General features: G+C 42.6%; 7 protein-coding genes and 2 non-coding genes across 13 annotated transcripts; 2 read left to right on the forward strand and 7 right to left on the reverse strand.

Annotated features, from left to right (window-relative positions):
- Positions 1–359: 359 nt before the first annotated feature.
- On the reverse strand, positions 360–26,818 carry LOC112218332 (switch-associated protein 70). 2 transcript variants are annotated; one of them, XM_024379038.2, is made up of 12 exons: positions 26,600–26,818; positions 25,286–25,426; positions 17,485–17,658; positions 15,410–15,637; positions 14,869–15,015; positions 14,145–14,253; positions 13,658–13,839; positions 6,068–6,175; positions 2,897–3,063; positions 2,001–2,199; positions 1,577–1,673; positions 360–1,384 (listed from the first exon to the last, which is right to left on the reverse strand). In XM_024379038.2, exons 1-12 carry the CDS (start codon positions 26,816–26,818, stop codon positions 1,266–1,268), a joined length of 1,890 nt encoding a protein of 629 aa, XP_024234806.1. In that variant the 3' UTR covers positions 360–1,265. The 2 variants fall into 2 exon arrangements, with proteins under 2 accessions (XP_024234806.1, XP_024234807.1); XM_024379039.2 differs by lacking the exon at positions 26,600–26,818 and adding an exon at positions 25,523–25,630.
- On the reverse strand, positions 21,605–32,974 carry wee1 (WEE1 G2 checkpoint kinase). The gene is made up of 11 exons (XM_024379042.2): positions 31,778–32,974; positions 31,013–31,224; positions 30,587–30,650; positions 30,234–30,406; positions 29,602–29,870; positions 29,152–29,339; positions 28,875–29,045; positions 28,332–28,477; positions 26,600–28,027; positions 25,286–25,426; positions 21,605–24,821 (listed from the first exon to the last, which is right to left on the reverse strand). Exons 1-9 carry the CDS (start codon positions 32,270–32,272, stop codon positions 27,871–27,873), a joined length of 1,875 nt encoding a protein of 624 aa, XP_024234810.1. The 5' UTR covers positions 32,273–32,974; the 3' UTR covers positions 21,605–24,821; positions 25,286–25,426; positions 26,600–27,870.
- A 712-nt stretch (positions 32,975–33,686) lies between these two features.
- znf143b (zinc finger protein 143b) lies at positions 33,687–46,998 on the reverse strand. 2 transcript variants are annotated; one of them, XM_024379041.2, is made up of 16 exons: positions 45,278–45,423; positions 42,007–42,120; positions 41,567–41,650; positions 41,237–41,332; positions 40,916–40,996; positions 40,471–40,664; positions 39,946–40,008; positions 39,559–39,675; positions 39,311–39,386; positions 39,063–39,188; positions 38,410–38,589; positions 37,990–38,217; positions 37,538–37,683; positions 37,106–37,255; positions 36,447–36,593; positions 33,687–34,020 (listed from the first exon to the last, which is right to left on the reverse strand). In XM_024379041.2, the coding sequence occupies exons 2-16, from the start codon at positions 42,110–42,112 to the stop codon at positions 33,937–33,939; spliced, it is 1,878 nt and encodes a 625-aa protein (XP_024234809.1). In that variant the 5' UTR covers positions 42,113–42,120; positions 45,278–45,423; the 3' UTR covers positions 33,687–33,936. The 2 variants fall into 2 exon arrangements, with proteins under 2 accessions (XP_024234809.1, XP_024234808.1); XM_024379040.2 differs by lacking the exon at positions 45,278–45,423 and adding an exon at positions 46,872–46,998 and having other exon boundaries at positions 33,688–34,020.
- A 7,954-nt stretch (positions 46,999–54,952) lies between these two features.
- Positions 54,953–59,689, reverse strand: LOC112218330 (A-kinase-interacting protein 1). 2 transcript variants are annotated; one of them, XM_024379034.2, is made up of 5 exons: positions 59,665–59,689; positions 58,810–58,947; positions 55,713–55,799; positions 55,524–55,634; positions 54,953–55,400 (listed from the first exon to the last, which is right to left on the reverse strand). In XM_024379034.2, the coding sequence occupies exons 2-5, from the start codon at positions 58,945–58,947 to the stop codon at positions 55,257–55,259; spliced, it is 480 nt and encodes a 159-aa protein (XP_024234802.1). In that variant the 5' UTR covers positions 59,665–59,689; the 3' UTR covers positions 54,953–55,256. The 2 variants fall into 2 exon arrangements, with proteins under 2 accessions (XP_024234802.1, XP_024234801.1); XM_024379033.2 differs by lacking the exon at positions 59,665–59,689 and adding an exon at positions 59,234–59,381.
- A 346-nt stretch (positions 59,690–60,035) lies between these two features.
- On the reverse strand, positions 60,036–66,174 carry LOC112218331 (60S ribosomal protein L27a). The gene is made up of 5 exons (XM_024379037.1): positions 66,152–66,174; positions 65,532–65,595; positions 65,367–65,442; positions 63,812–63,986; positions 60,036–60,203 (listed from the first exon to the last, which is right to left on the reverse strand). The coding sequence occupies exons 1-5, from the start codon at positions 66,152–66,154 to the stop codon at positions 60,075–60,077; spliced, it is 447 nt and encodes a 148-aa protein (XP_024234805.1). The 5' UTR covers positions 66,155–66,174; the 3' UTR covers positions 60,036–60,074.
- Positions 63,470–63,601, reverse strand: LOC112219286. The gene has a single exon (XR_002948739.1). It is a non-coding gene; the product is annotated as a small nucleolar RNA SNORA3/SNORA45 family (small nucleolar RNA).
- On the reverse strand, positions 65,097–65,227 carry LOC112219287. The gene has a single exon (XR_002948740.1). It is a non-coding gene; the product is annotated as a small nucleolar RNA SNORA3/SNORA45 family (small nucleolar RNA).
- A 5,566-nt stretch (positions 66,175–71,740) lies between the features above and the next one.
- On the forward strand, positions 71,741–83,598 carry LOC112218329 (E3 ubiquitin-protein ligase TRIM33-like). 2 transcript variants are annotated; one of them, XM_024379032.2, is made up of 10 exons: positions 71,741–71,879; positions 72,365–72,577; positions 72,838–73,003; positions 73,090–73,165; positions 73,615–73,840; positions 74,673–75,253; positions 78,444–78,576; positions 78,814–78,888; positions 82,934–83,086; positions 83,318–83,598. In XM_024379032.2, exons 2-10 carry the CDS (start codon positions 72,383–72,385, stop codon positions 83,510–83,512), a joined length of 1,800 nt encoding a protein of 599 aa, XP_024234800.1. In that variant the 5' UTR covers positions 71,741–71,879; positions 72,365–72,382; the 3' UTR covers positions 83,513–83,598. The 2 variants fall into 2 exon arrangements, with proteins under 2 accessions (XP_024234800.1, XP_024234799.1); XM_024379031.2 differs by having other exon boundaries at positions 71,767–71,958.
- Positions 83,599–124,902: 41,304 nt separating this feature from the next.
- On the forward strand, positions 124,903–133,769 carry LOC112258803 (ras-related and estrogen-regulated growth inhibitor-like protein). Its single transcript, XM_042328506.1, has 5 exons — positions 124,903–125,150; positions 129,227–129,283; positions 131,277–131,350; positions 132,378–132,526; positions 133,173–133,769. Exons 1-5 carry the CDS (start codon positions 125,099–125,101, stop codon positions 133,456–133,458), a joined length of 618 nt encoding a protein of 205 aa, XP_042184440.1. The 5' UTR covers positions 124,903–125,098; the 3' UTR covers positions 133,459–133,769.
- Positions 133,770–143,397: the final 9,628 nt, after the last annotated feature.

Consider the following 143,397-nt stretch of genomic DNA (forward strand, 5'->3'; position numbering starts at 1 on the left):
GGAGGCTGCTGAGGGGAGGAAGGCTCATAATAATGGCTGGAACGGAGCGAATGGGATGGAATGGCATCAAACACATGGAAACCATGTAGGTGTGGCCCCTAGCTCTGGCCCAGTGGCGGCTGCTGAGGGGAGGAAGGCTCATAATAATGGCTGGAACGGAGCGAATGGAAATGGAAACCATGAGTTTGATACCATTCCACTCTAACCATTATCACGAGCCCGTCCTCCCCAATTAAGGTGCCACCAACCTCTTGTGATGTCTATTGTGTTCTGTTATGAACATTGTTAAATTATACACCAATAATCAGTTGATAGAGAACAAATGTGTAACTACTTGCAACAATTGCACAAAACTACTGTTTAAGATTGATGTAATGTTTTATTACAGGTTTCTTTCTTAAGCGATTTACACACATTAAAGAATAGAAAAAAAACAAAAAGTTCAACAACTCCATATCCCCCATGATCATGGATCTGGTACCGGGGTACAAAGCCCTGTAATTTGCTAGCAACAATGCTTCAAGTGTAATGTTGCAAAATGCCCTGTTTCTTACAGTATGTGTACACAAAAATGACATGAAATACTGGGAGCAGTACAGTATGATGGCTAGTTATTGTGATAAGCTCCGGTCATTTGATTTTCATGAATTGTCATTTCATGATGTTATCATGGAGTTTTGTTCATACTTACATGGGCTATTTAAGTGCTATACATTCTATCACTTTGACAATGGAACCAAAAACAGTCACTAAGCAAGCTGTAGTTTTAACATGTAAAAAAGACAAACTGTTAAAATCTTAGGAAAAATTGAAATACGCCAAAACACACTCAAAAACATTTTGATAAAAACGACTCCACCTTCCCCACAGACATTTAATTATTAGTGTGACGTGTGAAGCTCCTTTATTCCTTCATATGAAAGCTATTTTAATCTTGCTGTTCATTTCCCTCTAAGGCTATCCAGGTAGTATCAAGATCTGTGCAGCACCTGCTCTGAACTAGGTTGTGTTCATTAGGCGACGCAATAGAAAACCTTTCAAAACGCTTTGCAACAGAAAACAAAAAAATTAGACTTTCGTATTGGACAGGTCCAGGTAGGCCCTCGCCGTTTTATAACCCTGGTGTCTGTGTAAAAACAAGCCTGCCTTCCCTGTTTTCTTTTGAGTTGGTCAATGAATGCTGAAGACGCAACTTGGCACACTGAGGGCAACATTGCATTAATGTTCCAGCAACCATGAGTTTGTTGAATGTGGGAATGGGGGCTCTACTGGTTCTCGGCGGCTTGGTTCTTCCTCTCCTGCCAGTCTTTCTCCCGCAAGCTCAGTTCTGCCTCAGTGAAGGATGCTGGGCCCCAGTTAGTGATTTTCTGAGGCCCCTTCGAACCTGAGAAAACAAATCAGAAAGTTCACTCACATCAGTGCAGACAAAGGAAAGGAAATTAGGAAAGGAAGCCACTTTAGATTATTGAGATGCACCCAGAGAGGGTGAACAAAAAAAACAACACAACAAAGGGAAGAATGAAGAGAGAGCATTGATAAAAGGAGGAAAGTGTACAGTAATATAGTGTTGTGTTACCTGGTTGAACGAGGCGGACTAATCCCTCATGGTGGGCCACTTTATGTTTCCAGGTCCTGGTGTTATTCGCTGCATCCTCCAGTTTCTGCACTACCTCCTGTGACAAACAAAGAAAATACGATATCAGTTGTTTTTTTGATAGTGAAACAGGACAATCCATGGCTCATCTGTAGAACTCTACTACCACCTACAATTGTCATCTGGTACTATTTGCTTCACAAGGAACCCACCGTTCTAGCACCCCCTACATGTATAATTAGGTATTGTTCTAGCACCAGAACTCAAGCATCCCTGTTCCAGCTGAACAAAATGAGTCCTACTCCTGAACTAAAAATAATTGAGAATCTTTGTTCAAAGTACATTTTAGTCCAAAAATAGGCAGTTGAATCTTTGTCCTGGAAACCAGCCCTAAAACATGCCTCACCTGGTATTGCTCTAGTGCCACCTGCCTCTCTTTCTCTAGCTGTTCCAGCTGCAGCATGGCGGCCTGCAGGGCATTCTCCTTGGCCGTTCCCTCCTTCCGCAGCTCCTGCTTCTCCACCTCTGTCTCAGAGATGGCCCTCTGCTGGTGGAGGTGGATCTGTTCCAGCTCAGCCCGCTTGATAGCCTCCTCCTCTAGTAACCTGGAGAGAGGTACATTAAGTACAGGGAACAGCCTCCTCCTCTAGTAACCTGGAGAGAGGTACATTAAGTACAGGGAACAGCCTCCTCCTCTAGTAACCTGGAGAGAGGTACATTAAGTACAGGGAACAGCCTCCTCCTCTAGTAACCTGGAGAGAGGTACATTAAGTACAGGGAACAGCCTCCTCCTCTAGTAACCTGGAGAGAGGTACATTAAGTACAGGGAACAGCCTCCTCCTATAGTACCCTGGAGAGACATTCTTTAAGTACAGGGAACAGCCTCCTCCTATAATAACCTGGAGAGACGTACCCATCCTGGGGGTATACACACATCGCACACCCACACACACATACAAATTCCCATTGAGAACACAATGTGAAAAGTGCTGATCCCAGAGAAGCACAAATGTCAGCACAGAGGAAGAAAGGGTTTCTGGACGGGAGGGACTGTTGCCTATGTCTATGTAGGAAACATGTAGATGCCTTGGTGTGTGTGTGGCCCCCTTGTGTCTCATTGTATTCACAGAAATGGAATTGTGTGTGTGTCACCCCCTTCCACATTGACTCACTCCACTTGTTAGACAATTACAGTGACTCTAGTCAGAGAGACAATCAAGTCCATCAATTCATCTCAAGAGTGTGCATGTGCACATATGTACAGTCTATGCCTGCCTATGTGTCTGTGTGTTGAGCACCGACCGGGCCTGGAGTCTGCGGACCGTCTCCTCGTCCTGCCTGGCACGTTTCTCGTCCTCCAGGGCGTCCTTCAGGCGGTGGTACATGTCCTCCAGCTCATGGACGCGCTGCAGGTACTGCTCCAGCTCACTGGACTTCTGAGCCACCTGCTCCTCCATCTCCTGTCGCACCTGAAGACCGGCAACAAGACAATGTAGAAAGAGCGCCACAGTTGACCTGAAGACCGGCAACAAGACAATGTAGAAAGAGCACCACAGTTCACCTGAAGACCGGCAACAAGACAATGTAGAAAGAGCACCACAGTCCACTTGAAGACCGGCAACAAGACAATGTAGAAAGAGCACCACAGTCCAACTGAAGACCGGCAACAAGACAATGTAGAAAGAGCACCACAATTCACTAAAACTAAATCTATTGGTGCTCTTGGACCTGAGGAGTCAGTGCTTAGTAGGTTGTAGCACTGATAGAAGGGGTTGGTTGGTTATCAACAAAACCAAAGCGTGCACAACTATGGAGAAAAACAGACGGAGTTGGCTTAAGACTGTTGACAACAGGAAAAGTATATTTAGTCTCCAAATGTTTCTTGAAAACATACATTTGCACAATGAGCACTTGTTGTCTCTCCAATATGTTGGTACAGTTGGTTAGCTAGCTAGCGAATCCGTCAAAACAAGACATGGTATCAATAACGAGATACTTTTGGTCACATAATGTATGTGGACACCTGCTGGTCAAACATTTAATTTCAAAATAATTTGCTGCTATAACAGCCTCCACTCTTCTGGAAAGGCTTTCCACTAGATGTTGGAACATGGCTGTGGAGACTTGCTTCCATTCAGCCACTGGTGCATTAGTGAGGTCGGACACTGATGTTGGGCAATTAGGCCTGGCTTGCAGTCGGCTTTCCAATTCATCCCAAAGGTGTTCAATAGAGTTGAGGTCAGGGCTCTGTGCAGGCCAGTCAAGTTCTTCCACACCGTCCTCAACAAACCATTTCTGAATGGACCTCACTTTGTACACGGGGACATTGTCATGCTGAAACAGGAAAGGGCCTTCCCCAAATAGTTGCCACAAAGTTGGAAGCAAAGAATCATCTAGAATGTCATTATATGCTGTAGCGTTAAGATTTCCCTTCACTGGAACTAAGGGGCCTAGCCCGAACCATGAAAAACAGCCCCAGAACATTATTCCTCCTCCACCAAACTTTACAGTTGGCACTATGCATTGGGGCAGGTAGCGTTCTCCTGGCATCCACCAAATCCAGATTTGTCTGTCAGACTGCCAGATGGTGAAGAGTGATTGATAAGAGAACGCGTTTCCACTGCTCCAGAGTCCAATGGCAGCGAGCTTTACACCACTCTAGCCGACGCTTAGCATTGCGAATGGTGATTTTAGGTTTGTGTGCGGCTGCTCGGCCATGGAAACCCATTTCATGAAGCTCCCGACGAACAGTTCTTGTGTTGACGTTGCTTCCAGAGGCAGTTTGGAACTCGGTAATGAGTGTTGCAACTGAGGACAGATGATTTTTACACACTTTAACACGCGGTGATGTTCTGTGAGCTAGAGTGGCCTACCACTTCGAAGCTGAGCCGTTGTCGATCCTAGACGTTTCCACTTCACAATAAGAGCACTTACAGTTGTCCGGAGCAGTTCTAGCAGGGCAGACATTTGATGAACTAAATTGTTGTAAAGGTGGCATCCTATGACGGTGCCACGTTGAAAGTCACTGAGCTCTTCAGTATGGGCCATTCTACTGCCAATGTTTGTCTATGGAGATTGCAAGGATATGTGCTCAATTTTATACTCCTGTCAGCAACAGGTGTGGCTGAAATAGCCCGAATCCACTAATTTGAAGGGGTGTCCACATACTTTTGTTTATATAGTGTAAAACGGGCTGAAACAAGCCACATGGCAGCTTATTGTCCTTGTTGCCAGCTATTTGACCTTTCGTTGATGCACGTTGTCAGCCAAGCAGTCTATTTAACTCACTTATTGAATCTAATATGGCTGAACTATCCCTTTAATATAACTAACTTAACCCATTGCGTCTTCTCTTTCACATATTTATTGGAGACCCATTGTATCTTATAATCACTCATTTGAATTTAGTATCCTATGCCCACTAACTTCCTACTATTCAGTCCTACCCTTCAGGCTATGAAAATGAATTATGTGATGATTGGAAACACTTGCTAATGCTAATCTGTAAACGTTCTCTTCTTTTTTTTTATACATATAACAAAGAAAAGAGGAAGCAACCCTTCTGGATACTTCCTGAAACAGAGCAGACATTGGCCTGAGATCATGAAATAATGTAACACCTTATTAAGCTGAGAGAAACAAAATGTGAAACCTTATTGATGGCAGTCCTATGAACGGAGGATGACATTTATAAAGTGTGTCAGTAGGATGTGTGGAATAAATGTCAAAAGTTATGAGCTTAGGGGTATAGATGGGAGGATGAAAGAACTAGAAAGTTGCAATCATTTTCATGGACCCAGGGACAACTTCTACCTACTCAATGAAGTCTCACATGGTGCAGGACAACTTCTACCTACTCAATGAAGTCTCACATGGTGCAGGACAACTTCTACCTACTCAATGAAGTCTCACATGGTGCAGGACAACTTCTACCTACTCAATGAAGTCTCACATGGTGCAGGACAACTTCTACCTACTCAATGAAGTCTCACATGGTGCAGGACAACTTCTACCTACTCAATGAAGTCTCACATGGTGCAGGACAACTTCTACCTACTCAATGAAGTCTCACATGGTGCAGGACAACTTCTACCTACTCAATGAAGTCTCACATGGTGCAGGACAACTTCTACCTACTCAATGAAGTCTCACATGGTGCAGGACAACTTCTACCTACTCAATGAAGTCTCACATGGTGCAGGACAATTTCTATCTATTCAGTAAAGTCTCAACGGTGCAGGACAACTTCTACCTACTTATTGAAGTCTCACAGGGTGCAGTGTGTATCTGTAATTCTGAAGTAGCCAGTGTAAGGAAAAATTTGCCAACTAAAAGTGTGAGGGGGCAATTTTGTTAAAGTCAATTAAATAGCCAGCCACATAAGGGGCAGTAGTCAGCGGTGGGTGTAGTTTACAGTAGAAACAGTAGAATATTCTCCTTTGACCGCTAAATTGTGAGTAGCTAGGTAGGTACCATTTTCTCCCTCTCCAGGTCCATCCTGTAGCGATCCTGTTGTTCAGTCTGGGTCTGCAGGAGTCTCCTCTCCTCCTCCGCCGCATTGGCCGCCGCCTCCTCTAGTTTCTGACCAATAGCAGAGGGGACAGTCGTTACATAATTGAAGACAGATACACAATCTTCTCTCCGTCAAAGTTGACTGCGTTTCTGAATTTAAAATCACTTCCTGAATTGAAAATTAAATCTACCCAGTGCAATGCATTAACTCAATTCTTAACCTAAGCTAATGGATATGCGGCTTTGTAAACAAAACTATCTGAAAAGCTCCTAAAGAGGAAGCAAGCAAAGCACTGACGTCTGACTTGGCGTCGTCACAGCACAAACAAATGTATTGTAAAGATTTCCCAATGTCATCTTGCGCTGACAATGCATAGAAAGTAATATATCTTAGTGAGTTGTATCATTTTTTTCTTTCTAAATTAGCGATTTTTACTCAACTTTTGTTTAGAAGGGGCATTATTTAGTTGGTACATCCAATTTTGGACTTGTAAATTAATTATATGTACACAGTGACTATTGAAAAGAAACATACTTAGATGCGTAATGAGCTTAGTTCAACTGTAATACCCCCCCATCAGACCCCAAATCTAAGTTTGTTTTACTCCATTGTTTGTAAACAATGTAAATGTAAATCGACATTGTGTGCAGACTCAAAACATTGTTAAAACCATCATTTTGATCTCACAGATGGTCAGTCCCTGCATCCATAGCTCTGTCTATGAATTTGAGAGTGGTTACATTTCTACAGCCCCATAGCTCAGGTGTTTGTCAACACAGTGGCAGGGTCATTTTTGTTATTGTTTGAACTGCAGATTTCCCCTTGGTTGTTAATCGGTGATTCCTCTAACATTTGACTTTCCATGCAGCTGTGACTTGTCATTTGACCTTTCTCATTCGTTACTCACTCACCATGGCAGGTTAGTGTGAAGTGACCAGCCAATTACAGTGGCTATTGTGTACACGTGAATCCAAGGTTAAAAGGTTTAAAGGTCTCCAGTCCTGTGTGTATCAGAGAGTACGAGAGACGGGGACTTCTTGCACCTCAATGGGAGAATGTCTAAACATTCATTGTGCCTCTACTCCTCGATTGAAATGTTGAAATGTACAGCACAATTTCTCTACCAATCTCCACAGCGTGAATAAAACATTTTTTTTGTTAGAACTATAAGAGTGAAATGCAATGACCACATAAGACAACATTTATTAATGTTATTTCACTCGTAACTGGAACTGCCTTGATAGTATAATCAGCTCAATAGGAGAATATTGTCACTATGTATTCCATGTTTTTTTGCTGATGAGTGAAATGAGGAAACATCTAATTTAAGTGACATTTCATCCGTAATTAGAGACTCAACTGAGCAGCGATAATTGGATTTAAACTGTCAAACAGCATCAGAAGGCCAGACTAAAGAACTTAATCAGGATTAAGAGGTACTGTAGCTGGAAAAAATGAGTTAAATAGAAGTAAGAGCGCAAGACAGGATAAGTTGAGCTGCGGGACAGGGTTGGGTGAGCTGCGGGACAGGATAAGTTGAGCTGCGGGACAGGATAAGTTGAGCTGCGGGACAGGATAAGGTGAGCTGCGGGACAGGATAAGGTGAGCTGCAGGGTTGGACAGGATAAGGTGAGCTGCGGGACAGGATACGGTGAGCTGCGGGACAGGATAAGCTTGGGTTGGGTGAGCTGAGCTGCGGGACAGGATCAAGTTGAGCTGCGGGACAGGGAAGTTGAGCTGCGGGACAGGATAGGTTGAGCTGCAGGACAGGATAAGGATTGAGCTGCGGGACAGGATAAGTTGAGCTGCGGGACAGGGGTGAGCTGAGCTGTGGGACAGGGGGACAGGATAAGAGCTGAGCTGCGGGACAGGGGTGAGCTGCAGCTGAGTTGAGGCGGACAGGGGAGCTGCGGGACAGGGGTGAGCTGAGCTGACAGGGACAGGGGGACAGGGGTGAGCTGAGCTGAGGGACAGGGAGCTGAGCTGGGGACAGGGGTGAGCTGAGCTGCGGGACAGGGGTGAGCTGAGGGGGACAGGGGTGAGCTGAGCTGAAATCAGGGGTGAGCTGAGCTGAGGGACAGGGGTGAGCTGAGCTGAGGGACAGGGGTGAGCTGAGCTGAGGGACAGGGGTGAGCTGAGCTGAAATCAGGGGTGAGCTGAGCTGAGGGACAGGGTTGAGCTGAGCTGAGGGATAGGGTAAGTTAAGTCGCCTACACAGAATTAAATTTGACCACTACCTTTTAAAACCATGTCTAGCTTTATTTCCCAAACAAGTCTACCTAATCACAACTGCTTTCTTGTCTTTTAATCATTGTAATCATCTTTCAGGCTTAACACCTAACAAACACTTTGTACTTTTTAGTCGCTGGGATATGAGGTAACAGGGCCTTGCATTACGCCTGGGAAGCAAACACTTCAATTTACTCAACTTACCCCATGGCCAAATTACCCCAAGGGAAACATTTGTACTATTTTAGCACACAGCTAAATGGATGCACTTTCATGCTAGGTTTATGACCTCATGTTTAAGCTAGAGACACCAACTGATGTAAACCACCTTCAGAAAGTATTCACACTCCTTGACCTCTTCCACATTTTGTTTTGTTACAGCCTGAATTTTAAATGGATTAAATTGTGTGTTTTTTTGTCACTGGCCAACACACAATAGCCCATTATGTCAAAGTGGAATCAGGTTTTTTGAAAATTTTACAAATTCATTCAAAACGAAACGCTGAAATGTCTTTGACTCAATAAGTATTCAACCACTTTGTTGTGGCAAGCCTAAATAAGTTCAGGAGTAGAAATGTACTCTATTTAACTCAAGTGACATAATAAGTTACATGGACTCACTCTGTGTACAATAAGAGTGTTCAACATGGTTTATGAATGACTACCTCATCTCTGTACCACACACATAAAGTTACCTGACATTGAATATCCCTTTGAGCATGGTGAAGTTATTAGTTACACTTTGGATGGTGTGTCAACACACCCAGTCACTTGAAAGACACAGGAATCCTTCCCAACTCAGTTGTAGGTGAGGAAGGAAACCGCTCAGGGATTTCACCATGAGGCCAATGTTGACTTTAAAACAGTTACAGAACTGAATGGCTGTGATAGGAGAAAATTGTGGCTGGATCAAAACCATTGTAGTTACTTTACAATACTAAACTAATTGACAGAGTAAAAAGAAGGAAGCCCGTACATCATAAAATATATTCCAAAACATGCATCCTGTTTGCAACAAGGCACTAAATTAATACTGCAGAAAATGTGACAAAGCAATTCACATTTTGTGCTGAATACAAAGTGTTATTTCAGGGGCAAATCCAATATAACACATTACTGAGTACCACTCTCCATATTTTGAAGCATAGCGGTGGCTGCATCATGTTCTGAGTATGCTTGTTATTGTTGAGAACTGGGGAGTTTTTCAGGATGAAAAGAATTAACGGAATGGCGCTAAGCACAGGCAAAATCCTAGAGGTAAACTTTGTTAAGTTTGCTTTGCACCAGACACTGAGCGATGAATTCACTTTTCAGCAGGACAATAACCTAAAACACAAGGCCAAATCTACACTGGAGTTGCTTACCAAGAAGACAGTGAATGTTCCTGAGTGGCCAAGTTATAGTTTTCACTTTCACATCTATGGCAAGACCTGAAAATGGTTGTCCAGCAATGATACACAACCAACTAGACAGAGCTTGAATATTTTTTTTTAAATAATGGGCAAATGTTACACAATCCAGGTGTGGAAAGCTCTTAAGAGATTTATCCAGAAAGAATCACAGCTATAATCACTGCTTCTACAAAGTATTGACTCAGGTGTGTGAATACTTAAATTAGATATTTCTGTATTTCAGTTGTAACAAATGAGCAAAAACAGGTTTTCACAATGTCATTATGTGTAGATGGATGAGAAAAATATATATTTAATACATTTTAAATGCAGGTTGTAACACAACAAAATGTGGCATAAGTCAAGGGGTATGAATATGTTCCGGGATTCATCCAATGGCATTGAGGAATACACCACCTCAGTCATAGTCTTCATCACTAAGTGCATTGATGACATCGTCCCCACAGTGACTGTACGTACATATCCCAACCAGAAGCCATGGATTACAGGCAACATCCGCATCGCGCTAAAGTATAGAGCTGCCACTTTCAAGGAGCGGGAGACTAATCCGGACGCTTATAAGAACTCCCGCTATGCCCTCAGACGAACCATCAAACAAGCAAAGCGTCAATACAGGATTAAGATTGAATCCTACTATACCGGCTCTGACGCTCGTCGGATGTGGCAGGGCTTGAAAACAATTACGGACCACAAAGGGAAACCCAGATGCGAGCTGCCCAGTTACGCAAGCCTACCAGACAAGCTAAATGCCTTTTATGCTCACTTTGAGGCAAGCAACACTGAAGCAAGCACGAGATCACCAGCTGTTCTGGATGACTGTGTGATAATGCTCTCGGTAGCCGATGTGAGCAAGACCTTTAAACAGGTCAACATTCACAAAGCTGCTGGGCCAGACGGATTACCAGGATGAGGCGGCCTATAGGGAGACAGCCTATAGGGAGAAGGTCAGAGAACTGGCAGTGTGGTGCCAGGACAACAACCTCTCACTCAATGTGAGCAAGACAAAGGAGCTGATCATGGACTACAGGAAAAGGCGGGCCGAACAGGCCCCCATTAACATCGACAGGGCTGTAGTGGAGCGGGTCGAGAGTTTCAAGATCCTTGGTGTCCACATCACCAATGAACTATCATGGTCCAAACACACAAAGACAGTCGTGAAGAGGGCACAACAAAACATTTTCCCCCTCAGGAGACTGAAAAGATTTGGCATGGGCCCCCAGATCCTCAAAAGGTTCTACAGCTGCACCATCGAGAGCATTCTGACCGGTTGCAATACCACCTGGTAGGGCAACTGCTCGGCATCTGACCGTAAGGCACTACAGAGGGTGGTGCGAATGGCCCAGTACATGGCCAAGCTTCTTGCCATCCTGGACCTACAGTTGGAAGTTTACATACACTTAGGTTGGAGTCATTAAAACTCATTTTTCAACCACTCCACAAATTTCTTGCCAACAAACTATAGTTTTGGCAAGTCAGTTAGGTCATCTACTTTGTGCATGACACAAGTCATTTTTACAACAATTGTTTACAGACAGATTATTTCACTTATAATTCACTGTATCACAATTCCAGTGGGTCAGAAGTTTACATACACTAAGTTGACTGTGCCTTTATACAGCTTGGAAATTCCAGAAAATTATGTCATAGCTTTAGAAGCTTCTGATAGGCTAATTGACATAATTTGAGTCAATTGGAGGTATACCTGTGGATGTATTTCAAGGCCTACCTTCAAACTCAGTGCCTGTGCTTCACATCATGGGAAAATCAAAAGAAATCAGCCAAGACCAACAGAAAGAAATTGTAGACCTCCACATGTCTTGTTCATCCTTGGGAGCAATTTCCAAATGCCTGAAGGTACCACGTTCATTAGTACAAACAATAGTACGCATGTATAAACACCATGGGACCACACAGCCGTCATACCGCTCAGGAAGGAGACGCGTTCTTTAGTGCAAAAATTGCAAATTAATCCCAGAACAACAGCAAAGGACCGTGTGAAGATGCTGGAGGAAACAGGTACAAAAGTATCTATATCCACAGTAAAACGAGTCCTATATCGACGTAACCTGAAAGGCTGCTCAGTAAGGAAGAAGCCACTGCTCCAAAACTGCCATAAAAAAGCCTGACTACGGTTTGCAACTGCACAAGGGGACAATGGTCATACTGTTTGGAGAAAGTCCTCTGGTCTGAAGAAACAAAAATAGAACTCTTTGGCTATAATGACCATCGTTATGTTTGGAGGAAAAAGGGGGAGGCTTGCAAGCCGAAGAACACAATCCCAACTGTGAAGCACGGGGGTGGCAGCATCATGTTGTGGGGGTGCTTTGCTGCAGGAGGGACTGGTGCGCTTCACAAAATACATGGCATCATGGGGCAGGGCAATTACGTCGATATATTGAAGCAACATCTCAAGACATCGGTCAGGAAGTTAAAGCTTGGTCGCAAATGGGTCTTCCAAATGGATAATGTCCCCAAGCATACTTCCAAAGTTGTGGCAAAATGGCTTAAGGACAACAAAGTCAAGGTATTAGAGTGGCCATCACAAAGCCCTGACCACAATCCTATAGAAGATTTGTGGGCAGAACTGAAAAAGCGTGTGCAAGCAAGGAGGCCTACAACTTGACTCAGTTACACCAGCTCTGTCAGGAGGAATGGGCCAAATTTCACCCAACTTATTGTGGGAAGCTTGTGGAAGGCTACCCGAAACGTTTGACCCGAGTTAAACAATTTAAAGGCAATGCTACCAAATACTAATTGAGTGTATGTAAACTTCTGACCCACTGGGAATGTGATGAAAGAAATAAAAGTTGAAATAAATCATTCTCTCTACTATTGTTCTGACATTTCACATTCTTAAAATAAAGTGGTGATCCTAACTGACCTAAGACAGGGAATTTTTACTCGGATTAAAATGTCAGGAATTGTTTAAAACAGTTTAAATGTATTTGGCTAAGGTGTAGGTAAACTTCCGACTTCAACTGTATATAATAGGCGGTGTCAGAGGAAAGCCCATAAAATTGTCAGAGACTCCAGTCACCAAAGTTATAGACTGTTTTCTCTGCTACCGCAAGGCAAGCGGTACCGGAGCGCCATGTCGAGGACCAAAAGGCTCCTCAACAGCTTCTACCCCCAAGCCATTAGACTGCTGAACAATTCATAAAAATCGCCACCGGACAATTTACATTGACACACACCACCCCCCCTGCAATGTCGGTTAAGGGATTGTAAGTAAGCATTTCAATGTAAAGTCTACACTTGTTGTATTTGCATGTGGCAAATGAAGTTTGATTTGATCAATACTTTCTGAAGGCACTGTATCGAACAATTTTTAAATCATCTACTTTGGTTTATTTACAAGCATCACGAAACCTCTAACAATAAATACATTTGACTTGGTGAAAATATTTTTAGGGGACCTAACTTGCTTACCACTTTTTCACGTGTTTTTTTCCTTCACAGACCTCTTTCTAAATATTTGGTAAAATTATACAAGTGGTGTATGGTTTCCTAGCAACAAGGGTTGCTCAATTTCCCCCACTCTCCCCTGCTGTTAGTATAACTGTGTGTTAGTGCGGGTTTTCAGTGAATTTATGTAAATCATGAAGCTCCTCTGCATGTCCTGCAGTGCAGGACAATTTCAAGCAACAAAAGAGTAATCAAAGTAAGATCTTATATCTGTAGAGAGAAACACTTTCCCTCTGCCTTCCCACTTTTTCCCACTGTTATGGGTGTTCCAGCAAACAATCTAAGAACCATTCACACCACCTTACTGTGCTGGCTTGGATGTTCTCTCTTCACATTGTTGATGCATAACTAGGCCAGAACAGTCTAGCTCAGCTCAGTAGTGTGAAAAAGGCATAGTAGCAAAGGGAGGACTTTGACCGTTGTGAGTGGGCTGGCTGGGCTCACCTTCCTCAAGGCCTCCAGTTGGTGCTGCTTGTTCTCGTTGGCCGTCTGCAGCTCTCTCATCCTAAGCTCCAGCTCCTCCTGCTCCCCTTGCTGTTTCTGCCTCAAATCCCGCCGCTTCTGAAGGGACTCGCGGTGCGGCACTGTCCGTCCCAACTGCATCAGACTGAGACACATCTGGATGGCTGAGATGGAGAGGAGACATACCAGACAGGGGTCAGTTCCAAGGCTGGTAAATATTCAGTATAGGCAAACGTTGTGGCACGTTGCAGATAGAAATGTGATGAGTAAAGCTGATGCGATTCCTTATTCTACATTTCAGAGAGGCATGTCTATTCTACATAACATATTCATATCTGAACATTCTACAATGTTGTGCTCTGCTGAACATACCCCTGTACATATACCTATCAACCAAGTCTAAATGTCCAATCCATGCTTTCCATAATACTAAAAGGAGATAAATTACACTGTGAGAGAATTGTCCTACCCTGAATCCATTCCTGTTTCCTCTTCTTATCCGAAGCGTTGATCTCATAGCTTTTGTCAGAGCATTTGACATAGAACAGGCACTTCTTTCCTTCCTTATCTGGTAACGACTGCAAAGACAAATTCTGAAATAAATGTCACTCTTTCACCAACGTACACTGAGTATACAAAACATTAGGAACACCAGTTCCTTCCATGACATAGACTATCCAGGTGAACGCTATGATCCCTTATTGATGTCACATTTTAAATCCACTTCAATCAGTGAAGGTGAAGGGGAGGAGATTTTTAAGCATTGAGACAATTGCAACATGGATTGTGCTATTCAGTAGGTTGAATGGGCAAGACAAAATATTGAAGTGTCTTTGAACAGGGTATGGTAGTAGGTGCCAGGCACACCGGTTTGTGTCAAGAACTGCAATGCTGCAGGGTTTTTCACGCTCAACAGTTTCCCGTGTCAAGAATGGTCCACCGCCTAAAGGACATCCAGCCAACTTGAGACAACTGTGGGAAGCATTGGAGTCAACATGGGCCAGCATCCCGGTGGAAAGCTTTCGACATCTTGTAGAATCCATGCCCTGACAAATTGAGGCTGTTCTGAGGGGCTGCAACTCAATATTCGGGAGGTGTTTCTAATGTTTTATACACTCAGTGTATATTACTAGTTAGGTTAAGGTGTAAAATTAATGTATGAGCCTTGTTTGTTGTTGTTTAGTGTTCCTTGCCTCGACACAGCAGTTTGCATTCAGCACGATGTCGCCCTTCTTCTCAGCCAGGTCCTCGCTCACGTAGTAGGACATGGAGTTGGGCCTCAGGAGGAACCAGCGCTCTGTCCAGTTTTTCCTCTTGTGGCCCTTTTTCATCATGTAGCCCTGCATCAAGAGAATACAGTATGTTTGTCTTCTTCTTTTTTTTTTTAAATGTATCTGTCGGTTTGTGTTAATATCTGTGTTGAGATAATGGGATGGCTCCTGTCAGTTTAACTGCTTAGTTGACCACTGCACAGCCAACACGATGAGTTTGTGGTGTTGCATATGAGATTCTAATTGTCAATATTCATGTAGTCCCTATAACATGGCTCCCTACTACACTCGACTGACCATCGCTTTGGTATGCTGTGTTTAAAAGCTCACTCCATGCTACAGTATTGCTAGTACATAACACAGGTCAACACTATCCATCAATCACGGTCACATGGAGGACGATAATGTGGTTGATGTCAACATCGTGCCAAGATATGGAGACATAAATAGGTCTGGTGCCAACCTGTTTGAATACATCAAGGATGAGCTCGTGGAAGACCTCGGTGATGCCCATGGAGAGGGTCTGGCGGTCCACGCCCTTGCTGAAGGTGCCCGTGCCCACCAGGGTGATGAGCTCCCAGGCACTCAGACTCTGCTGCTTGATGCTCAGCTCTAGCTTGTAGTCCTCAAAGCGCTCCTCCACCCAACTGCCACCCATGGCCTCTGTCAACTTGCGCAGGAAGTACTCGATCTGACCGAGGTGGGGAAGAAACACAGGTGAGTACACAGACAGGTCAGCATACCCACACACCAACAAAGAAAATACCCAAACTTCCTTTGAAGTGACACAATCTGTATGTTACAGTAGGGAAAGGGGATACCTAGTCAGTTGTCCAACTGAATGTATTCAACTGAAATGTGTCTTCTGCATTTAACCCAATCCCTCTGAATCAGAGAGGTGCAGGGGGCTGCCACGTCTCCGGCGCCCGGGGAACAGTGGGTCAACTGCCTTGTTCAGGGGCAGAACTACAGATTTTTACCTTGTCAGCTCGGGGATTCGATCCAGCAACCTTCCAGTTAATGGCCCAAGTCTCTAACCACTAGGCTACCTGCCACCTCTACACTCTAACCACTAGGCTACCTGCCACCTCTACACTCTAACCACTAGGCTACCTGCCACCTCTACACTCTAACCACTAGGCTACCTGCCACCTCTACACTCTAACCACTAGGCTACCTGCCACCTCTACACTCTAACCACTAGGCTACCTGCCACCTCTACACTCTAACCACTAGGCTACCTGCCACCTCTACACTCTAACCACTAGGCTACCTGCCACCTCTACACTCTAACCACTAGGCTATCTGCCACCTCTGCACTCTAACCACTAGGCTACCTGCCACCTCTACACTCCAACCACTAGGCTACCTGCCACCTCTGCACTCTAACCACTAGGCTACCTGCCACCTCTGCACTCTAACCACTAGGCTACCTGCCACCTCTGCACTCTAACCACTAGGCTACCTGCCACCTCTACACTCTAACCACTAGGCTACCTGCCACCTCTACACTCTAACCACTAGGCTATCTGCCACCTCTACACTCTAACCACTAGGCTACCTGCCACCTCTACACTCTATCCACTAGGCTACCTGCCACCTCTACACTCTAACCACTAGGCTACCTGCCACCTCTACACTCTATCCACTAGGCTACCTGCCACCTCTACACTCTATCCACTAGGCTACCTGCCACCTCTACACTCTATCCACTAGGCTACCTGCCACCTCTACACTCTAACCACTAGGCTATCTGCCACCTCTACACTCTATCCACTAGGCTACCTGCCACCTCTACACTCTATCCACTAGGCTACCTGCCGCCTCTACACTCTAACCACTAGGCTACCTGCCGCCTCTGCACTCTAACCACTAGGCTACCTGCCACCTCTGCACTCTAACCACTAGGCTACCTGCCACCTCTACACTCTATCCACTAGGCTACCTGCCACCTCTACACTCTATCCACTAGGCTACCTGCCACATGTGTTTATATGGAATAATAAAAAGGAGTAATAATCCTCACAGCAATAATGATATGAAACTACACACAGTTTCCATTAATGACCTTATAATAAATCATGCCGTGTTGTAATTTAACAGCAAGCCGCTAACTTCCTGTTCTGTGACAGCTGTTGGGCAATGGTGATGGTCTTTCCCCAAAGGAGTACATAAAATATAACAGTGCATCTGAACAATACTTCTTTACCTATAACTTACTCCTTTATTGTGAGAGGTAGAGGTATCGTTGATACGGAAGAGGAAAACAATGTTATATCATGAGTTTCAGACTGATTATGTGTACAACTGATCTGTTAATAATCAAACTAAACTTCGCACAAAGTCAGGTTTGTGTTGGGGCTAAATGTGCCAGCATTAGAGCCCAGGTCATGTTCATTGGGACACTTGACACAAACGTTTTAAAACCTTTTACAACAGAAAATGGAAATGAGCGTTTGTTATTGGACAGTCCCTGCCTGTTTCAGTCAGTTTTCCTCTGTTTGGTGCCCAATGAACACAACCCTTGTCCAATCTCACCTCCTCAGTGACGATGGCCAGTGGGTATTTCTCTTCAGACAGGAAGTTGAAGATGCACCAGATCTTGAAAGCGTCTTCGTCAGAGATGAGGAGGTGGGTTCTGTTGAGGTTCTTACGGGCGCACAGGGTCCAGCACATTCGGTTAAAGTCCTGCCGGTCAAAGTTGTCCTGGACCTGCAATTAGGAACAGTCTCAGGTCAGGTCACTTGGCTGAAGACCAGCATTTTTCATATGAGAAAAAGACAGCAAAAGGCACAATAAGCTGACTCTGTACTAAGGACATCTTCACTCTTCTCTTTATACTACAGTTAAGGTTAAACATGGCATGGAAGACCATACATTCAGTGTAGGTTTGATTAACACATGAATCAAACCAAATTCATAGGACAGAATGAGGAGAAACTTTGTTTTTTGTCAACAGTTGACCTGGCCACTATTATTAGCATTTTCACGTTAAAGTATCCAAAAACTCAATGATGTTATTTGGATATGAAGAGCGAAAAAGCTAATATAGTACCATTGACTTGTATTGGATTTGTGCCACAAATACTAAAATGTTAGCATTTGAAACAGTGGCCAGGTAAACAAAAACAAAGCATGGGTAGCTGTCGTATCTTGTCCATAGACCGCTTACAGGGTAAGGAAACCAATATGTCATTTTGTAATTTGGGTGAATGATCCCTTTAACATTTAGAGGGGGGGATTCAACGGCACCATCTATTAGCAGGAACAGCATCATGTAGTGGTCAGAACCAGGTAATATCAGGATGCAGGACAGAACATAAACCTAACAACTTCATTTACTATTTTCTCTGAACAGGGGAAAAAAAAACATTAAATTCACTGAGAATTTATTAGATAGGGAAGATGGAAACAATAGTCCAAGCTGCAGCTCCATGCCACTTGTTAAACAGAGAACTCCTACTGTATACTTGTTAGGGTGGATTTGGCATGGGGAGTCCATGGGTGTTGGATTTGGCATGGGGAGTCCATGGGTGTTGGATTTGGCATGGGGAGTCCATGGGTGTTGGATTTGGCATGGGGAGTCTATGAGTGTTGGATTTGGCATGGGGAGTCCATGGGTGTTGGATTTGGCATGGGGAGTCCATGGGTGTTGGATTTGGCATGGGGAGTCTATGGGTGTTGGATTTGGCATGGGGTGTGGCTTGACTATTTCTTTGGCATGTCTTACTCATTGAATATTTGAATATTAGAATATTAGAATTAGAATTTATAAAAATGTGCTTAATTTCTCAAGAGATTAAATTATATTTCCACAAAATGTTGAAGACATGCTAATTTGATCTTTTACAGAACACCATCTGAGATGGTGGGTTTCATGGCTTGCTGAACGGACGTTGAATGACACATAGCTGTTTATACAGATGCCTGACTCAACTCAGCTAAATCACAACAGAGAGATCGGCCAGATAATGATTATCAGCAATCTACAAATTGCAAGTGATGCATCAACAGAGAAACAGACTTTTGAAACGCAAGCGGAGTATGTAATAAGGAGACGTCTTTAGGATTGTTTAAAACATACATCTAACCCTAATCTGGATGAAAGACAAAAATGACCACAAACAAAAAGCTGAAAATGCTCCTCCCATATGAAAAATAATAATGAAAAGCAAATAAGAATCTTGTAGGGCAGAATAAGATTAAAAGCTAAAAAGTATCTGGTAAGATTTTGTACGTTATATGTCAGTAGTGTATGTGTGTTAACTTATGCCATGTGACATACACAAGTCACTACATGATTATGGTGAATTGCTTACAAAGATATAGTTTGTCTCAAATATGTCATACCCTATGAGTCATCTAGGAATTTTATGGGAAAAGTGTATGTTCTGACATTGTAACCTCTACAAAATAAATGTTTCCCTTATAGGTTTCACATTGTTTATACACAGAGCATTCGGAAAGTATTCAGACATTTTCCACATTTTGTTAAGTGACAGCCTTATTCTAAAATGGATTAAATCGTTTTTTTGCCCCTCATCAATCTACACACAATACCCCATAATGACAAAGCAAAAACAGGTTTATAGACATTTTTGCAAATGTATTAAAAATAGAAAACTGAAATATCACATTTACATAAGTACTCAGACCCTTTACTCAGTACTTTGTTGAAACACCTTTGGCATTGATTACATCTTTGAGTCTTTAAACATTTTTATTTCACCTTTATTTAACCAGGTAGGCTAGTTGAGAACAAGTTCTCATTTACAACTGCGACCTGGCCAAGATAAAGCAAAGCAGTTCGACACAAACAACAACAACAGAGTTACACATGGAATAAACAAACATACATAACACAGTAGAAAAAGTCTATATACAGAATGGTGTTGTCTGCGTAGAGGTGGATCAGAGAATCACCAGCAGCAAGAGCGACATCATTGCTGTATACGGAGAAGAGAGTCGGCCCGAGAATTGAACCCTGTGGCACCCCCATAGAGACTGCCAGAGGCCAGACAACAGGCCCTCCGATTTGACACACTGAACTCTATCTGAGAAGTAGTTGGTGAACCAGGCGAGGCAATCATTTGCGAAACCAAGGCTGTTGAGTCTGCCGATAAGAATGTGGTGATTGACAGAGTTGAAAGCCTTGGCCAGGTCTTCTTGGGTATGACCCTACAAGCTTGGCGTACCTGTAATTGGGGATTTTCTCCTATTATTCTCTGCATATCCTCTCAAGCTCTGTCGGGTTGGATGGGGAGCATCACTGCACAGCTATTTTCAGGTCTCTCCAGAGATGTTCGAACGGGTTCAATTCTGGGCTCTGGCTGGGTCACTCAATGACATTCAGAGACTTGTCCCGAAGCCACTCTTGCGTTGTCTTGGCTGTGTGCTTAGGGTCATTGTGCTGTTGGAAGGTGAACCTTCGCCCCAGTCTGAGGTCCTGAGCGCTCTGGGGCAGATTTTCATCAAGGATCTCTCTGCACTCCATTCATCTATCCCTCGATCCTGACTACTCTCCCAGTCCCTGCCAATGAAAAACATGCCCACAGCATGATGCTGCCACCACCATGCTTCACCACAGGGATGGTGCCAGGCTTCCTCCAGATGTGACACTTGGCATTCAGGCCAAAGAGTTTAATCTTGGTTTCATCAGACCAGAGAATATTGTTTCTCATGGTCTGAGAGTCTTTAGGTGCCTTTTGGCAAACTCCAAGCGGGCTATCGTGTGCCTTTTACTGAGGAGTGGCTTCTGTCTGGCCACTCTACCAAAGGCCTGATTGGTGGGGTGCTGCAGAGATGGTTGTCCTTCTGGAAGGTTCTCCCATCTCCACAGAGAAACTCTGGAGCACTTAGAATGACCATCGGGTTCTTGGTCACCTCCCTGACCAAGGCCCTTCTACCCCGATTGCTCAGTTTGGCCGGGCGGCCAGCTCTAGGAAGAGTTTTGGTGGTTCCAAACTTCTTCCATTTAAGAATAGGGTGTCATCCGGGTTAGGGGAGGGTTTGACCGGGGTAGGCCGTCATTGTAAAATAAGAATTTATTCTTAACTGACTTGCCTAGTTAAATAAAACAGAATGATAAGAGACCACCGTGTTCTTGGGGACCGTCAATGTTGCAGACATTTTTGCTACCCTTCCCCAGATCTGTGCCTCGACACAATCCTGTCATCTCGGCGCTCTACGGACAATTCCTTCAACCTCCTGGCTTGGTTTTTGCTCTGACATGCACTGTCAACTGTGGGACCTTATATAGACAGGTGTGTGCCTTTCCAAATCATGTCCAATCAATTGAATTTACCACAGGTGGACGCCAATCAAGTTGAAGAAACATCTCAAGGATGATCAATGGAAACAGGATGCACCTGAGCTCAATTCCGAGTCTCCTAACAAAGGATCTGAATACATATATAAATAAAGGTATGTTTTTTTTATTAACAATAAATGTGCTAACATTGCTAAAAAAAAAACAGTTTTGACTTTGTCATTATGGGGTATGTAGATTATTGTGTGTAGGAACATTTTTGAATAAGGCTGTAATGTAACAAAATGTGGAAAAGGGGATGGGGTCTGAATACTTTCTGAATGCATATACAAAAACATGAAAAAGTACAATATTTGTATTTACACTGAACAAAAATAAATGAAACATGCACCAATTTCAAAGATTTTACTGAGTTACAGTTCATATAAGGAAAGCAGTCAATTGAAATCAATGATTTAGGCTCTAATTGATGGATTTCACATCACTGGGAATACAGATATGCATCTGTTGGTCACAGATACCTAAAAAAAAAAAAGTAGGGGTGTGGATCAGAAAACCAGTCAGTAGGCTGGAGGCTGGTGTGGCTACACGTGGTCTGCGGTTGTGAGGCCAGTTGGATGTACTGCCAAGTTGTCTAAAACGAACGTTGGAGGTAGCTTATAGTTGAGAAATGAACATTCAATTCTCTGTCAACAGCTCTGGTGGACATTCAAGCAGTCAGCATGCCAATTGAACACTCCCTCAAAACTTGAGACATCTGTGGCATTGTGTTGTGTGACCAAACTGCACATTTTAGACCGGCCTTTCATTGGCCCCAGCACACGGTGCACCTGTGTAATGATCATGCTGTTTAATCAGCTTCTTGATAATCCATCCACCTGACAAATGAGAAATGCTCACTAACAGGGATGTAAACAAATTTGTGCACAAAATTTGAGAGAAATAAGCACTTTGTGAGTATGGAAATTTTCTGGGATCTTTTATTTCAACTCATGAAACATGGGACCAACACTTTACATGTCGCGTTTACATTTTTGTTCAGTATACGTTTACATTTTCAGGTATGAGTTTCCATGGTTAAGGCTGGGCAGCACATTTTACTGGACAGTGGATTTATTTGCAGGTCACCCTTCCAGCCTTTGGTCTCCCATACAGAGTTTTAACCAAGCCCAGCCCTGCTTAGCTTTGACATGTCAATGATTACTACCAATGTACTACCGTGAGAATGATTGTTGAGGGATGTCAAAATAGATTCACTGCTGCTATCAAACTCATTCCTCCTCCTCCTCCTCCTCTCTGCCGCTGTTTCTCCTCCTCCCGCTCCTTCCGATTTCCCCCTTCATCCTCCCCTTCATACTCTTGTATGTTTTTTATATAATACATGCAACATTTCTGTCTAATGTTACGACCTCTTTAATTCAGACATTACAAGAATCTTCTCAGTGTATTTGCTGCCGTATGTACTAGTTCCAGGTAGAACGTACAGGAATCTTGTTCAATTCTTCTGTGTCTTTTCAGTGGATGGCGCAGTCAGAGTAAACAGAGTAAATCGCATTTTAACGTAATAGATTTAGCCAGTGGGGAACTTATGGAATAGACAACGCCTGGAATGCGGTTTTAACCAATCAGCATACTGCTATTATTATTATTGAGTAATTTGTTCGATGTGTCTCTAATTTCCCTCCCCCTCACGAGGTGGTGGGGGAATATTTTACAACAGGGCTGAGTTCTGCAGGGTAGAACATTGTGGAACGTTCAGTTAAAATTATGTACAATAAACATTACTCTTTGACATGTAGAATGGGCTTAATCTCAGGTCAAGTCATAACATTTCTCACCGCAACCTTCCACAGAGTTTGCCTATTGAACGTGGCCCAGGTAAGAATCAGGTCAATGAACTAAGGGGAAACACAGGTGTGGCATGTCTGCCTTCAACATCAGCAGACACTATTTATAGAGCTGTGGTTTGTTTTGGGTGAGTCAAAGATTTCACAGTAAAGATAACTCAAGAGAAATTTAGTTTCACAGTAACACCAGCGAGGTAAGCAGAAAGACGATGCGGAGGGAGGAGCAATAGAAGTTGTGAAAGTGGCATTATTATGAAATAGCAGCTCTCTCTTTGTCCTCAGAATGTTGTGTCATGGTCATCTCGTTCTCGCTCTGTACTAGCTGGTCCAGACTGAGGTCTCTCTCTCTCTCTGCCGTTCTCCCACTCTCTGCACCTCAATAATGAGGGCCTTGTCAAGGCCCCTCCAGCACCCAGTCCTGCCTCTCCACTGCAGATACACATGCTCGTTAGTATTCTCTGCAGTGGAATGTCCAAGCAGGTTTACAAACAGTCTTATCACTGTCCTTGGCCCTCCAGGAGACGGAAACTTCCTACCGTCAAACGGTCACACCACAGACATGCCTGTTGTTACTGTAGCGCGAGGGCAGAGGACAGGTGAATCAAAAGTAAGTGTGAAATTACAAACAAGGTACAATATGATATAGAGCCTATGTGTTACTCTATTATGAAACATGGATCGAAATATGTTGAGGTCTAGACGAGACTAGGACGGACAGTGGTTGAACTAGCAAGACATGAAATGAGGAAATAATTCAGCCACAGCAGCCTTAAAAATGTTAACTAAAGGAAGGTCACATGTTCACAGCCTTGAACTATTTTGGTGCTCTGTTGTTTGTGTAACCTTGCTTTCTTTTGTTCCCCTTCTAACAAAAGAGGAACAAATTAAGCTCCCAATTAACAATGCATTCCAGGTTTCTACAGGGTCAGTTGGCTAGGAAGAATGATGTGCTCCACATAGTGAGCGACTGCGGAGTCCCAAATGGCAGAATGGGGAATTATGTGGAACAGTCAGCGATGGACTTGATTGCCTCTCCGGCTGAGTCACTGTAATTGTCTGACAAGTGGAGTGAGTCAGGGAGGAAGAAGGTGACACACACACACACACACACACAACTGTTAGGATGGAGTTTCCCTGGGGAGTGGGTGTGGTGCTCCAGACCTGTTTGGTAGGGTCATATCCACATGGGTGGGGAGACTCTTGATGTTTGTCCATGATGTCATATCTAGGTTCCTGAAACCTTTTTGTTGTATTAGAGGAACGAGAGCTCGAGGAAGTGACAGGAGAAGATATATTAACACGTCAGAGAATGGAATGGGCTAATGTACCGTAAGGTGTATTGTAAAATCCCTTGCCATCTATTTCCTCGTGTGTGTCATAGGAAGCACTTGAACAGTAGATATCTGCCTTCAAATGGAAATCCCAGACTATGAAATGCACACCAAGTCCAAAATGGGTTCTTACCAGGAACATTTTCAAAGGTTAACCATAAACATTCTAATTTTAAACTGTCATTGATGACAATAAATTCTGTAGTAATTTTTTAGAACACACAATAATTCTATGTCATGAAAAACAACAAGTATGAAAACAAGTATGCCAAAACATTTACGATAACTCTGTGACATTTCACAAGAATTAGCCTACAAATTGTCATCATGGTAACCTTTAATATAATCAACAACTACAAAACTGTCCCATAAGCTCCCCTCTGTGAAATGAACAAAGGTGTCTTGCTGTAGTAATTCTTTCCGACACCACTGAAAAAAATCCAGACACCATAGTAAGCCTTTATGACAGCAGAAACCATTTCCAAATGTGACATGGTAAGTTTACACACCTTTATGACACCAGTAGAAAGCGCCAAACTTGATTTGCTAACCCTTTTTTTTTTTTTAATTACACAAGAATTCTCATATTTATGACAGTGGCAAAGGAATGCCTCTCTGTCACCATGGTATCCATGTTGTGACATTGGAAAAGGAATCCTTTACTCTCAATCTAATTACCCATTTTGACCAACAATAGAATCACTAGCATTTACTGAAGTCAAGGTTGAAGATCTCAAACTAAGGCAATGGAATTCTAACCTTGTCATCTTTATCCTAGACTTCAGTGACCCTTCATCAAACAGTAAACAGTAAAACATATAAACAGCAGTGAGTGAGAGAATGATTGACTGAGGGGCATATATACTCTAAGTATTACTGTATGTGCGGCTCACCTTGTCCAAAATGAACTTGTTCAAGTAGGGCATGTAGCCCTGAGTAGAGACAGGGCCTACGTCGTCATGTTTGAAGTGCTCTTCAAGGGCCACCGGGTCATGGGGGATCCTCATCACAGTGCACAAGTTATGCGAGAGCACCTGCAAAGACAAAAATACCACTTCTTATCAGGACTTCACAGTTTACACAGAGCCAATAGTTATATTAAATGCAGCAACAACGCCCAAACAGCATACATTTCTACTTAATGAAGGAGTTGAACACATCAGTCACTGGAAAGGTTCCTAGTCAACTACACCAGCGGTTAGGAAACTTTTTCACTTGGAGGCCCCCTTCCAGCTTTCGGGAAACAATAACTCGTCGTCATCGCCCCCCCCCCCTCCTGCAATTCTACACCTTTTGTCACGGGGTGCAAAGTACATTTTGCAGTAATAAAGCATATTTTCTTGCAGTACTATACATTCTGCCATGTCTCGTTTGTATTCTTGTGATATTTGAGTGACTTGAACATCTACTACAAAATCTACGGGCTAAAAAAAACCTAGCTAAAAACGTTAGCTAGCTGACATGGGCTAGTTGCTCTGGACATTTCTAACTGGATCTAAAATACGCAGTGACTGACATGACAATAGAAAAACTGATGACGCATTACCCAATTTCGAAATTGCACCTTGTGCAGTCTACTATTACAACTGAATTAATCACATCAAATTATGTGACTTTACCCTGAATGATTTCAGCACTATGGTACTGATAAGTGCCCTTCTCACGAAACTACACCATAAACAAGCTAAACACACAACTCTGCATATATGCTGTTTAAATGTAAGGCTGCTTAGTCAAACACTTAACATTGATGAAGTGGCTGTTATAGTAGGCATACATGAAGTGGATTGTGAAGTAAGCACGGTAGGCTATAGATCTAGTCAGCAAAAGCGACTATTTATTATTCTGTTTTAAAATAAACAAAATACTCCGACAATCAGTTAACGTCCACAGGTGTGCCATAACAAGAAGTTCCCTTTAACCATACATAAGCAGTTAAAAAAAAATCCCATTGACTTATGACATGCACCGTGTCTGTGCTGTAGTAATATGAAGGCAGACAATGATTTGGGCTAAAATGACATCATTCCAAATGCATCCTCGACTATTAAGTATCATCCATCCAAAATCAGACGGCCTTCACTTTGATTGCAACCTTTTTTGGACGCTCAAAAAGTTTATTGCGTGTAATTTTTTAATAATGAAGGGAACGACGTGCCTCGGGGTTGTTTGACAAACACACTATCTAGGTAAATATAATTCCATACCTTTAACTGGGATTTGGACACTTTCCCACTTTTGTCCAGGTCCAACGCTGTAAACGCGTGCCATATTGGCTTTAAAAGTTCGTCTCGTAGTGCCATTGAGATGGCTGCTTGCTTGACTAAAAGTAGCTCGTGTTGCGGAACGTTTTTCTCATAATAGGATACAATGAGACAGTCACGTGACAAGCTGCCAGACGCTTGTCCACGAATGTCAACGCACATTTTAGTTCTTCATTTCCTCATGGCAGCTAGTCAAAATACACCTAGTAGATTAGTCACATTGAACTGAATTGGTTACAACGTGCCAGGTGTGCGATAAGGGGGGTAATACAGTCATGTAGGGCCTTATGTAATATGTTACATGAATTTGATAAGAATTTATTAAAAGATAATGTACAGGCTATAACAGAGTTAAACGGAGAACCTACAGAACAATGATTTATTTAATGCTACAAAGGCAGGGTTGAAGTTGCAGGCTGTACTCATGTTTAATTTTGGCAAAGAAAGCACTTTTTTTAAACCAGGTTTGATAGACACCATTTTCTTACATGTATTGCATGATCCATTTAAAAATATATTTATAGTTTAAACAAAATAATAATGTTATGGTCCACAATTATAGTCCACCAAATATGATAATGGGTGCAATGATTTAAAACTACCCTAATGGGAAAATGAAAAATCCATTAACCCCATAGAACAAAGACATGAATAGCAGCAGGTTGTGTGGCAAGTTCCCCGTTGCTTCCAAAGTGCTCTTAAAAGCATTGTCTGACAGACCCTCGGATGCCTGGAATCAGGCAGTAAGGTGCACACATCTGTGGCCTGGTACATTCACACACTGAGGGCTTCTCTGTGTCCCTCTCCATCAAAGAGCAAGGCTTTTAAGGAAGTGCATGGAGTACAGTGGAGAGCCTCTGCAATCTACTTAGACTTGTGGCTGACAAAAACAAAACAGAAAAAAAAGGTACATTAACTACCTTAAGGAATGCTTGGTCTCTGTCAAGATGTCCACTACCAGAATTACTGGTCAAATATTTGACATGTCAGTACTAATTGAGTATGGCAATGTCTAGTCTCAGTCTTGACCGAGTCAGACAAGAAAGGTCCACCCACAGCACCGAGTTTGACAGTGAAGTCTCTCCTGTGACCAGTGGAAATTGGGTCCATTTTCAGCACTTGTACCCAAGAGAATACGTAGCTAGTCAGATTCCCTAGATATCAGTTTTCCAGTCCATGTTCCAACCTCATTGGGGGAGGGACGTGTCTGCATTTCAGTAAATGGTCAGGCTCATTGAGCGGTTCATCTTCTTGCCGATGAGTCTGGAGGTTTTGGAGTTGGGCTGGACAGTGGAACGGGTCAGGACTCTGTCTGTGGACAGAACCTTATCCTCAGCAGCAGCTTTGGCAATCTGGGCCAACTTAAGCTCCCTGGGGAAAGCAATGAAGAACAGTTAGACCAACCCTGAAAGAAACATTGCACCATGAGAGAAACAGATTATGAAACCGAAAGTCCATACCGTGAATCTCTAATTTACAAGCCCCACCTTTTCTACATCTCCATTGTCACTTAGCCATCAAATAATGTCACACTATGGGTAGGTTGGCTCACTATGTAAAAGCATGAGCAACAACTAGCTAACCACTGCCTTTAGTGTTTACAAAAACAGCCTGGGGGGGGGGGGCCTACATCAGATCCTTGTTTCACTTGGTGTCAGTGCCATTCTGTACTTACTTCTGAAGCAGTGCATTCTTGAACTTCTCTGCGTTGAGTTCCACACGGAGCTGATCAGCAGTCATTCTAGCTGCGGTCAACAGCACCGGGTGCTTGATGAGGTCAGAGGTGGACGGCCGCCTAGTGGGGTCAGGGTGGATCATCAGCTGCAGGGGAGAAAAAAATAAAAAATAAAGTTACCTCCTGAAAACTAGCAAATGTAAATAGCCCAACATCAGCCACTTGATTTTTGAGCGCATAATTCAAATGAACAGTATATCTTTCAATATCACACAGCTTTATCAGTTTGTCCAATAACAGGACAGTGAACATCACTGAATAGCAGTGGCATAGAATCATATTTTCCCACTGTACCATTATCTGGTTATAATGACAATTCTCAAATGCCCTTCTAGCCAAATAGAAACTGGTATTCAACGATGCTGTGTTATAAGCAAAGGTATAGGGTCAAGAGGAAAATGACTGCTTTTAGAAAACCATAACCTTCTTAAATTAACCAGTCACATTTCAAAGGAAACGCTTATAGTAACATCAAGTTCTTACCTTGAGTAGACTCATGAATTCCTGAGAGAGCACTTGTGGGATGGGTGGCAGTTTTCCCTGACGGATCTCGTGCCACTTATCCCCATTGGTGGGCAGAGGCTCTGCCCCCGAGGCACTGATAACAGTCAGGGCCAGGGCAAAGATGTCCGCCTTCGTCAAGTTACTGTAGTCCTGAAGGAAAAGTTTGACGTGATTAGGAACGTTGTAAAGAATCATTTGAATTACCCTGGATTTCCAAATAATAATACTTTTGCTGTTTCTAATGGAGAAAACTCACCTCTTGGAGGACTTCATTTGCCAGGAACCTGCTATCGCCTTCTTCAACTTGAGGATTGTTCACCCTCGTCACATGGCCAAGGTCACCTATTTTGTATACCACACTGGTTGCCAGTCCATCCTTTTCGTCCTCCTCTTCATCACATGCGTCTACACTGCACACCGTCTTGCGTGAGATAAAAATATTGCCTGAAAGAGAGACAATACACAAATTCATTTTTGTTGTCAATGACTAAGTAAAAACAAACACTTCAAACAAATTGCATTGAATTAGGGATGTGAATCAAGATGTCCTCCTGTTAAAAACTAAGCTGAATTTTTTTTTAAGTTAAAAAAAACCAAACTGTGCTGGTTTCTCTCGTCTCCACTGTTAACTTAAACATCCACTTCATTATTACAAATCCCATCTGACATTAAAGTTCAAGCTTTTCAACCTCTCAGTGGTACTTACTAGGCTTGATGTCCATGTGGACCAGCGAGGATGAGTGGATGTACTTGAGGCCGCGAGTCACCTGCAGCAGCAGGTCCTTCAGCTCCAGCTCCGATAGGAAGCCGAGCCGCCGATAGTTCTCGGCCGTGACATCTGAGAGGGTGCCGCCGTTGCAGTACTCGTTCTGGATGAGCATATGGTCATCCTCTGCCCAGGCTGAGTAGTAGCGAACCACGTGGGGGTGCTGGCCCAGCACAGCATGGGCATACACCTCCCGAAGGGCATTCTGCCTATGGGTGGAACGCAGATGCAGTTAGATTAGGCATTTCTTCAAGTTGGTTAACTGTGGTTAGGATAACTAACATTATTTATTATTTCAAGGACCGTTAGAGAATAGACACAAAATACTATTCCCAAGTCTGGTTGGAATACATAGTGACAGCAACAAAGGGAGGATGTCAGACTGGCTTCAGCAAGAGTACCCATACACAATATATACTGAACAAAAATATAAACTCAACAACTGTTGGTCCCATGTTTCATTAGCTGAAATAAAAGATTCCAGAAATGTTCCATATGCACAAAAAACTTATGTCTGGCTGGATCAGTATATTTAGAGCGTGCTCCTGTTTCAGATAGAAACTCCAACTTACTCATCCACAGAGCCTGCCAGGGGCTTCTTTGAACGCTTGATAGCATAGATGCAGCCGTCCAGTCTTTTGACACACTTGAAGACGGCCCCATACTCCCCGCAGCCGATCTTCTCCAGCTGGTGGAACTCAGAGGCGTATCTGGATTTCATATTACTCTCCATCAAGGTGATTCTCTGAGGATGGAAAGGAGGTTTAATAGAAAATCACAATAGTCTAACTAAATGTTATTTGGATTATGTTATCCATCTAACTGGATATTTGTAGGTTGAGAGCTTTGCTGAATAACATGCCTGCGAGTGAACCAAGTTCATCACAATGCTATAAAGTAATCAGGATGGTTAGAAAATAACTACCTTTGGCGGAGGAATGATTTCTTCGGTTTCAGCGTCACTCGCCTCCATGTTCTCACCACAGGAGCTGAATAAAAAAAAACGAGACAAAGAGTTTGTTAGCATACATTCCAACCACCAGAGGGCAGCACTGGGGCCTTCACACACACATGGCAGAGTTCATTAGTGACCATGACGTGTCTTGGTTTCCTGCCAGACTTTTGCCTTACTCTGATGCTTAGTCAACGGATTTAACGATTCCAGCTAGCAATAACAATGGGTTACAATCTGTGTGTACCGACATATGGACACATCCAGGTATCAAATGAAAGGACAAAAACATAAGTGATCAATTGTTGTCTGTTGAAATTGGACTAAGTTCAACTGTTTTAGATAGTATTAGACTAACTTATTTGGCTAAAATAAAGACAGGATAAATGAGTGACATACTCATTCCAGTGTGCCCTCTTCCTGTTATTCTTCTGTTGAGTGGTAGACTGGATGAGAAGGGCTTCCGGGGTGAAGGGGTTGATGTTGACCAAAGGGGTCTGGCTTCTCCTACTGTCTGGACCAGATTTTCCTGTGGAATCCACATTCCTGAAGAGAGCCACTCTCCTACTTGAGGACACTGAGCTGGCAGTTCTGGCTTTGTTCAGCAAACTCTGCGAATGAAAATATTCAAGACATGTTGAGACACTTAGAGAGCAAACTATTATGATAAAGTGAAATCCCCTTAATGAACTGAAATACCACATATATAAATAACTAATTTGGGTAAAGTTGAGGTGAAATTTGTGTGAAAGTGTATACAAATATGCCTATCAATGCAAAATATTGATGTTGACAAGGATTCCAGAGTGGATAACTGGGGGCATGTCCAGCCATGAAAAAGTCTAGACTTCGAATCAATGACTCAATTTGCAAGGCTGACTGCTGGGTTATATAATTGTATAGCACTACTGAAAATAGGTCATTGGGCGGTTACTATTATTCAACAAAAGCTACCTTTGAAAACATTTTAAAAAGTACAGATTCAATGAGTCACTATGTCATGCTGCCAGCCTTTTGTACAGTACTACAAAAATGCCATGCATCATTACTACGTCACAAATGTTAGCTAAGTACGCTACAATGCATTAACTATGTTGTCAAAACAATATTAGCCAATTGTTGGTATGGTACAGCTTGGAGGGTTTCTGGATCAAAAGGTCAAACCTTTGGTGTGTGTGGAGTATCAAAAAGGCGAAGTTTTCTGAAGGTTTTGTGTGGAGGTGTGTCGGGGCAGTCTGGAATAGGTGAGCTCGAGCCTTCCCCATCGTCCTGAATGTATGACCGCTCCGGTGAATTGCCGTACACCCGAGAGCTTTTCCGTGGTGACCGGGACCCCTTCGTGAAAATAACGCTACTGGGGGACTGAAGGTGAGACGGAGAACCGAATCCCTCTTCGTCCCATAGTTCCACATCACCGCGTTCCCCAGTCCGATTCAGAGGGCTGCTGTGTTCGAGTCGTTTATCGACACTGTCCCGTAGCTCATGCATTGGAGAGTCCAGTTCTGTAAAGCCCGATTCTGCTCCTGTGCTGTTGTTGCCGTCCTCAATCGGGTCATCCTCTTCATCGCTCGGTGCAAACTGTAACTTCTGACGTATTGGTCGGGCGTTTGGAGATGAACTTCCATGCCGACGACGGCAACTGTAACTCTGCATTTTCATTTAAAACCAGGCTATCGCTTTAAAACAAAAACAAAAAAAGTGTCCGTTTATAGCTAAAGGTGTAACGTTAACTGTTAGCTAGCTAATCCGCGTAATTACTATGCAACTACTGTAGTATGTATATAATCACCGTAAAATACATTAATGTAGCTTGTAATATCAAGTCATTCGGCTAGCCACGCAGCAAAGTTGACGCTGCTACCTGGCAAACGAGAAGTATGGCAACAAAAAAAAGAGCCAAACTTCCACCGAAATCTGCCTGACGTTCAGCGAACACTTTCTCTTGATGACGGGTCGCAAATTGTAACCTACATCTCAAGCAAGTTTATGTTCATCTGATAAATTTGCTCCGAAGATGTGTCGCTAGCTGTACAGTTAGCTAACCAGCTACACGCCCCTGCCGTGGTCACTCCTACTAGCTACAGCCAAGTTAGCTTATAGGTACCGGAAAATGGCTGTGGCGCACTGCAACCCCTTGCGCGAATAGAAAAACATCAAATCCGTCGGGGTACCTAAAAAAAAAAAATTATCCCAAAAACTCGCAATGAAATGACTTTAAAACGTTACAAACTCTAAAAGTGTATTTTCACAACAAATCATTGGCTAGCTATGTTTACATACATTGATCTAGCGAAACTCAAGAGCATCGTTATGAAGCGCATGGTGAAGGGCTTCCCGCGACCGTTGGTCAGATGATCTACTCCTCAGCCAATTGGAGCGAACCATGCGCGTTTAAAAGATAGGCGTTGCAGTAAGTGCTACGTCATTTACATTCTCTTTGATGAAACGTCAATTTGGCGCGAATGATCATCTTTCATCAAGTTCCAAGCGAAGCAATCAAATTAAAAACCCGTTTAAATGGGGCTACTTTCAAGGCCGAAGTTAAATTTTTTGTTTAAAAAATCGGAAATTATTTACATAAAAGTTTAATACCAGGCCATTATGAACTAACTGATCGTAGACATACAATTGTCCATATACATATGTATATATGTATTTGGATGGATCTGCATGCAATAGGCTATTTGCATGAATCCGCGTAATTACAATGAAACTACTGTAGTATATACATTATCGGAACTGATCTACATTTCAAGTTTTATATGACTCATGTTTGGCATTAAATATGACATTTTTCAGTTGAATGTTTAGATATAGCTCTTAATTTAATATTCTCATACACACCTTGTTGCCATAGGCTTTCAAGCCTTAATTTCAATAAATCGGCAAGATAAAATGTTATAAATCATAAAAATAGATCATAAAAATATCTATATATCTCAAGATTGTGTCCACAACATTTAACTAATAGTGGTAGTTGTTCTATGTTGTTCTGTCTCAATAAAACTGTAAGGTAATGGGACCAAGGGGTTCATGATGTTCTGTCTTTCTCTGTTCCCCAAACAAACTTTATGTACACAGTATATTGTGTGATCAATCTTTTTATTACAAAAAAAAAAATGAGTTAGCTGTACATTGCAGTTGCACAATAGAAATAATCCTGTCCTCACCAATGGCTGAAGGAGCACATTAAATCCACATAGGACTTCAGTTATCAAAACATATATATATATATATATATACACACACACACATACAATTATTGTAGAATCTAGAAAATAGTTTAGACACAATTTATTCTTTGCTATTAGTTAATTGTGGAGTTAATCGTCCAATCCGGTGGTCTCGCCTTGCTGTATTCGCGACGCTATTCTGATGGCTTCTTCCAATGATGGTTGATCACCGAGCTAAAAAAAACCACACAAAAAACACCATATGTTATTAGAAATTAAAGTCTAACATATTTAGCACAAGTTTAATCCATTAATCTCCCCACCATCTCCAAACCCACTACCATTTCCTCATCAGTATTATTGCTCTTTTGTGTGATTAACGAGCTTGACAGGTTGTTATACCACAGAGGGATTAGAGAGTGTTTGCATTTTCATTAGCATGACAAGAGGGCAGATCGAAGCAATCAATGGGTTAACAAGCCAGTACATGTATCTGCCCACTTTGGCTGTTACAGAACCCCCTCAGGCAGAACAATGGCTTGCTTTGTTTAACACCTTGTAGCACTGAAGTGATATTAGTCCTAGGGAGCTTTGAACTTCTGAATGATTAACTGTTATTGGCTTACTGGCTACGTGATTTCAGTCTAATTTCTCACAACAAATGTTTTCCTTATTATGAACATAACAGGTGTTTATATAAAAACAAACATTTCTGTGACAAAGTTTACTGTTGCAATTAATTTTGTTTACCACATATCAACATTGACATTTTATTTAATTACCAAATGACCCAAAACAGATACAGGGTGGAGCCTGGAGGGTACAAGTGGAAAGAAACACTTCGCCAAGGGGACTGGCTTCCTTCTGCACCTTGTGATAAGATTCAGAATGTAGTAAATCATGTCAATTCTAGGTGTTTCCTGGAGTAGCAGGAAATACATGTCCCAAATGGCACACTTTACGCCTCATATGTTGCACTACTTTTGACCAGAGCCCTGCTAAAAGAAGTGCACTATATAGGGAACAGGGTGCCATTTGGGACACATCCTGGTAAGCAACAAGCCACTCTGTGGGATCAGCCTACGCAGTAGTGGGCCACAGGGCTAGAGGCAGGTGTCCACTGGACCTCGATTGCATATAAACCACAGTCCACACATTATGTGACTATAGGCCTTCTTTCATTAAGACAGTTAGGTCAACACCAGAACTGGAGAGTGGTCACCACAACCCTTGGCACACAGCTCCTGCTAAACCCCAATCCAACCCCACCTACCCATCAAGTTCACCTGAGCGTTTAAACAGCAAAACACAGAGGTTGGGTGGGGAGGGATTAGCCAATGGCAAATAGCTCAGGTTTAATCTTTGCTGATGACTCTTTGTTTGGTCTGAAACTCATGTGAATATCATCAATGGCAGAAATATCAGTTCAATGTGTTCTCATCCGGCAAAACTACGGGGAACAGTCAAACAGAACATATCATTTAAGACGGATACTGAATGAAGAGCAGGAGCTGTCCCCTTTTCCACATGGAATTCTCTCTCATTCATTCATATATATATATATATATATATATATATATTATATATCTGCAACATCAGGTAATGTTAGAACCAAATGTTTCTATAACTAACCCAAGATAGCCTGTAGTTATGGTCTTCCAATGGTAGCAAATTAATCATTTGGGGCAGAGCCAAGCTAGAGAGATTCTATTGGTGAGTTCTAGCATGTACATGTATATATCCATTACGTAACACCTATTCTGAAGTCCACGCAGTGCAATTACTCAACTCACCCTTGCACTCAAACTAAACAACATCATTTTTTTTTTTTTTTTTACTTTGTCAAAGAGTAAAGGCTAATTTAAAAAAAAAAAAATGTCCACTAACAGATTGTAGTTTTGGGAACAGAACACATTGAGATCAAATGCTTAATGGATGAGAAGATTTGCAGAATGTCAGACAAAATCCATCTCGCTCAATCTTCTTCGGCCACTGGGCTTCCCATCGTCACCATATTTGGTAGTGAGTGGAAATGCCAACCGTATGCTTCAGGTTTATACATAATGTGAAACATCTGTGGTGTTACCTTCCATCTCCCAAACCAAGTAGCTAGGTAACATGTTCACCAAGGCTGTGTTTACAAAGCCATCTGAAGAACCCAATTCAGGTTATATTCTGATTGACACTCAGTTTTACATGTGACCTCTATCCGATCTGCGTATTCACACGTAGCCTCTCAAACTGAGCAAAGATGCAACGCTAATTTCCTGTCACTGCTCCTTTAAATGTTGTGGTGGTTGTCATGGTAACAGCAGGTAATGTGAAAGATATATATATATATGCATCCAGACTGAGGTCACATTTGAAGCATCAGAATTGTATCAGGATTGAGATTCGCATACGAATGCACGTACACAGGCAGCCCAATTCTGATCTTTTTCCACTAATTGGTCTTTTGACCAAACAGGTAAGCTCTTTTGCCAATAATTGGCCTTCCTGTGTAAACACAGCCTAAAGATCAGATTCTGTTGTTTTTTCCATTTACACATTGGGGAAAAGATCAGATAGACCTAGGTATCAGATTTGCCAATACACTAGAATTGGGGTAACTGTGTAAACGCAGCCTAACTAACATCCATAGGCTGCTCATTGTGGCATACCTGTACAGCGATGTGAGTGCCATTGGAAGTAGCCAATAGGGTGACCGGGTGAGGGCTTGAAGACACCACCTGGTGCTCCTGTTCCTGGATAAAATCCACCTCCTCCACTGTCTGGAACGTGGTCATATCTGGGGTCATAATTTGCACCTGCAGAGGACAGAAATAACATTTGAAAAAGAGATACATAGAGTATAAAATATAGAACGCAAAAATCAAGGACACAAAGACTTTGCTCCGAAGTGAGATTGATTAGGCCTCGAAACATTTTGTCCCTTAAGTCAAAATAAATCCTGTATTTTGTGCGTTTATTATTATAAATATTGTAGATTACATGTAATTATGCTGTAGTATGTTTTGTTTTTGGTCACTCATGTTTTGAAAATATTATTATTATTATTTATTTTTTTAAATAAATCCCACATGTATTGGGAGTGTGTGGAATCTTTATTTTATTTTTTGCTGAAGGTATACTTGGTTTACCAACATCTACCCAGAAAAAAATTGTAGATACATATATTTCTGTCTTTTCCTAGTACATAGAATGGACATTGGCAGTAGTGCAGATGGGCAGCAACCCGGAATATAATTTTTTTTAAATAACACACCAACTTTACATAAAAATAATTATAACTAAACATTCTTTAATAATTGATAGATACCTGTCCCTCTGTGCCATCCTCTGTCACCATGGTGACAGAATGCCCTTGTGACATCAGCTCATGGGCTGGGATGGTGATGGTGGTACCTTCTTGTGTTACCATGGTAATTGTACCGCCCATCGCTTGCAAATCCGCCTCGGAGATACTGACCTGAAATATAACAACATCAGCTCGTTTCCTACTACTCCAACCGTCACAACATGCACTCATCAACACACATGTACGAATGGTGTTTCTTCATTTCCTCTATAAAAGAGTTCTTGAAGAACAGTTCCTGTTACGCACCCAGCAATGCATTATTTAAGTTTAAAGATAATTCGTTCCAGCGAAAAGACATGAAAAGCAAAGAATAATATAAAATCCATCCATATGCAAGGGAGAGCAAGTGAGCCAATAGTAGGGGAAACACTGATGTGTGACATGGATGCTTACCTGCTGTGTTGTTCCATCCTGAGTGACTAGAGACACTTGGTGCTGTTGACCTAGAACCTCTGGGGTCCCCACAGACACCTGTTCCAACAAGGAGTCGTCCACCTCCACGACAGATGTGTAGGTGACCTCGGGATCATCAATGGCATCTGAATCAGACAGGAAAAACAGGGTCAAGCTGAGAAAACCACAGAATAAATTAATAGGGTCAGGTTTAACGTGTTGATGACAGGTCGTCTGAGATTGAATGAGGGCCAATGAAAGTCATCTCCGTATCCAAGCAATCATTGCAATTTGTCAGTATTCAACATAATTTAAGAAATCAATGATTTCATCATTCGCCATTTCTTTAGAAAGAGGTAAACTGCTATTCTGTCTACTATATGTCACAGCTGAGTACAGAGTGCAGTTACTTTTCCCTCTCATTATGTGCACAGGTGTACACAAACACTGACCTGTGGGTTGCTCAAAGTAGGCCTGGTGCTCCTCTTCGATGGGCTCCGTGTCGTTGTGCGCTGTGCGCTTGTGCATAGCCAGGGTGGAGATCTGTTTGTAAGTCTTCCCACAGTAGTTGCAGTTGTAGGGCTTGCAGGGCGTGTGGACCACATGGTGCTTGTACAGGCTGGAGTACTCAGTGAATCGCTTATCACACCCTGGCACGGTGCACACGTACGGTTTCTCTCCTGGACACACGGACAGGTACAACACATTGTTATCATTGGGCAAAAAAAAACAACTCAGTCAAGGTATATTGTGATTGCTTAAAAAAAAAAAGAACATGACATTTTGGTCCCAAAAGTCTCCATCAGACAGCTCCTTCCTATATGGCCATGTAAATAACATATAACGAAGAAGCCTAGTATTTTGGTACATGCCTGTATGAATCCTCATGTGGTTCTTGTAGTTGGTGGCGCTGGCGAAGGATCGCCCGCAGCTGGGCTCAGCGCAGTAGTACGGCCGCTCTCCGGTGTGCGTGCGGATGTGAACCTTGCGGATGTTGGAGGTGGTGAACGACCGTCCGCAGCCCTCAACAGGACATTTGAATGGCTTCTCTCCTGAAAACAACACAAGGCAGGACAAATGAGAGTAAGACTACGTCTCAGAATGTACATTAGACATAATGGGGGTTCGAGAGTGAGAAACCTGAGATCTATCAATGGCCTATATTGAAAATAGCAACCTGACCCCAAAACAAGGCAGAGGAGACAGTGACAAAGAAAACTCAATAGGTGGAAGAATAAGTGGAACCCATCCTCTTCCTTGTACCAGTGCATTTCTACCGGGAGTGTATTGTACCAGTGCATTTCTACCGGGAGTGTATTGTACCAGTGCATTTCTACCGGGAGTGTATTGTACCAGTGTATTGTACCAGTGCATTTCTACCGGGAGTGTATTGTACCAGTGTATTGTACCAGTGCATTTCTACCGGGAGTGTATTGTACCAGTGTATTGTACCAGTGCATTTCTACCGGGAGTGTATTGTACCAGTGCATTTCTACCGGGAGTGTATTGTACCAGTGTATTGTACCTGTGTGTGTCCGTGTGTGCTTCTGTAGGTCTCCTGATGTTTTGAAAGACTTTTGGCAGTTGATCTCCTGACAGCGGTAAGGCTTTTCCCCAGTGTGTGTACGCGAGTGACTCTTCAGCCCATACCCTGAAGAGGACAAAACAAGGTGCCAAACAACTTTAGTCTAGAGACAATTTAAACACAAAGAAGAAATCAGCAAGGTTGTATAACCCATGAGAAGAGTTAAAGCCCTCACAGTAGCTTGCTACCTGTAGCAAACTTCTTCCCACAGCCAATGTGGTCACAGATATATGGCTTATCTCCAGTGTGGCATCTCTCGTGTACCTGTGGGAAACACAAACAAAGCTATATTACAGCAACAGTAAAAACAAACTACACACACACACACACACACAAAATACTCTAGCTTTTATTAGAAGTAAGAAGAACAAAACTCATTAGAGAAAATATTTGACATAGAGAGGAGAATGGTATTGAGTCAAACACAAGGCCTTGCCTTTAGATGGTGAGCAGTGGTAAAGAGTTTCCCACAGTCCTCGTGGTCACAGTGGAAGGACTTCTCTCCTACGTGTGAAACCCTTCCTGTCCTACCCTCTTGACCCTGGACAACAATCTGAAGAGAAGAGGAGACATTAGGTCCTCATGACAAACCAGGGTCTTTTGTTCATTAGCCACCAAACAGGAAGAGACCGTACTAAAACACAGAGGACCTACCTGGACTTGTGGAGTAAGATACATACCTTTTTGTTTTCCATCGCAAAATGTTTTCAAAAGTTCTTTGTTGCGTGTCAGTTTAGGGGTTAAAACAAAACATGTGAAACATCTGGGTGCGAGGGTTGAAAAACCCTGCCCTAATGAACATTATCCAGCTGAGTGACAGTACCTGCATGTGGATGCCATTATCAGTCTCCTCTCGGCCAAACAGCCCACTCTCTAAATTCTCCACCTGGCGAACAAGCAAATTAAATGCATCATTATATAGTGCTTCTGAATGAGACTCTCTTCACAGAAATACTGCAGCCCATAACCTTGAGTCCTCAAACTCTACTCTGGACCTCAAAGCCAGTTCCACTGCATACTTTCATTGTTCCCCTCTAATAAAGGGACTGACTTAGACCTGGGACAACAGGTGCGTGCAATTAATTGCAAGGTAGAAACAGAAAACCATTGGACTCTGGACCTCGTAGGTAAGAGTTGGGTACCCCTGCCCTATAGTAACCTGGAACATTCTCTACTCCCACCCAGCTTTAATGTGTGCAGTAATAAGGGAAGGAACCAAATACTTTGTCAACCCAGTCTTTTCATGACCATGTTGCAGAGCAAAGCAGAGGTGACATGTTTAGTATCCATGTCTATATGAATAAATCTATACTTCCCTCTATGGCTCTGGGTTTAGATATCACACTACCTTGGTGGTGTACTGCTCCAGCACACTGATGGTCTCCGGGTCTATGCCCCCGTCTGTCTGCAGGTCGGAGATGGTGCCGTCGGCCTGAATGGCCAGGATGGTGTTGGACTGGGGCATGTGCACCGTGTGCTGGATGTACGCCGTGCTGCCGTCCTCCAACTGCACCGCCTGCAAGCTACTCTGTTCATATGTCTCTGAGGAGGTATCAGGAGAAAGGTTAAACGTGACCAATGTGACCCCTAGTCACTACTCCCCTAGGTATTCTTGTACACCCGAGATTGAATTTGAGGCAAAAAATATCACATGGCCTAACAAAGAGAAAGGTGTCACTTCTATCCTATTGCTAATGATAAATAATTATACCTAAACCTAATGCCAATCCAAGAGAAGAAATAAAGAGAGACCAGACAGAATCTGGCCTACATCCTTGATGAACAACATTTACCTTTGGGTGCATGAATGTAGGCTGTTGTTCCATCTTCTAGCTGGACAGCCTGTCCATCTTCAAGTTGCAAACTGTCTCCTCCTACAATATAAACATGCAATACACATGGTAGTCTCTAGAAATGCATTATACACAAACGTCTGTCAACGAAACACAGATGTTATCCAGGTTATGCCAGAGAAGCACAGGTCAAAAATCAAATGTTTATTTTCACATGCATCGTAAACAACAGGTGTAGACTAACAGTGAAATGGTTACTCACGGGCCCTTCCCAACAATGCAGGTAAAAGTACATGTAAGAGTCTGGTTCATTTCCTTCACCTGATTTTGGCATGGACATATGCTCGACGTATGCAGTAGACCCATCCTCCAGTTGGATGACCTGTCCGTCCATTAGCTGTCCATCTGAAAAGGAAACTACTCCTCTCAATTAGACTGAACTCTAATCAGAGCTGTCACTGAGCCACAACATACTTGTCTCAGAAGCCCCTGCTAAGCACAGATCTAGGATTAGCTTACTCCCTTCCCTTATCTTTACCATAGAAGATAAGACCTTGCATTTGTACATAGAGAAGACCTGAGGCAAATGTGGACATTTTTGCTTTTCTCTCACCTCACTGATAATGATATGAGAGAGTGATGCACGCTTACCTTTGTGGTCATGCTGTATGTATGCTGTGGAGCCGTCGGCAAGGGTTACCGCCTGTAGACTCACTGTGTCCATATGATCGCCGTCTATATAGGATCATAACAGTCAGTATTAGCACACTCAACTAAGTTGTGGTGGTGCACTTTTTCTATTAGGCAGTATGTTACTTTAATTAGGTCCCACGTTGAGTTCCAAAACCCATCTACATATGTTGATATAGTGGAATGACAGTGTTGATACAGATAGTAGTTATACTGTGGGAATATGAAAGCTATTTTCCTAACCCAGTCTTGGGATATAAGCAAAGTACCAAGCTTGCTGTAGTATTTTACTCTGAACTGCGATACATACATCTAATTATATTCTCTGACCACATCCCATTAGTAGTTGGTTTGACCCTTTGACCTCCCCTGTGTTGGGTTAGGACCCCGACAGAGCTCACCTGCCACGGTCACTGCCTCAGCCAGACAGAGGGTCACCTGCTGGCCGTCTGCATCCTGGAACTCTGCCATCCCCTGGGAGTCACGGTTTATCTGGGCCAAGAGCATGTCTCAACCTACTCAAACAAACAGGACAAAAAAACAAACATGATTCAAGATGTCTCTAGCTCTGAATTTAGAGAACTGAACTTGAAAACCTAAAATCTGAGAAGTTGAATATATGAAACTTTGGTCAATTTGAAATTATAGGTTTTGTAAACTTGATACACAGATGAAAAAAATGTAAATATATACCATGTTGAAACTGAATATATAAATATTGAATTAGCATTTTCAATTAAATTGAATTTGAAAACAATCCAATGCTCAATTCAGTTTCAAATTATGAAATACAAGTTTTATTTAATTATTTAATTTGTGCATTAAAAAAAGGGTCCTCACAATCACATCACTGTATTTTTTTTGCATTCAAAATGCCGTATTTAAAAATGGAGTTGTATTCATTGTCCGTAGCTAATGCCTGCCCATATCATAACCCCAACATGGAGCACTACGTTCAGCAAACCGCTCGCCCACACGACGCCATACACGTGGTCTGCGGTTGTGAGGCCAGTTAGACGTACTTCCAAATTCTCTAAAACAACATTGGAGGCGGCTTATGGTAGAGAAATGAAAAATGTTTTATTTGATACATTAGGATCCCCATTAGCCGACTCCAATGGCAACAGTCTTACTTGGGTCCAACAACAACAAAAAACATTACAGACAAAAAGACTTTACAATTTACATACATTGAAAAACATTAACGTGTAGTGAGTGTGCATCTATCAGTTACACATACATGTCAGTACATAGACAAGTAGATTACATGGGGGAAAGGCATTGTGCCGTGAGGAGTTGCTTTATTTGTTTTTTGACACAAGGTTTGCTGTTCCCTTGCACTATATAAGATGGGAGTTTCATGCACTAATGGCTCTGTATAATACTTACTGTATGTTTCCTTGAATTTGTTCTGGACCAGGGGACTGTGAAAAGTCCCCTGGTGGCACGTCTGGTGGGGTGTGTATGTCAGTGCTGTGTGTAAGTTGACTATGCAAACTATTTGGAATTTCCAGCACATTAATGTTTCTTATAAAACGAGAAGTAACGCAGTCTCTCCTCAACTCTTAGTGAAGAGAGACTGGCATGAATAGTATTAATATCAGCTCTCTGATTACAATGAAGAGCAAGATGTGCTGCTCTGTTCTGGGCCAGCTGCAGCTTAACTAGGTCTTTCTTCGCACCACTTGACTGGACAATAATTAAGATACAAATAAAGCCTGCAGGACTTGCTTTGTGGAGTGTGGTGTCAAAAAAGCAGAGCCTCTCCCCGTCTTTAAAACCATTGAATCTATATGTTTTGACAATGATAGTTTACAATCTAAGGTAACGCCAAGTAATTTAGTCTCCTCAACACCATTCATTACCAGATTCAGCTAAGTTCTAGAACTTATGGAATAACTTGTACCAAAAACAATGCTCTTAGTAGAGATGTTCAAGACCAGTTTATTATTAACACTAACATTCAATTCTCTGGCAACAACTCTGGTGGACATTCCTGCAGACATCTGTGGCATTGTGTTGTGACAAAACTACACATTTTAGAGAGTGGCCTTTTGTTCCAGCACAAGATGCACATGTGTGTAATTATCATGCTGTTTAATCAGCTTCTTGATATGCCACACCTGTCTGGTGGATGGATTATTTTGGCAAAGGAGAAATCCTCACTAACAGGGATATAAACAAATTTGTGCACAGAATGAGAGATAAGCTTTTTGTGCGTATGTAACATTTCTGGGATCTTTTATTTCAGCTACTGAAACATGGGACCAACACTTTACATGTGGCGTTTATATTTTTGTTCAGTATACTATGTGCTAGATGCCTTGCTTAAGATTGATGATTAAAAACCACCCCGATTGCTGAATCATTAACCCATATTTTCAACCTGACGATTATATCTGGTACTATCCCCAAGGTTTGGAAGGCGGCCCATGTTCTCCCCCTTCACAAAAGGTGGTGACCTAAATAATTATTTAATCACTCTGTTCCTAAAATGTTCTTGCTGAGCGAAAATATTTGAATCCTTGATTAATTCTCAGCTAAGATCTTTCCTATCTTGAAATGTAAATCAGTCTGCATCCCTAGTTATAAATGTGGTTAACTGTATGGATAAAAAGCAACATTGACAAGTCAATGAAGAGGGCAGCACAAAGGCTTTTGATACTGTTGATCACGCACTGCAAATTCAAAAGGCAGTCCTAAAATTGGCCTAGACCAGGCTGCATGTAAATGGTTTAAAAATGACTTGACAGATAGACCTCATTGTGTATCGATCGATGGTGTTAAATCAGGTTTCCTGGATATTACCAAAGGTGTCCCGCTGGTGTCGATTCTGGGTCCTGTACTTTTTACAGCTTAAATGAACAATATCGACTTGTCTGTAAAAAATTAAAAATAACCTGCACTTATATGCCGATGATACTGTTGTGTATGCCATTGCCCCCACAGGTGACCAGGCTCTATAGTCCGCCCTCATTGTATTACAGAAACACTTTATAGACCTGAAAATGGTACTGAATGCAGGTAAAACTAAGTATGTGTTGTTCTCTGGAGCACATAAAAATAACTATGATGATTTAAGCTTATGTACGGTGTCCATATCAATCCGATCGTGTTCCTGCTTAGAAATATCTGGACATATGGATAGATGAAACGCTGTCTTTTAAAAAGAATATTGAGGAGTTAGTTAAGCAGCTAAGAATAAAAATGGGCTTCTTCTATAGAAATAGGTCCTGCCTCTAGCTAAGTATTAGAAAGCAGATTATTCAGTCAACGGTCCTAGACTGTGAATGTGTTTGTTTTTAAGAGCCTGTAAGTAAGCATTTCACTATAAGGTTTACACCCGTTGTATTCGGCTCACGTGACAAATAAACTTCGATTTGAATTTTTGTGCCCGTGTTTTTCTTTCTTGCACTTTGTATTTACATCGACGTGTATTTTCTGCTATTCAGGGCTCATCTGTAAAAGAGACCTTGGTCACAGTATGACTCCCTGATAAAATAAAAAGGTTAAATTAAGGGCAAATAGGGCAAAAAGATGTAGCAACAGCCATTGACACTACATACACAAAATATGACGATGCCTTTAAATTATGTAGGCAATGCCACGCACATTTAAGTTACATTCCCCTTTACAAGTCAGAATGTTGCATACACTTTCAGTTGAACTTACTCTAACAATTATCCATGTTGTTGGTCCTTCACTTGGTTGACATTTTAGACAAAATATCCCCAGGAAAGTGTTATATAGCCAACTTCAAAACGATGGTCTCGGTATGTGGCAATAAAGATTTGTTTGCTTGTGACCAAAGGCACAAGATGGAAGAACATGCACCGACGCATGCATGTAAGCAAAGTCTGCAGGTGTTTACATGGTTCTGCACATGTACCAGGTGATATCAAGTTCAACGACAGTATCGGTGTTATGATACTGATGATTTCTCACCACAGATGGAACTTTAGTTTCTACCGTTGTAGTTAGATGGAGTTGGCCTACCGCTCTATCCAGTGGTCTTATCAGGGACAACTGTTGTTGACAACTGTAGCATGGTAGCTAAGCCTAAACCGCTATGTTAATTTAATTCACCTAACCTACTGCATTAGTTCTCCTAACCTGCCAAGTTTATTATTTCAACCTGTTACGTAAACAACCCCTCTCTGGCAATAAATGATCAGTATCCTGAGTGGCGCAGCGGTATCTCAATGCAAGAGGTGTCACTACAGTCCCTGGGTCGAACCTAGGCTGTATCACATCCAGCCGTGACTGGGAGTTCCATAGGACGGTGCACAATTGGCCCAGTGTCATCTGGGTTTGGCTGTCATTGCAAATCAGAATTGGCTCTTAACTGACTTACCTAGTTAAATAAAAGTTCAATGTAAAAAATAATAATAATCAATACGCATCTAAAAAGTCAGGTAAGCAATACTTCACTGTGGAAGTGTCTCAAAGACCAACCACACATACAACCTGCAACAGAGTAAGTGCAAATGTTATTTTATTCAGCATTCTGTCTTTAGAGAAAACGTAGACAACTTTAAATTGCTATGTATATTAAGTATTGGTATACAAGTTTGATTTATTAGGCAACATACACTAACTTTATTTGGTGAAATGACTTGCAAGCTTGAGACAGACGCGTTGTTACAAACGTTGCCACTTCTAAACTGGCATGTGCCAGAGCAGGATAGCTAGGAAAGTTTTTCCCTACGAGTACTAGACCCACTGAGGGTGTTTGCCCTAGCCACAGCGGGTACTTCGACATGAGTCCATAGGCCTGCTGGTAAAATGGACATGAAGGAATACTCCGGGCAGAGAAATTAAATTGGTGGTACAAGTAACCTTAAAACGTTGGGAACAACTGAGTTAGAAGACTGCACACGAGTTAACGATACATAAAGATAATCTGTGTTAAGACAAAACCGCAATTCATCAAGTGATAGCCTAGCCTAAATTTGTTGAATTGGAGTTTCCCAATAGGCTACATTGACTGTTACACAGCCAGCTGTGTAGCCTAACAATAATTCGTCGCTTCATAGGAACACTATAGTGGGTTGCACACGTAGCTGATAATGCACTTAGGCAACAAGAACATCTATTGGCTAGCTAATTCAGGTTAAGAATGATTGTTCTTTGACATTCAATTTTATTGTAAAGCAGGTTTCTCCCGTTCCTCATCTTACAGTCCCTGTTGTAGTTCTTCTCAGAGATGGCTGTGGGAATAATGCACACTGGGTAAAAAAAAAAAATACCCAATTTATATACTAACCTCCGCAATTTTCCAACAATCCCTCCGTTCGACCACCATGCATCAGTGCAGGAAACGTTATGAGAGCATTTGCACCCGGGAACATGTATGAAGAAAAGCCGTTGCAACAAAGACCAACCCCAACTGAATTTACCACCATTCTATTGGTTGTCTACACCTCAATGGTGGTCTTCCCATTGGCCACATACCAGCTAAACCTTCGCAATTTCAGGTAATATTTTCATTATACACGTTCATGGGCCCCTAGCAGGCGCCATTATGTGTATTGTTTGTGGCGTTTGACTAAATGTTATTTTTTAACGTTACAAAACGGTTGACGCTTTGCATTTTACGTAACATGTAACTAGATCGTTATGAGCCTTTCTAATTTCTGTGTTATGTCATACAGCTGAGATCAAATTAGTCTGTAAATGTTCCATGTAAACAACATTTACTGGGAAATGTCGAGCATCCATGTTGAAAACAAGGTGGTGTGGGAAAAAAATGGGGGTATGTGGGCAATGCAGTGAACTGAGCTCATGACGGCTGAGTATTGATGCAGACATGATAACGTGACCTTTATGCAAGCTTATTGTATATCTGACTTAATGAAACAGAATTACCCTACAAAAGATAACGTATAAGTTGGATATATAAGGGCTCACACTCATTTGTAATTTATATAGTCTATTTTTAGGCCATGGCAACATATACTGAGTTTTCACCCACACCCACCTAAGGAAAATAAAATATTTGTGTGTGTGTGAAATATCACAGATAAAGTTTCTTTATTTTTGGTCTTATTACACTATAGACAAGTTACATTCTAACAAATTTTGTAGAAAATTCTTTGATGCGGCAGGTAGCCTAGTGGTTAGAGCGTTGTGCCAGTAACCGCAAAGGTTGCTAGATCGAATCCCTGACCTGACAAGGTCAAAATCTGTCACTCTGCCCCTGAACAAGTCACTGTTCCTAGGCCATCATTGTAAATAAGAATTTGTTCTTAACTGACTTGCCTAGTTAAATAAAATGTTCTATAATATTGTAAATCAATTCAAAAAATACATTTTTTTAATTGTATTTTTTCTTAAAGCTAATGATCCGGATCATTTTCTGTGCATGCGTTTTATCTAACATAGCTGCTGCTAAGTGTCAGTATATTATAATCTTTGCTAACCAATGTTTTTTGGGGGGGTTATTAAACGACTAATTGACCAACGTTGGTCCAATTACTTGAATTCCATTTAGGTAGGTTTTTTTGAGCCCAACCTTTGGTTTGTTTAGAGAGAAATCAGATCATTCACGAGAGAAATTAAGTCTAGTTTTAATCCCGCAGGTGAAGATGTGGACCTGACAGGACAATGGAATATTTTCCATGTTTTGTCAATTTAACATTGAACATTTTTGGCTAAGGGAATTAACATTATTAAAAAGCTTGAATCATTCTGAACCATGATGATGCAGCCTATGTCTCTGAACAGCTGAAATAAAAACCCTGCATCTATTCGAACAAACAGTGCATTTGAAAAGTATTCAGACCCCTTGACTTTTTTCATATTTTGTTATGTTACAGCCTTATTCTAAAATGTATTAAATTGTTTTCCCCCCTCATCAATCTACACACAATACCCCATAATGACAAAGAAAAAAATGAAATATCACATTTACATAAGTATTCAGACCCTTTACTCAGTACTTTGTTGAAGCACCTTTGGCAGCGATTACAGCCTTGAGTCTTCTTGGGTATGACGTCGCTGCCCAGCTATTTTCAGGTCTCTCCAGAGATGTTAGATTGGGTTCAAGTCCCGGCTCTGACTGGGCCACTCAAGGACATTCAGAAACCTGTCCCGAAGCCACTCCTGCGTTGTCTTGGTTGTGTGCTTAGGGTCATTGTCCTGTTAGAAGGTGAACCTTCGCCCCCACTCTGAGGTCCTTAGCGCTCTGGTGCAGGTTTTCATCAATGATCTCTCTCTACTTTGATCGGTTTATCTTTCCCTCGAGCCTGACTAGTCTCCCAGTCCCTGCCACTGAAAAACATCCCCATACAGGGGTGGGCAACTCCAGTCCTCGAGGGCCTGATTGGCATCACACTTTTTCTCCATCCTTAGCAAACACAGCTGATTAATCAAATTACATACTAAACTGAAGATCATGATTAGGTCATTATTAGAGTCTGGTGTGTTAGCTGGGGCAAAACCGACACCAATTTGGCCCTCGAGGACTGGAATTGCAAACCCCTGCATAGCATGATGCTGCCACCATGCTTCACCGTACAGATGGTGCCAGGTTTCCTCCAGAAATTACGCTCGGCATTCAGGCCAAAGAGTTCAATCTTGGTTTCATCAGACCAGAGAATCTTGTTTCTCATGGTCTGAGAGTCCTTTAGGTGTTTTTTTGTAAACTCTTAAGTGGGCTGTCATGTGCCTTTTGCTGAGGAGTGGTTTCTGTCTGGCCACTCTACCATAAAGGCCTGATTTGTGGAGTGCTGCAAAGATAGTTATCCTTCTGGAAGCTTCTCCCATCTCCACAGAGGAACTCTGGAGCTCTGTCAATGACTATTGGGCTCTTGGTCACCTCCCTGACCAAGGCCCTTCTCCCATGATTGCTCAGTTTGGCAGGGCAGACAGCTCTAGGAAGAGTCTTTTGGTGGTTCCAAACTTCTTCTATTTAAGAATGATGGAGGCCACTGTGTTCTTGGGGACATTCAATGCTGCATACATTTTTTGGGACCCTTCCCCAGATCTGTGCCGACACAATCCTGTCTCGGTGCTTTACGGACAATTGCTTTGACCTCATGGCTTGGTTTTTGCTCTGACATGCACTGTCAACTGTGGGACCTTATATAGACAGGTGTGTGCCTTTCCAAATCATGTCCAATCAATTCAATATACCACAGGTGGACACCAATCAAGTTGTAGAAAACATCTCAAGGATGATCAATGTAAACAATATGCACCTGAGCTCAATGTTGAGTCTCATTGCGAAGGTTCTGAATACTTTTGTAAATAAGGTATTTCTGTTTTTATACATTTGCTAACATTTCTACAAACCTGTTTTCACTTTGTCATTATGGTGTACTGTGTGTAGATTGATGAGGATTTTATTTTAAAAAAATCAATTTTAGAGTAAGGCTGTAATATACATTTTTGGGGGGGGAAAGTCAAGGGATCAAAATACTTTTAGAATGCACTGTATTTGTAAATACATGTATTTTAATTAAATACATTTGAAAAAATACAAGTATTTTATCATACAAAAAAAATTTGTAATAGTGTTTTGTAATTTTTGCCTATTCCTGTGTGTTCCTCCATTTCCTGATTGAGTATAGTAACAGTTGAATTTGCATACACGTAGGCTACAGTAAGTGTGAAGGCCTATGTGTGTGAAAGAGAACAAATGCATGTGTTGTACTTGCATCTACACTCTTAAAAATAAAGGTTTAAGTTTGAACCTAATAAGGTTCTTGAGAGCGATAGCATAGGGGAACCATTTTAAGAGTCTCTGAAGAACCATAAATGGGATGGTTATTTGAAGAACCATAAAAAAAAATCCAAAACCAGAAACATTTCGGCCCTCCAGGACCAGAATTCAATCGCCTTATTTGCATATTTCCCAGGGTTCCTTTTCGAGTGAATTTTAGAATTGCCAGAACCACCCATGTTTGTTGGTTGTTGCATTCTTTCATTTCCAGTCCTGTGATCTTCACCAAATGAGATCATAAGTGAATATATTGTCATTCAAATTAAATGGAAGACAATACAATACAATACATTTTTCATAAGGCCTTATTTTGAGGGCCTAGTTTTACCCTAATACAGTGGCCGAAAACTCATAGTTTACAGGCCACATAAGGCCTGCAAGTCACATTATGCTGCATTGTAAAGTAATTAGGGGTGACAATACCAGTATCGCAATATATATATTCAAAAAAAGAATGAAAACACGAAGCAGACCTAACTCTTTGGTCAATTCCCACGGGGGACAAGTACAGAAAAAAGAGTATGTAAATGTATCCACTCACTACTGTAAGTCGCTTTGGATGAGAGCGTCTGCTAAAATTTAAAAAAAATAATAATAATTTGTAGCAGCTGCACCACATTATGGAGAGGAGGTTGCTGGAAGCCAACCTGTTGCAAGGCAGGCTGAACAATCGAGGAGTGAAACTTACTAACAATGGCGTCGTGCTGAGACGTGGTCTTTATCTCCACTCACAGGAGGACCTTATACACAAAGATTGTTATAACTAACCCATAATTTATGTACAAAACATTATGAACACCTGCTCTTTCCATGACATAAATTGACCAGGTGAAATATATGATCCCTTATTGAAGTCACTTGTTAAATCCACTTCAATCAGTGTAGATGAAGGGGAGGAGACAGTTTAAACTCGTAGAGACCCCCCCCCACGGGACGGTTGTGCTAATGTGATAAGCATGAGGTTGTAAGTAACAAAAACATTTTCCAGGACATAGATATATCTGATAGGGGCAGAAAGCTTAAATTCATGTTAATCTAACTGCACTGTCCAATTTACAGTAGCTATTACAGTGAAAGAACACCATGCTATTGTTTGAGGAGAGTGCACAACTATGAACTTAAAAATGTATTAATAAACCAATTAGGAACATTTGGGCAGTCTTGATACATTTGACAGATGAGCAATGGTTCATTGGATCAGTCTAAAACTTTACACATACACTGCTGCCAAAATCTAAATTGTGCCTGAGCTGGAATAATACATTATGGCCTTTCTCTTGCATTTCAAAGATGATTTTTTTTTTAAACATTTTTTTCTTTGTATTATCTTTTACCAGATCTAATGTGTTATATTCTCCGACATGAATTTCACATTTCCACAAACTTCAATGTGTTTTCTTACAAATGGTATCAAGAATATGCATATCCTTCCCTCAGGTCCTGAGCTACAGGCAGTAAGATTTGGGTGTCATTTTAGGCCTTTTTTTTTTAAAGGGTCCGATCCTTGTAAAAGATTTCTAAGCCTTGAGACAGTTGAGATATAGATTGTATGTGCGCTATTCAGAGGGTGAATGGGTAAGAAAAATATTTAAGTGCCTTTAAATGGCGTATGGTAGTAGGTGCCGGGCACACCAGTTTGTGTCATGAACTGCAACACTGCTGAGTTTTTCACGCTCAACTATTTCCCATGTGTATAAAGAATGGTCCACCACCCGAAGGAAATCCAGCCAACTGTGGGAAGCATTGGAGTCAACATGGGTCAGCAAACAAGGTCCTCAGGACCCCAAGGCATACTTGATGATTTGTTGATTATTGTAATTAACTGTGTAGTACTAGGTCAAAAATGTGCACCCATGTCTGATTATTGAACTGTACTAGAAGTGGGGGAAAGGAATGTCTACCCTTCTCTTCTTCCCATCCTCTCTCCTTCTTACATAGCATCTCCATGGGACTAGAGTCACTGGACAGCCACCCTAGGACACTGACACTTTCCAGAGCAATACAAGACAGTTCAGTCTTACAACCTTGTGATCATTACAAACCAAAACACTGTCCCCAAAATGGCAGTTCTCTCCATCTCGGTTGTTCACTGCAGTAATGAACCAGATATTCCACTGTGACTGCTGAATTATACATAAAGGGCAGAGATCTATTCAAAAGGCACACGCACAAACAGTACCTTACGTGTACCTGCTCGTCAAACATCTCATTCCAAAATCCTGGGCATTCGGAGTTCGCTACACTAAACTCAGCAAAAAAAGAAACGTCCCTTTTTCAGGACCCTGTCTTTCCAAGATAATTAGTAAAAATCCAAATAACTTCACAGATCTTCATTGTAAAGGGTTTAAACACTGTTTCTCATGCTTGTTCAATGACCCATAAACATTGAATGAACATGCACCTGTGGAACGGTCGTTAAGACACTAACACCTTCAGACGGTAGGCAATTAAGGTCACAATTATGAAAACTTAGGACACTAAAAGAGGCCTTTCTACGGACTCTGAAAAACGCCAATAGAAAGATTCCCGGGGTCCCTGCTCATCTGCGTGAACCTGCCTTAGGCATACTGCAAGGAGGCATGAAGACTGCAGATGTGGCCAGGGCAATAAGTTGCAATGGCCATACTACGAGACACCTAAGACAGCGCTAAGACAGGACGGACAGCTGATCGTCCTCGCCGTGGCAGACCTCGTGTAACAACACCGGCACAGGATCGGTACATCCAAACATCACACCTGCGGGACGGGTACAGGATGGCAACAACCACTGCCCAAGTTACACCAGGAATGCACAATCCCTCCATCAGTGCTCAGACTATCCAGAATTGGCTGAGAGGGGCTGGACTGAGGGCTTGTAGGCCTGTTGTAAGGCAGGTCCTCACCAGACATCACCGGAAACAACGTCGCCTATGGGCACAAACCCACTGTCGCTAGACCAGACAGGACTCGCGGTTTTGTCTCACCAGATTCACGTTTATCGTCGAAGAATGAGCGGTACACCGAGGCCAGTACTCTGGAGAGGGATCGATTTGGTGGCGGAGGGTCTGTCATGGTCTGGGGTGGTGTGTCACAGCATCGTCGGACTGAGCTTGTTGTCATTGCAGGCAATCTCAACGCTGTGCATTACAGGGAAGACATCCTCCTCCCTCATGTGTTACCCTTCCTGCAGGCTCATCCTGACATGACCCTCCATCATGACAATGCCACCAGCCATACTGCTCATTCTGTGCGTGATTTCCTGCAAGACAGGAATGTCAGTGTTCTGCCATGGCCAGCAAAGAGCCCGGATCTCAATCCCATTGAGCACGTCTGGGGCCTGTTGGATCAGAGGGTGAGGGCTAGGGCCATTCCCCCGCAGAAATATTTGGACTCATTGTTATTCACTGTGTATTTATTCCTTGTCACTTTTTATTTTACTCTGCATTGTTGGAAAAGGACCCAGAAGTAAGTATTTTACAGTTTGTCTACACTGGTTGTTTATGAAGCATGTGAAAAATACAATTTGATTTGAGCTGTATGCTGAAAATGCAGTAACTTAAAACTGATGATTAAACCAACCAAAACTAAGTACAACATGCATGGTTCAACCATAAATATGATTACATCTGTTGATTTGTCAGGGAAAGTACCTGGAAATTCCAGTCCACCAAAAACTATCTACCCTGACATTAAGATCAGTGGCTCACCCAATCACAGCTCAGCGTTTCACCCACTTCCTGGTTGTGAGAGGAGAAGGGTGACCATCAGGGATGTGTTTCACTTGACAGACTCCAGACCTCATCCAAAAACGATACTTCAGTTAACCGCTGGCAACACGGCCACAACTATTTATACATTAAGGTTTTGTCTATCAGATATGAATCTTGTGGCTCAGCGTTTCACCCACTTCCTGGTTGTGAGAGGAATATTGTCTATCAGATATGAATCTTGTGGCTCAGCGTTTCACCCACTTCCTGGTTGTGAGAGGAATATTGTCTATCAGATATGAATCTTGTGGCTCAGCGTTTCACCCACTTCCTGGTTGTGAGAGGAATATTGTCTATCAGATATGAATCTTGTGGCTCAGCGTTTCACCCACTTCCTGGTTGTGAGAGGAATATTGTCTATCAGATATGAATCTTGTGGCTCAGCGTTTCACCCACTTCCTGGTTGTGAGAGGAATATTGTCTATCAGATATGAATCTTGTGGCTCAGCGTTTCACCCACTTCCTGGTTGTGAGAGGAATATTGTCTATCAGATATGAATCTTGTGGCTCAGCGTTTCACCCACTTCCTGGTTGTGAGAGGAATATTGTCTATCAGATATGAATCTTGTGGCTTCCTGGTTGTGAGAGGAATATTGTCTATCAGATATGAATCTTGTGGCTCACCACCCACTTCCTGGTTGTGAGAGGAATATTGTCTATCAGATATGAATCTTGTGGCTCAGCGTTTCACCCACTTCCTGGTTGTGAGAGGAATATTGTCTATCAGATATGAATCTTGTGGCTCAGCGTTTCACCCACTTCCTGGTTGTGAGAGGAATATTGTCTATCAGATATGAATCTTGTGGAGAATATGTATTAAACATTTGATTGAGAGTTGTTGAGTTGACAAGAAAAACTGTGCCATAAACTAAATGATCATTGATATAAAATATATACTTTATTATTCTGATGTGACAAAAAAAATATATAAATTATTTACGTGATGTGTTTGGATAGACATTTTACATACAAAATTGAATATAAAAACAAAATCATGATTACATCATCAAAATATGGCTTCTCATTTAGCAGCAAATTAATAACATTATCACTGTCGCTCTAAAGCGACATTTCAACAGAAGACGATAGTATGACGTGAAAATATGTACGTAAACATTCAGGTTGGGCAGGTTTGTTATTGTTAGCAGAAAGGTCATGGGGATTGGTCAGGGTTGAGAGGTTAGAGGTGAAATGTGAGGTTCATGCTCTCTCCAGCATTAATGCGTACTACCCGGGTCTGTTGCTGTGAGTCCTGCGTTCCTGCAGTAATTTTATAGGTACCTGGAGACACATCAATGTGGAAATCCTCAGGTGATGACTGTGCCTGTAGAAACACAGGCATAGCTTTGTATCTCAACCACAGGAGTATGACAAGAAACACCATTTCAAATGTACAATATGGCTTTATGACAGCTTGTTGCACTGAAAGGCTGTAACTTTGCCTCACATGTTTCCTGGTCTGCAGTGAGGTCCCTGGGTGTTGGTGAGATTGAGAATGGTATCTACACACATGGGTTCTCTCATTTTCCATAGGCTCTGTCTCCGACATGTAAAAGTTCTGTAATACAAACATATTTATCTAGCATTGACAAAAGCATGCAAAGTAAGGGCAGTAGAATTGGTTTGGAGCACATACCTTGCATTGATATGTTGTCTGTGCCATGAATTCAGCTATTGTCTCAAAAGCATCATCCAGGCTGGTGTGGGCTGAGTCTCCCTGAACCTGAATATGGACAGTTGGACATCAAAGTGGCAATCAGCAGTAGAAACAATAACAAAGAGCTATAGATACAAGGACTTACCATTGATGCTACCAAATGTATAGTTTAACCATGTTGAGTCTATACAGTGTTTTAGATTGACTTTGTTTACAAACATTGGAGTTAAACAAACTTATATTATAAGGGGCGGCAGGTAGGCCAGTGGTTAGAGCGTTGGGCCAGTAACCAAAAGGTTGTTAGATCAAATCCCTGAGCTGACAAGGTCAAAATCTGTTGTTCTGCCCCTGAACAAGGCAGTTAACCCACTGTTCATAAGTCTTCATTGTAAATAAGAATGTTGTTAACTGACTTGCCTAGTTAAATAAATAAAATAAAAATATATTTTGGGTTCTGATAGGGTACGACAGTTGAACTAAGCTCAAATAAAGTGGGAATATGTAACTTTTGGGGCAACCCGGCCAAATTCAAAATGTGAGTTATAGATCTAGCATTTACTTGAAAGCAAGTCAAAGAAGCAGTAGATCTGTTCTATGTGCGCTATTTCTATGCTTCCCGTTCTAAAATGTTTTGTACACCAGCTTCAAACAGCTGAAAATACTATATTTTTGGGTTATGGAAAATATATTTCACGGTGGTTTAGATGGTACAATGATTCTCTACACTCTATCAGCTTATTTTGTCACAAACTGAAATTAGGCAAACAATTCGTTTTAGCAACCAGGAAAAGGCGGATCAATTTCTGCATATTGCAACTTTAAATGATATTCTTCAAGAATCAAAAGGGGTACATATCCTTAATTTATTAGTCAAAAAATGGATGTAGCAATTGCATGAGACAAATGAGATAAGTTCCCAAAATGCCCCAGTGCTTCACATATTAAAGAAACCAGAGAAAACAAGATAGCTGACATAAAGACTGCACGGCCCCATGAGCGCAATAATACAATTATTGTGGATAGTCAGATTAATATAATAGTTCGTTTAAAACGTTTACATGCATACTTTGCATGAATAACGATGTCCCTAATACATCTGTATACAATACATGGGACATCTGAAATCTGGCTACTGATGGGTCTTTTTATAAATGCAGAAAATCGCCAACAAAACAAACGTTCTACCACATTCCGAGTTCGGACAAATAAAGTTTGCATGTGAGAACCATTTTTAAATTGCATACTTTCAGTGAACTCACTCTACTCGCACAGAATGTGCTGCACACTGCCCTAACCCATCTGGACAAGAGGAATACCTATGTGAGAATGCTGTTCATCGACTACAGCTCGGCATTCAACACCATAGTACCCTCCAAGCTCGTCATCAAGCTCGAGACCCTGGGTCTCGACCCCGCCCTGTGCAACTGGGTAATGGACTTCCTGACGGGCCGCCCCCAGGTGGTGAGGGTAGGCAACAACATCTCCTCCCCGCTGATCCTCAACACTGGGGCCCCACAAGGGTGCGTTCTGAGCCCTCTCCTGTACTCCCTGTTCACCCACGACTGCGTGGCCACGCACGCCTCCAACTCAATCATCAAGTTTGCGGACGACACAACAGTGGTAGGCTTGATTACCAACAACGACGAGACGGCCTACAGGGAGGAGGTGAGGGCCCTCGGAGTGTGGTGTCAGGAAAATAACCTCACACTCAACGTCAACAAAACAAAGGAGATGATTGTGGACATCAGGAAACAGCAGAGGGAACACCCCCCCATCCACATCGATGGAACAGTAGTGGAGAGGGTAGCAAGTTTTAAGTTCCTCGGCATACACATCACAGACAAACTGAATTGGTCCACTCACACAGACAGCATCGTGAGGAAGGCGCAGCAGCGCCTCTTCAACCTCAGGAGGCTGAAGAAATTCGGCTTGTCACCAAAAGCACTCACAAACTTCTACAGATGCACAATCGAGAGCATCCTGGCGGGCTGTATCACCGCCTGGTATGGCAACTGCACCGCCCTCAACCGTAAGGCTCTCCAGAGGGTAGTGAGGTCTGCACAACGCATCACCGGGGGCAAACTACCTGCCCTCCAGGACACCTACACCACCCGATGCTACAGGAAGGCCATAAAGATCATCAAGGACATCAACCACCCGAGCCACTGCCTGTTCACCCCGCTATCATCCAGAAGGCGAGGTCAGTACAGGTGCATCAAAGCTGGGACCGAGAGACTGAAAAACAGCTTCTATCTCAAGGCCATCAGACTGTTAAACAGCCACCACTAACATTGAGTGGCTACTACCAACACACTGTCAATGACACTGACTCTACTCCAGCCACTTTAATAATGGGAATTGATGGGAAATGTAAATAGATCACTAGCCACTTTAAACAATGCTACCTTATATAATGTTACTTACCCTACATTATTCATCTCATATGCATACGTAGATACTGTACTCTATATCATCGACTGCATCCTTATGTAATACATGTATCACTAGCCACTTTAACTATGCCACTTGGTTTACATACTCATCTCATATGTATATACTGTACTCGATATCATCTACTGTATCTTGCCTATGCTGCTCTGTACCATCACTCATTCATATATCCTCATGTACATATTCTTTATCCCCTTACACTGTGTATAAGACAGTAGTTTTTTGGAATTGTTAGTTAGATTACTTGTTCGTTATTACTGCATTGTCGGAACTAGAAGCACAAGCATTTCGCTACACTCGCATTAACATCTGCTAACCATGTGTATGTGACAAATAAAATTTGATTTGATTTTGATTTGAATGGGAAGTTTGCGCTGAAGGTGCTAGCACATGCGCATATCAAATATTCACGGCTGGCGTCGACTAAAGTGTTGAGATGTCCTAATACTTCGAAAGATTAAAATACCAGGTTTGCTGTGCAATCTGCGTATGCTTACTTCGATTATGACTTTACGCCGATTATTATAAACATAGGTGTTTGCATGACTAACGACATACTCGGCCATAAATGTAATATCGAATTAATAGTGTGCATGTAAATGTACTCAATTACACATAGGCCTACCTCCTCACTCCCGGCGTTGTCATCCTTTGGTGTTGTACTGGGATACGGATTCGCACTAGACCAGTCTACACTCCGTCTCGAGGCTCGCTCCAGTACTTCCAGGCCGAGTCTGGCGGAGCGGAGCAGGGATAACTCCATCTGCCAGGCGGAAACAACACCGCGGGTCAACTATCTACTGTACCCAACCCACCGGCAAACAACCTTCTTATGACAAGAAAAATATTGTAGAATAATTTAAACATAACGCTGACGTCACAATCTCCCTTGCTTTGGGCGAGCAGATTTGACAGAGCACGAGCAGCAATGCAACAGGCAGTGAGCGCTCGAGTTGATCTCTAATTTCGAGAATATATTGAACACGAATTCCCATCCAATTATAATAATTTGTGTGGACGAGAAACAATGTATTCAGAAAGCTACTTACCTGAATATGTACGCCTGTTTAAATAACTTTTGCGCGCACTAAACTTGCTATAAAGATTGTCGTCACATTTCCGGTGTAGGGCGCCGCCTTTATAATCTGGATTGACTAGATCCCGCTCCGTCTCTCGCCAAATTAATCATTTTTTCTGGCATAAATGTCAAAATAGTTAATTAATTCAAATATATTATTGAAAAAATGGGCATTGCTCATGGCCCGAATCAATATGCTGTGAAATGGTTACTTACACTGCCGGATGTAATCATGTCTTGATTAAAAATAGTTTTTCCATTAGTGACTCTTTTAGGTTGTTTTGGTAATGTAACAGAGACATCAAATACCACAACTACGAATGTACACCTACTTCATTATAACAGAAAATTCAGGTGACTAAAACAACTTCAGTCATGACCTGCAAACTGTATTTGACTCACCGTGGTCACAAACCTGGTCCTGCAAAACTATTTGTACAGGTTGACCTAGACAAACACTGACACCTCATGCATTCTATTATCCTGGCAGTTATTTGGTGGATTCAAGGTAACTTGTAGATCAGCGATTCTGTCCAGGCCAATTGCAATGTCTCAAACACACCTTAATTAGCCAAATCAGATGTGTACATGCTGGTTGGAACTAGTCTCCACACCCTGTAACTACAAGGACCAAGGTTGTTGACCAATGTAACAAAGGCATTATTCTATGCAGCAAATCAATCCATTCTGTTCCTTTGACATTTTTACCCAACAATGTGTGAGCTAAACTTCAGGCAACATTTACATCTTCGACAGACCACAAGACAAGTCAATCCATTTATACAGTTTATTTGAAAAACATTGACAGGAGTTTATGCCATCAGCACACAAGCTCCTCCCACTGCCTTGATCTTCTCCTCCGCCCGTCGGCTGAAGAACTTTGCCTTGACGATCACGGGCTGCTTGGGCAGCTTGCCTTTGCCCAGCACTTTGAAGTAGCCCTGTGGGGAGCGACAGAACCAACATTAACCAACACATCTACACACTTTTTTTTGGCCTACCTTCCCACAAAGTCTGTCCTACATGCCATTGCCATGTAGTCACTCAAGTTTAATCTGCAAAACGAGTGACCCCAAAATGACAGGCAGCAGATCTTGAAGACATACATGGCTCAAATTACCAGTACCACCAGTTTGGCCTATAAACTAATATGACCCCTCTGGAAAGATGACTCACGAAAACTATGGCGTTCTCTGTTTAGCTCTATGACCCCCACAAGAGTCACGGGACTCATCTGAAGTTGGTACTGCTGATCTAACTTCGGTCTGTAGCATCCAAACAGTTTGGGCTACACAGTAACATGACCCCACCATCGAAAGGTGACACTCTCACAAACGCATTCATATTGGTTGTTTTTCTCTAGAACGTCCACAAGGCTCATTTGAAGTTACCCCGGTACTAGTTACATTTATGGAAGTACTTTAGTGCAATGTTCCCTCTGTGGAATGATGGCAGCATTCGCGCGAAACTGAAAGCACGAACCACTGCTTTTAATCAGGGCAAGGTGACCGGAAACATAATCGAATACAAACAGTAGCTATGTAGCTATTCCCTCCGCAAGGCAATCAAACAAGCTAAGTGTCAATATAGAGAAAGTAGAGTCGCAATTCAACGGCTCAGACACGAGAGGGTAGTAAGTTTTAAGTTCCTCGGCTTACACATCACGGACAAACTGAATTGATCCACCCACACAGACAGAGTGGTGAAGAAGGCCGAAGAAAATTTGGCTTGTCACCAAAAACACTCAAACTTTTACAGATGCACAATCGAGAGCATCCTGTCGGGCTGTATCACCGCCTGGTACGGCAACTAAAATGTATCACTAGCCACTTTAAACAATGCAACTTATAAAAATGTATCACTAGCCACTTCAAACAATGCAACTTAATATAATGTTTACATACCCTACATTATTCAACTCATATGTATATACTGTACTCTATACCATCTACTACATCTTGCAATCTTTATGTAATACATGTATCACTAGCCACTTTAAACAATGCCACTTTTATATGTTTACATACCCTACATCTCATATGTATATACTGTACTCGATACCATCTACTGCATCTCGCCTATGCCGCTCTGTACCATCACGCATTCATTTATTTTTATGTACATATTCTTTATCCCTTTACACGTGTGTATAAGGTAGTTGTTGTGAAATTGTTAGATTAGATTACTCGTTGGTTATTACTGCATTGTCGGAACTAGAAGCACAAGCATTTCGCTACACTCGCATTAACATCTGCTAACCATGTGTATGTGACAAATAAAATTTGATTTGAAGCTGCGCGTCTGCCCAGCTTCCCCAGGACTGCCAGCAGAAGAAATGTCAGTCTGTGCAGAGAAGCACGAGATTGAACTTCACTCAACTTTCTAGAGTTTACCCCATTATTTAACACAATCAACGTTTCCCTTTAATTCAAATTAACACAATATTAGCCATTCAATGCAACATACCGAAACAAAACTAACTATGTAGTGGCAAGGGTAGCTTTTGTTGTAGGCAGAATGCATCAGAGTATGATCCTATTGCATTGATAACTCAGGCCCGTACTCTACACAGACTGGTGCTCCATAACCAATCAGAGCTGCATTAGGCCTATTTAGATCATTGCCATATATGGATCTGTGCCACTCACTTTGAACTGGACTGTGTTTACAGCATGAGCGGCTGTGAGTAGATGCGCTTGTTGAGATCAAAGCAAGAGCTGCATGTAGCAACGTGTCCACGTTTGTTCATATCCTTTGCTAGTTAGTGAGTTATTAGCCCAGTTATAGATAATTCTTAGTCAGCACTGGGGGAGTGATTGCTTCCTACACTCTTTGAAAAGTGAGTCAGGTAAAATAGCTTTTTTCCCCTTCTTAAAGGGGCAGAGTTGTATTTTGAGACAGGCTTGAATAAGATAAGTAGCTAATAGATGGCAGGTAGCATAATTGGGTCTGATTCTCTGTAATAATGGTATGGGAATAATGATGCATTTTATTTTGTAAAGTGGTTTCTTGCATTAAACACCACAATATAATTTCTCTACATTGAATACCACACATTGGCTGCTACTGTAGGCTGAGCGATACAGCCACTTCCATTTTGTTTATGGTAGGCCACTCTGGTAGGTCTGCATTATGATCAAAATAGCCACAATACCCTACTTGACCACTGTTAAAAATAACTTAACAGGTACAGCCTCAGTATTCACAGTAAACACACAGCGGAAATTGCTGAATTTTCACAACTTCGGTAGAAGTTGATCAGCGGAAATTTGATCAGCGGCAGAAACATCACTGTAGTGTCGGGGTCAAATATGGGTAAAAATACAACATTTTAATTTCTTAGATATAGGACAGACACTTCAAAACAAACTTCTTTACAATAATGATTTTTAACTATCTGTTTCGCTCTGCATGAATACGTTATTCAATGCATTTCAATGGGCTAATAGCAGTAAAGCCAAATTCAACGTCTCATTAAAAAAATTATACTTACAGCAACCCGAAAATTCAAAATCAAATAGCCAAATAATCATTGCTTTACACTAAACTTAGCACTAAACTTGCTTTAAAGATTGTCGTCACATTTGCAGCAGTGGCAACAATACAGCAGTGGTGAGCCACCACTGCTAAATGAATATAGGGGAAACACTGAACACAGCTCCTTTCACACCAATGTCAGTCGAAGATTCCGCGCCATCAAAGCCAGCATGGCTACAACAAACTAGATTTTAAAAACAAAATATTGACACCCTTGAGCAAACGGTCAGGAAGCCAATATGTTTCTCAACAACAGCAGGGGGCTGTCATCTGTTTAGGGTTCTTATTATGGACTTTTTACAGCAGTTAATTTTGAACAACCAGTTTGGCTTCCAACGTGCCTACAATTAAATATAAATATTCTGTCCAATAGAGGGTAAAGGCCAGAGCTCCGGCTCAAGCCTGGGTCTAGAACAGTCTAGGCTAGTTTCAGCCGATGACTGAGGTTAGGTCAGTAAAACCTGTGCTGGGGCTCATAAAGCCATCTACTGTTGCTGAGTGCTGACTCTAATGGAAAATAATATGTCCTGATTGTGGAAAAATCAACATCCTTATCAGGGGTGGCTAACCCTCCTGAAGACTACTTGAACATGTCCAGCAAGAAAAACTAATTTTAGTTTTCAGGTCACTTCATATATGGTCAATTGAGTTGTTTGTAACAATGTATGATACTTGTAACGGTCCATGTGGCCGATTGACCTATGAGAGGACCAGTCGGTGAATAGGAACAGTCTTCACTCTGAGAGAACTCTAGCACACCAAGACAATGGTGTTTGTCAAGATGAGACTCTTGAGTCTCTGGCTGCATCACTCACTGTGTGGCATACTGAACACCACCATAGCAGTCAGCCACTAACCAGGCCCATGATTACCTTAAATCAGATATGTTAGAACAGGACTGAAGAAAAGGCCTGTAGAAAAAGCCATTACAACAACTGTTTTCCATTAACTGTATGAATCAGCAACTTCAATCTGGGACCAGAACAAACTGTCCTGTTGGGAAGATACTTACAGCACGCACAGCATCAATGATGGGAGCGGGGCCCTCAGGCTTCTTGGCGTAGTTGAGCCTGGTCTGCTCGCTCACCAGCGTCCACAGCTTGTCGAGGTTGACAGTGGGGCAGTGCACCGTGTTCCTCTTGAGATGGTAGTGTCTCATGCCCACCTTACCAAAGTAGCCCGGGTGGCTGTGGAGGCACAGAGGAGACCAGACAGGTGATATATCAAGCATATTGTGTTACACCAATTGTTACTGGTGATAAACACTACATTGACGGCAAACTAGGTCCAGGAGAGATACTTGTGTAGTTTGAGACAGATCTAGATTCAAATCTAAGAGATCTCTTTTGGTGGTAGTATGGGGGACATCTACACCACATACACCCCCCATTTGAGTGTTATAGTATAAAGACAACAGCTCTCCCACACCACATGTCCCTGCAATAATTACCTTAGTACCAGTAAACAGCATTTTCACTGTTAGCCAAATTGAAAATGAAAGGCTTAAAATTTCCACACATTTGAGAAAAATTGCAGTAGTTAAGTGTGCAACACTGCAATATGGTTTAGATGAGAAGCTCCTGTATCATTTGAATTGCTATCCTTTGTTTGTGTGTCTGTTATAATATATATATATACACATATACACACACACACTTTGGTATTTACGGTATGCTAATAGCTGTACTCACACCAAATCCACTCTTAAAGTTGCACTAAACACAAATCACTTCGCCATTTCCTGGTTAATGAAAAACAGTGCGCCTAATTTCAGTTATTGTGACAAAATAAGACCGTTTAGTGTAGAGAATCAGTGTACCATCTAAACTGCTGTGAAATACATTTTCCATAACCAAAAATGGTTTCTTTCATCTGATTGGAAGCTTTTGTACAAAACCAAAAGACAGACACCAAAAAACAAAACTTTTAAGGGAAGCAGAAATAGTGCACAGAGAAAATAAAAATGACCACTTTTTAGACTTGCTTTAAAGTCAAAATGATAGATCTATAACCCACATTTGTATCCGAATTTGGGTCAGACTGCCCAAAAAGTCACATATTGCCACTTTATAACAGTTTTCCATGATGACAATGTAATCAACAGATGAGATCTGAAGTGGTAGGACAGCAAATCCATCAGCTATGAGTACCTGACTATTGCCTTATAGCATTTAATTGTAACTTTACCAGAAGCACAAAATGAACGTGATGAGGGATGATTTCATCCCACAACCTTCAGTAATGTGAGCAAACTACTATGTGTTGGACATATAGATGTGTTGACAACAATGTATGACACTTGTAACTGCCCATGTGGGTGACTGGCCTATGAGAAGGCCAGTCGGTGAATAGGAACAGTCTTCACTCTGAGAGAACTCTAGCACACCAAAACAACAGTGTTTGTCAAGATGAGACTCTGAGTCTCTGACAATTGCTCACTCTTAAAAAACATTGATCATGTTTTCTTACTACTGAAGCCACCAAACAATGCAGTGTAGGCTTACTGTAAGATATGCTGAATAGTGTCACACTGAACCAGACAAGGTAAAAGTGCTCTCTCTACTCACTATTTGTCAAAGTTAATTCTGTGGTGATGCATGCCACCAGCATTACCACGACCTCCAGGATGCTTCCTGTGCTTGCCTACGAAGAGAAACGACACCTGTCACATCTTGTAATAACTTACATTATAAACACACAAGTATCACCAATACTGACTATGCTCAACTCACCGATACGACCATGTCCGTGGCTTACGTGCCCTCGGAGCTTTCTGGTCTTGGTCTTCTTAGTGGGCTGCAATACATCATTTGAGGTTAGCAAACTAGGTAACAACACAGTCATGATTGGCCCACCAGTAGCCGACCTTTTCAGCCAAGCATGTCATGTCAACCACCAAACAGAAGACTTCACAACCTGGTCAATAATCAAATAGAAAAATATACACCTAGGAATAATGCGCTCTCCCCCTGCCAGGTAACGTTAGCAGCTAAATGACTAGCTAAGCTAGCACAACATATCGCTGGTCCCAATGGCCAAGGTTGTAAGTATTACAAGACGTATATAACACATTTTACAAAGTTCCGTGACATAATGTATCTAATTTACGCCATCGTAATCTCTCGCCAGTAAACGTAGCTAGTTTTGAACGGCATGTATCCAACATCGGTGAGTTTTCGCCGATTTATACGTTTCTTCACCACATAATCAGTAATAGTGACATGGGAGCGGGACATTGTCCGTCACATATAAGACAACTTTACAAATGTGTGTTTTTTTCTACTCGCAAAACTCAGGATGGACATAGATTTAAGCCAATTTCTACAGCAGGGGTATACATGTAAGTACCTACCATCTTTGAGGATAAATTAAAGAGGAACGCGAATTGGAAATCTCACGGTTTTGTACGAGATTTGCAACGCGACACAACTTTCAAAGAAACCTACAGCGACATCAGACGGACGGTCCGTGCTATACGGAATTCTCGGGACGTCCCGACCTCATTGAAGTTTATTTTTTAATTGTTAGGTAAGGGTTATGGGACGGACACCAACAGGACTACAGAAAAAAATATTTGTGCGAATACAAGCTGATAAAGTGAGAAGTTTATGAATATTAATTGAAACAATGCTATTCATTCCTGAGTTAGACTGAATGATATCGCAGTTTGATCCCCAACCAAATCATGACCACACGAAGCTGCAGTAGGCGTATTTATTTATTAGGCTATAACAAAAATTTCTCAGATACCAGTATCACTAATCTTTGTTGGACAATTTACATCCCAGATAGCACATAACGTTCTGAGAACCATGTTTCTTAGCGCTTGGCGAGAGTGTAGTTGTCCTATGGTTATTTTGCATGCAACCTTCCTACAAATTTCGGGGAATTCTGCAAGATAGCTGCTTCACACTGGGCACACACGGGTTGAATCAACATTGCTTCCACATCATTTCAATTAAATTATGTTGAGCCGACTTGGAATTGACGTCTGTGCCCTGCGTGTTGGTTCTGGAACATTCTCAGCACCTTTATGGAACTTCACAAAAATACTTTATTTTCTTGGTATTTCATTACTTTAACAGAACGTTTCCTAAAAGTTCAAACATGGTTACGTTTCATTTCAATTTTGGTAATGTTCTAGGAACGTTCTCCAACTGGTTTGACAGTGGAAATGTTTTCAAATAGTTCAGAGAACATTAAGAAACAACATTCCCCTCTTGTGAGAATTTCAGTACTTCAGCATAATGTTCCCTACAGGTTTCCCCATGGTTCTATATCAAGTAATGTTCTCAACTTCTTCTGAGAATGTTAAGAAACAATGTTCTTCTTTGGGAATTTCAGTACTTCAGCATAATGTTTCCTCATGGTTCTATTTCAAGTCATAATCTCAACTTGTTCTGAGAACATTAAGAAAACGTACCTTAAAAACCACAAGAATATTTTAGTAGCGCTCAGAGAACGTTCTAAGAATGTTATTTTAAGAAACATGTACATTCTGTTCTCAGCATCAACAAAACTTTCTCTATCCTCTATCTTGTTAAGTGTGTTGGCCACAGTTGATCTTAATGAGTACTTGTTTTCTTTGCAATGGGGTCTGTTTGAATAGACTAAAATAAATGTTGTGGTTGTGATAAAACGTTTAGCTGGCCATGAGGTAGGGGTATAAATGGCAGACAGGAAAAAAGGAGAAAAGTGCAGCACATTATAAGTAAATATGGAATGGGGGAATGCACAGAACTTTTGGAAGAGCGAAAGAAGATAATGAGAGTAAGGATTAATTAACTGCGGTGGCAGGTGGGGTGAAGAGCGCCAAGTTTGAGCCTGGAATTTAAAAGGTCAGTGGGGTCTGGGTTGTTGTCTCTTGTAATTGTCACGACATCTACCGAAATCGATGCCTCTCCTTGATCGGGCAGTGCTCGGCGGTCAACGTCACCGGTCTTCTAGCCATCATTGATCCATTTTTCATTTTCCATTGGTTTTGTCTTGTCTTCCTACACACCTGGTTCCAATCCCATTCATTACCTGTTGTGTATTTAACCCTCTGTTTCCCCTCATCTCTTTGTCAGAGATTGTTTGTTATTATTTTCGTGTTGTTTGTATTGGTGCGCGGCGGGTCCTCGTACCCACCTTGTTTTGTGTATTTTTTTCATGGTTTTGGAGTTATGTTTTTTTACGTCATTAAACTACTCCATTTTTACCAAGAATATTTCTCCTGCCCCTGACTTACTTGCCACCTATACACACTCTTATGACAGTAATGCTGTTTGCGCTGTTGAATCTAGTGATTTGTATCTTGTTTTTGTTGTCTGAATACAATACCTGTTTTTGTAAAGTAGACCATTTCACATGAATGTGATACAGTACCTCCAGTTCCTTGTTTTAATTGATCAAGTTTATCCAGCTCCTCTGACTTGCTTCACCATTTTATTGTGGTCCTCTGCCTTCCTCATTACAATTTTGATGCTTTCTAACCTAAACAGTTATAAATTCCTGTATTGCACGGTAAGGCCCTCAGATTTACTGATGTACATATATTTTTTAAAGGTAATTAAACATTACAGACAAAACAAAAATATTAAAGGGGAAAATTTAAGAATAGGACATGTAAAGTATAAATCAAGTGAGTTTCGTGTATAGGTGACACAAACCACAACGTAGCATTTCGATATGAGGCAGTTGAACTTAATCTACTCACTTGACCTCTGCTGGTCTCTATTCTCTCTACTCGCTCGATCTCTGCAGGACTCGAGTGATTTGTAGCTTGTTTTTATTGTTTTGTCTGAATACAATACCTGTTTGGGTTATTACTCTGTCCATCATCCGACTCTTTGCAGCAATCACAGGCAACACCTCGATGAGCAACTGCAACAGGAGATAGCTCTTTTCCACCAACTGGATCATGTACAGAACATCACCTTCATCTGCCAACCACAGTTCAGCAGTGAGCTGGTGAGCACTTCACCATATTTGTTCACTTGAACAATGCTCTTGGACCCTTTCTTGTTTTACTTAATCTGCAAAATTGTAATTATTCGCCTACCTCCTCATGCCTTTTGCACACAATGTATATATACTCTTTTTTTTCTACTGTGTTATTGACTTGTTAATTGTTTACTCCATGTGTAACTCTGTGTTGTTGCCTGTTCAGACTGCAATGCTTTGTCTTGGCCAGGTCGCAGTTGTAAATGAGAACTTGTTCTCAACTAGCCTACCTGGTTAAATAAAGGTGAAATAAAAAATTAATAAAAATATATGTTCTTGGAGTATGTTTGAAATGGCCCCTTTTAGCCATTTGTTGTAGAAACAGAAGGCCATCCCACGGGTTAAATCAATGTTTCCATGTTGTTTCAAAGAAAATGCACTGAACCATCGTGAAATAGACGTTGAACTTATGTCTGTGCCCAGTGGGATGTCACGTGATTCCTTCAGTGTTGTACAAACATGTTTTGTTTATACAACACATAAATGTGGGACCATCACTGCTGTTAAGTAGGCCTGTGTGTAATCAGAATACATTTTGTACTGTTCTTTTGTGTGGCCGGAAGCAAAATGGAACTACACACTGGTGCAAAGCTTTCCATTTGAAAAGAACAGTAACACATTGTGAGACTGGGTACGAGGTTACTGTTCTTTTCAAATGGACGTCTGTTGGTTATTACGATAAGAATGTTTGCTCAAATGTTACCGTTAATGTCATGCAAATAACTCCAGGCTTTTTTATTAGCTGAAGAATGATAGGGTGACAAGGTGTGCTTTTTTTTATTGTGCTTCTATTACCCACAAAGTCTGGACAGAATATTAAAAATACATCTGTATAGAGATTCTATAACTCAAACCCTTGTTTGTCAGATTTGTCACCATGTACAAGACCTCCTGGATTCTATAACTCAAACCGTGTCAGATTTGTCACCATGTACAAGACCTCCTGGATTCTATAACTCAAACCCTTGTTTGTCAGATTTGTCACCAGGTACAAGACCTCCTGGATTCTATAACTCAAACCCTTGTTTGTCAGATTTGTCACCATGTACAAGACCTCCTGGATTCCATAACTCAAACCCTTGTTTGTCAGATTTGTCACCATGTACAAGACCTCCTGGATTCTATAACTCAAACCTTGTCAGATTTGTCACCAGGTACAAGACCTCCGGTAATCCTTAGTCCTTACTATTAGCACCTCAGTCAAAATTCAGTTATACTGGGACGCTAGCCCTTGAACAAGGCAGATAGCCACTCTAGGTATGAAAATCTTCCCATATCAAATAATGAATTTAAAAAAAATCTTTGTCAATACGAATTATAAGATACTGTTTGGGTATTTAATTTGTCTTGTAAAAAGTTGATTTAACTGAGTATACAAAATATATAGAACATCTGCTCTTTCCATGACAGACTGACCAGGTGAATCCATGATCCCTTATTGATGTCACTTGTTAAATCCACTTCAATCAGTGTAATGAAGGGGAGGAGACAGGTTAATGAAGGATTTCTAAGTCTTGAGACATGGAATGTGTGTGTGTCATTCAGAGGGTGAATGGGCAAGACAAAAGATGTATGTGCCTTTGAACCGGGTATGGTAGTAGGTGCCAGGCTCACCGGTTTGTGTCAATAACTGCACCGCTGCTGGGTTTTTCACTCAACAGTTTCCCATGTGGATCACAAATGGTCCACCACCCAAAGGACATCCAGCCAACTTGACACAACTGTGTAAAGCATTGGAGTCAACATCGGTCAGCATCCCTGTGGAACACTTTCAACACCTTGTAGAGTCCATGCCCCATGTTCTTAATATTTTGTAGACTGTGTATATCCAAACGTAATGTATTTAAATCACGACAGGCCATTTTGGGTTAAAAGCTCATTTGATTTGTCTACATTGAGGTTATCTGGTCACTGAGGGAGAAAACCGGCATGTTTTTGAGGAGTGTAGCAGTGTCTCTTTTGTAGCAGTGTCTCCCAAAGCCTCAGGCAATCTCCTCTTTGGCTTCCACTGCCCTCTTGAATCAGAGCTATGGTTCCCTGCTCTATCCTCAACAGGGTTGCTTTTCCTGATATGAAGACACATCACAGATCCAGAATCAGTCAGATCAGTCACACCCAGATCCAAACTCTCAGCAGAACCCACAGGAACAGGTCTAGAATCATCCCCGTACCCTGTGGACCAGACTTCACCCTAAGATGGTCCTGTAGTGGCTCCTCTCCAGGCCTTCTACAGATCACACCAGAACATTTGCTGTGGTCTCCTCACCAGCCCCTGGTCCAGAGGCTACAAGGCAGCCAGGGGCAGATGGACATGGGATGGTACTCAAGGCAGCAGACAGAGCTGGGTTGGGGTCGGGTCGATTTGGCCAGCTGAAGCACATGACGGTGCACAAGGCCCTTCGAGTCAGACAACGTCAAGCACAGGCCACACAGAGGAACATCAGGAGTTCCAGTTGATTAAACTTCCAGCACAGAGACAGCAAGACCAAGTCTAAGACCAGATACTGCTGTTTGTGTCCAAGTTAACATGTTGGTACCCACCCGCAAGCTTTAAAGAGCGTTAGTATAGATTGCATGTGTGTGCTTCATCATCAATAATGGTGACAGCAGCTTGAAGATTTGATTGTCCAGCTTTTCATATTTTAACACACTACAACCAAGCTTGTGAGATGCTTTTCCATCTACACCCCTACCACTATCTGACATGTAGGTGGATTAATATGGAACACTGCGGTGCACTGCAAACTCACATGTACAAAACCAGGGTTGTGTTCATTAGGGACAAAATGCAAGAAAAATAGTGAGCTGCTGCCTGAACCAATTAGGAACACTTGTTTTTGTTTTCTGTTGCGAAATGTTTTTCTAAGGTGTGCCCTAATGAATACAATCCAGGTACTAATGAGATGCCAGGGGGGAGAGGACGCGTGTAGGGACAATTTTTGCGTCAACCGTTCCTCCAATCAGGGAGGACCACCGTGATACTCCCCTGTCATCTCTTTGCTTCTTTTCTCTCTTCATCCATCAACATCAATCTATATCATCCCATCTTCCGCTGTCCCGGAGAAAAGGAAAAGCACTACCACTCTTCTCATTAGGTCAGAAACACAGTTCTTCTGTAGTCACACACTCGTTGCTTAGAAAAGTTTATTGTTGCACTATTGGGACATTGTAGAGGTAAGTGTTATTCTGCTGTCACTATAGTGAATCGCTATAAAAAAAAAATATATATGTTTTACTGTAGACGTCTGTGCGTTCTGTCGTGACGTGGTAATGTTCGCTGGATGTCATAAATTGTCGTTTGTCTTTCGACTACAATCAGCACCTGGTGGTTTTGTTAATGTAGATGTAGTGCATAGTTCAGGGCATCTTTCGTTATGGTGTTTATGTAAATTCAGTGCATAGTCCGGGGCATCTTTCGGTGCTTATGTAGATTCAGGGCATCTTTCGTTATGGCATACCATTGGGACATTTGTTTTGCTACTGTAAACTGTCCTATGGCTGTAGGGATATAAGACTATTGTTAACTGGCCTATAGCTGTAGAGATGTAGACACATGACCAACTCACTGTCTACCACCCAGGGATCCAGTTCGCTGGCGATGGCAGCGGCGGCCCGCAGGCGCCATGGCAACATGCCCCAAAGGCGGGCGACTTTGTTGCCGCGGGGATTCCAGCGCTCCATGGCCAAACGGGTGACATCCACAGCAACGGAGAGACAGCCCACTGGGAAGACTGAGACTACTGGCCCAAACCTGGTAACCACAGCAGGTGCACCGAGGCAGACAACACAGCAGGTAATACGGGAAAGGGGGGAGGGGTAAAAGAGAGAGTGAGAAAGTGGTAGAGATCAGAAAGTAGAGCAATGAAGATGTAGAAAGGGGCAGAGGGGGATCGAAATAAATAGAGAATTGGAGAGAAAGTGAGAGATGGCCTTTTTATGTGATTTTTTTGCATGGACTTTGAATGAAAGTGTTACACCAATTAGGTTGACAGGAAGTTGAAGTGTTTATCTTACTCGGATTATACTGGTCCATCTTTGTCTGCCTCCCTGTAGCCTGGCACTATTCAGCCCTGTGGGATAGAAATGGGGCCGGGTTGGACATTTATCTGCAAAGCCAAGATGTCCCCCTCATCCCCTCAGCAGCGTCGAAATCACCCTGACACAACCATCGCTCCTTTGACAGTCTGTCAGACAGAGCCCGACATACAGAGTTCTCATGGTTGTACCCTAAGATATCATAAAGGAATTAAATACAGTGGAATGCCAAAGTTGCTGCTCTCATAAATGTACTACTTATCTCCTCAGTATGGGTCCATAGTGGGAAGAACAGAGAGGCTGATGGGAATAACAGAACCATAGCAGCTTCACTGGAGAGAATCAGGTATGCCAAGTCAGTTTCAGAAAATAATGACATCCCTTGGATAGTAATGCTCCTTCTTGTGTGTTTGCTCAGACCTACGGTGTCCATTTCAGGACAGAACCAACAACTTCCATCAATGTGATTGTCCTAATATGGACACCGTACAAACCAAAACAGGATATTCAAGACAGTGAAGTGAATGCAGATTAAATATTACATAAGGGACTGGTAATTTGCTAGCAACATACATAGCAACGAGACCTGTTTGAGACAAACAGAAACGTAAAGCGAAATTAACAGACATTTCAACTTACTTTTTTAATACATTGGCATTGACATCAAATTACTACATTGGTCTTGTAATATCAACATATTCAAATAACTACAGAGCAAATTGTCCAGTGTTATTTTGTAGCATATTTTGTTTAAGACAGGACCTCGTAGACTAAGGCCGTTTTCAATATCCTCAGGATCCATCCAGAGTCCCAGAGGATTTTGGGCAGTACCTGTGTAGCCACTGTGCGTCTGGAGCGTCTGAGGATCAAACTTGACCCCGGACAGTCAGTTGCCCTGTCAATGGTACCGCCACTGGTGTCTTTGGTGTCACTGTTACGCCAACCACACTCAGAGTTGCTGACTGACCACGCTGCGGCGCCTCTGCCTGCAGTCATTACCCCAGAGGAGCATGTCCAACAGGTACAGACCATAGAGTTGGATAGAGGGCGCACTTGCCACAAAGCCTGCATGCTTTACCATGAAATGTTACCATGGGTGCTGATGAAAGGGACTGGTAATTTGCTAGCAACATACGTAGCAACAAGACCTGCAGTGCCATTGAGTACTTTCAACATTTTGAAACAGTCAACTGGGTGGTACTTCCTACGGGTAAACAAGTGATCCTAGAATTACATACAAGTCAGCAGGAGGGAACAGCCAATGAATTATAGCCCTGAGCAAACATTCCATTCACTGCATGTGGAAGTAAATCACCAACATTGGCTTTATGCCTGTTCTGACAGCACACTCCAGATGGCAGGAGTCACCGTTTCAGTTTGTTTACCGACTGCCAACAAACTCCTAGAAGTTGAAAAATAAGTAATTGTCTACTTTAAAATTGCCCTCAATGGTGCTGCCCATGCTGTCAAAGTCATTATGGTAAAGATGCAAAGAATGGCCCTGTATCTACCTCTACAGATTCACCTGGTTCCCCACATATTTTGTCATGTTACGATACAGTGTTACAAATACGTTAGTGCTTTAAAAAGTCCTACTCTATTAGACGAGTCAGACGTTTCATTCCTAAATCAGGGTTTAATGTCAATGAGAGTTGCATGAATGGACGTTTCTCAAATTAGGATTCGGCCACCTCGAATCACACTGGGTTAGAGAGGTTACACAGTTACGGTAATTGCCTGGGCCTCCACGCCCATCAACCAAGCTGACCAGTCCCTGTTCTACATAGAGTAATGTGTTTATTGGCCAATTCTATAAATGTGACTTTAGATTCCTGTCTGTCTTCTGTTTGAAGACAGGGTCCAGTCTGGATTTCCAGCAGAGTTCAGCAAACAGAGAAGAGTCATCTGGATCAGAACCAGGGGCCTCCGGGATGGAGCCAACACAAATACAGGGGCCCCTTTGGACTGAACCACCACACCTTCAGGAGAGACCTGCACTCCCATCGCCCCCTATAGGACAAGCACCAGAATCAGATCTAGTACTCGACTTGGAGTCTGAATCGGAGTCTGAATTGGTTCCAGATCTGAAATCTGGCTCAGATTCACTGGAAATAGAATCAGACCTGAAGCCAAAGTCAGTACTGAATCTGCCAATGGAGTTAGATCCAAAGTTGGAATCAGAAACAAAACTGGAATCTGATTGGGAGCCTGCAGATGGGGAGAACAGTGAGGGGGGTCATGTGGGGCAGTGCGCACCTATCGATGGGTCTATAGTGTCCCAGGAGCAGCCTGAGAACGAGAAAGGGGCAGCAGGGATGGAGAGTGAGGATTTCTGTGCGGTGTGCTTCAATGGGGGCGACTTGCTGTGCTGCGATGGCTGCCCTAAGGTCTACCACCTCTCCTGCCACATACCACCCCTCCGAAGCTCCCCACTGTATGTATTAAGATGCCATTGTCGGTGTTTATGAACATTTTATAATGATTTCTTCTAAATATTTTTCCAAATAGAGTTTCACATCCTTTGAATATTTGTGTATCCTGCACATTTTACATGTGGAGATACAATTTCAGGAAAATGTGTATTATACTGTAACGTAGACCCGGGGCCAAAACAAATCAGTTTGGATGTGCCTTTGATTTCCATAGGTGGGCTTGTTTTTTCACCGGACCCCCCCATGTGTGCACGTGCGTGCATGCATATTTGAATGGATGGGGCAGCAGGGTAGCCTAGTGGTTAGAGCGTTGGACTAGTAACCGGAAGGTTGCAAGTTCAAACCCCCAAGCTGACAGGGTATAAATCTGTCGTTCTGCCCCTGAACAGGCAGTTAACCCACTGTTCCTAGGCCGTCATTGAAAATAAGAATTTGTTCTTAACTGACTTGCCTGGTTAAATAAAGGTAAAAATAAATAAATAGGAAAGACTATAGGTAGTTGGTAAGTTTCAAGTTTGGGCAAGCTTACAATTGACCTTTTCTACCAATCTGTGTGCCAGTTATTATTATTTTATATGCACATTTTTGAGGAACAGTTTCATTTTAATAATGTCTTCGTTTCTCAAAATAATTGTCACATAGTTAATTATAAACATCTAAAGTAAAATGCTAAAAATATAAAAGTTCAAATGTAACTATGGCGAGAGCACTAGCCTCTGCCATATGGACACATTGATACTCTGTGATCCATTGGCGGCTAAAGAAATTAGAGCATAGAACTCAGAGATAGGCTATTGGCCAATGCAGCAGTAGGCCTATAACGTTTCAATCACGTTCGTCTCTCTTTTCTTCCTGTCTGCCTCCCTTTCTATCTGTCTAGACTTGAGCTATTGCTAGGGAAGTTCAACATTGTAATAATTTTGTTCATATCGGGATAATCAGATCATCATACACTACCTGACCAAAAGTATGTCGAAGTATGAGCTTTACACCCCTCCAGAAGACGATTGTCATTGCACATGGTGATCTTAGGCTTGTGTGTGGCTGCTTGGCCATGGAAACCCATTTCATGAAGCTCCCGACGAACAGTTATTGTGCTAATGTTGCTTCCAGAGGTAGTTTGGAACTCGGTAGTGAGTGTTGCAACCGAGGAGAGGCATTATTTTTTTTTTTACATGCTACACACTTCTGCACTCGCCGGTCCCGTTCTGTGAGCTTGAGTGGCCTACCACTTTGCGGCTGAGCCATTGTTGCTCCTAGACGTTTCCACTTCACAATAACAACAGTTGACTGGGGCAGCTCTAGCAGGGCAGAAATTTGATGAACTGACTTGTTGTAAAGGTGGCATCCTATGACAGTGCCACGTTGACAGTCACTGAGCTCTTCAGTATCGGCCATTCTACTGCCAATAGTTGTCTATGGAGATTGCATGGCTGTGTGCTCGATTTTATACACCTGTTAGCAACAGGTTTTGCTGAAATAGCCGAATCCTCTAATTTGAAGGGGTGGTTTGTTCTTTCACACCAACGCTTGGTGATTATCGAGGCCGGGAGTGTTAGAAAGATTTTTCAAATACGGAGGAACTATCGTTTGTAATGGATGTAAAAAAAAAAAAACATTTTAAGAATTTGTTGACTTGTGTGAGTCCGAAGAAAAAATGACTGAGAATCTCAGCTTATTAATGGTGGAGGTGGTAAGTTAAGACCAGACATCCAAACCCTTTTTTTAAAGCAATGAGGCTGATGCAACAGATCAGAATGTTTAGCTTAAAATGTTAATAAAATATTAGGCTATTTCTTCACATTAGAAGCGCAGCAATGCACACACAGCAGTAGGCTATACGTGGGAACGTTCCAAAATACATCAACTGCACCCCATGGGTTGTTAATATGAAAGAAATTTGAGAACATGAGACAAGTACAGGTTTCAATGGCATATGAGGAAGTGATTATAAAATAATCTCTTTAACATTCTTATGGTCGGAACACGGTAAAATATAAAATGACAAGTCCAGGTTTTAAACAATTACGTTTATGGTTGAATAGTTTTTAAATGTTGACTGCCTCCTGTTTAGACTTCAAGGTGGGTGATGTTGTGGTGCGCAACAAGCACGGGCCTTTCTCCTATTTGGGGCGACAGGTAGCCGAGTGGTTAGAGCATTGGACTAATAACCGAAAGGTTGCAAGATCGAATCCCCGAGCCAACAAGCTAAAAATCTGTCGTTCTGTCCCTAAACAAGGCAGTTACCTCTATGCGTGCTCAGTCGTGCTCAGTCGTGCTCGTTCCCTCAATGTTATCAGGACAGAGAAACCAGACTCATTGCTCATGGAAAACTCCAAAGAAAATATTGACAAAACTCATAATCGTTGTGAACTCTGCAAATAACATTTACACTCTGAGAATGGTAAATGACTAATTAATACATGCATTAACAGAAATGTGTGTAACCAAATGAAGAGGGATTAAGGGTACATTTACTAGACCTACTGGTGACATGTAATGGGGAATTTATGAAAAAGAAACCATCAAAGGGCAAACTATTCACACAATGGTCAGGAAAGAATTGGTGGGAGACAGCTGAGCGCATTCTGGAGAGCTGAGTGCATTCTGGAGAGCTGAGTGCATTCTGGAGAGCTGAGTGCATTCTGGAGATCTGAGCTTTAGGACCATGCGGACGCCTCCGAGCGGTCGGGAAGGCTGTTTAGAGTGTTTATCCAACTGAAAAATAGAAAAAATAAAATAATAATAATTGGTCCCCCCCACTTCTAAAACCAAAGTTGCGCCCCTGGGTCTGCATATAATTCCCAAAGAAACTCATTGGGCTTATTCTGGGCAGATTTTGGCAAGAGTGAGCCCTCTCGCTTCACCTCTTCCGCTCTAGTGAAACTCTCGATTGATGCATCTTTCTGTCTGCGTGCATCTCTGTCAAATACATGATCAATATTTTTTGGGGACTGGCACAGGAGGTATGGTAGGGCGGGCCAGGCCCCCTAAGGCCCGCACCTAACCCCGGCCCTGCTGTCGTGCAAAACTATACCGGTCTTGAGTTGGCATTGTTGGCAATGTTCACAGGGCAACAATATGTGTTCTGTAACCAATAACCATACTGACAGTTTATGTAATACTGAAAGCCTCTGGATTAGATGAGGAAATGGAACAAATATGAATCTGACCCCTCTCTCTGTCCCACAGGGGCGACTGGGTGTGCACATTGTGCCGGAGTGACCAAGAACCTGGGGTGGGCTATGACTGTGAGACCATACATCCCTCGACAGACCACCAGGGGGCAGGCACACCATACACACTGTCCAGCCTGGACCAAAGAGTGGGTTATGATGATGATCTTCACTGTATCCGTTAGGACATTCTTTCCATGTCATACAGCAGTCAAGCATACAAGTATTCGCATAGACAGATTTACAGCACATCGCCAACATATGCTAAAGGAGAGTAGATAAGAGCCAGCTACAGTGTCTGTTTAGGATTGGGAACTACCATGGTTTAATGAAGGGTATAGTGGGGTTCAGTATGATTTTAGTTACGTGTATCTCTTTCTTTGCAGAGGTGTGAGAAGCTGACTCTTCTGTTGTCCAGCCACGTCCTCAGTGCTCCATTCCAGGAGCCTGTCAGCCCACTGGTAATAAGGCACCAATCATCTTCCTCCAAGTCTATTGACATATCTTCCTCTATTCAGTGGTGGAAAAAGTATCCAATTGTCAAACTTTAGTAAAAGTAAAGATGCCTTTAATAGAAAATGACTCAAGTAAAAGTCACCCAGTAAAATACTACTTGAGTAAAAGTATAAAAGTATTTGGTTTGAAATATACTTAAGTATCAAAAGTAAATGTAATTGCTAAAATATACTTAAGAGTCAAAAGTCAAAGTATAAATCATATCAAATTCCTTATATTAAGCAACCCAGACATTATGGTTTTCTTGTTTTTAAAAAATTTAATTTATGGATAGCCAGGGGCACTCTTCAACAGTCTGACATAATTTACAAACAAAGTTATTTGTGTTTAGTGAGTCTGCCAGAGGCAGCAGGGATGACCAGGGATATTCTCTTCATAAGTGTGTGAATTAGACCATTCTCCTGTCCTGCTAAGCATTCAAAATGTAACGAATACTTTTGGGTGTCAGGGGAAATGTAAGGAGTAAAAAGTACATTATTTTCCTTAGGAATGTAGTGGAGAGAAAAAGAAGACAGCACCCGGAGAAGTCGGCTGATGTTTTACATGCTCCTAACGGATTGTGTTTTAATGTAATTTTTTTTTACGTTGTTAAACTTATTTTTTCTACTTATTTTGTACATAATGTTGCTGCTACAGTCTCTTATGACCAAAAATAACTAATGGACATTAGAACATTGATTACTCATCGCGGACTGGCAAAAGCTTGTTTTTTTCCTTTAACGAGCCCAACGTGAACGACAATCTGCTTTCCCAGGAACAGGCCCAAATCCCCGTCATTTGCGTGAAGAGACGACGGAGAAAAGGGACAGAGGTCGGGCTGCCTTCTGAGGATTCGAAGGTGATCGAATAAACCCCCCCCCCGCCTTCTGTTCTTCTAGCTAACTTCCAATCATTGGAAAATAAAATCGACAACCTACGAGGAAGATTAAACTACCAACAGGACATCAAAAACGTTAATACCTTATGCTTCACAGAGTCGTGGCTGAATGACGACATTATCAACATACAGCTGGCTGGTTATATGCTCTATCGGCAGGATAGAACCGCGGCGTCTGGTAAGACCAGGGGTGGTGGACTATGCATATATGTAAACAGCGGGTGCACGATATCTAAGTAAGTCAAGGTTTTGCTCACCTGAGGTAGAGTATCTAGCTGTAGACCACGCTATCTATCTAGAGTTTTCACCTGTATTTTTCATAGTTGTCGACATACCAGGTTATAAATGAGAACTTGTTCTCAACTGGCCTACCTGGTTAAATAAAGGTGAAATAAATAAATACCACCACAGACCGATGTTGTAACTAAGACCGCACTCAATGAGCTGTATTCCGCCATAAGCAAACAGGAAAACGCTCATCCAGAGGCGGCACTCCTAGTGGCCCGGGGACTTTAATGCAGGGAAACTGAAATCTGGTTTTACCAAATTTCTATCAGCATGTTAAATGTGCAACCAGAGATGAAAAAACTCAAGACCACCTTTACTCCACACACAGAGACACGTACAAAGCTCTCCCTCGCCCTCCATTTGGCAATTCGGACCATAATTCTATCCTCCTGATTCCTGCTTACAAGCTCAAATTAAACCAGGAAGCACCAGTGACTCAGTCAATTAAAAAAGTGGTCAGATGAAGCAGAGGACTGTTTTGCTAGCACAGACTGGAATATGTTCCGGGATTCTTCCGATGGCATTGAGTACACCACATCAGTCATTGGCTTCATCAATAAGTGCATTGATGATGTCGTCCCTACTCTTGCTCACCCTGAGGAAGGCACAGTGATGCCGAAACATTGGTAAATACCCATTAAATGGTTGGGTTTATACATGGAGTGTAATTACATACCCCAACCAGAAGCCATGGGTTACAGGCAATATCCGCACTGAGCTAAAAGCTAAAGCTGCTGCTTTCAAGGAGCGGGACTCTAACCCGCAAGCTTATAAGAAATCCTGCTATGTCCTCCGACGAACCATCAAACAGGCAAAGCATCAATACAGGACTAAGATCGAATCGTACTACACCGGCTCCAACGCTCGTCGGATGTGGCTGGGCTTGCCAACCATTACAGACTATGAAGGGAAGAACAGCCGAGAGCTGCTCAGTGACACGAGCCTACCAGACGAGCTAAACCACTTCTATGCTCCCTTCGAGGCAAATAACACTGAAACATGCATGAGAACATGCACGACTGTGTGATCACACTCTCCACAGCGGAAGTGAGTAAGACCTTTAAACAGGTCAACATTCACAGGACCACAGGTCCAGACAGATTACCAGGACGTGTACTGTGAGCATGTGCTTACCAACTGGCAAGTGTCTTCACTGACATTTTCAGACTGTCCCTGACGGAGTCTGTAATACCAACATGTTTCAAGCAGGCCACCATAGTCCCTGTACCTAAGAACACTAAGGTAACCTGCCTAAATGACTACCGACGACATAGCACTCACGTCTGTAGCCAAGAAGTGCTTTGAAAAACTGGTCATGACTCACATCAACACCATTATCCCAGAAACCCTAGAATCACTCTGTTTTGTATACCGCCCTAACAGATCCACAGATAATGCAATCTCTATTGCGCTCCACACTGCCCTTTCCCACCTGGACAAAAGGAACACCTATGTGAGAATGCTATTCATTGACTACAGCTCAGCGTTCAACACCATAGTTCCCTTAAAGCTCATCAATAAGCTAAGGACCCTGGGTCTAAACACCTCCCTCTGCAACTGGATCCTGGACTTCATGACGGTCCGCCCCAAGGTGGTAAGGGTAGGTAACAACACATCCGCCATGCTGATCCTCAACACTGGGGCCCCTCAGGTGTGTGTACCTGGTCTTCTCCTGTACTTACTGTTCACTTATAACTGCATGGCCAGGCACAACTCCAACGCCATCATTAAGTTTGCAGATGAAACAACCGACAATGACGAGACAGCCTATAGGAAGGAGGTCAGAGACCTGGCCGTGTGGTGCCAAGACAAAACCTCTCCCTCAACGTGATCAAGACAAAGGAGATGATTGTGGACTACAGTAAAAGGAGGACCGAGCACGCCCCATTCTCATCGGCGGGGCTGTGGTGGAGCAGGTTGAGAGCTTCATGTTCCTTGGTGTCCACATCTCCAACAAACTAACATGGTCCAAGCACACTAAGACAGTGGTGAAGAGGGCACGACAAAACCTATTCCCCCTGAGGAGATTGAAAAGATTTGGCATGGGCCCTCAGATTCTCAAAAGGTTCTACAACTGCACCATCAAGAGATGCCTGTTATGGCAACTGCTCGGCCTCCGACCGCAAGGCACTACAGAGGGTAGTTACTTAGAAATGTCCTTGTTTTTGAAAGAAAAGAGACTTCTTTAATATTAGACATTGCGCACCAGCTGTTATTGACAAAAAGACACACAAGCCCACCCCTCGTCTTACCAGACGTAGCATCTCTGTTCTGGCGCCAGCTCTGTATTGTCCGTGTCGTCGTTCAGCCACGACTCTGTGAAACATAAGATATTACAGTTCTTAAGGTCCCGTTGGTAGGACAATCCTAATGGTGGGTCCTACATTTTATTTTCCAATGATTACATGTTAGCAAGTAGAACGGAAGGCCGTGGGAGTTTACTCGCTCGCCTACGGATTCTCAGAGGACAGCCCATCCTCTGTCCTCTTTCTCCGTCGTCTCTTCACGCAAATTACGGGGATTTGGGCCTGTTCCCGGGAGAGCAGTATATCCTTCTCGTCAGACTCATTAAAGGAAAAAGCTTATTTTAGGTCATTGTGAGTAATCACTGTTCTGATGTCCAGAAGTTATTTTCGGTCATAAGAGATGGTAGCAGAAACGTTATGTACAAAATAAGTAAATAAATAAGTTACAAACAATGCAAAACAATAACAAAAGAGCACAACTGATCAGGAGCATGTAAAACATCAGCCATCCTCTTCGGCGCGCACCATCTTATCGTTATGATGTGATAAAATTAAATTGACTCTGTGAATTGGCTCCAGGCTCGTCATTACTACCAGATCATTAAGAGGCCGATGGACCTATCAGTGATCAGGAGGAAGCTGGACCAGAGGAACACTCTTCACTACTTCACAGCCCAGCAGTTTGTGGACGACGTCCTACTCATGTTCAGGAACTGTGCAACTTTCAATTATGTAGGTCAAAAAAAATATTTTGTTAATGTTAAGATAATATTCAATTTCCAGAAACTAAAACTATACCTATCTTTTTTTCTTGCCAATAAGCCATAGGGATTTTCCCATAGACATATAGGAGCCAGGAACACAGCTTTTTATTTTTTTCGTTTTGTACATAAATTGTCCTTCATTGTGTTGAAAGTTGAACTCTGCAGCTCCCTTCATGACATCTGACCTCTTGACCTGTAGCCGGATTCTGAGGTCGCCAACGCAGGTCGTAACCTGGAGGTGTTCTTCCTGTCCAAGCTGAGGGAGGTGTTTCCCAGCCAAGCCTTCCCCACGCTGACCCAGGACAGAGCGAAAAGGAACAGTCTCGCTTGGCTGAACAGGAAAAGGAGGGACTACCACAGGAAGAAGAAACGAGGTCACTTCCTTGACTTCTGAAGTGGTCTGGTGTAATGTTGTATGGTGACAAAACATCTCACATAGTTGTATATTTTTAATATTAATTAAACCTTAGTCTGGCTATATCTAAATACATTATTTTATAATCAAGGAATGTAGACATATGGGAACTTTTGATTCATAATTTGTGTTTTACAGTCTTGTCAAATTTGAAGTGATTAAATGCCAATTGAATCCATCAATGGATCTTTTGTTAAACCATCAATACTGATAACATCACACACACAGTGATCTTAATAGCAACCAAACACCGATTTTGGCCGCGGATGTCGGAGTTTACTCTTAGTCCTGATTGCTGCCATCATTTTTCAAGACTATTTCACCTTCCGCTGGTTTTATCATCAGAAAAATGGAATCCTGCTATTATAGCAATTCATCTATTTGACAATCATTCCGTACAACTGAAATAAACTTAATTTTCCTAGTTTACCACTTGGTTGAAGATGGGAAGGTTACGACAACGGCGTCACAATAATGTGGAGGTTCTACCACTCTGAATCAACCATGGGACCAGCTCAAGAATTGTAGCTACGCTGCCTAGGCAGCAAAAAGACCACAACCATCTAGCCAGCTAGCTAACGTTAGCATATAAGATCAGTTGCGTCTATTCATGGCTGCCAAGGGAAGCCAGGTTTCCCCCCAAAAATGACAAAAAATACAACAAAAAAACATTAATTAATTGACCTTTCGTCTCTGTGTTTCATCATTTTCCTTCAATTCGCAAGAGACTGAATGTTTCTCATCAGAGAAGCATCCGATCGAGTGAAACAGCACCTCTCTGTATGTGTAGCCCATCTATCTGATACTGTCTGGTCAAAAATAGTATGATATTTTTGCTGCCCGTAGCATTGAATGCATGGGAAGCCAGCACGCATTTAGCCTCCCTTGATATTTTTTTGAGTAAGCTCAAAAAAAACTGAGTAAGCTCAACTGTGAATGGTCCTGACACACCACATTTTTAAGTGTCAAGGGAAGCCAGTTTGAATTTGGCTTCACACCAATCACATCAAGCCAAACATAATTTATCAGAAAATAAATTGAATTGTTGCATCTCATTGAGTTGATGACCTCTGGTGGCTAGCTAGCTAGCTAAAATTGTTCCTTTCCTAAATTAGCCATGGACAGAGAGAGGGATTTGGACTTGTGGTTTTACTTAATTATCCGTACTGACCAATGATTATAATAGCGATTCTGATCCAACCATAAATTCATACATTGTGCCGCTGGCCTGAGAGAATGGAAGTTCAATATGTAGCTAGATGTAACAGTAGTAGGCTAATGTTAACTAGCTGGCTAATTGTTGTCCATGAAAGGAAGTTAGGCTAGCCAGCAAGCATTTTGGCCAGGTAGCCTAGGACAACATAAACTAAAAGTGTGTACTGTATGCCAGAGTCATAAAACATTTTGTTAACATGAAAGAGTGGAGGACGGCATTGGCCGTAGGGTGAGTTAACATGTTTTTTCCACTTATGCACACACACACACAGGAATCAGTACCATGGACAGCCACATTGTAGTTAGCTAACGCTGTTTGGACTAAATTGTTTTTTGGAATCTTTTAGTTGTTACTGTATTAGTAGACTAAGTATAGGTGAATTGATGATGTTGAAATGGTGTTGGAATAGTGGAGGCAGTTCCGGTTTTCTTTGCAACTTGCAGTAACTCTCAGGTGTTCTAAATCAAGTTGTTTAGTAGTCGGAAACATTAACTTGCTTGACCATGCTGTAGGTCATGTCTGTTACATGAAGTGGTGTAAAGAACTTACAGTAAGTAAAACTACTTTAAAGTACTACTTAAGTAGATTTTTGTGGTATCTGTACTTTACTATTAATATTTTTGACAACTTTTACTTCACTACATTCCTAAAGAAAATAATGTAGTTTTTACTCCATACATTTTCCCTGACAACCAAAAGTACTCGTGTCACGTCCTGACCATAGAGAGCCTTTCTTTTCTACGGTGGAGTAGGTCAGGGCGTGACTGGGGGGTTAGTGTAGTTTATATTTTCTATGTGGGGTTCTAGTTTTGTTTTTTATGTTGGTGTTTGGTATGGTTCCCAATTAGAGGCAGCTGGCTATCGTTGCTTTAATTGGGGATCATATTTAAGTGGCATTTTTTCCACCTGTGCTTTATGAGATCTTGTTTTGAGTTATTGCACGTAGCATCGCTGTAGTCACGGTTCGTTGTTAGTTTATTGTTTATTTGTTTTTGTCTTTGCTAAGTTTCACTTTCTAATAAATAATGTGGAACTCAACATCTGCTGCGCCTTGGTCGGTTTCTACAAACGAACGTGACAACTCGTTACATTTTGAATGCTTAGCAGGAAACGAAAATGGTCCAGTACACGCACTTATCAAGAGAACATTCCTGGTCATCCCTACTGACTCTGGCGGACTCACTAAATACACATGCTTTGTTTGTAAATGTTGTATCCGTAAATTTAAAAAACAAGAAAATGATACTGTTTGCTTAATATAAAGAATTTTAAATGACTTTTACTTTAGATACTGAAGTTTATTTGAGCAATTACATTTACTTTTAATACTTAAGTATATTTAAAACCAAATACTTTTATACTTTTACATTAGTATTATTTCACTGGGTGACTTTAACTTTAACTTGAGTCATTTTCTATTAAGGTATCTTTACTTTTACTTATGTATGACAATTGGATACCTTTTCTTCCACTGGCTGCATGCGATATGCTTTGTGGACCCCACTAGACAGATGTTGCTCTCCGTTTTTGTGTTGAAACAAAGGTGTGGTTGAATTGTTTTGCCTTAGGCTATATCACGGTGGCAAGCCATATGCATTTAACAGGTTATAGGGCAATCAACGCAATTATCACAACACACAGGTTGTAATATGGCTTGTTTTTATTCATACATAGCTGACATACAGTGAGGGGGAAAAAGTATTTGATCCCCTGCTGATTTTGTACATTTGCCCACTGACAAAGAAATGATCAGTCTATAATTTTAGTGAAAGGTTTATTTGAACAGTGAGAGACAGAATAACAACAAAAAAATATAGAAAAATGCATGTAAAAAATGTTATAAATTGATTTGCATTTTAATGAGGGAAATAAGTATTTGACCCCCTCTCAATCAGAAAGATTTCTGGCTCCCAGGTGTCTTTTATACAGGTAATGAGCTGAGATTAGGAGTACACTCTTAAAGGGAGTGCTCCTAATCTCAGTTTTTTACCTGTATAAAAGACACCTGTCCACAGAAGCGAGCAATCAATCAATAAGATTCCAAACTCTCCACCATGGCCAAGACCAAAGAGCTCTGTCAGGGACAAGATTGTAGACCTACACAAGGCTGGAATGGGCTACAAGACCATCGCCAAGCAGCTTGGTGAGAAGGTGACAACAGTTGGTGCAATTATTCGCAAATGGAAGAAACACAAAAGAACTCTCAATCTCCCTCGGCCTGGGGCTCCATGCAAGATCTCACCTCGTGCAGTTGCAATGATCATGAGAACGGTGAGGAATCAGCCCAGAACTACATGGGAAGATATTGTCAATGATCTCAAGGCAGCTGGGACCATAGTCACCAAGAAAACAATTGGTAACACACTAAGCCGTGAAGGACTGACATCCTGCAGCGCCTGCAAGGTCCCCCTGCTCAAGAAAGCACATATACATGACCTCAGTCTCAGTCTGACCTCTATGATTACCAACAAGGGTTTTGCCACCAAGTACTAAGTCATGTTTTGCAGAGGGGTCAAAAACGTATTTCACTCATTAAAATGCAAATCAATTTCCGTTGTTATTCTGTCGCTCACTGTTGAAATAAACCTCCATTAAAATTATAGACTGATAATTTCTTTGTCTGTGGGCAAACTGTTCAGTCATTTTGTAATCAATGTTCATAAATTCCAATTATCTTCATCTGTCTGATACCCAGAGGTTGTAAAGTTCTGGTCTTAAATAAAACAGACAGAATTCCCAGCTCACAATTGATCAGATCCAAGATTATTTGCGAGAGCTCTGCCGTGCATACACAAATACGTTCCTTTTATAACATTCTATCTAACCTACGCACATACATACACACCAACATAGGGATTTTCTCATGAGTCTCACCACATGAGTCTCACCATAACCACTCAGCTGACAGTTCCAGTCTCCCCCAGATACTGGAGCTCTGGAGGGGCTCTCCCTGTCCTATCTTATCTAACCAGATTTACAACCAGGTCGGTTCAAACATAGGTTAATGCTCTTCTTCGTTCTCTTTCTACACCTACATACATTCCTTTCTTCCTAGATCTATGCTACATAACCCATTCCTAATGAACAAACATTATTTAACACTACTACAAATGCAGGGTAGAATTATGTTAGTTATAATTCTACGTTAAATGTGTACATCATTTAGTCATTATTCATAAAAAAATCCCATAACACAAACGTACAAAATCAGCAGGGGATCAAATACCTTGTCCCTCACTGTAGCTAGCTGGTCAGGTTGAAGATGGAAAGGTTAAGACAACATAATTCCGTGCAGAAGCTTTTGAAAATTAACAAATTCATGGGACCAGCGCCGTTGCTGGATTCTACAGGATTAGCATTGAAAACGTGACCACGGTTGGGAAATCTAGTAATAAAGTGGCTGTAGATTATTTTAAAAACATCTAAATTAATAGAATGACAGTAAAGCAGTTATGTTATGTATTAACTGAGTAGAATATTATAAACTGGGTTTAAGCCCTCAGCCTGATTGTCTGACAGCCGTGGTATATGCCACGGAAATGACAAAACATTTTATTTTACTGCTCTAATTGCGTTTATAATAGCAATAAGGCACCTCGGGGGTTTGTGATATATGGCCAATATACCACAGCTAAGGGCTGTGTCCAGGCACTCCGCGTTGCATCGTGCATAGAACACCCGTTCGGGCCTTATTGCTTAATTATAATCCTATTGTCTTAATATACTATGACAATGTAGCTTACCATACACATTTAATGAGTGGAAAAATCATGGTATCGGATAAATCTTTTTTTTGTTCCAATTTATGTAAATCGATTAATGATTTTACCTGTCTTATTAAAAGTGGAAAAGTAAATATTCCTGAACTCTAGGCTACACATTTGACATTTAACATTTGTGTTTGTGTTGTATTTTTTTATCAAATGATATTGCATACTAATAAAGTTATTTAAAGTTGCACAAATGATATAATTATGTTTTCATTCGATCACTTTTAAAACAAAACACAGACCGTGTTCGATAGGATCAAAACCGCAATGTATTATGGGTAAATTGTGACTGACTGATCTACATAGCCCATTATTTATGATGCAAGGTTCTTTGTAGATCAGTCGCCTGCACTGTCGGCTGTGCCGTCGAACAAGCCCGCAAACAGCATACAGAGTGATTGTCTGTGCGTGATGAGCTTTCCATGCTTAGGCTGGTAGTGGAAAGTGTGTCTAACATTTCCAATGTTGTGTGGATATCAGAGATAATTTATTTAGAGAACATGATAACACGTTCATATTTTCTTACAGGGCTAGAGTAATTAAGACAGTAGCCCTGCTGTGGAATATTATACTTTATTGAAGAAACAATGTCTGAATTGGAATGTGTTAGGGAGAGTTTATTATTATTATTAGGAAGTTATCTTAACCAAAGAAACAGATACAAGCCGTCATCACGAAGTGCTTTGAGAGACTAGTCAAGGAACATATCACCTCCACCCTACCTGACACCCTTGACCCACTCCAATTTGCTTACCGCCCCAATAGGTCCACAGACGACGCAATCGCAACCACACTGCACACTGCCCTAACCCATCTGGACAAGAGGAATACCTATGTGAGAATGCTGTTCATCGACTACAGCTCAGCATTTAACACCATAGTACCCTCCAAACTCGTCATCAAGCTCGAGACCCTGGGTCTCGACCCCGCCCTGTGCAACTGGGTACTGGACTTCCTGACGGGCCGCCCCCAGATGGTGAGGGTAGGTAACAACATCTCCACCCCGCTGATCCTCAACACTGGGGCCCCACAAGGGTGCGTTCTGAGCCATCTCCTGTACTCCCTGTTCACCCACGACTGCGTGTCCATGCATGCCTCCAACTCAATCATCAAGTTTGCGGACAACACTACAGTGGTAGGCTTGATTACCAACAACAACGAGACGGCCTACAGGGAGGAGGTGAGGGCCCTCGGAGTGTGGTGTCAGGAAAATAACCTCACACTCAATATCAACAAAACAAAGGAGATGATTGTGGACTTCAGGAAACAGCAGAGGGAACACCCCCCTATCCACATTGACGGGACAGTAATGGAGACGGTAGTAAGTTTTAAGTTCCTCGGCGTACACATCACGGACAAACTGAATTGGTCCACCCACACAGACAGCGTTGTGAAGAAGGCGCAGCAGCACCTCTTCAACCTCAGGAGGCTGAAGAAATTTGGCTCATCACCAAAAGCACTCACAAACTTCTACAGATGCATAATCGAGAGCATCCTGTTGGGCTGTATCACCGCCTGGTACGGCAACTGCTCCCCCCACAACCGTAAGACTCTCCAGAGGGTAGTGAGGTCTGCACAACGCATCACCGGGGGCAAACTACCTGCCCTCCAGGGCACCTACACCACCCAATGTCACAGGATGGCCATAAAGATCATCAAGGACAACAACCACCCGAGCCACTGCCTGTTCACCCCGCTATCATCCAGAAGGCGAGGTCAGTACAGGTGCATCAAAGCAGGGACAGAGAGACTGAAAAAACAGCTTCTATCTCAAGGCCATCAGACTGTTAAACAGCCACCACTAACATTGAGTGGCTTTGGCCAACATACTGACTCAACTCCAGCTCACTTTAATAATGGAAATTGATGAAAATTGATGTAAAAAAATGTATCACTAGCCACTTTAAACAATGCCACTTAATATAATGTTTACAATGTATATGTATATACTGTACATATCATCTAATCTTATAATACATGTTTAGCCACTTTAAACAATGCCACTTAATATAATGTTTACATACATTACTCATCTCATATGTATATGTATATACTGTACTCTATATCATCTACTGCATCTAGCCATCTTTATGTAATACATGTATCACTAGCCACTTTAAACAATGCCACTTTTATGTTTACATACCCTACATTACTCATCTCATATTTATATACTGTACTCGATACCATCTACTGCATCTAGCCATCTTTATGTAATACATGTACCACTAGCCACTTTAAACAATGCCACTTTTATGTTTACATACCCTACATTACTCATCTCATATTTATATACTGTACTCGATTCTTGCCTATGCTGCTCTGTACCATCATTCATTCATATATCTTTATGTACATATTCTTTATCCTTTTACACTGTGTATAAGACAGTAGTTGTGGAATTGTTAGGTTAGATTACTCGTTGGTTATTACTGCATTGTCGGAACTAGAAGCACAAGCATTTCGCTATACTCGCATTAAAATCTGCTAACCATGTGTATGTGACAAATACATTTGATTTGATTTGAAGCCTTCGTTATAATGATATTTAAATTGCCATCATATATTGCTGCAATCCATGTCAGTTTAATTTACAATGTGGTATTTTAATTAAGTTGTTCATGACTTTATTTTCGTAGAAGAGTAGCCTCGATGTAGTTAACTAAATTATAGGCCTAATTGATATAGTCTGCTTTGTTAACACATTTAATTGCAGACCATTACTTAGTCAAATTACGCCTACATCTAGGCGGTGCAGCAGGTGTTCAATATTTTCAACTTCTGCATTGCTTTACCGTACACACAGACTCCGACTAGCTAGATTTTAGCTAGTTGAAAAGCAAAGCACATGTGCGTCAAGTACGGAAAATACAGTCTAGACATCTGGCAAAACAAAATGCAAATGCATCTGATAGTCAACAAACGTGGAGAACTTTGATGAAAGTCTATCAGAATAAGTTCAGAAATCAAAAACATCTTTATGAAACCTCATGTAGGGATTTCAAAGACACAGAAAGGAGTTTGAACTCCTGGAAAGAGATCTGGGAGGTAATGGGGATAGATGTGATAAAGAGGTCTTAGGGAGATTCGGAATGGAGATTCGGAATGGAGATTCGGAATGGAGATGCAGGTGAGAATACTGTGCAGCCTTTTTACTTCATGCTATCTTGCTCCTATGTCGAGCGCCAGAAAAACCAACAGGTATTTTAGTTTAGCCAGTTGCTTGTAATTAGCTGGATGGCTATAGAGATTAGCCCTGAATCACTATGAGTGATGTGGTGCAGACCAATTTATTGGATGAGTATCACAGATCCCCCAAAGAGCAAGAAGTGTGAATGCTCTAACTTCTGCTGAGGCTGCATTGCAGTAAACCCTGTAAGGTCACTGCAGACGTTGGATGATTCTTCTTCTTTCTTTGAGATTGGGTTGGTGGATCACATCCAACTTTTCGTTGCATACACCGCCACCTATGGCACGGGAGTGTGAGGCCAGTCAGTCCTCTCATGATCCCTCACCCTGTATCCATATTCCTCTACCACTCTCTTCAGCATACAACACTTTCTGTACTACTCTGACCCTGGCAACCTCAATCTGCCTTTCTCTCACTGGACACCTCTGATCTCCAGCCCAATGGGCACCTCCACAGCATACACACAACTTTCTCCACCTGATACTACACATTCCTTCATCTCATGCCCTCCTGCACACTTCTCACATCAAGGAATCTCCCACCTACATACTGCTGCAACATGACCATAAGCTTGGCACCTAAAATCTCTCATGGAATAACTAACACATCCTAACTTGACGTTGTCGGGCCAGTTGTCGGCTTGACCATGCAGAGCCTTTAAAACTCCCGTACGGTGAACTTTTGTAGAATCATGACCCTTTCGAGTTGTCAGTTCATCGTTCGCCAGGCAGACTAAGGGGGCAATTCATGAATATTCATGAGCTGTCGGGTGATTGGTTGATCCTTTTTGAGTGCATAACATTTTACATTGACATTTGAGTCATTTTAATGACGTCACACAGATGCTCTACAGAGCCGTCTGTTTAGCTAGCTGATTCCATCGGCATGGGCAGTTGGGAAACACAGCAGCAGCTTGATCACCAAATTAATTGGCAAATAAATTAAAGCCTCACCAGTTAGCTAGCAGTTTATTTTAGTTTCACTGTCTGATCATTCAAAAAACGATCCCACTAATTGTTATTTTGACCTTTCCACAAATGGTCTGGTACGTATTGCTTGATATGAGCAAGTTAACACAAATGTATTCATCCACGATAAGTTAATGGCTACTGCCTGGCCAGTGATCTAGCTAGCTACATTTCAGAAATTAGCTATCCTCTTAAATGCAGTGGTCAGTGGATAAAATAAGTCGAAGAGTTGAAAATATTTGTCTAAAAAGAATTAGTTGCCAGCTATTGTTGGTTATCATGTCTAACCAGTTGGCTCCTGAAGCCTATCTATGTCCCCATGAGCTCCCGAGTCTAGCTAATGTTATCTAGCTAGCATTTCTGAATCAAATACTGTAGCTAGCAAGCCCTCATTGACAACAATTTTATTGGGGAGCAGGAATGTCAGATTCGTATTTAAATTTGATGTTAACTGTCATTGAATTTGGTGGTTAATACTTTCAGACCCTAGAGAAATTGTCTGCCATTTTTTGTGTTTCGGTAAGCAGAGTGACGTTGCGCACTCAAAAAGGCTCAAGCCAATTACCCGACAGGGCTCTATGTCGAGACTCTTGAATATTCTTTATGAATAGGCGTCCTGTGTGCTCTGGGCATTGCTGCCTCAAATGAACAAAATGAGTCAAAAGATTAGTTCTTTTGACTGACTGAGTCGAAAAAATGAGAGTCAATAAAAGAGCCGAACTTCCCATCACTAGTTGTAATATGTCATATTCTTCCATTTATATTTTTCCTATTCTGATCTCGTTGTTCCTGATAGGATGTTACTTCATTGGGGTCAGGAGTATTGAATGAAGCCAATGACTGTTTCCTCTGTCTAGTATCAAGCCGGCTTGACACCGTAACAACATCAGATCAGCTGGTCTGTATAGATCCTCAGTTATTTTCGTTGCAACCACGATTATTTTAGCCTGGAGCTCCATGTAATCTCCCGTTATTTTTTATTTTTTTATTTTTTTTATTTCACCTTTATTTAACCAGGTAGGCCAGTTGAGAACAAGTTCTCATTTGCAACTGCGACCTGGCCAAGATAAAGCATAGCAGTGTGAGCAGACAACACAGAGTTACACATGGAATAAACAATTAACAAGTCAATAACACAGTAGAAAACAAAGGGGGGAGTCTATATACAATGTGTGCAAAAGGCATGAGGAGGTAGGCGAATAATTACAATTTTGCAGATTAACACTGGAGTGATAAATGATCAGATGGTCATGTACAGGTAGAGATATTGGTGTGCAAAAGAGCAAGTAAATAAATAAAAACAGTATGGGGATGAGGTAGGTGAAAATGGGTGGGCTATTTACCAATAGACTATGTACAGCAGCAGCGATCGGTTAGCTGCTCAGATAGCTGATGTTTGAAGTTGGTGAGGGAGATAAAAGTCTCCAACTTCAGCGATTTTTGCAATTCGTTCCAGTCACAGGCAGCAGAGTACTGGAACGAAAGGCAGCCAAATGAGGTGTTGGCTTTAGGGATGATCAGTGAGATACACCTGCTGGAGCGCGTGCTACGGATGGGTGTTGCCATCGTGACCAGTGAACTGAGATAAGGCGGAGCTTTACCTAGCATGGACTTGTAGATGACCTGGAGCCAGTGGGTCTGGCGACGAATATGTAACGAGGGCCAGCCGACCAGAGCATACAGGTCGCAGTGGTGGGTGGTATAAGGTGCTTTAGTAACAAAACGGATGGCACTGTGATAGACTGCATCCAGTTTGCTGAGTAGAGTGTTGGAAGCCATTTTGTAGATGACATCGCCGAAGTCGAGGATCGGAAGGATAGTCAGTTTTACTAGGGTAAGCTTGGCGGCGTGAGTGAAGGAGGCTTTGTTGCGGAATAGAAAGCCGACTCTTGATTTGATTTTCGATTGGAGATGTTTGATATGAGTCTGGAAGGAGAGTTTGCAGTCTAGCCAGACACCTAGGTACCTGTAGATGTCCACATATTCAAGGTCGGAACCATCCAGGGTGGTGATGCTAGTCGGGCATGCGGGTGCAGGCAGCGATCGGTTGAAAAGCATGCATTTGGTTTTACTAGCGTTTAAGAGCAGTTGGAGGCCACGGAAGGAGTGTTGTATGGCATTGAAGCTTGTTTGGAGGTTAGATAGCACAGTGTCCAATGACGGGCCGAAAGTATATAGAATGGTGTCGTCTGCGTAGAGGTGGATCAGGGAATCGCCCGCAGCAAGAGCAACATCATTGATATATACAGAGAAAAGAGTCGGCCCGAGAATTGAACCCTGTGGCACCCCCATAGAGACTGCCAGAGGACCGGACAGCATGCCCTCCGATTTGACACACTGAACTCTGTCTGCAAAGTAATTGGTGAACCAGGCAAGGCAGTCATCCGAAAAACCGAGGCTACTGAGTCTGCCGATAAGAATATGGTGATTGACAGAGTCGAAAGCCTTGGCAAGGTCAATGAAGACGGCTGCACAGTAGCAATGAAGACGGCCTGTTAGTAGCATTTTAAAAAATCCAGTGCTAGCCTGTAGGTGTTATGATGCTGATGGTTTTCGAGACTGATGGTTTGTGGCTATCATTACAGCTCCATCTAGTTGTCGCATTGAGGATAACAGTTGTTGACAACTGTAGCATTTTAGCGAAACCTATCCCGTTTCCTAACCTTAACCTCAGTCTCCTAACCTGCCACATTAGTTGTCCTAACCTGCCAAGTTAGTTCTCCTAACCTGACACGTTAATTCTCCTGACCTGCTTGTAAACAAACCAACAGTGCCGACAACCCATCAATATCAACCCACAGGTGAGCATTAAACTCTGCATCCTTGTTGCCATGCACCCACCATCTGAATGTCTTTTATGTATGTGTGTTTCCATGGGCATTAACAACAAATGAAAGAAGACACGTGGAAGGAGATAAGATCCCCTTTTAAAAGCCTACAGCCTTTTAGGTGATGTTAAGTAAAAATGGGGAAATTGATTTTGAGATTGTATCAAGGGGAAGGATAATTCTCTAAACATGCACGTTCTTGACTTTTTTCTAATTCTAAAGAAGCCGAGACACATGTGTTTTTGACCGTTGTTGGGTGAAGAGCCAACACACCTCAAGGGAGTACAACCAACAAGCCTCATGTAATGGAGACATATTCTACTAGACCTACATGTATTGTTTACTCTACACTCAATCGCATAGACTAGAGCCAGCTGGAAGTGTGCATTGTGAACCATACACTTGCTTACCATTCACTGTAAGGGATTTAATCATTTTGGAAGCAATGCAATATGTTTAAAAACGCTTACAGATATGTCCATGACAGTTTTCTGGCTGCTAGCGTCTGGCCTAGTGGTGGCGCGGCTGACTCCGGAGTACACACACACGCCTGCGACTGGGTTACCTATCATGTCTTGGCTCCTACTCTCTGTACCTGTCTCTCTCTCTCTCTCTCTCTCTCTGTACCTGTCTCTCTCTCTCTCTCTCTCTCTCTCTCTCTGTACCTGTCTCTCTCTGTACCTGTCTCTCTCTCTCTGTCTCTCTCTGTACCTCTCTCTCTCTCTCTCCCTGTACCTGTCTCTCTCTGTACCTGTCTCTGTCTCTCTGTCTCTCTCTCTCTGTCTCTCTCTGTTGTACCTCTCTCTCTCTCTCCTGTCTCTCTCTCTCTCTCTCTCTCTCTCTCTCTCTCTCTGTACCTGTCTCTCTCTGTACCTCTCTCCCTCTCTCTCTCTCTGTACCTGTCTCTCTCTCTCTCTCTCTCTCTCTCTCTGTACCTGTCTCTCTCTGTACCTACCTCTCTCTCTCTCTCTCTCTGTACCTGTCTCTCTCTCTGTCTCTCTCTGTACCTGTCTCTCTCTCTCTCTCTCTCTCTCTCTCTCTCTCTCTCTCTCTCTCTCTCTCTCTCTGTACCTGTCTCTCTCTGTACCTGTCTCTCTCTGTACCTCTCTCTCTCTCTCTCTCTCTCTGTACCTGTCTCTCTCTGTACCTACCTCTCTCTCTCTCTGTACCTCTCTCTCTCTCTGTACCTCTCTCTCTCTCTCTCTCTGTACCTCTCTCTCTCTCTCTCTGTACCTGTCTCTCTCTGTACCTGTCTCTCTCTGTCTCTCTCTGTACCTGTCTCTCTCTCTCTCTCTCTCTCTCTCTCTCTCTCTCTGTCTCTCTCTGTACCTGTCTCTCTGTCTCTCTCTCTCTCTCTGTACCTGTCTCTCTCTCTGTACCTGTCTCTCTCTGTCTCTCTCTGTACCTGTCTCTCTCTCTCTCTCTCTCTCTCTCTGTACCTGTCTCTCTCTGTCTCTCTCTGTACCTCTCTCTCTCTCTCTCTCTCTCTCTCTCTCTCTGTACCTCTCTCTCTCTGTACCTGTCTCTCTCTGTACCTGTCTCTCTCTCGCTCTCTCTGTGTACCTGTCTCTCTCTGTACCTCTCTCTCTCTCTCTCTCTATCTCTCTGTAGCTCTCTCTCTCTCTCTCTCTGTACCTGTCTCTCTCTCTCTCTCTCTCTGTACCTGTCTCTCTCTGTACCTGTCTCTCTCTCTCTCTCTCTCTCTCTCTGTACCTGTCTCTCTCTGCACCTGTCTCTCTCTGTACCTGTCTCTCTCTCTCTCTGTACCTGTCTCTCTCTCTCTCTCTCTCTCTCTCTCTCGGTACCTGTCTCTCTCTCTCTCTCTGTACCTGTCTCTGTCTCTCTCTCTGTACCTGTCTCTCTCTCTCTCTCTCTCTGTACCTGTCTCTCTCTGTACCTGTCTCTCCCTGTACCTGTCTCTCTCGCTCTCTCTCTCTCTCTCTGTACCTGTCTCTCCCTGTACCTGTCTCTCTCGCTCTCTCTCTCTCTCTCTGTACCTGTCTCTCTCTGTACCTCTCTCTCTCTCTCTCTCTGTACCTGTCTCTCTCTGTACCTCTCTCTCTCTCTCTCTCTGTACCTCTCTCTCTCTGTACCTGTCTCTCTCTCTCTGTACCTGTCTCTCTCTGTACCTGTCTCTCTCTCTCTCTCTGTACCTGTCTCTGTCTCTCTCTCTGTACCTGTCTCTCTCTCTCTGTCTCTCTCTGTACCTGTCTCTCTCTGTACCTGTCTCTCTCTGTACCTGTCTCTCTCTCGCTCTCTCTGTGTACCTGTCTCTCTCTGTACCTCTCTCTCTCTCTCTCTCTCTCTCTCTCTCTCTCTCTGTAGCTCTCTCTCTCTCTCTCTCTGTACCTGTCTCTCTCTCTCTCTCTCTCTGTACCTGTCTCTCTCTGTACCTGTCTCTCTCTCTCTCTCTCTCTCTCTCTGTACCTGTCTCTCTCTGCACCTGTCTCTCTCTGTACCTGTCTCTCTCTCTCTCTGTACCTGTCTCTCTCTCTCTCTCTCTCTCTCTCTCTCTCTCTCTCTCTCTCGTACCTGTCTCTCTCTCTCTCTCTGTACCTGTCTCTGTCTCTCTCTCTGTACCTGTCTCTCTCTCTCTCTCTCTCTGTACCTGTCTCTCTCTGTACCTGTCTCTCCCTGTACCTGTCTCTCTCGCTCTCTCTCTCTCTCTCTCTGTACCTGTCTCTCCCTGTACCTGTCTCTCTCGCTCTCTCTCTCTCTCTCTCTGTACCTGTCTCTCTCTGTACCTCTCTCTCTCTCTCTCTCTGTACCTGTCTCTCTCTGTACCTCTCTCTCTCTCTCTCTCTGTACCTCTCTCTCTCTGTACCTGTCTCTCTCTCTCTGTACCTGTCTCTCTCTGTACCTGTCGCTCTCTCTCTCTCTGTACCTGTCTCTCTCTCTCTCTCTCTCTGTACCTGTCTCTGTCTCTCTCTCTGTACCTGTCTCTCTCTCTCTGTCTCTCTCTGTACCTGTCTCTCTCTGTACCTGTCTCTCTCTGTACCTCTCTCTCTCTCTCTCTCTCTCTCTCTCTCTCTGTACCTGTCTCTCTCTCTCTCTGTACCTCTCTCTCTCTCTCTGTACCTCTCTCTCTCTCTCTCTGTCTCTCTCTGTACCTGTCTCTCTCTCTCTCTGTACCTGTCTCTCTCTCTCTCTGTCTGTACCTCTCTCTCTCTCTCTCTCTCTGTACCTGTCTCTCTCTCTCTCTCTCTCTCTCTCTCTCTCTCTCTCTGTACCTCTCTCTCTCTCTGTACCTCTCTCTCTCTCAATTCAATTCAATTCAATTCAATTCAAGGGCTTTATTGGCATGGGAAACATGTGTTAACATTGCCAAAGCAAGTGAGGTAGACAACATACAAAGTGAATATATAAAGTGAAAAACAACAAAAATTAACAGTAAACATTACACATACAGAAGTTTCAAAACAGTAAAGACATTACAAATGTCATATTATATATATATATACAGTGTTTTAACAATGTACAAATGGTTAAAGGACACAAGATAAAATAAATAAGCATAAATATGGGTTGTATTTACAATGGTGTTTGTTCTTCACTGGTTGCCCTTTTCTCGTGGCAACAGGTCACAAATCTTGCTGCTGTGATGGCACACTGTGGAATTTCACCCAGTGGATATGGGAGTTTTTCAAAATTGGATTTGTTTTCGAATTCTTTGTGGATCTGTGTAATCTGAGGGAAATATGTCTCTCTAATATGGTCATACATCGGACAGGAGGTTAGGAAGTGCAGCTCAGTTTCCACCTCATTTTGTGGGCAGTGAGCACATAGCCTGTCTTCTCTTGAGAGCCATGTCTGCCTACGGCGGCCTTTCTCAATAGCAAGGCTATGCTCACTGAGTCTGTACATAGTCAAAGCTTTCCTTAATTTTGGGTCAGTCACAGTGGTCAGGTATTCTGCCGCTGTGTACTCTCTGTGTAGGGCCAAATAGCATTCTAGTTTGCTCTGTTTTTTGTTAATTCTTTCCAATGTGTTAAGTAATTATCTTTTAGTTTTCTCATGATTTGGTTGGGTCTAATTGTGCTGTTGTACCTCTCTCTCTCTCTCTCTCTGTACCTCTCTCTCTCTGTACCTCTCTCTCTCTCTCTCTGTACCTCTCTCTCTCTCTCTGTACCTCTCTCTCTCTCTCTGTACCTCTCTCTCTCTCTCTGTACCTCTCTCTCTCTCTCTCTGTACCTCTCTCTCTCTGTACCTGTCTCTCTCTGTACCTGTCTCTCTGTACCTCTCTCTCTCTCTCTCTGTACCCCTCTCTCTCTCTCTCTGTACCTCTCTCTCTGTACCTCTCTCTCTCTGTACCTCTCTCTCTGTACCTCTCTCTGTACCTTTCTCTCTATCCCTCTCTCTGTACCTCTCTCTCTCTCTCTCTGTACCTCTCTCTCTCTCTCTCTCTCTCTGTACATCTCTCTCTCTCTCTGTACCTCTCTCTCTCTCTCTCTCTCTGTACCTCTCTGTCTCTCTCTGTACCTCTCTCTCTCTCTCTCTCTCTGTACCTCTCTCTCTCTCTGTACCTCTCTCTCTCTCTCTCTCTCTGTACCTCTCTCTCTCTCTCTCTGTACCTCTCTCTCTCTCTCTCTCTGTACCTGTCTCTCTCTCTCTGTCTCTCTCTGTACCTGTCTCTCTCTGTACCTGTCTCTCTCTGTACCTGTCTCTCTCTCTCTCTGTACCTCTCTCTCTCTCTCTGTACCTCTCTCTCTCTCTGTCTCTCTCTGTACCTGTCTCTCTCTCTCTCTGTACCTGTCTCTCTCTCTCTCTGTCTGTACCTCTCTCTCTCTCTGTACCTGTCTCTCTCTCTCTCTCTCTCTCTCTCTCTCTCTGTACCTCTCTCTCTCTCAATTCAATTCAATTCAATTCAAGGGCTTTATTGGCATGGGAAACATGTGTTAACATTGCCAAAGCAAGTGAGGTAGACAACATACAAAGTGAATATATAAAGTGAAAAACAACAAAATTAACAGTAAACATTACACATACAGAAGTTTCAAAACAGTAAAGACATTACAAATGTCATATTATATATATATATACAGTGTTTTAACAATGTACAAATGGTTAAAGGACACAAGATAAAATAAATAAGCATAAATATGGGTTGTATTTACAATGGTGTTTGTTCTTCACTGGTTGCCCTTTTCTCGTGGCAACAGGTCACAAATCTTGCTGCTGTGATGGCACACTGTGGAATTTCACCCAGTGGATATGGGAGTTTTTCAAAATTGGATTTGTTTTCGAATTCTTTGTGGATCTGTGTAATCTGAGGGAAATATGTCTCTCTAATATGGTCATACATCGGACAGGAGGTTAGGAAGTGCAGCTCAGTTTCCACCTCATTTTGTGGGCAGTGAGCACATAGCCTGTCTTCTCTTGAGAGCCATGTCTGCCTACGGCGGCCTTTCTCAATAGCAAGGCTATGCTCACTGAGTCTGTACATAGTCAAAGCTTTCCTTAATTTTGGGTCAGTCACAGTGGTCAGGTATTCTGCCGCTGTGTACTCTCTGTGTAGGGCCAAATAGCATTCTAGTTTGCTCTGTTTTTTTGTTAATTCTTTCCAATGTGTTAAGTAATTATCTTTTAGTTTTCTCATGATTTGGTTGGGTCTAATTGTGCTGTTGTACCTCTCTCTCTCTCTCTCTCTCTGTACCTCTCTCTCTCTGTACCTCTCTCTCTCTCTGTACCTCTCTCTCTCTCTCTGTACCTCTCTCTCTCTCTCTCTGTACCTCTCTCTCTCTCTCTGTACCTCTCTCTCTCTCTCTCTGTACCTCTCTCTCTCTGTACCTGTCTCTCTGTACCTGTCTCTCTGTACCTCTCTCTCTCTCTCTCTGTACCCCTCTCTCTCTCTCTCTCTCTCTCTCTGTACCTCTCTCTCTGTACCTCTCTCTCTCTGTACCTCTCTGTACCTTTCTCTCTATCTCTCTCTCTGTACCTCTCTCTCTCTCTCTCTCTGTACCTCTCTCTCTCTCTCTCTCTGTACATCTCTCTCTCTCTCTGTACCTCTCTCTCTCTCTCTCTGTACCTCTCTCTCTCTGTACCTCTCTCTCTCTCTCTCTGTACCTCTCTCTCTCTCTCTCTGTACCTCTCTCTCTCTCTCTCTGTACCTGTCTCTCTCTCTCTCTCTGTACCTCTCTCTCTCTCTGTACCTCTCTCTGTACCTCTCTCTCTCTCTGTACCTCTCTCTCTCTGTATCTCTCTCTCACTCTCTCTATCTGTACCCCTCTCTCTCTCTCTGTGTACCCCTCTCTCTCTCTCTCTCTCTCTCTCTCTCTGTACCCCTCTCTCTCTCTCTCTCTCTGTACCCCTCTCTCTCTCTCTGTACCCCTCTCTGTACCTCTCTCTCTCTCTGTACCCCTCTCTCTCTCTCTGTATGCCTCTCTCTCTCTCTCTCTGTACCTCTCTCTGTACCTCTCTCTCTCTCTCTGTACCTCTCTCTCTCTCTGTACCTCTCTCTGTACCTCTCTCTCTCTCTCTCTCTCTCTCTGTACCTCTCTCTCTCTCTCTCTCTCTCTGTACCTCTCTCTCTCTCTCTGTACCCCTCTCTCTCTCTCTCTCTCTCTGTACCTCTCTCTCTCTCTGTACCTCTCTCTCTCTCTCTGTACCACTCTCTGTACCTGTCTCTCTCTCTCTCTCTCTGTACCCCTCTCTCTCTCTCTCTCTGTACCCCCTTTTCTCTCTCTCTGTACCCCTCTCTCTCTCTCTCTCTGTAGCCCTCTCTCTCTCTCTGTACCCCTCTCTCTCTCTCTCTCTCTCTCTGTACCCCTCTCTCTCTCTCTCTCTCTGTACCTCTCTCTCTGTACCCCTCTCTCTCTCTCTCTCTCTGTACCTCTCTCTCTCTCTGTACCTCTCTCGCTCTCTCTCTCTCTCTCTCTGTACCTCTCTCTCTCTGTACCTCTCTCTCTCTCTCTCTCTCTCTGTACCTCTCTCTCTCTCTCTCTCTCTCTCTCTCTGTACCTCTCTCTATCTCTCTCTCTCTCGGTACCTGTCTCTCTGTGTACCTGTCTCTCTCTGTACCTACCTCTCTCTCTGTTATGAATGTCTCTCTCTGTACCTACCTCTCTCTCTCTGTTATGAATGTCTCTCTCTGTACCTACCTCTCTCTCTCTCTGTATGCCTCTCTCTCTCTCTCTCTGTACCTCTCTCTGTACCTCTCTCTCTCTCTCTGTACCTCTCTCTCTCTCTGTACCTCTCTCTGTACCTCTCTCTCTCTCTCTCTCTCTCTCTGTACCTCTCTCTCTCTCTCTCTCTCTCTCTGTACCTCTCTCTCTCTCTCTGTACCCCTCTCTCTCTCTCTCTCTCTCTGTACCTCTCTCTCTCTCTGTACCTCTCTCTCTCTCTCTGTACCACTCTCTGTACCTGTCTCTCTCTCTCTCTCTCTCTCTGTACCCCTCTCTCTCTCTCTCTCTGTACCCCCTTTCTCTCTCTCTGTACCCCTCTCTCTCTCTCTCTCTGTAGCCCTCTCTCTCTCTCTCTGTACCCCTCTCTCTCTCTCTCTCTCTCTGTACCCCTCTCTCTCTCTCTCTCTCTGTACCTCTCTCTCTGTGTCCCCTCTCTCTCTCTCTCTCTCTGTACCTCTCTCTCTCTCTGTACCTCTCTCGCTCTCTCTCTCTCTCTCTCTGTACCTCTCTCTCTCTGTACCTCTCTCTCTCTCTCTCTCTCTGTACCTCTCTCTCTCTCTCTCTCTCTCTCTCTGTACCTCTCTCTATCTCTCTCTCTCTCGTACCTGTCTCTCTGTGTACCTGTCTCTCTCTGTACCTACCTCTCTCTCTGTTATGAATGTCTCTCTCTGTACCTACCTCTCTCTCTGTTATGAATGTCTCTCTCTGTACCTACCTCTCTCTCTGTTATGAATGTCTCTCTCTGTACCTGTCTCTCTCTGTACCTGTCTCTCTCTCTGTTATAAATGTCTCTCTCTGTACCTGTCTCTCTCTCTGTTATAAATGTCTCTCTCTGTACCTGTCTCTCTCTCTGTTATGAATGTCTCTCTCTGTACCTGTCTCTCTCTCTGTTATGAATGTCTCTCTCTGTACCTGTCTCTCTCTCTGTTATAAATGTCTCTCTCTGTACCTCTCTCTGTACCTGTCTCTCTCTCTGTACCTGTCTCTCTCTCTGTACCTGTCTCTCTCTCTGTTATGAATGTCTCTCTCTGTACCTGTACCTGTCTCTCTCTGTGTACCTACCTCTCTCTCTGTTATAAATGTCTCTATCTGTACCTGTCTCTGTACCTGTCTCTGTACCTGTACCTGTCTCTCTCTCTGTACCTCTCTCTGTACCTGTCTCTCTCTCTGTACCTGTCTCTCTCTCTATACCTGTCTCTCTCTCTGTACCTGTCTCTCTCTCTGTTATGAATGTCTCTCTCTCTACCTGTACCTGTCTCTCTCTGTACCTGTCTCTCTCTGTACCTGTCTCTCTCTCTGTTATGAATGTCTCTCTCTGTACCTGTCTCTCTCTCTCTCTCTGTTATGAATGTCTCTCTCTGTACCTACCTGTCTCTCTCTCTCTCTGTACCTCTCTCTCTGTTATGAATGTCTCTCTCTGTACCTGTCTCTCTCTCTCTCTCTCTCTCTGTACCTGTCTCTCTGTGTACCTGTCTCTCTCTGTACCTCTCTCTCTCTCTCTCTCTCTGTTATGAATGTCTCTCTCTGTACCTACCTATCTGTCTCTCTCTCTCTCTCTCTCTGTACCTGTACCTGTCTCTCTCTCTGTTATGAATGTCTCTCTCTCTCTGCCTCTGTCTCTCTCTGTACCTGTACCTCTCTCTGTACCTCTCTCTGTACCTCTCTCTGTACCTGTCTCTCTCTCTGTTATGAATGTCTCTCTCTCTCTCTGTACCTGTCTCTCTCTCTGTACCTGTCTCTCTCTGTACTTGTCTCTCTCTCTGTACCTCTGTCTCTGTACCTGTCTCTCTCTGTACCTCTCTCTGTACCTGTCTCTCTCTGTACCTGTCTCTCTCTGTACCTATCTCTGTACCTGTCTCTCTCTGTACCTCTCTCTGTACCTGTCTCTCTCTCTCTCTGTACCTGTCTCTCTGTGTACCTGTCTCTCTCTGTACCTATCTCTCTCTCTGTTATGAATGTCTCTCTCTGTACCTGTCTCTCTCTCTGTTATAAATGTCTCTCTCTGTACCTACCTCTCTCTCTGTTATGAATGTCTCTCTCTGTACCTGTCTCTCTCTCTGTTATAAATGTCTCTCTCTCTGTACCTCTCTCTGTACCTGTCTCTCTCTCTGCACCTGTCTCTCTCTCTGTTATAAATGTCTCTCTCTGTACCTGTACCTGTCTCGCTCTCTGTACCTCTCTCTGTACCTGTCTCTCTCTCTGTACCTGTCTCTCTCTCTGTACCTCTCTCTGTACCTCTCTCTGTTCCTGTCTCTCTCTCTGTTATGAATGTCTCTCTCTCTCTGTACCTGTCTCTCTCTCTGTACCTGTCTCGCTCTCTGTTATGAATGTCTCTCTCTCTCTGTTATGAATGTCTCTCTCTCTCTGTCTCTGTCTCTCTCTGTACCTGTACCTCTCTCTGTACCTCTCTCTGTACCTCTCTCTGTACCTGTCTCTCTCTCTGTTATGAATGTCTCTCTCTCTCTCTGTACCTGTCTCTCTCTCTGTACCTGTCTCGCTCTCTGTTATGAATGTCTCTCTCTGTACCTACCTACCTCTCTCTCTGTTATGAATGTCTCTCTCTGTACCTGTACCTGTACCTACCTCTCTCTCTGTTATGAATGTCTCTCTCTCTCTGTCTCTGTCTCTCTCTGTACCTGTACCTCTCTCTGTACCTCTCTCTGTACCTCTCTCTGTACCTGTCTCTCTCTCTGTTATGAATGTCTCTCTCTCTCTCTGTACCTGTCTCTCTCTGTACCTGTCTCTCTCTGTACCTGTCTCTCTCTCTGTACCTCTCTCTCTGTACCTGTCTCTCTCTGTACCTCTCTCTGTACCTGTCTCTCTCTGTACCTGTCTCTCTCTGTACCTCTCTCTGTACCTGTCTCTCTCTGTACCTCTCTCTGTACCTCTCTCTCTCTGTCTCTCTCTGTAACTGTCTCTGTGTACCTGTCTCTCTGTACCTGTCTCTCTGTACCTCTCTCTCGCTGTCTCTCTCTGTACCTGTCTCTCTGTACCTCTCTCTCTCTCTGTACCTCTCTCTCTCTGTCTCTCTCCCTGTCTCTCTCTCTGTACCTACCTGTCTCTCTCTCTGTACCTACCTCTCTCTCTGTTATGAATGTCTCTCTCTCTCTGTCTCTCTCTGTACCTCTCTCTGTACCTGTCTCTCTCTCTGTTATAAATGTCTCTCTCTCTGTACCTCTCTCTGTACCTGTCTCTCTCTCTGTACCTGTCTCTCTCTCTGTTATGAATGTCTCTCTCTGTACCTACCTGTCTCTCTCTCTCTCTGTACCTCTCTCTCTGTTATGAATGTCTCTCTCTGTACCTGTCTCTCTGTGTACCTGTCTCTCTCTGTACCTGTCTCTCTCTCTCTCTCTCTCTGTTATGAATGTCTCTCTCTGTACCTACCTGTCTCTCTCTCTCTCTCTCTCTCTCTCTGTACCTGTACCTGTCTCTCTCTCTGTTATGAATGTCTCTCTCTCTCTGTCTCTGTCTCTCTCTGTACCTGTACCTCTCTCTGTACCTCTCTCTGTACCTCTCTCTGTACCTGTCTCTCTCTCTGTTATGAATGTCTCTCTCTCTCTCTCTGTACCTGTCTGTCTCTCTGTACCTGTCTCTCTCTGTAACTGTCTCTCTCTCTGTACCTCTGTCTCAGTACCTGTCTCTCTCTGACCTCTCTCTGTACCTGTCTCTCTCTGTACCTGTCTCTCTCTGTACCTCTCTCTGTACCTGTCTCTCTCTGTACCTCTCTCTGTACCTGTCTCTCTCTGTACCTGTCTCTCTCTGTACCTCTCTCTCTGTACCTGTCTCTCTCTCTGTACCTCTCTCTGTACCTGTCTCTCTCTCTCTCTGTACCTGTCTCTCTCTCTGTACCTGTCTCTCTCTGTACCTGTCTCTCTCTCTGTACCTCTCTCTCTGTACCTGTCTATCTCTGTACCTCTCTCTGTACCTGTCTCTCTCTGTACCTCTCTCTGTACCTGTCTCTCTCTCTCTCTGTACCTGTCTCTCTGTGTACCTGTCTCTCTCTGTACCTACCTCTCTCTCTGTTATGAATGTCTCTCTCTGTACCTACCTCTCTCTCTGTTATGAATGTCTCTCTCTGTACCTACCTCTCTCTCTGTTATGAATGTCTCTCTCTGTACCTGTCTCTCTCTGTACCTGTCTCTCTCTCTGTTATAAATGTCTCTCTCTGTACCTGTCTCTCTCTCTGTTATAAATGTCTCTCTCTGTACCTCTCTCTCTCTGTTATGAATGTCTCTCTCTCTGTACCTCTCTCTCTCTCTGTTATAAATGTCTCTCTCTGTACCTGTCTCTCTCTCTCTGTTATAAATGTCTCTCTCTGTACCTGTCTCTCTCTGTACCTACCTCTCTCTCTGTTATAAATGTCTCTCTCTGTACCTGTACCTGTCTCTCTCTCTGTACCTCTCTCTGTACCTGTCTCTCTCTCTGTACCTGTCTCTCTCTCTGTACCTGTCTCTCTCTCTGTTATGAATGTCTCTCTCTGTACCTGTACCTGTCTCTCTCTGTGTACCTACCTCTCTCTCTGTTATAAAATGTCTCTATCTGTACCTGTACCTGTCTCTCTGTCTGTACCTCTCTCTGTACCTGTCTCTCTCTCTGTACCTGTCTCTCTCTCTGTACCTGTCTCTCTCTCTGTTATGAATGTCTCTCTCTCTACCTGTACCTGTCTCTCTCTGTACCTGTCTCTCTCTGTACCTGTCTCTCTCTCTGTTATGAATGTCTCTCTCTGTACCTGTCTCTCTCTCTCTCTCTGTTATGAATGTCTCTCTCTGTACCTACCTGTCTCTCTCTCTCTCTCTGTACCTCTCTCTCTGTTATGAATGTCTCTCTCTGTACCTGTCTCTCTCTCTCTCTCTCTCTCTCTCTGTACCTGTCTCTCTGTGTACCTGTCTCTCTCTGTACCTGTCTCTCTCTCTCTCTCTGTTATGAATGTCTCTCTCTGTACCTACCTATCTGTCTCTCTCTCTCTCTCTCTCTCTCTCTCTGTACCTGTACCTGTCTCTCTCTCTGTTATGAATGTCTCTCTCTCTCTGCCTCTGTCTCTCTCTGTACCTGTACCTGTCTCTGTACCTCTCTCTGTACCTCTCTCTGTACCTGTCTCTCTCTCTGTTATGAATGTCTCTCTCTCTCTCTCTGTACCTGTCTCTCTCTCTGTACCTGTCTCTCTCTGTACTTGTCTCTCTCTCTGTACCTCTTTCTCTGTACCTGTCTCTCTCTGTACCTCTCTCTGTACCTGTCTCTCTCTGTACCTGTCTCTCTCTGTACCTCTCTCTGTACCTGTCTCTCTCTGTACCTCTCTCTGTACCTGTCTCTCTCTCTCTCTGTACCTGTCTCTCTGTGTACCTGTCTCTCTCTGTACCTACCTCTCTCTCTGTTATGAATGTCTCTCTCTGTACCTACCTCTCTCTCTGTTATGAATGTCTCTCTCTGTACCTGTCTCTCTCTCTGTTATAAATGTCTCTCTCTGTACCTATCTCTCTCTCTGTTATAAATGTCTCTCTCTGTACCTGTCTCTCTCTCTGTTATAAATGTCTCTCTCTGTACCTGTCTCTCTCTCTGTTATGAATGTCTCTCTCTGTACCTGTCTCTCTCTCTGTTATGAATGTCTCTCTCTGTACCTGTCTCTCTCTCTGTTATAAATGTCTCTCTCTCTGTACCTCTCTCTGTACCTGTCTCTCTCTCTGTACCTGTCTCTCTCTCTGTTATAAATGTCTCTCTCTGTACCTGTACCTGTCTCTCTCTCTGTACCTCTCTCTGTACCTGTCTCTCTCTCTGTACCTGTCTCTCTCTCTGTACCTGTCTCTCTCTCTGTTATGAATGTCTCTCTCTGTACCTGTACCTGTCTCTCTCTGTGTACCTACCTCTCTCTCTGTTATAAATGTCTCTATCTGTACCTGTACCTGTCTCTCTCTCTGTACCTCTCTCTGTACCTGTCTCTCTCTCTGTACCTGTCTCTCTCTCTGTACCTGTCTCTCTCTCTGTTATGAATGTCTCTCTCTGTACCTGTACCTGTCTCTCTCTGTACCTGTCTCTCTCTGTACCTGTCTCTCTCTCTGTTATGAATGTCTCTCTCTGTACCTGTCTCTCTCTCTCTCTCTGTTATGAATGTCTCTCTCTGTACCTACCTGTCTCTCTCTCTCTCTCTGTACCTCTCTCTCTGTTATGAATGTCTCTCTCTGTACCTGTCTCTCTCTCTGTACCTGTCTCTCTCTCTGTACCTGTCTCTCTCTCTGTTATGAATGTCTCTCTCTGTACCTGTCTCTCTCTCTCTCTCTGTTATGAATGTCTCTCTCTGTACCTACCTATCTGTCTCTCTATCTCTCTCTCTCTCTCTCTCTCTCTCTCTCTGTACCTGTACCTGTCTCTCTCTCTGTTATGAATGTCTCTCTCTCTCTGCCTCTGTCTCTCTCTGTACCTGTACCTGTCTCTGTACCTCTCTCTGTACCTCTCTCTGTACCTGTCTCTCTCTCTGTTATGAATGTCTCTCTCTCTCTCTGTACCTGTCTCTCTCTCTGTACCTGTCTCTCTCTGTACTTGTCTCTCTCTCTGTACCTCTTTCTCTGTACCTGTCTCTCTCTGTACCTCTCTCTGTACCTGTCTCTCTCTGTACCTGTCTCTCTCTGTACCTCTCTCTGTACCTGTCTCTCTCTGTACCTCTCTCTGTACCTGTCTCTCTCTCTCTCTGTACCTGTCTCTCTGTGTACCTGTCTCTCTCTGTACCTACCTCTCTCTCTGTTATGAATGTCTCTCTCTGTACCTACCTCTCTCTCTGTTATGAATGTCTCTCTCTGTACCTGTCTCTCTCTCTGTTATAAATGTCTCTCTCTGTACCTACCTCTCTCTCTGTTATGAATGTCTCTCTCTGTACCTGTCTCTCTCTCTGTTATAAATGTCTCTCTCTCTGTACCTCTCTCTGTACCTGTCTCTCTCTCTGTACCTGTCTCTCTCTCTGTTATAAATGTCTCTCTCTGTACCTGTACCTGTCTCTCTCTCTGTACCTCTCTCTGTACCTGTCTCTCTCTCTGTACCTGTCTCTCTCTCTGTACCTGTCTCTCTCTCTGTACCTGTCTCTCTCTCTGTTATCAATGTCTCTCTCTGTACCTGTACCTGTCTCTCTCTGTGTACCTACCTCTCTCTCTGTTATAAATGTCTCTCTCTGTACCTGTACCTGTCTCTCTCTCTGTACCTCTCTCTGTACCTGTCTCTCTCTCTGTACCTGTCTCTCTCTCTGTACCTGTCTCTCTCTCTGTACCTGTCTCTTGCTCTGTTATGAATGTCTCTCTCTGTACCTGTACCTGTCTCTCTCTGTACCTGTCTCTCTCTGTACCTGTCTCTCTCTGTACCTGTCTCTCTCTCTGTTATGAATGTCTCTCTCTGTACCTGTCTCTCTCTCTCTCTCTGTTATGAATGTCTCTCTCTGTACCTGTCTCTCTCTGTACCTGTCTCTCTCTCTGTTATAAATGTCTCTCTCTGTACCTGTCTCTCTCTCTGTTATAAATGTCTCTCTCTGTACCTGTCTCTCTCTCTGTTATGAATGTCTCTCTCTGTACCTGTCTCTCTCTCTCTGTTATGAATGTCTCTCTTTGTACCTGTCTCTCTCTGTACCTGTACCTCTCTCTCTGTTATAAATGTCTCTCTCTCTGTACCTGTCTCTCTCTCTGTTATAAATGTCTCTCTCTGTACCTGTCTCTCTCTCGGTTATAAATGTCTCTCTCTGTACCTCTCTCTCTCTCTGTTAAGAATGTCTCTCTCTCTGTACCTCTCTCTCTCTATGTTATAAATGTCTCTCTCTGTACCTGTCTCTCTCTGTTATGTCTCTCTCTGTACCTGTCTCTCTCTCTGTTATAAATGTCTATCTCTGTACCTGTCTCTCTCTCTGTTATAAATGTCTCTCTCTCTGTACCTCTCTCTCACTGTTATAAATGTCTCTCTCTGTACCTCTTTATCTCTCTGTTATAAATGTCTCTCTCTGTACCTGTCTCTCTCTCTGTTATAAATGTCTCTTACTGTACCTGTCTCTCTCTCTGTTATAAATGTCTCTCTCTGTTACCTGTCATGATGATGTCTCTCTCTCTGTTATGAATGTCTCTCTGTACCTGTCTCTCTTTTACCTGTCTCTCTCTCTGTTATAAATGTCTCTCTTGGTTACAGACTGTTATAAATGTCTCTCTCTGTTATAACTCTCTCTGTTACCTACCTCTCTCTCTGTTATAAATGTTACAAATGATGTCTCTCTGTACCTGTCTCTAACTCTGTACCTGTCTCTGTCTGTACCTGTCTCTCTCTCTGTTATAAATGTCTCTCTTACCATGATCTGTCTCTCTCTGTTATAAACTGTTGGTTACAGACATGATGATGTCTCTCTCTGTTATGAATGTCTTACAGACTGATGATGTCTCTCTCTGTTATAAATGTCTTACAGACATGATGTCTCTCTCTCTGTTATAAATGTCTGGTTCTGTAGACTGTCTCTCTCTCTGTTATAAATGTCTATCTTACAGACATGATGATCTCTCTCTCTGTTATAAATGTCTCTCTCTGTACCTGTCTTACTGACCTGTCTCTCTCTCTGTTATGAATGTCTCTCTCTGTACCTGTCTCTCTTTTACCTGTCTCTCTCTCTGTTATAAATGTCTCTGTATGTCTCTCTCTCTGTTATAAATGTCTCTTGTACCTTCTCTCTGATGATGTCTCTCTCTGTTATAAATGTCTCTCTCTGTACCTGTCTCTCTTTTACCTGTCTCTCTCTCTGTTATAAATGTCTCTCTCTGTACCTGTCTCTCTCTGTGATGTCTCTCTCTCTGTTATAATGTCTCTTACCTGACTGATTTTATGTCTCTCTCTCTGTTATAAATGTCTCTCTCTGACCTGATGATGTCTCTCTCTGTTATAAATGTCTCTCTTGTACCTGTCTACTCTCTGACCTATGTCTCTCTCTGTTATAAATGTCTCTTACAGACCTGTCTCTCTCTGTACCTGTCTCTCTCTCTGTTATAAATGTCTCTCTCTGTACCTGTCTCTCTCTCTGTTATAAATGTTTCTCTCTGTACCTGTCTCTCTCTGTACCTGTCTCTCTCTCTGTTATGAATGTCTCTCTCTGTACCTGTCTCTCTTTTACCTGTCTCTCTCTCTGTTATAAATGTCTCTCTCTGTACCTGTCTCTCTCTCTGTTATAAATGTCTCTCTCTGTACCTGTCTCTCTCTGTACCTACCTCTCTCTCTGTTATAAATGTCTCTCTCTGTACCTGTCTCTCTTTTAACCTGTCTCTCTCTCTGTTATGAATGTCTCTCTCTGTACCTGTCTCTCTCTCTGTTATAAATGTCTCTCTCTGTACCTGTCTCTCTCTGTACCTACCTGTCTCTCTCTCTCTCTGTTATAAATGTCTCTCATTGTACCTGTACCTGTCTCTCTCTGTACCTGTACCTACCTTTTTCTCTGTTATAAATGTCTCTCTCTGTACCTGTACCTGTCTCTCTCTGTACCTGTACCTACCTCTCTCTCTGTACCTGTACCTGTCTCTCTCTGTACCTGTACCTACCTCTCTCTCTGTACCTGTACCTCTCTGTACCTTCCTCTCTCTCTGTTATGAATGTCTCTCTCTGTACCTACCTCTGTACCTACCTCTGTACCTACCTCTGTACCTACCTCTCTCTCTGTCTCTCTCTCTGTACCTACCTCTCTCTCTGTCTCTCTCTCTGTACCTACCTCTCTCTCTGTCTCTCTCTCTGTACCTACCTCTCTCTCTGTCTCTCTCTCTGTACCTACCTCTCTCTCTGTCTCTCTCTCTGTACCTACCTCTCTCTCTGTCTCTCTCTCTGTACCTACCTCTCTCTCTGTCTCTCTCTCTGTACCTACCTCTCTCTCTGTCTCTCTCTCTGTACCTGTACCTACCTCTCTCTCTCTGTTATAAATGTCTCTCTCTGTACCTACCTCTGTACCTACCTCTCTCTCTGTTATAAATGTCTCTCTCTGTACCTACCTCTGTACCTACCTCTCTCTCTGTTATAAATGTCTCTCTCTGTACCTACCTCTGTACCTACCTCTCTCTCTGTTACACATGTCTCTCTCTGTATCTACCTCTGTACCTACCTCTCTCTCTGTTATAAATGTCTCTCTCTGTACCTACCTCTGTACCTACCTCTCTCTGTTATAAATGTCTCTCTCTGTACCTACCTCTGTACCTACCTCTCTCTCTCTGTTATAAATGTCTCTCTCTGTACCTACCTCTGTACCTACCTCTCTCTCTGTTATAAATGTCTCTCTCTGTACCTACCTCTGTACCTACCTCTCTCTCTGTTATAAATGTCTCTCTCTGTACCTACCTCTGTACCTACCTCTCTCTCTGTTACACATGTCTCTCTCTGTATCTACCTCTGTACCTACCTCTCTCTCTGTTATAAATGTCTCTCTCTGTACCTACCTCTGTACCTACCTCTCTCTCTGTTATAAATGTCTCTCTCTGTACCTACCTCTGTACCTACCTCTCTCTCTCTGTTATAAATGTCTCTCTCTGTACCTACCTCTCTCTCTCTGTACCTCTCTCTCTCTCTCTGTACCTGTCTCTCTCTGTACCTGTACCTGTACCTACCTCTCTCTCTCTGTACCTACCTCTCTCTCTCTGTACCTCTCTCTCTCTCTCTGTACCTCTCTCTCTCTCTCTCTCTCTCTCTCTCTGTACCTCTCTCTCTCTCTCTCTCTCTCTCTGTACCTCTCTCTCTCTCTCTCTCTCTCTCTCTCTCTGTACCTCTCTCTCTCTCTCTCTCTCTCTCTCTCTCTGTAACTACCTCTCTCTCTCTGTACCTGTACCTGTACCTGTACCTACCTCTCTATGAATGTCTAAGCAAGAAAAAGCAATGTACATGTATTTATAAAACAAAAATAAAGTACATTTTCTAATTAAGACAAAAATAAACGAATTTACTCGCTTTCCTTTCAGAAGCCTGGAATAAAACAACTCATAAAATGATCCAACATTCATTAGTAAAATATTGAGTCTATAAACAGGAATAGCAGGGTGCGTTGTTTGTTTTGGACTATGTTGAGAACAGTGGAGGCTGTTGAGGGGAGAACAGCCCATAATAATGGCCGGAACGCTTTTTTAGAATTTGTGTCTCATTCAAAATGGCCAATATTTAACTGGCAGATTGATGAACATGCAAGGGAAAATACTGTGAAGGAGTACAACTTTATAAGGTAACTGAGCTGGATGTAAGTGGAAAATATTGCTGGTTAGGAAGACATTACAAAATAAACCTTTGATTACCCAGATTTGGTGGATTTAGGATTATAACTAATGCAATTCAAATGTATCATTGTTACATTTGCTAAATTGTCTCCTCTGAGGATATAAAACACTTGGTACCTAATGATCATTTAGTTGATCTGTAAAGTGCTTTTCAAACATTATCTACACACAATGCACTGATAGCACTCACCCCAATGACACACTATGCTCTTGTCATTTGGGGTCAGAATGCTCACCAGTACTATATGTTAGTAATGAACCTCTCCCCCACCTACAGTGCTGGAGAAGCATATTGGCTTATCCCTAATTTCACCATTGGCACTTTACCATTCTGTCTCAGCCCCATGAGACATTCTTATGACACAGACGTTATGTAATACCATGAAGAGCTGCGTTACCCCTTAAACCATACTGAGAGCTGGAAAGAGCCCTTTCTATGTGTGTTGAGTGGGTTTATACTGCGACTTAGAGGGAGTTAGCTGGAGGGAAGGAGTGCATGAGATGATGACCTGTACACTGTAGCTAAGTGAGTTTGATGGTTTTTTTGAGTATGTGACATTGACTCTTGCGCAGTAGTGATATACAGCCACATGTGGGTCCATTTGGTCAGATTAAAAGTTTTATACTGTTATGAATGGCTGAGTCTGGCAGCATGTCTTTTATTTTTCACCAGTGGTGGAATATTTCTCGTCATTAAGAAGATTTTGAGATTTGAGGATGAGAGGCGACAGAAGAATGCAGTCTTATTCTCTGGTTTACTTGCTTTTATCAACTGCACATTTTACCTATCCATCCTCAATCTAACTGGCTGTTTTTAATCAAGGAAGATGTGAGGCTGCCCTTCTCTTTTTTGTTTATAGGATAGAGACATAGTGGAAAGATAAGAGAATATACTGAGATGGCAATAGGGTGGATTTAAACCCATGCTGAAGTGGTGTTTATGTGCTCCAGAGACAGCGGCTTAGACCGCTAGACCACCCCAGGCCACATCAGGAGCCTTTAAGTACAGGTCAGATCTGTGGCATTTTAAGTGTATGGGGTTATGTCACTTTGAGAAGAAGTGTTCTTACACTATTTATCAGTGTTATATGTTGGAGAGGACTCATCACAGAATTGCAATTAGATTACATTTCATAAATCAATGAAATTATACACGGTATGTATAACACAGTGTATTATCAAATCTATTTATCACAAAGTGCTCAACAGCAAACTGGGCCTAAGAGGAACCTGATGTAACAGTCTGAAAAGGCTAAACTCCTTGACAGGATCCCCGTCCTCCTCTGGATGACTGAAGAAGATCAGGCCAGACAGTGGACAGAAACTCTGTCCTCCTCTAGTTGACTGTAGAAGATCAGGCCAGACAGTAGACAGAAACTCTGTCCTCCTCTGGATGACTGTAGAAGATCAGGCCAGACAGTGGATGGTAACTCTGTCCTCCTCTAGATGACCGTAAAAGATCAGGCCAGACAGTGGACAGAAACTCTGTCCTCCTCTGGATGACCATAGACGATCAGGCCAGACAGTGGACGGTAACTCTGTCCTCTTCTGGATGACCGTAGAAGATCAGGCCAGAAAGTGGACGGTAACTCTGTCCTCCTCTGGATGACCGTAGATCATCAGGCCAGACAGTGGACGGTAACTCTGTCCTCTTCTGGATGACCGTAGAAGATCAGGCCAGACAGTGGACGGTAACTCTGTCCTCCTCAGGATGACCGTAGATCATCAGGCCAGACAGTAGACAGAAACTCTGTCCTCCTCTGGATAACCGTAGACGATCAGGCCAGACAGTGGACAGAAACTCTGTCTTCCTCTGGATGAATGTAGAAACTCCGTCCTGCTCTGGATGACTGTAGAATATTAGGTCAGACAGTTGTCCATGAAGGACAATTATTAAAAGGACATTCTGGGATTTGTACATACAATTGAAGTTGGAAGTTTACATACACCTCGGCCAAATATATTTAAACTCAGTTATTCACAATTCCTGACATTTAATTCTAGTAAAAATTCCCCGTCTTAGGTCAGTTAGGATCACCACTTTATTTTAAGAATATGAAATGTCAGAATAATAGTAGAGAGAATGATATTATTTCAGCTTTTATTTATTTCATCACATTCCCAGTGGGCCAGAAGTTGACATATACTCAATTAGTATTTGGTAGCATTGCCTTTAAATTGTTTAACTTGGGTCAAACGTTTAGGTAAGCCTTCCACAAGCTTCCCACAATAAGTTGGGTGAATTTTGGCCCATTCCTCCTGACAGAGCTGGTGTAACTGAGTCAGGTTTGTAGGCCTTCTTGCTCATATACGCTTTCCAGTTCTGTCCACAAATTTTCTATGGGAATGAGGTCAGGGATTTGTGATGGTCACTCCAATTCCTTGACTTTGTTGTCCTTAAGCCATTTTGCCACAACTTTGGAAGTATGCTTGGGGTCATTGTCCATTTGGAAGACCCGTTTGCTACCAAGCTTTAACTTCCTGACTGATGTCTTGAGATGTTGCTTCAATATATCCACATCATTTTCCTACCTCATGATGCCATCTATTTTGTGAAGTGCACCAGTCCCTCCTGCAGCAAAGCACCCCCACAACATGATGCTGCCACCCCCGTGCTTCACGGCTGGGATGGTGTACTTCGGCTTGCAAGCCTCCCCCTTTTTCCTCCAAACATAACGATGGTCATTATGGCCAAATAGTTATATTTTTGTTTCATCAGACTAGATGACATTTCTCCAAAAAGTAGAATCTTTGTCCCCATGTGCAGTTGCAAACCGTAGTCTGTTTTTTTATGACAGTTTTGGAAGAGTGGCTTCTTCCTTGCTGAGTGGCCTTTCAGGTTATGTCGATATAGGACTCGTTTTACTGTGGATATAGATACATTTGTACCTGTTTCCTCCAGCATCTTCACACAGTCCTTTTCTATTCTTCTGGGATTGATTTGCACTTTTTGCACTAAAGTAATTAATCACTAGGAGATAGAACGCATCTCCTTCCTGAGCGGTATGGTGGCTGCGTGGACCCATGGTGTATATACTCGGCTCAGCAAGGGAGAAGCCACTGCTCCAAAACCACCATAAAAAAAGCCAGACTATGGTTTGCAACTGCAAATTAATTGTTTTCATTTTTTTATTTCACGTTTATTTAACCAGGTAGGCTAGTAGAGAACAAGTTCTCATTTACAACTGCGACCTGGCCAAGATAAAGCAAAGCAGTGCAACACAAGCAACAACACAGAGTTACACATGGAATAAACAAACATGCAGTCATTAATACAATAGAAAAAGTCTATATTCAGTTTGTGCAAATCAGGTAGGATAAGGGAGGTAAGACAATAAATAGGCCAGAGTGGCAAAATAATTACAATGTAGCAATCAAACACTGGAGTGATAGATGTGCAAAAGAAGAGTGTGCAAGTAGAAATACTGGGGTGCAAAGGAACAAAATAAATAACAGTATGGGGGATGAGGTAGTTGTATGGGCTATTTACAGATGGGCTATGTACAGGTGCAGTGATCTGTGAGCTTCTCTGACAGCTGGTGCTTAAAGTTAGTGAGGGAGATATGAGTCTCCAGCTTCAGTGAATTTTGCAGTTCATTCCAGTCATTGGCAGCAGAGAACTGGAAGGAAGGCGGCCAAAGGAGGAATTGGCTTTGGGGGTGACCAGAGAGATATACCTTCTGGAGCACGTGCTGCGGGTGGGTGCTGCTATGGTGACCATTGAGCTGAGAAAAGGTGGGGCTTTACCTAGCAAAGACTTATAGATGACCTGGAGCCAGTGGGTTTGGCGACGAATATGAAGCGAGGGCCAGTCAACGAGAGCATACAGGTCGCAGTGGTGGGTAGTATATGGGGCTTTGGTGACAAAACAGATGACACTGTGATAGACTGCAACCAATTTGCTGAGTAGAGCGCTGGAGACTATTTTGTAAATGACATCGCTGAAGTTAAGGATCGGTTGGATAGTCTTACAAGGGTATGTTTGGCAGCATGAGTGAAGGATGCTTTGTTGCAAAATTGGAAGCCGATTCTAGATTTAATTTTGGATTGGAGATGCTTTATGTGAGCCTGGAAGGAGCCTTTACAATCTAACCAGACACCTAGGTATTTGTAGTTGTCCATACATTGTAAGTCAGAACCGTCCAGAGTAGTGATGCTGGATGGGCGGGCAGGTGTGGGCAGAGATTGGTTGAAGAGCATTCATTTAGTTTACTTGCATTTAAGAGCAGTTGGAGGCCACGGAAGGAGAGTTGTATGGCATGGAAGCTCGTCCGGAGGTTAGTTAACACAGTGTTCGAAGAAGGGCCAGATGGAGACAAAGATTGTACTTTTTAGAGAAATGTCCTCTGGTCTGATGAAACAATTAGAACTGTTTGGCCTTAATGACCATCATAATGTTTGGAGGAAGAAGGGGAAGACTTGCAAGCCGAAGAACACTATCCCAACTGCGAACCACGGGGGTGGCAGCATCATGTTGTGGGGGTGCTTTGCTGCAGGAGGGACTGGTGCACTTTAAGAAATAGATGGCATCATGGGGTGGAACATTATGTGGATATATTGAAGCGACATCTCAAGTCATCAGTCAGGAAGTTAAAGCTTGGCCGCAAATGGGTCTTCCAAATGGACAATGACCCCAAGCATACTTCCAAAGTTGTGGCAAAATAGCTTAAGGACAACAAAGTCAAGGTATTGGAGTGGCCATCACAAAGCCCTGACCTCAATCCAATAGAAAGTGTGTGGGCAGAACTGAAAAAGTGTGTGTGAGCAAGGAGGCCTACAAACCTGACTCAGTTACACCAGCTCTGTCAGGAGGAATGGGCCAAAATTCACCCATCTTATTGTGAGAAGCTTGTGGAAGGCCACCCCAAACGTTTGACCCAAGTTAAACAATTTAAAGGCACTGCTACCAAATACAGGGAATGTGATGAAAGAAATAAAAGCTGTAATAAATAATTCTCTCTATTTTTCTGAGATTTCACATTCTTAAAATAAAGTGGTGATCTTAATTTTTACTATGATTAAATGTCAGGAATTGTGAATAGCTGAGTTTAAATGTATTTGGTTAAGGCGTATGTAAACTTCTGACTTCAACTGTATTTGTCTCATGGTTATCCTGTCTTGCCCCAACAGAAACCAAACTATAAGCTTATTTTACTCCATTGTTCGAAAACAATGTCATTGTAAACAGACATTGTATAGCTTAAAACAATCATTTTGATCTCATGGATGATCAGCCTTTGCATCCCATAAATCAATCTATGAATTATTGTGTGGTTACATTTATCTACCTCCATCCCTCAGCTTTTTGCCCAAAATAAATTAATGTAGTGACTCCTTTGTTGTCGTTTGAATTCCAGATTGCACCTTTAAAGATAATGAAACAGATATTAAAGGAAACCAGTTCCGTCCTCTTTTCATCCCTAACTCATTGCAAAGTGGTAGCACTTCTGTCTCCTCATGTGAGGTCAGCCCCTCTGGATACAATTTGAAGTGAGATTGAATTTGAAGAGCAAATCCATATTTTAGTAAACATTTCAAAAGCCCTTTGTGTCTGAATGGAGTACCACACAATATGGCTGCTGAGGATCAACATGTCGTGGCTATGTTATTATTTTAGATTCTAGAATTGCTCGCATTTAACCTAACTTCAAACCAGTTCAACGGTGCTGTTTCAGTTTTCCCAAACAGTGTTATCCTAGGTGAACACAGCCACAGGGTCAGTGGCTTTATAGTCAACAGATACAATTAGATCAAATTATATCGGATTGGAATGGGGCACGAAGGCCCTGCACAAGCGAAAGAAGGTCAGGGGAAAAAATGTCTGAAATTTCTATAATATTGCATTTCTTGGCTGGTGTTAGTCTACAGTCTATGGAATTGAGGTTTAAGGATGATGGAATGGCTACACGTGCCACATTCTATGTGGTGGGAAGCTGAGGGGAGACGGATTGTTTGACATCTCATCCAAAACAGCTCAGTTCGATGTCAGAGTATGATCGATGTTTTGATATAGAGTTTTGATGTCATACAGTATTAATCCAAGACTTTCCCAGTAGCATGGCCACGAGCAACTCACCACCGGAACTTCTTCAATGTGTGCACTGTGGATTGTATGTAAATGAATGTATTTATTTGTATGCACCATGAAGTACAACTAAATACATTACAGTATATGAACAGTAATGCTATAGGTGAATAAGGGGGAGGGAGCTGAACTTCAAAACAATGAAACCGTGTAGAGAACATTCACCCAATGGGAAAAGGCAAACATCACATGGTGAAAAGAGGCATAGAATACTGTACAGACGGAGATGAAAGCATAAAGAGCCATAGAATACTGTACAGACGGAGATGAAAGCATAAAGAGCCATAGAATACTGTACAGACGGAGATGAAAGCATAAAGAGCCATAGAATACTGTACAGACGGAGATGAAAGCATAAAGAGCCATAGAATACTGTACAGACGGAGATGAAAGCATAAAGAGCCATAGAATACTGTACAGACGGAGATGAAAGCATAAAGAGCCATAGAATACTGTACAGACGGAGATGAAAGCATAAAGAGCCATAGAATACTGTACAGACGGAGATGAAAGCATAAAGAGCCATAGAATACTGTACAGACGGAGATGATAAAGAGCCATAGAATACTGCATAAAGAGCCATAGAATACTGTACAGACGGAGATGAAAGCATAAAGAGCCATAGAATACTGTACAGACGGAGATGAAAGCATAAAGAGCCATAGAATACTGTACAGACGGAGATGAAAGCATAAAGAGCCATAGAATACTGTACAGACGGAGATGAAAGCATAAAGAGCCATAGAATACTGTACAGACGGAGATGAAAGCATAAAGAGCCATAGAATACTGTGAAAGCAGACTGGAGATGAAAGCATAAAGAGCCATAGAATACTGTACAGACGGAGATGAAAGCATAAAGAGACGGAGATGAAAGCATAGAATACTGTACAGACGGAGATGAAAGCATAAAGAGCCATAGAATACTGTACAGACGGAGATGAAAGCATAAAGAGCCATAGAATACTGTACAGACGGAGATGAAAGCATAAAGAGCCATAGAATACTGTACAGACGGAGATGAAAGCATAAAGAGCCATAGAATACTGTACAGACGGAGATGAAAGCATAAAGAGCCATAGAATACTGTACAGACGGAGATGAAAGAATAATACTGTACAGACGGAGATGAAAGCATAAAGAGCCATAGAATACTGTACAGACGGAGATGAAAGCATAAAGAGCCATAGAATACTGTACAGACGGAGATGAAAGCATAAAGAGCCATAGAATACTAAACGGAGATGAATACTGTACAGAAGATGAAAGCATAAAGAGCCATAGAATACTGTACAGACGGAGATGAAAGCATAAAGAGCCATAGAATACTGTACAGACGGAGATGAAAGCATAAAGAGCCATAGAATACTGTACAGACGGAGATGAAAGCATAAAGAGCCATAGAATACTGTACAGATGAAAGCTGAGCCATAGAATACTGTACAGACGGAGATGAAAGCATAAAGAGCCATAGAATACTGTACAGACGGAGATGAAAGCATAAAGAGCCATAGAATACTGTACAGACGGAGATGAAAGCATAAAGAGCCATAGAATACTGTACAGACAGATGAAAGCATAAAGAGCCATAGAATACTGTACAGACGGAGATGAAAGCATAAAGAGCCATAGAATACTGTACAGACGGAGATGAAAGCATAAAGAGCCATAGAATACTGTACAGACGGAGATGAAAGCATAAATACTGAGCGGAGATGAAAGCATAAAGAGCCATAGAATACTGTACAGACGGAGATGAAAGCATAAAGAGCCATAGAATACTGTACAGACGGAGATGAAAGCATAAAGAGCCATAGAATACTGTACAGACGGAGATGAAAGCATAAAGAGCCATAGAATACTGTACAGACGGAGATGAAAGCATAAAGAGCCATAGAATACTGTACAGACGGAGATGAAAGCATAAAGAGCCATAGAATACTGTACAGACGGAGATGAAAGCATAAAGAGCCATAGAATACTGTACAGACGGAGATGAAAGCATAAAGAGCCATAGAATACTGTACAGACGGAGATGAAAGCATAAAGAGCATAGAATACTGTACAGACGGAGATGAAAGCATAAAGAGCCATAGAATACTGTACAGACGGAGATGAAAGCATAAAGAGCCATAGAATACTGTACAGACGGAGATGAAAGCATAAAGAGCCATAGAATACTGTACAGACGGAGATGAAAGCATAAAGAGCCAGATGAAGAGCATAAAGAGCCATAGAATACTGTACAGACGGAGATGAAAGCATAAAGAGCCATAGAATACTGTACAGACGGAGATGAAAGCATAAAGAGCCATAGAATACTGTACAGACGGAGATGAAAGCATAAAGAGCCATAGAATACTGTACAGACGGAGATGAAAGCATAAAGAGCCATAGAATACTGTACAGACGGAGATAAAGCATAAAGAGCCATAGAATACTGTACAGACGGAGATAAAGAGCCATAGAATACTGTACAGACATAAAGAGAGCCATAGAATACTGTACAGACGGAGATGAAAGCATAAAGAGCCATAGAATACTGTACAGACGGAGATGAAAGCATAAATACTGCCAGATAAAGAAAAGAGCCACTGTACAGACGGAGATGAAAGCATAAAGAGCCATAGAAAGCATGAAAGCATAAAGAGCCATAGAATACTGTACAGACGGAGATGAAAAGAGCATAAATACTGTACAGAGCCATGAGAATACTGTACAGACGGAGATGAAAGCATAAAGAGCCATAGAATACTGTACAGACGGAGAGAGCCATAGAATACTGTACAGACGGAGATGAAAGCATAGAATACTGTACAGACGGAGATGAAAGCATAAAGAGCCATAGAATACTGTACAGACGGAGATGAAAGCATAAAGAGCCATAGAATACTGTACAGACGGAGATGAAAGAAAGCATAAAGTACAGCCATAAAGAGCCATAGAATACTGTACAGACGGAGATGAAAATACTGCATAAAGAGAGCCATAGAATACTGTACAGACGGAGATGAAAGCATAAAGAGCCATAGAATACTGTACAGACGGAGATGAAAGCATAAAGAGCCATAGAATACTGTACAGACGGAGATGAAAGCATAAAGAGCCATAGAATACTGTATACTGTACAGACGGAGATGAAAGCATAAAGAGCCATAGAATACTGTACAGACGGAGATGAAAGCATAAAGAGCCATAGAATACTGTACAGACGGAGATGAAAGCATAAAGAGCCATAGAATACTGTACAGACGGAGATGAAAGCATAAAGAGCCATAGAATACTGTACAGACGGAGATGAAAGCATAAAGAGCCATAGAATACTGTACAGACGGAGATGAAAGCATAAAGAGCCATAGAATACTGTACAGACGGAGATGAAAGCATAAAGATGAAAGCATAAAGAGCCATAGAATACTGTACAGACGGAGATGAAAGCATAAAGAGCCATAGAATACTGTACAGACGGAGATGAAAGCATAAAGAGCCATAGAATACTGTACAGACGGAGATGAAAGCATAAAGAGCCATAGAATACTGTACAGACGGAGATGAAAGCATAAATACTGTACAGACGGAGATGAAAGCATAAAGAGCCATAGAATACTGTACAGACGGAGATGAAAGCATAAAGAGCCATAGAATACTGTACAGACTGGAGATGAAAGCATAAAGAGCCATAGAATACTGAGACCATAAAGAGCCATAGAATACTGTACAGACGGAGATGAAAGCATAAAGAGCCATAGAATACTGTACAGACGGAGATGAAAGCATAAAGAGCCATAGAATACTGTACAGACGGAGATGAAAGCATAAAGAGCCATAGAATACTGTACAGACGGAGATGAAAGCATAAAGAGCCATAGAATACTGTACAGACGGAGATGAAAGCATAAAGAGCCATAGAATACTGTACAGACGGAGATGAAAGCATAAAGAGCCATAGAATACTGTACAGACGGAGATGAAAGCATAAAGAGCCATAGAATACTGTACAGACGGAGATGAAAGAATACATAAAGAGAGCCATAGAATACTGTACAGACGGAGATAAAGCTGAGCCATAGAATACTGTACAGACGGAGATGAAAGCATAAAGAGCCATAGAATACTGTACAGACGGAGATGAAAGCATAAAGAGCCATAGAATACTGTACAGACGGAGATGAAAGCATAAAGAGCCATAGAATACTGTACAGACGGAGATGAGAATACTGTACAGACGGAGATGAAAGCATAAAGAGCCAAGAATACTGTACAGACGGAGATGAAAGCAAAAGAGCCATAGAATACTGTACAGACGGAGATGAAAGCATAAAGAGCCATAGAATACTGTACAGACGGAGATGAAAGCATAAAGAGCCATAGAATACTGTACAGACGGAGATGAAAGCATAAAGAGCCATAGAATACTGTACAGACGGAGATGAAAGCATAAAGAGCCATAGAATACTGTACAGACGGAGATGAAAGCATAAAGAGCCATAGAATACTGTACAGACGGAGATGAAAGCATAAAGAGCCATAGAATACTGTACAGACGGAGATGAAAGCATAAAGAGCCATAGAATACTGTACAGACGGAGATGAAAGCATAAAGAGCCATAGAATACTGTACAGACGGAGATGAAAGCATAAAGAGCCATAGAATACTGTACAGACGGAGATGAAAGCATAAAGAGCCATAGAATACTGTACAGACGGAGATGAAAGCATAAAGAGCCATAGAATACTGTACAGACGGAGATGAAAGCATAAAGAGCCATAGAATACTGTACAGACGGAGATGAAAGCATAAAGAGCGGATAGAAAATATTTACTTCAGTGACCTTGAAGTAACCTCCACCTTAGTGGGAGAAAAGACGGAGAGAAAGAAACAGACAGAGGATATAAAAAGGCAGACAAAAGGAGAGAGATAGGAATTAAGAGTGGGAAAGAGATAGTGTAGAGTGAGAGAAAAAGAGGGATGTGCGTCTCGTGAGAGGGAAGCATTTGTGAAACCACTCTTTGAAGGGGCAGTCCACACTCTGTTGCTCTCAAGACCAAAAGGCATGTTAGTGTGCTAAAGCTAACCATCTAACACCATAGCACAGCACAGGACTGGACCAGAGTGAGATCAGAGGAGAGAAATCAAGAGCGACATGAACGACATCAAACTGGCCCTGCTGGGCAGTGAGGGCGCTGGGAAATCAGGTGAGAGATCCACTGGGGAGCAGAGAAATCTCTAGATCAGATAGAGCCCCTGTGCCTGGAGGGAGGGGAATATATGGTAGTCAATATGCAGGGGGGGTCTGTAATCTAATCGATCTTCTAAAGAGAAACAAGTTCAAGATCAAAGTCATACAAGTACACACCTGTATGTATGTGGGAGCATGTAAATAATGGTCTCATCATACAGAATTTGGAGGACTACACAGCATTTCATCACGTGGCTCCAAATTGACTTCGATATGATGGTTATGGTTATAACTCTATTTCTTGAACTGCATTTGTATTTATATTTATTATGGATCCCCATTAGCTGCTGCTTTCTGAGGTCCAGCAAAATTAAGGCAGTTTATATCATTTTAAAACATTACAATACTTTCACAGATTTCATAACACACTGTGTCGACCAGTAATTGCTGGTTAAGGGCTTTAAGTAAGCATTTCACGGTAAGGTCTACACCTGTTGTATTCGCTGCATGTGACAAATATATATATATTTTTGATTCTATAAATATTTGCACATGAAGCCCTTTTCACCGCCATTTCCCTCAGAATTTATTTTACTGACACAAAAGATCCCACCATGTCGAATGAACAAATTATCGGTCAACATTTATGCAGATACACCGAAACTTCCTGTTTCCATCACAGCTCTTATTTATTTTATACAATATGACTTTACACGCATAAAACCTGTGGATGGAAACGTGGTTACTGTGGTGGTATCCTAAAAGGCAAATTTGTACCATAATCATTATCATATTTACGTTTAAATATCTGTGATTTTGCATTGATTCATTCATGTTATGCTACATAAACATAAATAACATACATTTTTATAAACTAATCAATACAGTTTTTTTTTTGCACCCGTTACTGAAATGGTTGTTCCAGTTTAAATGGCTTAGTTAGTCTCGTCACATTGTCTCTGAACCTGGAAGTCAGTGAATGAAGGTTGCTGGTAAATAATAATTCCACCTGTTGGATAGTCTAACTCTGGCTGGATTCCAAAAGGAATGACTTATCCCTTTGCAAGCTAGCATCGTGTGAATTGCAGGTAGGTTTGCAAAATTCTGGAAACTTTTCCATGGTTGGAACTGGGATGGAATAAGCAGGTAATGTGAAAAATTACTGCAATCTGATGTGGCATGTAAACCATGAGTTTCAGCCTACTGTATTAGGGTAAGCACAGACCCTCAAAGTAATGCCTTGTGAGATGTATTTTATTGTTATAATTACTTAAATTTGAATGACAAAATTCACCTAGGTCCTCGCTCGGTGAAGGCCACAGGGCTAAAAATGTCTCTGTCATTATCAAATACAGTAATGGGTGGTAACTCTACAATTCACTCGAAAAGGCAAGGCACACTGGGAAATTATTTTGGAGGCATGGCTTAATGGGGGCATGGCTTCCGTTAGTTGTTTTTGGCCACCCGTGAGTGAAAGTGTTGTGCCAGTTTAAGTAGTCTATGGTAGAGGTAAACATTTTTGTCACTTACAAAGAAAAAATGGCTTTTTATTGTGGTTCTACCCTACAAAGGCTAAATGTACATTTTCTAAATGCATACCTGTGGACTACATGTAAGAAAGGTACTGCCTGAGGCATGAACAAGGGTACAATCATGTTCCTATAACGGAAGGCACAAAAGATGACCTTACAGGGTACCACCCCAGTGACAAGTGTTTGTAGCTCTTTAAGAACAAATTGTATCCTTTATTTCTGAGAGTGCATGTGGGCGCATGTAAATAATTATTTAATCTCACCGTTTGTCATAATTTGTCCCACAATGTGATAATATATGGGAGTCCCATTCAGATATGGAGGGGAGTGTGGTCTGAGAAAACATCCGTTATGAGGGGTCAATCAGTGTAACTCTTCAATATGAGTATTTAGTCACATATAGTACTGGATATGCAGAATGACCCTTGATCAAATATATGGCTGTACACATGAATGGAAAAGCATCACGTAACATCTCCAGATATGAAGGTAATAAATATATCCCCAGATATGAATTTAATAAATATATCCACAGATATGAATTTTATAAATATATCCACAGATATGAATTTAATAAATATATCCACAGATAGTAATTTAATAAATACATCTCCAGATATGAATTGAATAAATATATCCACAGATATTAATTTAATAAATACATCTCCAGATATGAATGGAATAAATATATCCCCAGATATGAATTCAATAAATATATCCCCAGATATGAATGTAATAGGGAAATAAAATATTTCAGTGATTACTAATGAAAATGATCACAATCTTTATTATTTGCATCAGCTTCTCTGAGGGACTCGTGAGTGAAAGAAACCCCATATATTTTCCACAATAAATCAATTGAAATTAACTTGGTAGGGACAGTGACTGTGGGGTCGTTTTTCATTGTCTGGACTTGAGGGAGGCAGGGGGACTCATTAAGAGTCTTGTGGCTGCATGGCGCCCTGTCTGGTAAATATCAGTATTCAGTGAGTCACTGCAGCCTTCGGGAGCCCAGAGCCCATTAGTGCACACCGTAGCAAAACATTTTGCAATGGAAAATGTTTTTCAATGAAAACAAGTGTTTCTTATTGGACAAGTGCAGGTTAGCCCCTCCCTGTTGCAGACCATTTTCCGTTTGGTGCCTAGTGAATACGACCCTGGTATATGTGTTTAATAAAACAGCAGGGTGTACCATTGCCCCTGGCACACTGCACTGCAGAGTGCTTTCTGTGGACATGCACCGACTGTATTGTGAAGCTAGAAGCCCAGAGACTGCAGGGATCTGTGTGCGAGTGTGACAGTGAGTGTGAGAGAGAGGGAGTGAGAGAGAGACAGTGAGTGTGAGAGAGAGGGAGTGAGAGAGAGACAGTGAGTGTGAGAGAGAGGGAGTGAGAGAGAGACAGTGAGTGTGAGAGAGAGGGAGTGAGAGAGAGACAGTGAGTGTGAGAGAGAGGGAGTGAGAGAGAGACAGTGAGTGTGTGAGAGAGGGAGTGAGAGAGAGACAGTGAGTGTGTGAGAGAGGGAGTGAGAGAGAGACAGTGAGTGTGTGAGAGAGGGAGTGAGAGAGAGACAGTGAGTGTGTGAGAGAGGGAGTGAGAGAGAGACAGTGAGTGTGTGAGAGAGGGAGTGAGAGAGAGACAGTGAGTGTGTGAGAGAGGGAGTGAGAGAGAGACAGTGAGTGTGTGAGAGAGGGAGTGAGAGAGAGACAGTGAGTGTGAGAGAGAGGGAGTGAGAGAGAGACAGTGAGTGTGTGAGAGAGGGAGTGAGAGAGAGACAGTGAGTGTGAGAGAGAGGGAGTGAGAGAGAGACAGTGAGTGTGAGAGAGAGGGAGTGAGAGAGAGACAGTGAGTGTGAGAGAGAGGGAGTGAGAGAGAGACAGTGAGTGTGTGAGGGAGAGTGCTGCCAAAAAAGTTACTGTATATTTAACAATAAATATTTTACATTGTAGGTATCTATCGGTCTGTTTCTGTGTTTCTGCCAGTATGTGTGTGTGCTTGCGTGTGTGCATTTGTGTGTGTCTGTGTGTGTGTGTGTATGCATGTGCATTACTGTATGTGTGTGTATGAGCATGTGTGGGTGCAAGTGGACTGGAGCGCTTCAACCAGAACTCAGTAAAACTCAACCTGGGGCTTCAATTGAGTCTGACGGCTGTGACCTCATCTCTCACAGAGAGGGTAGTGTGTTCAGAATCTGGAAAGGGAGAACGAGCAGAAATAGCCAATTTTGCTTGCCAAATATGCACACATCCCTCGAGGTAAACCCATCGAGGCCAAACCTTTCATGTGTGGGGTTAGATGAAACCCCTTATTCCTCAGGCTTTTGGAACCCTCATCAAGCCTGCATCCCAAATGACACCCACCTTATAAAGTGCACTACTATTGACCAGGGCCCATAGGGATCAGGTAGGGCCCATAGGGATCAGGTCAATAGTAGTGAACATACTGTAAATAGGGAGCCATTTGGGACACAAGCTCAGCCTGAGGGATCATATGAAAATGCCTTTTCCTCAACTGGACAAACTGTAACCTTGTTTTCTTTTTAATTGGTCGATTTCCTCCAGCTGTCCTGGTGCGGTTTCTGACCAAGCGCTTCATCGGGGAGTACGCCTCCAACACTAGTAGGTGCTCCACACAGGCCCCCAGTCCCATGATATCATGGCCATCGTGTTGTTCACATACTGCAAAAACACGGCCCCACAGGCCCACAGGCCCACAGGCCCACAGGCCCACAGGCCCACAGGCCCACAGGCCCACAGGCCCACAGGCCCACAGGCCCACAGGCCCATGATATCATGGCCATAGTGTTGTTCACATACTGCAAACACACGGCCCCACAGGCCCACAGCTCTACGATATCATGGCCATAGTGTTGTTCACATACTGCAAACACACGGCCCCACAGGCCCACAGCCCCATGATATCATGGCCATAGTGTTGTTCACATACTGCATCAGTGGAGCAAAGTATCACAGCTACACTACCGTTCAAAAGTTTGGGGTCACTTAGAAATGTCCTTGTTTTCCATTAAAATATACATGAAATGAGTTGCAAAATGAATAGGAAATATAGTAAAAATGTTGACAAGGTTATAAATAATGATTTTTAATTGAAATAATAATTGTGTCCTTTAAACTTTGCTTCGTCAAAGAATCCTCCATTTGCAGCCATTACAGCCTTGCAGACCTTTGGCATTCTAGTTGTCAATTTGTTGAGGTAAACTGAAGGGATTTGACCCCATGCTTCCCGAAGCACCTCCCACAAGTTGGATTGGCTTGATGGGCACTTCTTACGTACCATACAGTCAGGCTGCTGGCATGGCATTGCAAAATGAAGTGATGGTCTTCCTTCTTCACGATGCATTTTACCCTGTACAAATCTCCCACTTTACCACCACAAAAACACCCTCAGACCAACACATTGCCTCCACCATGCTTGACAGATGGTGTCATCACTCCTCCAGCATCTTTTCATTTTTCTGCGTCTCATGAATGTTCTTCTTTGTGATCCAAACACCTCAAACTTAGATTTGTCTGTCTACAACACTTTTCTCCAATCTTCCTCTGTCCAGTGTCTGTGTTCTTTTGCCCATCTTAATCTTTTATTTTTATTGGCCAGTCTGAGATATGGCTTTTTCTTTGCAACTCTGCCTAGAAGGCCAGCATCCCAGAGTTGCCTCTTCACTATTGATGTTGAGACTGGTGTTTTGCTGGTACTATTTAATGAAGCTGCCAGTTAAGGACTTGCGAGGCGTGTGTTTCTCAAACTAGACACTCTATTGTATTTGTCCTCTTGCTCAGTTGTGCACCGGGGCCTCCCACTCCTCTTTCTATTCTGGTTAGATTTAGTTTGTGCTGTTCTGTGAAGGGGGTAGTACACAGCGTTGTACGAGATCTTCAGTTTATTGGCAATTTCTCGCATGGAATAGCCTTCATTTCTCAGAACAAGAACAGACTGACGAGTTTCAGATGAAAGTCTTTGTTTCTGGCCATTTTGAGCCTGTAATCGAACCCACAAATGCTGATGCTCCAGATACTCAACTAGTCTAAAGAAGGCCCGTTTTATTTATTCTTTAATCAGAACAACAGTTTTCAGCTGTGCTAACATAATTGCAAAAGGGTTTTCTAATGATCAATTAGCCTTTAAAATGATACATTTGGATTAGATAACACAACGTGCCATTGGAACACAGGAGTGATGGTTGCTGATAATGGGCCGCTGTACGCCTATGTAGATATTCCATGAAATATGACCATTGTAGCTGGAAATGGCAGATTTACAACATTAACAATGTCTACACTGTATTTCTGATCAATCTGATGTTATTTTAATGGACCAAAAATATGCTTTTCTTTCAAAAACAAGGACGTTTCTAAGTGACCCCAAACTTTTGAAGGGTAGTGTATGTGCAGTGGTATCTCAACACCAATAAATGTTTATCAAATATTATTATCCATCTGCCTAATTATGGTGTAGAAATGACACCTGTGCTTCTTGTTCTTAAAGCAATCACTGCACATCAATGTAACTCATGCAAACGCATGTATGTACCCTGTACGGGTAAATAGGGCTAGTTTACTCACACGCTTCTAATGGATACCTTCTCTGTTCTAGATTCCCTGTATCGTAAAAGACTATCCATTGACGGTAGACAGCTGAACCTGGAGGTGTTTGACCCTTGCTCTCAGGTACAACAGAAAATCTCCAAACAGCAGTATTTTAACAAAAAAAAAAAAACCTGTCATAGCGTTTAGGTAACGTTATTGTAACATTGTTGAAACATTGTGCATCAATGGTAGACAGCTGAACCTGGAGGTGTTTGACCCTTGCTCTGAAGTACAACAGAATACAACATAGGCCAAATCTTCTTAAACAACACCTGTTACAACATTGGGGTAGCATTGTACTGCACTCCCGTGACCTGGTTTTCCCCTTGCACAAACCCCAGGAGCAGTCTAATGTTTACTTTCCGCAGGCACATGGACGATCCATACCTTAGAGTTTTAAATCCGATGGGATTTACGAGTGTATCCCAAGGCAGTGAGTGCCAATGAGTCTGCCTTTGAAGAAAGAGAGCCATACAAGCTGTTCTGTGCGTAGCCAAACAGGCCAGACACCTCAAAGGGTTTTTACTACAAAGTTCTGCTTTATTGGAACACCCTGAGGCTGAGGCCCAGAGGGGGAAAGGCCAATCTATTGTACTTCTCTGCTAAAGCTCACTGTAAGCCAAGACCTAAGAGGAATGCTAGAGTGGCTTTAGATGCATTGTCCCATGGCTCGATCTTTAAGACCTCTCACCTTCATAAAGAAAAGCCATGTCATTAAAGAGAGCAATAGAGAGGTTGGTGTGAGCCTGGATGTTCACTGCTCCACAGCACCTGTAGCCAAGGGGTACGGCGTGTGAAAGAACTACTTGTCTTTTGCCATATACACCACGATCACTGTTTTGATACAGGACTGATTTCATCTTATTTAACCTAAAAAATGATTAATGAGGAGATTGTATGATGGACAGAATGAATCTTGAGAGAAAATGTCAGTATAATTTTTGAGAATTTAAGAAGAACACATCATAATCATGTTCATAAACGAAAATGTATGTTTCTTATTAGATCAGATAGTCCCTACCTTGTTTCAGTCCGTTCTCTTCTGTTTTGTGTCTAATGAACATGTCTCAGTGTTGAGCTACCTAACTGTGGCAGTGTTGTTTGACAGGGAACTGAGGCTAGGTGTATAGTGGAGGAGCCGGTGGACTGGGCTGATGGTTTTGTGGTGGTGTACAACATCAGCGACCGCACATCCTTCATCAATGCCGAAAACATTCTGCAGCAGATCAGAGAGACACGGATTGAGAACTGCAAAGGGTGAGAGCTCCTCTGAACAGGGAATTACATTTTTGGGAGGCTTGGTGAGAGGCAAAACCATTTGTAAATCCATGTAGTACCTCTGTTTCTCATAAAAAAAGAGCGGAAATCACACTCTTCCTATTTTTTGTTCTTTGTTGGACAGCGCAATGAGATGGGGAGACAGACTGGGTGAATGGCAGTTATAAGTCTCAGGGTGCGTTTTGTAACCCATGCCCAGAGGGGCAAGGCGTACATCTTCTCTATGAGCCAAACAGACCGAGCAAGGGCATGAATCTGGGTCACCCATATACATCAAACTGTCATAGACAAAAACATCTCAGTAAGGCAGTGGGAATGGGCTTAATTTGGAGAGAGCAGCATATCTCAGGAGCTCGGTGGTTTGTAATGGCAGGATTTCCAGACCTACAGTAAAAGGCTTGCTTGTTTTAGTCCCGCCTACTAATAAAACTAGCCTAAAAACATTAAGAAACCATGTGTGGCATGAAGTCAGTTAGTCGTTGTCATACGCTTGAACTTTTCCCTCATATGAGATGCTAATGCCCTATCTTCTGATACCTGCTCTGATACCTAGTCAAACTAGAAGCACACCTCGATTCTCCAAATGAAAATACACTGACTCTCAGTCTCTGCTTTACTCTGCCAGGGAGGTGGAGGTGCCAGTCTGTCTTGTGGGCAACAAGCAGGACCTGTGCCACGCCAGGCAGGTTTGTGAGGAGGAGGGCCGCTCGCTGGCGCAGGAGAACCGCTGCCTTTTCCAGGAGGTGTCGGCGGCCGAGAGCTACCAGGAGATCGCCAACCTCTTCACCCAGCTCATCAGGCAAGTAATGGAGCACCTCAAGTACCGCGCCGACCGACGCTGCTACAGCAGCTCCAAGTCCATGGCCAAGCTCATCAACAACATGTTTGGCAAGAGGAGGAAGTCCGTGTGATATCCCCAGAAAGATGGGCCGGGATTGGCTGAGAGAGACAGAATGGCCTACCTAGGACTACAGTTGGACTCCGATAGTAAGGATAATGGTGAAGAGGATTCTCCCATAAACCCACCTTTAAAGGCTCAGGGTAGCGGTTTTGATCTTTGATCTCCATAGCTTCTTCACACTGTATCAAATAATTTCTGGGTAACAATAAATGACTTACTTTAATTGTTTTCGGTTACAATTGTCCCCCAAAAATAATAAAATGCTTTTTGCTAACCACAATTTTTCAATAGATTTCTTCCAGACTGTCTGGGCTTGGTCTTATGCCGCGTTCACGTGCTTGTGGGAACTAGGAAACTCTGAAATTCCCGACTTGCTAACTGATTGTAGTTACACATGTGCCGTGTTCAACCAGTTAGCAAGTCTGACATTTGAGTTTCTTAGTTTCGACTAGCACGTGACACGGTATTAAACGCCTGGTGGGGAATGGGACAAGTTACCAAGTTAGCAGGGGAAGGGGGAGAATAACCACAGCCCAGTTGAAATGGCAGGGATTTGTAAGCTTAACACAACTTCATAATGGCAGAGAGGTTTGAACATATCTGTTATTGGTCTATTAAAATCAGTTGGGGGCAAAAAGATCATGCATAACCTGCTGACACAAAGGTCCTGTTGATCATATTTTCAACCATCAACTACTGAGAAGTGACGCTGATTAAAACGTTTATACTTTTACTGTGTTGGTTTCATCAGCTATTTTGTCAGTGTTTTTTTCCCCCAAGGTGGATGTAACCATAGAGATAGGAGATGAGTCCTTTAACTAACTGGGCTCCCGAGTGGCGCAGCGGTCTAGGGCACTGCCTCTCAGGCATCACTACAGAACCTGGTTTGATTCCAGGCTGTATCACAACTGGCTGTGATTGGGAGTCCCATAGGGTGGCGCACAATTGGCCCAGCACCGCCCAGGTTAGGGCGTAGGCCTTCATTGTAAATAAGATTTAGTTCTTAATGGACTTGCCAAGTTAAATAAAAATCTTTATCTGTGCCATTATAGCATCTGTGACAGCCTCAATGGAGCTGTTCATACTATCTCCATTTTGAAGTAGTCCATTTTTTTCATGATTGGCTGATCCCTCCAGGACATGACTCCCACCCACTGAGGCATAATAGGACTGTGTCCAAGATGTTCGACCGTATTTTTCTTGGTAAACTACTCACGTTCACATACGATGATTCATGGACCGTCCATATCCGGATTGCATAAGGTTTGTACAGACCAACATCACATGCACACTAGCACTCAGTGCGCACAGGGAGCAGGGCGAGCAATGACAACATCATCAAATCATCCAAAAACACGGCAGACATTGGATGTTGAGAATGGCGGTGGAATGTACTGTGGACGTTTTACAGGATCCTAACCAATTCTGCTATTCGTTTTTTTTTCTTTTTTCGCTGATCTTAACCTGTTTTGCACATAATGTTCCCGCCATCATGTCTTAAGGCTATTAAGGCTAAAAAGAGTTCTGGACATCAGAACAGCGATCAGTAACCTCTATTCGGATGAAGATCTCTACTTCAATGAGTCGACGGCACACTGTACTGCTCACCCCGGACCAGGCCCTAATCCCTGACACTCGGAAGAGAAAGAGATGGCAATATAGAGGCCGACATGCGGGTATGAAACTACAGAGGCATGTAAATAATCCACCTCTACCCTCTGTGCTATTGGTGAATGTACAGTCACTGGAGAACAAACTGAAATAATATCCTATGTTTCCCAGAAACTTGGCTGAACAAGGACATGGATGATATTCTAACGGTTTTTCTATGCGTTGGCAGGCCAGAATGGCAGTGTCTGGTAAGCTCAAGAGTGGTGATGTGTGTCTCTTTGTTAACAACAGCTGGTGCCCAATCTCTAATATTAAGGAAGTCTCAAAGGTTCGGCTCGCTTGATTTAGAATACCTCATAAGCTGTAGACCATAATATTTATCAAGAGAGTTTATATCCGTATTTTTCATAGCTGTTTATTTACTACCACAAACCGATGCCGTCACTAAGACTGCACTCAACGAGCTGTATAGGGCCATTAAGAAAACAGAAAATGCACACCCAGATGCGGCACTCCAAGTGGCCGGTGAATTTAATGCAGGAAAATTGAAATCTGTCTCCTTAATTTCTACCAGCATGTCACCTGTGCATGTCACCTGGCCAGACGGATTACCAGGATGTGTACTCAGAACATGCGCCGACTAGCTGGCAAGTGTCTTCACTGACATTTTCAACCTCTCCCTGAATCAGTATGTAATATGTTTCAAGCAGACCATCATAGAATGCCAAGGTAACCTGTCTAAATTACTATTTACCTGTAACACTCACATCTGTAGCCATGAAGTGCTTTGAAAAGCTGGTCATGGCTCACATCAACACCATCATCCCAGACACCCTGGACCCACTCCAATTCGCATACTGCCCCCAACAGATCCACACTGCCCTTTCTCACCTGGACAAGAGAAACACCTATGTGAGAATGCTGTTCACTGACTACAACTCAGCATTCAACATCATAGTGCCCTCCAAGCTCATCACTAAGCTAAGGACCCTGGAACTGAACACCTCCATCTAAAACTTAATTCTGAACTTCCTGACAGGATTCCACCAGGTGGTGAGGATAGACAACACATCCGCCACACGGACCCTCAACACGGGGGCCCCTCAGGGGTGCGTGCTTAGTCCCCTCCTGTACTCCATGTTCATCCATGACCGTGTGGCCGCGCACAACTCCAACACCATCATTAAGTTTGCGATGACACGACAGTGGTAGGCCTGATCACTGACGAAGAGACAGCCTATAGGGAGGAGGTCAGAGACCTCTGTACCAGGCGGTGTCAGAGGAAAAAGGTGCTGTAATTTCTATCATTTGAAACTGCTGGAGTACAGAGTCAAAACAACAAAACGTTTGTCACTATCACAATACTTTGAGCCCACTGTAGCCAGGTTCTTGTTACTCATTGTGTATCTATTATTAAGTACTTTACTTTTCTCTGCATTGTTGGGAATGGCCAGTAATTAAGCATTTCACTGTTAGTCCACACCTTAGTTGTTTACGAAGCATGTGACAAATACAATTTGATGAATATAAAAATGTTAATGTCTTCGGCTGTGAGTGATGAAACATAAAGGGGTCCTCAGGGACAGCTATTTGAATAATTAAATGGGTGTTTTGTGCACAAAGGTGATGATGGAAGTGTCTTATTACACATTTGCAAATCTAACTTCTCTATGTGGCCGTGTATGGAAATGGTCTTTTTGGGCCTGGCAATCGGCCTTGGTCCCACCCTGTTGACTTCATTAAAATGGTGGAGACACTCAATGGCGCTGCCCATGCTAATACGGCCTGTTGTCAACTAGTGGCCTCTATCGTTCTCTATGGATACAACTGACCAAAAATATAGCTGTCGGTGTCTAAAGCTGAAGTATACTGCTAGGACTGTATTGTAGATATGAGCGGAACTTGGATATGTTTTGTACGTTGCAATGCTTTTTGTATGTTTTGTATGTTACAATGCACAGTTCTACCACTGAGCTGGTATATTCAAAGGCCTGACCAGTGTTGTACAAATGGCTATATATATATATATATATATATAAAATTAACTTACAGATCGATATTAATCAAAATAACTTTTATTACATTTTTTTGAGAATAAGCGGGTAAAATAATCTGTTTACTTCATTATTTAAATCAAAAGCAAGTGATCATTTAATCTCATACGTCTTCATTTTAGATTAAACAAAATGAATAAACACAATATGTCAATGTGAGAAGTGGATACAGCTATGTTCTTAGAGGAATGGTTCATTACTTTTATAACGGCATGTTCAAAGCATTTCAGGCCTTATTGCCATGTCTCTTGTTTTTATCTTATACAATTCTATAATGAAGAACACAACGGGTTAAAGTGATGTTAGCTGGCTATTCATATGTTGACTTGTACTACATTTCTGTTTTATTACTACAATTTCCCTTTATAAATACTTTACAAACTAAATTATACTGCAGAGAAAACTAAAGTTAAACCTTAATAATTTAATCATTTCAAAGTGTGTAGTTTCCCTTTTAATGAGGATCTCTTCATAACCTCTGAACTAAAAGCCTTCATGTGAGCTTTTTAAAACAGATTTTGTTCCCATGGCTAATTCCTAAGAATAGAAAGTTAACAGGGCAGGTGAGAAAAAGGTTACGTTTCATAACACTGTATTTTGAGGATAAAAAACAGGATGAAATGTTCCCTCACTTTGCCCACTAGATGGCATCAGACAGTAATGTAGTAAGTGGGGCCTGCACTGTAGGAATAAAGTGAAGTTGCACCTAGACACGGATCTTGAGTCAGTTATGTATTTTTCAGACAAAATGTTAAGGTTAGGATTGGGGCAGGGAAAGCTGATCCTAGATCTGTACCTACAGCAGTGTAACATTTACCCCGGAACAAAATAGGTCTATTGTGCCTCTTAATATTTGCCTCCTGTAGCCATTTTATCAAAAGCCACAGATAAAGATTCCATTTAGGTCTACAATTCTACTGTATTCTTTGCAAAGAGACATTCAAGCATGTGGTATTAAAGTAACTTGACACATCCAGACAGGTAAAAACAGAGTAGAGACAAACTGGGAAAGTAGAGCAGAATGTACAGCGCATTCGGAAAGTATTCAGACCCCTTGACTTTTCCCACATGTTGTTACAGCCTTATTCTAAAATTGAATAAATTCATTATTTTCCTCATTAATCTACACACAATACCCCATAATGACAAAGAGAAAACAGGTTTTTAGAAATGTTTGCTATGAGATTCGAAATTGAGCTCAGGTGCATCCTGTTTCCATCGATCATCCTTGAGATGTTTCTACAACTTGATTGGAATCCACCTGTGCAAAATTCAATTCATTGGACATGATTTGGAAAGGCACACACCTGTCTATATAAAAGGTCCCACAGTTGACAGTGCATGTCAGAGCAAAAACTGTAAGGGTTTTCCTGTGGTGAAGGAGAAGCGGACCAAAATGCAGCGTGGTGGTTATTCATGTTCTTTAATAAAGGAACTAGACATGAAATAACTAACAAAACAATAAATGTGCGAAAACCTAAACAGTCCTATCTGGTGCAAACACAGAGACAGGAACAATCACCCACAAACACACAGTGAAACCCAGGCTACCTAAGTATGATTCTCAATCAGAGACAACTAATGACACCTGCCTCTGATTGAGAACCATACTAGGCCGAAACATAGAAATACCCAAAACCTAGAAAAACAAACATAGACTGCCCACCCAACTCACGCTCTGACCATGCTAAATAAATACAAAACAAAGGAAATAATAAATTAGTCCGCCTCATTGTCCGCCTCCATGGCTCTCTAACCATGGCAACCCCTCTCAATGACCCCACTGGACAGAGGGGCGGCTGCTCGGGACAGAGGTGCGGCTGCTCGGGACAGAGGGGCGGCTGCTCGGGACAGAGGGGCGGCTGCTCGGGACAGAGGGGCGGCTGCTCGGACTTGAACCTGATCGAACGTCTCCGGAGAGACCTGAAAATAGCTCTGCAGCGACACCCCATCCAACCTGACAGAGCTTGAGAACATTTACAGAGAAGAATGGGAGAAACTGCCCAAATACAGTAGTGCCAAGCTTGTAGCTTCATACTCAAGAAGATTCGAGGCTGTAATCGCTGCAACAAAGTACTGAGTAAAGGGTCTGAATACTTATGTAAATGTGATACATTTGCTAAAATTGATAAAAACCTGTTTTTGCTTTGTCATTATGGGGTATTATGGGTAGATTGATGAGGGAAATAAATATTTAAATACAGTTTAGAATATGGCTGTAGAGTAACAATACTTTCAGGATGCACTGTAAATGAGAAAGACAGAGCAAGAGAATGCTCTCTCATCGCTGTCGATGAAAAAGAACCTCTCAAGGCCAAATCAAACACATAGACCCGAAGGCAGAGAGACAGTCAGAACAAGTTATGTCCCTAATTATCTCAAGTAATTACAGTGGATGGATTTTTAGAGGTCCAATTAGCCTCGATTTCCAGGCTGCTATGGTCAAATCAATAACCAATCACATGGACAGTGGCCTTCACACCATAGGACTCAGAAAACCTCCAAAAGTACTGTAGTCGGTGGCTCCTGAAAACGGCTCAATTTGGACTCCAATCACACAGTAGCCTTATCAAGCCTCACAGACAAGACATTCGCTGGGTTTAAATGCAAACCGCGTTATGTAGCGCAGTGCTCCCAAACTTTCACTCAGGCCCCCTTTCCAGCATTGGGGAACACCCCCCCCCCCCTCAAGAGTAAATTGAAGTTCCTTAAAATTGTTTAAAAAAAATGTAAGTTACCACGCCGCACAGTTTGGGAATCACTGCTCTGTACTATATAACATTGTAGCAATCCTAGTTACAATTCCCAACGAGTGGGTTAACCTTATTGGCCCAATGTGTAGGGTGCTTTTTCATGCCAGAGACCGGGTTCACATCCCTGCCAACCTACCTTTCCAGTCTGTCTAGAAGAACATCATAGTCAACAGTGTCAAGTGCAGCACAAGGACAGAGAGCTGTTTGGTATCTGTGTTGGCTCTAAGATCATTTACCATTTTAACTATGGCTGTCTCTGTGCTGTGGTGGGCCTGAAAACAAGATTGTCATTTTTCAAAAATACAGTTGGCACTTAATTATTATTGATTTTAGCTGTTTAAAAATCTATTCCCCATAATTTTGCTTAAGAATGGAAGGTTGGAGATTGCCTGAAAATGGTTATGATCTGAAGAATTTAGATCACTTTTCTTCAGAAGGGGTTTCACCATAGAAGTTGTTAGTGCAGTGGGGAAAGTACCTGTGATCAGGGAGTGATTAACAATAACTTGCACTTCTTCAGATATGCAACTAAAAACTCTTTTGAAGAAGGTGGTTGGCATAGGATCGAGAAGGCAGGTAGAAGGCTTAAATTGTGACATCTCTTTCCTGATGAGCATGTCTGTCAACCAGGGAAAATAAATCCATAGTCACTTTGCATGGTAGCCTAGGGCACAAACTTCTTATCAGGTCTTGCTTGACTGATACCCATGTGCTATGGCATCAATGGTTCGGTAGCATGGGAGGGGCCAGAGATAATTAGCGAGGGTCTTACCGAGGGTCTGCTAGCGAGGGTCTTACCTTCTTTTTGTAGTCCTCCCTCAGATCTCCTAAAAAAAAGGTTGATAAAACCTATGTGAGTGACGATGTTGTCAATATTGGAGTAGTTTGCCAGAATCATGCGCAGGAGAGAGGTGACGTCATGGAAATGGGCTCCTGGGTGACAGTGGACCTTGGTCGTTCCACAAACCATAGGGAGGCCAAAATCTCTCACCATCGAGCTGCCCACAATGATGATGGTAGTGATGGAATCTGATGGGGAAATGACCTGCTGAACTGTGGTGGCTTTGGAGGAGGGTGGCACTGGGCGGCCACCAGCTGTTGGTATACACCCAGGATCCGTGTTGACTCCCAGGGCTGGTAGGGCCGTCTCAAGCTGGGCAAACTGGTTCGATAGCTGGACCATGGTAAATGCTGTGCATGTCGGTTGAAGCATAAAATGCTTTTTGAAAGTATGGAACAGTGCACTGCTCTATAAACGCAACTTGCACTGAATCCTGGCCACCCTCTGCCTTCAGTGCAGACACAGAGCAGGTAGTCAACATGCATGTTAAAAGTATTCCAAATGGGCGGAGGTTAGAAAGAAGGTCTCATGTACACAGCATTTCCTCTTGGCACCGTGCCCTAGTGGGGTTATTAGCCACTGTACTGAAAACATCGAAGCATCATTCGGTTGTTGCCCCACTCTGCTTGTCCAAGTCATCTGACATCCTTGAAACGTGATGAAATTAATTTTATAACTGAGTTGCAGCAGGGATGGCAATTGAGGCAAACCAGGTGACGCTAGGCTCACACAGATTCGGGCCGCAACCACCGTTTCAGAGTGAGAGTCTACCAGGCAGAACAGAGATAGCAAGCAAAACCCCATTGATATCTGCTGATGTGGCAGCTCAAATGAAACTAATACAATTCAGAACAAAAGTTTTAGGACACTGTAAAGTACATGGAGAGTAAGAGCCTCTCCTCCCAGCTGCCCACAGCACTGAGGCTAGGAAACACTGTCACCACCGATAAATCCACGATATTCGAGAATAAAGTATTTCTCTACGGCTGGCCATGCTTTCTTCCTGGCTACCCCAACCCCGGCCAACAGCTCCGCACCCCCCGCAACTACTTGCCCAAGCCTCCCCAAGCCTCCTTCACCAAAATCCAGATAGCAGATGTTCTGAAAGAGCTGCAAAATTTGGACCCGTACAAATCAACAGGGCTAAACCATCGACACCCTATCTTTCTAAAATTAGCCGCTGCCATTGTTGCAACCCCTATTACTAGTCTGTTCAACCTCTATTTCTTATTGTCTGAGATCACTAAAGATTGGAAAGCTGCCGCGGTCATCCGCCTCTTCAAAGGGTGACACTCTAGACCCAAACTGTTACAGACCTATATCCATCCTGCCTTTCTAAAGTCTTCGAAAACCAAGTTAACAAATCACTGACCATTTCAAATCCCACCGTACCTTCTCCGATGTGCAATCCTGTTTCCAAGCTGGTCACGGGTGCACCTCAGCCACCCTCAAGGTACTGAACGACGTTATAACCGCCATCAATAAAAGACAGTGCTGTGCAGCTGTCTTTATCGACCTGGCCAAGGCTTTCGACTCTGTCAATCACCGTATTCTTATCGGCAGACTCAACAAACAGCCTTGGTTTCTCAAATGACTGCCTTGCCTGGTTCACCAACTACTTCTCAGATAGAGTTCAGTGTGTCAAATCGGAGGGACTGTTGTCCGGACCTCTGGCAGTCTATGGGGGTGCCACAGGGTTTAGTTCTCGGGCCGACTCTTTCTCTGTATATATCAACGATGTCGCTCTTGCTGCAGGGGATTCTCTGATCCACCTCTACACAGACGACACCACTCTGTATACATCTGGCCCTTCTTTGGACACTGTGTTAACAAACCTCCAAACTAGCTTCAATAACATACAACTCTCCTTCCGTGGCCTCCAACTGTTCTTAAACGTTAGTAAAGCTAAATGCATGCTTTTCTTACCGATCGCTGCCCGCACCCGCCCACCCAACTAGCATCACTACTCTGGACGGTCATTTACAAAATAGCCTCCAACACCCTACTCAGCAAACTGGATGCAGTTTATCACAGTGCCATCCGTTTTGTCACCAAAGCCCCATATACCACCCACCACTGCAACCTGTATCCTCTAGTCAGCTGGCCCTCGCTACATATTTGTCACCAGATCCACTGGCTCCAGGTCATCTATAAGTCTTTGCTAGGTAAAGCGCCGCCTTATCTCAGCTCACTGGTCACCATAACAACACCCACCCGTAGCACACGCTCCAGCAGGTATTTCTTACTGGTCATCCCCAAAGCCAACACCTCATTTGGCCGCCTTTCCTTCCAGCTCTCTGCTGCCAATGACTGGAACGAATTGCAAAAATCGCTGAAGTTGGAGACTTATATCTCCCTCACTAACTTTAATTAGCAACAGCTATCTGAGCAGCTTACTGATCGATGCAGCTGTACACAGCCCATCTGTAAATAGTCCATCCAACTACCTACCTCATCCCCATATTGTTTTGATGAACTTTTTTGTTATTTTGCACACTAGTATTTCTACTTGCACGTTGTCATCTGCACATCTATCACTCCAGTGTTAATTTGATAAATTGTAATTACTTCACCACTATGGCTCATTTATTGACATACCTCCTCACTCCATTTGCACACACCGTATATAGACGTTCTCTATTGTGTTATTGACTGTACATTTGTTTATTCCATGTGTAACTCTGTGTTGT

Source organism: Oncorhynchus tshawytscha, linkage group LG01 (assembly GCF_018296145.1).
Source record: "Oncorhynchus tshawytscha isolate Ot180627B linkage group LG01, Otsh_v2.0, whole genome shotgun sequence".
NCBI lineage: Eukaryota > Metazoa > Chordata > Actinopteri > Salmoniformes > Salmonidae > Oncorhynchus > Oncorhynchus tshawytscha.

What these genes read in the sequence shown, in the direction of transcription:
- LOC112218329 (XM_024379032.2), top strand. Translation starts at nt 72,383, where the DNA reads ATGGCAGCGGCGGCCCGCAGGCGCCATGGCAACATGCCCCAAAGGCGG. An exon ending in CGAGGCAGACAACACAGCAG is followed by an intron (nt 72,578 to 72,837) that starts GTAATACGGGAA and finishes GCCTCCCTGTAG; the next exon opens with CCTGGCACTATTCAGCCCTG. An exon ending in CGACATACAGAGTTCTCATG is followed by an intron (nt 73,004 to 73,089) that starts GTTGTACCCTAA and finishes TTATCTCCTCAG; the next exon opens with TATGGGTCCATAGTGGGAAG.
- wee1 (XM_024379042.2), bottom strand. Translation starts at nt 32,272, where the DNA reads ATGAAAATGCAGAGTTACAGTTGCCGTCGTCGGCATGGAAGTTCATCT. An exon ending in ATACTCCACACACACCAAAG is followed by an intron (nt 31,225 to 31,777) that starts GTTTGACCTTTT and finishes TTTCATTCGCAG; the next exon opens with AGTTTGCTGAACAAAGCCAG. An exon ending in CCACATGGACATCAAGCCTA is followed by an intron (nt 29,340 to 29,601) that starts GTAAGTACCACT and finishes TCTCTCTTTCAG; the next exon opens with GCAATATTTTTATCTCACGC.
- LOC112258803 (XM_042328506.1), top strand. Translation starts at nt 125,099, where the DNA reads ATGAACGACATCAAACTGGCCCTGCTGGGCAGTGAGGGCGCTGGGAAA. An exon ending in TGAGGGCGCTGGGAAATCAG is followed by an intron (nt 125,151 to 129,226) that starts GTGAGAGATCCA and finishes GATTTCCTCCAG; the next exon opens with CTGTCCTGGTGCGGTTTCTG. An exon ending in TGTTTGACCCTTGCTCTCAG is followed by an intron (nt 131,351 to 132,377) that starts GTACAACAGAAA and finishes GTTGTTTGACAG; the next exon opens with GGAACTGAGGCTAGGTGTAT.
- LOC112218330 (XM_024379034.2), bottom strand. Translation starts at nt 58,947, where the DNA reads ATGGAGTTATCCCTGCTCCGCTCCGCCAGACTCGGCCTGGAAGTACTG. An exon ending in ACAACGCCGGGAGTGAGGAG is followed by an intron (nt 55,800 to 58,809) that starts GTAGGCCTATGT and finishes GTCCATATTCAG; the next exon opens with GTTCAGGGAGACTCAGCCCA. An exon ending in CACTGCAGACCAGGAAACAT is followed by an intron (nt 55,401 to 55,523) that starts GTGAGGCAAAGT and finishes GTGTTTCTACAG; the next exon opens with GCACAGTCATCACCTGAGGA.
- LOC112218331 (XM_024379037.1), bottom strand. An exon ending in CCACGGACATGGTCGTATCG is followed by an intron (nt 65,443 to 65,531) that starts GTGAGTTGAGCA and finishes TTCTCTTCGTAG; the next exon opens with GCAAGCACAGGAAGCATCCT. An exon ending in AGAATTAACTTTGACAAATA is followed by an intron (nt 63,987 to 65,366) that starts GTGAGTAGAGAG and finishes GTGCCTCCACAG; the next exon opens with CCACCCGGGCTACTTTGGTA.
- LOC112218332 (XM_024379038.2), bottom strand. Translation starts at nt 26,818, where the DNA reads ATGTGCGTTGACATTCGTGGACAAGCGTCTGGCAGCTTGTCACGTGAC. An exon ending in ACAAGTTCATTTTGGACAAG is followed by an intron (nt 17,659 to 25,285) that starts GTGAGCCGCACA and finishes TCCTAATTGCAG; the next exon opens with GTCCAGGACAACTTTGACCG. An exon ending in ACCTGGAGAGGGAGAAAATG is followed by an intron (nt 3,064 to 6,067) that starts GTACCTACCTAG and finishes GCCGGTCTTCAG; the next exon opens with GTGCGACAGGAGATGGAGGA.
- znf143b (XM_024379041.2), bottom strand. Translation starts at nt 42,112, where the DNA reads ATGCTCTTGGCCCAGATAAACCGTGACTCCCAGGGGATGGCAGAGTTC. An exon ending in TATGTCCATGCCAAAATCAG is followed by an intron (nt 40,997 to 41,236) that starts GTGAAGGAAATG and finishes TTTATATTGTAG; the next exon opens with GAGGAGACAGTTTGCAACTT. An exon ending in AGGATGGCACAGAGGGACAG is followed by an intron (nt 36,594 to 37,105) that starts GTATCTATCAAT and finishes TGTCCTCTGCAG; the next exon opens with GTGCAAATTATGACCCCAGA.